The sequence below is a fragment of the Megascapheus bottae genome, chromosome 14, assembly GCF_031878675.1.
Source record: "Megascapheus bottae isolate mThoBot1 chromosome 14, mThoBot2.hap1, whole genome shotgun sequence".
Classification (NCBI taxonomy): Eukaryota; Metazoa; Chordata; class Mammalia; order Rodentia; family Geomyidae; genus Megascapheus; species Megascapheus bottae.
This window is the reverse complement of record NC_143522.1, coordinates 33,200,734-33,344,912: the sequence shown is the minus strand read 5'-3', so window position 1 is coordinate 33,344,912 and position 144,179 is coordinate 33,200,734. Positions and strand designations below refer to the sequence as shown.

At 36.9% G+C, this 144,179-nt stretch overlaps 2 protein-coding genes across 4 annotated transcripts; one reads left to right on the top strand and one right to left on the bottom strand.

Moving 5' to 3' along the window:
• Positions 1-36,758: 36,758 nt before the first annotated feature.
• On the bottom strand, positions 36,759-60,063 carry Ap5m1 (adaptor related protein complex 5 subunit mu 1). 3 transcript variants are annotated; one of them, XM_090344966.1, is made up of 9 exons: positions 59,761-60,063; positions 54,491-55,133; positions 49,867-50,094; positions 48,089-48,228; positions 47,191-47,276; positions 46,990-47,108; positions 44,825-44,921; positions 41,778-41,856; positions 36,759-41,041 (listed from the first exon to the last, which is right to left on the bottom strand). In XM_090344966.1, exons 1-9 carry the CDS (start codon positions 59,832-59,834, stop codon positions 41,035-41,037), a joined length of 1,473 nt encoding a protein of 490 aa, XP_090201092.1. In that variant the 5' UTR covers positions 59,835-60,063; the 3' UTR covers positions 36,759-41,034. The 3 variants fall into 3 exon arrangements, with proteins under 3 accessions (XP_090201092.1, XP_090201094.1, XP_090201093.1); XM_090344968.1 differs by lacking the exon at positions 59,761-60,063 and adding an exon at positions 59,337-59,554; XM_090344967.1 differs by lacking the exon at positions 36,759-41,041 and having other exon boundaries at positions 41,049-41,856.
• A 184-nt stretch (positions 60,064-60,247) lies between these two features.
• Positions 60,248-103,864, top strand: Exoc5 (exocyst complex component 5). Its single transcript, XM_090344965.1, has 18 exons — positions 60,248-60,503; positions 69,294-69,388; positions 71,472-71,619; positions 73,535-73,729; positions 75,672-75,736; positions 79,505-79,533; positions 80,761-80,870; positions 82,027-82,071; positions 82,171-82,311; positions 84,338-84,420; positions 85,366-85,575; positions 86,809-86,956; positions 91,375-91,483; positions 94,652-94,772; positions 97,729-97,815; positions 99,992-100,100; positions 100,292-100,507; positions 101,284-103,864. The coding sequence occupies exons 1-18, from the start codon at positions 60,477-60,479 to the stop codon at positions 101,470-101,472; spliced, it is 2,127 nt and encodes a 708-aa protein (XP_090201091.1). The 5' UTR covers positions 60,248-60,476; the 3' UTR covers positions 101,473-103,864.
• Positions 103,865-144,179: the final 40,315 nt, after the last annotated feature.

Genomic DNA, 144,179 nt, shown 5'->3' with positions numbered 1-144,179 from the left:
CGCTGAAAATGAAGTCTATGACTTATAGATGGGATGGGAAGGAAAACTGGACGAGTATGAAGAGATGACATTATCCAAAATGAAATGTACTCATTAACTGACATAGGTAACTGTAACTCTTCTGTATATCACCTTCATAATAACAATAAAAATAGGACACGCAGGGTATATCTAGAAAATGTGGAGTACTTGTTCCGTTCTGTAAGTGAGGGGCTGTGAGAGAGATCCTTGCACCCACTCACTTTTCAGGCTCAACCAATGATGCCTTAGAGAGATTTTGCCTGCCTCTGTTTGGAAGATGGATTGAACCAGGAAACAAGTGGAGGAAGGCAGAGCAAACAGGAAACCCCAGGTGACTGTTTCAGAAACATCAGACAGCAAATCTTGAATTTGTGAAGGCACCTGACCCAGGCTCAGACAATCTACAACCTGAGAATAAAAGGATGGCTCTCTTCTGCATTGCAAATTCGCAGAGTCCAAATGGGTGTCATCTCCACCTTAAGAAAAAAATAAGGTCTGGCAGTATATATATATATATATATATATATATATATATATATATATATATATATATATATATATATTATTTACTTATCAATAGGATTCTACGTGAAAAACCATTACTTTTTTGGTTGTAGTTTGCTTTGTGCCTGTACTGGCTCTTCATCACTGGGCCTGAGTGCTGTCCTTTAGCCATTTTTACTCAAGGCTGCTGCTCTCCCCCAGAGCCATAGACCCATATCTGTCTTTTTGGTGGTTAATTGGAAACCAGAGTCTTGTGCACTTTCTTCCCTGGCCTGGTTCTGAATTACCATCCTCATATCTTAGTCTTCTGTGTAACTAGGATTACAGCATTAAGCTACTGGAACCCAGTAGTTGAAGGGAAGTTTTCAGAGGAAAAAAATTATTCTCAAACCACTAGCATGATAGAAAGAATAAACTTACATGATGGATGAAAAGCCAGCCAGGCTAGTACTTGGATCCAAGCCTTTCAGTTAGCAAGATCACTCACCTGAGTTTCTGTTTCTTCATCAGTACAAAAGGGAGTAGATAAATGCTAAGAACTGGACATGCACTGTGTATTTAATAACTTCCCTTATGCTATTCCTGAGCTAGCAGGAACATGATAATTGTTATGCATTTCTTATTTGTGAACATAAAAATCACCGCAATACATTTTCTCCTTAACATTGCAATCTGTTCTTACATTTCCCCATCTAGCTGGTTTGCTTTATAAAGGGGTGGTGCCATAGGTTGCTAAGGGTTATGTGTGTTGCTTGCTCTAAAGGAGGCCCAGGAGTTGTTCGTGGCTCTTTGGAAGGTGTTTCTTTCTGGTTTGTTGTTGGGGTTTTTTTCCTTAACAGTTGCAGACTGATTCACCACAACATCTTGAATCAGAAAAAAAATGAAATTTGAAAGGCATCTTCTCCTTTAAGTTCTTAAGAGCTTTTCTTGCACCTTTTGCTCAAAAGAGCAGAGAAAAGTGGGTTAATGGCCGAATTAAGTATTGCCAGCCAGGCAGATATTGTCTGCATCTAGCGAGGAAGCGTCCACCTGCCGCTTAGCATTGTGCTTGCCTGCGATATGCTTACAATTATGTAGGGGATCCAACAACAAAAGAAAATAAAAAAAGACCAGAAATAGATGAAAAGTACCATTGTGTTCAGAAACTTGGGTGGTACACATTTCAAAATGCCCTCTTTTTTGTTGTTTTATTTTGTTTTGTTTTTCATCTGAGAAGAGGAGCTAGGTCCAAGTAAAATATCAGCCATTTAGTAAGACTGCATAGTCTACACTCTCTGGGACTGCTTATGAGAAGGTCCTGGAACATATTTAGAATTATATTGACCCTTCTTTTCAGAGAAAGCTATACTTGGCTTCATCTTTCTCAGGAATTGACTTTTCAATACCATGTTGTGAGCTGGCTTGTGACTTCTGGTTCATACCCATAATACGGTGTACCAACCAATGCTTGCTCACGTAAGGAGCAAATATTATTAGCCATGTGGGTTAGCCTGAATGTCCACTATTGCAGGTAGCTAACACTCAAAAGGAAGGCCACCACCTTACAAAGAAGAAACTTTGAAAGAGCAATTTGAAACTAAGTTCAGATTCCAAGAGCTAATCAGTGTTTTAAAAGTACTCAGTAGCTGGATCCTGGTGGCATCACACCTGTAATCCTAGCTATTCAGGAGGCTGAGATCTCAGGATTGCACTTCAAAGCCAGCCTAGGTGGGAAAATTTGTGAGGCTTATCTTCAATTAACCACCAAAAATCTGGAAGTAAGAGCTGTAAGTCAGGTAGAGCACCAGGCTTAAGCCAAAAAAAACCTAGCAGTCAGTACCCAGGACCTGAATTCAAGCCCCAGTACAGGCACATGTGCACACATGTGCACACACACACACACACACACACACACACACACACACAGTGTCCTGTGTCAAACATCATATTTATTACACATTATAGCAAATGTGTGTTCTCAAGTAATGCAAATGAATATAAAATAGTTGAAGCTCAAGTAGCAGGCTAAGTGCTAATAAAACAGTATTGATGATTGCAAGCTGGTCCTGATAGCGAAATTCAAAACATAAAAGTGAAACTAAAATTGCTTGTATTAGGATTAGAAACTCTGAAATGATCATATAGTTTCCTTGATGCAGTGTTAACAAATTTTAGCACACCTCTTTCCACTGCCCTCTAGAAGACTTAGGTATCAATTTCCTGAGAGCAATTTGACTTGAAGATCAATATCATCTTTGAGCATAAGATGCTACAGTAATTTAACATTGTCAGTATCTTTCATTGACAAGGAACTGAAGTATCCCCCAAAACTACTCAAGTTATCTTTTCAAATTGAAAATATAGGAGCACCTTAATAGCAAACAACAGGGTATATGAATCTACACAAGCAATGCTTTTCTAAAAAGCAGAAATTTTAACTGTACTATATTATTCTTGCATTAAAGAACATTGAGAAGTAAAGATCACTTTATAAAATCTCTTTCTCTTAAAAGCTCTTAGAACTATTTTTATTCACATTACATGTACTTAGGACATTAGGACATTTATTTGAAGAAATAGATGTGTGTGTGTGTATGTGTGAAAACATAGTAAGATTTGTTTTTTTTCAAAAATCACTTCTTCTTTATCTTTTCGTGTTATATTATCTCTTTCTCTTTGTTCTTTTTGCTTTCCTGTTCTACTTAATTTTGCTTGATTTCTACTACCATCTTCCTTTGTTAAAATTTCTACTTTTTTCTTTCTTTTTGCCAGTTATTGGGCTTGAACTCAGGGTCTGGGCACACTTTTTTTTTTGCTCAAGGCTAGCACTCTGCCACGTGAGCTGCAGCACCACTTCCAGCGAGCAGTCTACCACTGGGCTACGCTCTAAGCCAAAATTTCTACCTTTCATGTCTTCCTTTTTTCTCATCTGTGTTCTTTCTTATTTTTCCTCACTTAATAACTTCATATGCAAAGTAACTTTCACTAAATATTAGATATATATTGGACTTCTATCATATATTTTATATTTTATATTTATATTTTCACTTATCACACATAACCTGTGATAAGTGAAAAATAAAAACCTCTAAAACACCAAGAAATTTGTTTTTTTCTGATTCTTATTCTTCATGAGGTTGATAAATTACTCCACCTTTCTTACATTCCATAATGTAAACCTAAAAGGAAAATATATTACTATTTCATAAAAAATAAGTCAGAATGAGAATGTAAAAGAAATCCCATAGTTTAGGTGATATTGCTTTTCTTGCCTTTGTACTTTCGGAGACAATACAACTAGCAAAATAATTGCTCATTTAGGTCAACCTTTGCTCCTAATATGGACATTGCAGAATATAAAAATGGCCGGAAATAGGACAATCACAAGAAAATTTCCCAGGAGAAATGGTACCTGCAGATCAAAGAAAACATTTGAGATCTGAGCAAAGCATAGTAACTTCAAAGGTTGTTCTCTGCACACCGTGAATCTGCTTTAGGTAGAAAGCTTACAAGAACTTAAGCATCCTGGAAACATTCCAGAATAACTTCCCAGTCTGACAGAAAGCAATTGAAGGTCCTAGAAGGAATAATAGATTGAAACTTAAAGCTCAAAAATTTGCTTCTAAAATATTCTTTTCTTAGGAAATCTTTTCTTACATAGAATTATATCTAGGAACTCTTTATATTAATATAAAATTATAATAAATAAACATATAAAAATAATAATATAAAATTTCAAGATATAAGTATTAAATATATGTAAATATATACAAAATAGTTCATTTTTTAGGAATTGAATTTAATAAACTACACTCAAATAGATGAAGAATGGCAAACATCAATGTGATTATAATTCATAAATGCATTAAATACTAATAATTATTCTAGTAACAACTGAAACTCTTTCTTTAAGCCTTTGGCGCCCAAACGTTTGCCAAATCTCCATCTCTTCCATTGCTTCTGTTTAAATTAAACTAAAGCGATCACATTCTGAGGTTTCTTTTCTTAATTCTTTTAATTGTTTTGATAGTACTGGGTTCTGAACTCAATTGTCTTCTTTGCTCGGTTAGTGCTGTATCAGTGGAGCTCTGCTCCAAAGCCTGGCTTTTACTGGTTGTTTGGGGGATGGAATCTCACAGACTTTACCCTCATGGGTTGGCTTTGAGCCTGATTCTCTGGATCTCAACCTCCTCATTCATGAGCAACCAGCACCAGGCTCATTCTGAGATTTCTTTTTCTTTCTTCCTTTCCTCCTCCTCCTCCTCCTCCTCCTCCTCCTCCTCCTCCTCCTCCTCCTCCTCCTCCTCCTCCTCCTTTCTTCTTCTTCTTCTTCTTCTTCTTCTTCTTCTTCTTCTTCTTCTTCTTCTTCTTCTTCTTCTTCTTTTTCTTCTTCTTCTCCTTCTTCTTTTTTGTGCCAGTCCTAGGGCTTGAACTCAGACTCTGTACACTGACCCTGAGCTTCTTTTGCTCAAGGCTAATATGCTACCACTTGAGCCACAACGCCACTTCTGGCTTTTTTGTTTGTTTGTTTGTTTATGTGATACTGAGGAATCAAACCCAGGGCTTCATGCATGCTAGGCAAGCACTCTATCACTAAGCCACATTCCCCAGCCCTTATTCTGAGATTTCTTAAATATGCTTCAAAGAGGTCACCATTATTATATGTATTAAGTGGGGGTGCAGACAAAATACTGTCTGGAATTGATATTTCAATGCAAACACAATATACTTTTGTATTGAAGTACAATGAAGTTAATCTCCCTTTGTGTCTTCATATTCTATTTTCTTCCTTTGTTTCAGAGATTTTTTTATGTTTTATTTATGTTGAAATGGTTGCAGAGCAGATGTCATAATTGATATTTCAGTTGGTAACATCTGATCAACATTTCAACCAATATTGGAGACAGTAAATCCTGTCTCACTATACTCTCTCATCAAGTTACTTTTATCCTCCAGAAATATAAGTTACATGAATCAGTTTATATTATTTATGTCAATGCATAATCCAACATGACTAAAGAAGTTCTGCTTATTCCTCTTTAGAAGCAGGATTTGACTGTGGACATGAGTAAAGAAAGTCCTTATTACAAATTGGAAATTTCCTTTTCTGTGATATACAAAAGTAGCATGTGAGGGGCATGACAGTTTATAATACCTTGAAAGTAGAAATGACTTACTAATACAGATTAAATGAATACAACAGAAATTGCTGCAGGAACATATTAAAAATCATCAGTTTTTAAAAAATACCTGAAATGTAGAAAAAACTTCTCATTTTTTAAATGATTGATAATCAACATGTTTTATATGATGCACTTTTAAAAGGGAAAACTGATTTTTCAAAAAGACAACTTTTACCTTGCTAAACACTCATGGTAAGAATGCTGGAACGTAAAAAAGGCTAGCCTCTTAAAGCTATGAAACACAGTAAAACATTGTCAGTGATGAGTTCCTTTTAGTTTCCAACTTAAACTCAAGTGAATGTTTTTTGTTTTGTTTTGTTTTGTTTTTTCAGGGAGACTATACCAGGCAGAATGGAAAGACTGAGATTTTTCTGGCAAGGATAAGGAAGTCCTGGTATTGCTCATTTAGAATCTATCCTACAGCAATGACTGCAGGCTTAACATCTGCCAAAGCTGTGTGTTACCTTAAGACAGTTCTGTCTCACTGGCTCTGAAAAGCCAGACTTTTCCCTTTAATGGCTGGTATCTGCCCTGACCATCCAGTGATACAGTTTTAGCTAGCTGTTTGTCTTTTGGGGGGAGGGGGAGTTCATCTTAAAGAACATTCAAAAGAGAAGTGATATAGTTATGTATCACAGATCTCCTTAGCTGAGATTTAAAAGAGGTCTGGATCAAAGCCGATGGAAAGTGCATTGTGGGCGAAGAGATGAAAAAAAAACAACAACATCAGAAATGATTACATTGACAACATGACAAACGTGTTGCTATTTTAGCTATCAGCCAAATCTTTGGAAATTGAAGTGTGAAAGATAATGGCCTGGCTCTGCAAGCACGCTATTTAGTTGTTTTTTGTCTAATAGGCTGCTGGAGCTGAGAAGTGGCAGCTGATAGCCATGGAAACCCCATCCCCAGGACAACTGGGAGATTTGTGGGGAGGCGGGATGGTCTAAGCAGGCAAATCTAACATAACCAGACACATCCTCAGCTCTCTCGGAAACGAGTTCTCAACTAAAATGTTAGGGGTTTTTTATATTTTTAAAAAATTATCTTGAACAAGATGATTGGAAGGAGGTGGAGGGAAGGAAACAGGAACAAAACATGAGAAGGGGGCTGGGAGTTTGGCCTAGTGATAGAGTGCTTTGCCTAACATGCATGAAGACCTGGGTTCAATTCCTCGGTACCACATACATAGGAAAAAGCTGGAAGTGGTGCTGAGGCTCAAGTAGTAGAGCTCTGGCCTTGAGAAAGTCCAAGGACAGTGCTCAGGCTCTGAGCTCAAGGCCAGGACTGGCAAAAAAAGGAAAAAAAAAACATGAGAAGGAGTATCAATGTGTGAGAAGTAATGCACCTACAACCTCACGAATGTAACTGTAACCTCCCTATACATTACCATGACAGTAAAATTAAAAATTATAAAAATAAATTATCTTGAAGTAGTGATATCAAGTGCTACCGAACAAAGCAGTTTATGAATACACCATATCATTTTTTGTTGTGATTGTTAACATTGATGGCCATAGGGCTGAACTTAGGATCTCAGTGCTGAACTTTTTCATCCAAGGTTAGTATGCCATCACTTTGAGACACAGCACTATGTCTAGCTTTCTGGTGGTTAACTGGAGATACAAGGTTCATGGATTTTCCTGCCCAGGCTGGTTGTGAACTTCAGTCTTCAGATCTCAGACTCTTGAGAGGCTAAGATTACAGGCATGAGCCACTGGTGCTAAGCAATACAATACATCTTGGTCAGAGTCACCCTTTTCAACCTTCTCACTCATCCTCCCCTTACCCAGCCCTTCCTTCTCCTTAATTTTGTAGAATAAACAATTCAGTCAAGAATAAAATATTTTTAATTTTATTTTTTTATCTACAAATGGTTGTATAAGTGAGGAGTTATTGGTTAACATGTGCATTAATATGTCCAGAGTCATCTTTCCATCACTTTCACCCTCCCACTTACTCTTTCCTCCACCAATCACATTATTTTTCACTTCTTCATGTGAATATGCTTATTCATCTGCAATTTCCTTTTCCATTCATTCTCTCTTCCTAATAGATGCTCCTCCATTCAAAGCAGGCTTCTGCTTCCTGATATTTATGAAACTTATTTTTTTTTGGCCAGTCCTGGGCTTGAGCTCAGGGCCTGAGCACTGTCCTTGGACTTTCTCAAGGTTAGAGCTCCACCACTTGAGCCTCAGCACTATTTCTGGCTTTTTTTTCTATGTATGTGATACCAAGGAATCAAACCCGGGTCTTCGTGCATGCTAGGCAAGCACTCTACCACTAGGCCAAACTCCCAGCCCCATGAAACATATTTTTATCTGATAAATACTTACCTCTTGACAGATACTATTTTTATAAGTAGTATTTTACACTCATATTAGATACCTAAGAATCTTGACATTTTTCCCAAAAATGCATTCTTAAAAAAAACCTACAGCATCCAACAAGGATGATTATGAGGTATTATTATGCTTATAAGAGGTAGAAATGGAAATTATTGAAATGATTCAGCCAAGTGATCTAATGTATTTATGAACAAGCTCCCATTTAACCTGAATTACTAAGCCCTATCAGAATGATTTCAAGTGTACATATAAATGGATATTGATTTTAAGGCAATCTCAACTGAAATGGACTTTGTAATTCTGATAATTTCTCAGCAAAACAGTTTTGTTTCTCACTTGGAAATAAGTTCATGTGTACTGGGCACTGGTGGCTCACGCCTGTAATCCTAGCTACACAAGAGGCTGAGATCTGAGGGTCATGGTCAAAGCCAGCCTAGGCAAAAAAGTCCATGAGACTTATTTCTTTTTAAGTATTTTTTTTGGCCAGTCCTGGAGTTTGAACTCAGGGCCTGGGCACTGTCCATGAGCTTTCTCAAGGCTAGTACATGGTACTAAGGAATCAAACCCAGGGCTTTGTGCTAGGAAAACACACTCTGCCACTAAGCTAGGCATGAGACTATTATCTCCAGTTAACCACCAGAAAACCAGAAGTGGAGCTATAGCTCAAAGTAGTAGAGCATTAGCATTGAATGAAAGAGCTCAGTGACAATGCCCAGGCTCTGAGTTCAAGCCCCTCAACCAGCAAAATAAAAACACAAAAGATGTGTAAATATGGTACAAATTATGTATTTTGGTTTCTGTATTTTCATAAATTGGAAAAAAAGATAAGATAGGGTCCAATATAGAATCAAAACAGGAAACTTGTATAGTCTGATATGTAAGATCATTCATACACTTTTATTTGGGGGGAAAGCAGTAAGATGAAGAAAATATCAGAGGTGAGCAGAGTATTTATATTAAAACTGAATTTTAAAAAGATGATGCACCTGTATCTCTCTAAGGTAAGCCAAAGATATGGGCTTTATCTAATCAGTTGAGTGATTTTTTTGCCAGTCCTGGGCACTGTCCCTGATCTTCTTTTACTCATTCTAGCACTTGATCCACAGCTCCACTTCCAGATTTTTGCTGGTTAATTGGAGATAAGAGTCTCATGAACTTTCCTTCCCAGGCTGGATTCAGATATCAATTCTCACATCTCAGCTTCCTGAGTAGTATTATAAGCAAGAGCCACTGGTGCCTGACTGATTTTTTTTTTGAGGTAACAGAAACACTATGTTTTATCCTTTTATGTTTTACTGTAGCTGCTTCTCAGTAGAAGGTATAAATGTAGAAGAGTATATGCTTATAAGTAACTGGTTAGCATAGAAACTTCCTAGAAATATGATCTTCTATGTTATCATTAAAATAGCAGGTTATATAAAACCAGAGAGTTATCTAGGTACTAATGGGTCTTATCTTATTTTTGTGTGCCTCTGCTCCACTTTTTCTTTGCTCCTCTGCCAAAAATAAGAGTCATACTTACTTCTGATATTTTTATTGAAAGAGACAGTGATAACAGTAAGCTTAAAATTATTAAACTTATCAAATCCAATTGATTCTTTTATACATACTTTATATACAAATTATACACTTGTGTTCTGACTCCTGTTCAAGATGTGCACACTGTCTATTTGCAGGTTTCGTTGTGACGTCATACACAGGAGTCAGCTCATCTACTGCTATATCCTTGAGGTCCCATTCTTCTTTGGGAATTTATTCTGTTGCAGATTTGCATAGCTGTCGTGGTAGCCTATACTTGGATTTATATCTTCCATAGGTGATTGTTTCCTTGTAGTGAAGGGTGACCTTGTGTGTCTCTTAGTGGTTGTGATGACCCATAGAGTGGTATTATTTGGCTGACTATAAAGTAAACATTCACAGCATCATTTGTACTTGCTTCTTTTTCAAAACTGGAGATTACTATAAAAAAATATATGCATTAGTGGATCTGCTGTGAAATTGTGATTTTGCTGACCCTGTTGTGCTTTATTTCCTGAAGTTGAGGGAACAGGCTACAGGGATGGATTTTAAGAGATAGTAATAGTGGTAGTTGCCATAGAATTAGAAATGTCTTTATTTGTTACAGTCACAGATGATATTTGAACTTAATCCAGTTCCGTTTCCATCTTGTTCAACCGAGGAAATGGTTCTTGGGGGAATTCTTTTTACTGTTTCCACCTGCCACGGGTATTAGGAGATTAGAGCAAACATTGGGAGGCTCTCTGTGCCATATATGTGAACAATGGCATGATTGTTTGCCTTTTCACTAAGGATATTTGAAGGTCAGTTGACTTTTGGAAAGAGCATTTTGTGAACATAAAAACAGCCATGTACTTATGTGAAAACTTACAGATACTTGACTAAAACAAGAATCTCCCAACCACATAACTACAGGTAGTAAAGAAAGCCTAAAACAAGAGACCAGTCTCTTCCTATCTTTTGTTCGTTTGTTTGTTTGTTTTTTCAGTGTACACAGGGCTTCACCCACTCCTAGACCTCTCTTGCTCAAGGAGACGTTGACATAGAAATGTCCAGAATCCCAGTGGAGCTGCAAATAGATCGATCATCTTATCCTATAGGCGACACAGGAACAATCCAAAAGAATAAATGTAAAAAAAAAATGTCCTTTTCCCCAACTTCACATCTCATGAAGGACTGAGAATCTTTATGCTGTTGCTGAATGACAGCATAATAGCCACCAAATAATTTGATGGTTTTCTCATGCTCCTTACTGCCTGATAAAGCCCTGCAGATATCATGCACCTGCTTGGATGCCCTTTTCTATAAAATAGAAAGAGTAAGGAGTAGCTTCTTCTAAAAGAATGTTCTAGCCATGTTTAAGAAATGTTCATTTAAGCTAGGCACTGGTGGCATACACCTATAATCCTAACTACTCAGGAGGCTGAGATCTAAGGATTGTGGTGCAAAATCAGCCCATACAAGAAAGCCTGTAAGGTTCTGCTCTCCAATTAACAACCAAAAAGCTGGAAGTGGAGCTTGATTCAAGTGATCGTATGATAGCTTTGAGCATAAAAACTTGTGCTCAAAAACTAGACACTGCCTACACCTTGACTTCAAGCCCCAGGAACAGTGCGCGTGCATGTGCGTGCGCGTGCGCACACACACACACAGATGCATGCACACATATTCATGTAAGAAATCCTATACTTAAGATTTATAATTTTCTCATTATTTTTGGCATTCGTAATATCAAATGAAAAACGTTTTGAAGAAACAAATATTGTTTTTGAAAAAGCATACATACCATGAGAACTAGCAGAAGACGCTCAATATGTTGGTAAATTAGATTTCATAGTAAGCAGGAAATGGCTACTTGTAAAGAGGGATTCGTTTGGGTTATCCAAGGAGGCAAATGGCTAACTCCATATGCTTCCTAGAAAGACAGCCTGTGTTGGGACTGAATTATTGAAGGAGAAATAATTTTAAACATTTGCATTATATCTGTCTACAATGTAGTTTCTTAAAAAGTGTTTTGGTTAAAATCTGTAAAGAATGTCAAATCAAACTCTTCCTATGAGTAAGCACCAAACACATTTGGATCTAAAGACCTTCAATGATCACATCCTGGTCTTCTTGCCATGGAGAATTTTCCAGAAGTCCAGAGGAAGAGAGGCAGCCAAGCTTCCACTGGCTGCAGGTGCAGCTCCTCTTCCACAGGGCAAGGACAATGTCGAGAGCGAGCCTGCATTGGTTTGACATTCCCTGTGGTGACTGCCAGTCGTGCGCAGATTTTTGTTTATTCTTTGTGTTCGGTTTGACTCAGCTTGAGCCAAACAAATCAGTAGCTAAAGCCAGAGCCTACCTTTTCTGCAGAGAGCACAGTGTTTGATGTTTCTGGACATTATTCTAACACGCAACCCCTGCCCTGAGCTCCTGCTGCCTTACAAGCACTTCTCACATGAAAGTACAAGACTCTAAAACTGTACCTTCCACACGCTACACTCCCGTTGAGGAGGCAAGAAGACAATGTTTGCTGACGGCTGGCTGTCCATCTGGTGTTTGATGTGTGGCAGAAAAGCTCCGTGGGGTGATAAGGGAGATGGATGTTTCTGCGAGGTGACAACTTGGTACCCCGAATGCACCCTCCCTTGGGCTTTCTGCCCTTTGCACAGGATTTGAAGCTTCCTCTTCTTATTCCTAGCACACTAAGCTATGTCTATTTACCTACCTGGCTTTTCATTTCCACACAACTTCTTGATCACAACATACATTTCAAACACTTTGTTACAGTTTATCAGCATGAATGCACTGTGAAAGCTTTCTAACCGTATCCATTCTTCTTCGTTTTTATTCTTACCAGACATGCTTTAGTTTGATTTGTTTGTGAACAGTTTCTCACCTGCCTAGTCTAGAAAACAAGAAAGAGAAATGTTTATGCTTGACACAAAGGTATCGCCTTGCCATCCACATCAGCTATAGATAATCCTTATAAAACTTTTTAATACTCTTTAGCTTGCTGTTTGAAGCTTATAAATAGTTCAGCTATCTCTATATAGATTCTTGTATTATGCACATCCAGTTTAAGAATGGGCTAGACAAATACCATTTGTCCAAATATTTAAAAAGCTGTGCTTTGTGTCAACAAAACATGTTTCACACCTTTCATAGAAAGTTACTTTACAAGTAATGAAATATAAAGGAATGTGAATGGATTAGGAGTCAGAATTTTCTAAATTGCTGTGCTGCATATACACTTGCTTGTTTGTTCTAGTCCTAGGGCTTGAACTCAGGGCCTGAGTGCTATTCTTGAGCTTTGTTGATCATTCTGCCACTTACTTCTAGATTTTTGGTGGTTAATGAGAGATGAAAGTCTTTCTCAAGGACCTTCCTGCCCAGACTGGCTTTATTCCAGCTTCCTGAGTAGCTAGGATTACAGGCATGCACCACCAATGTCTGGTATGTACCAGGTTTATTTAAAACGAACAAAAATGTAAATAGTAAAGGTACTAACTGGGTATGGTGGTTTATACCTGTAACCTTACCTACTTGGGAGGCTGGGATAGAGAGATGATGGCTTAAGGCTAGCCTGTACTTTACAAGTTCACAAGGTTCCATCTGGCTTGGTGCGCAGGCATACACCTGAGTCCCAGGGAAAAAGGGAAGTACCAGCAGAATTTCAGTTCCCATGGGCTGTAGAGCAAAGCAAGACTGTATCTCAAACATAACTAATATAACACAAAAACTCTAGTACCAATAACACACACACACACACACACACACACACACACACACACATCAGCAAAGGCACACAGTCCAATAATGTTTACACAATAAAACCTTAAAATATTTTTATTTTATTTTTAATCAAGGTGTGTGATCAGCCTATAGAAAAATAGAAGGTTGTTCCTCAAAAAAGCAAGCAAGCAGCCAGGGCACTGATGCCTGTAATCCTAGCTACTTCAAACCCTGAGATCTGAGGATCATGGTTTGAAGCCATCCCGGGCCAGAAAGGCTGTGAGACTCTTATCTCCATTAAACTAATCCCCAAAAAGCTGGAAGTGGGGCTGTGGCTCAAGTAGTGAAGTGCTAGCTTGAGCAAAAAGAAGCTCAAGGACAGTGCCCAGGACCTAAGTTGGAGCCCCAGAACCAGCACTCAAGCAGAGAGAGAGAGAGAGAGAGGGAGAGAGAGAGAGAGAGAGAGAGAGAGAGAGAGAGAGAGAGAGAGAGAGAGAGAGAGAGAGAGAGAGAGAGAGAGAGAGAGAAGGAAGCAAGTCTTCTGAGCTGTGATGGTCAGGTGATTCAGGAGAAAGGTGATCAACTTTCAAAAGAGTAGCCTGGGATACTCACATAGATGGATCACTTTTCTGTGAAGATCCCTTTGCTGGGGCTCCTCTTCCTTCTTACTCAGAATTATTCTCTGTTTTTATTCCTCTTAACCTTCATTTTGCATTTGCAGTGAGAGCGAGAATATCATGGTTAACTTTGAGCCATGGCCTGGCATCAAATCTCAAGAACTCTTAGATGGACAGATGGGCAAAACACCAGCCCAGGGATTGCAATCTCAGCCAGACTTATTTCTTATACTCAAAAGCCAAGTGTTTGTTTCTGTGCTCTTCTGGTAGATGGAAGAAAACAAGAGATCAAAATGTTTTTGCTGATTCTGAGGCCAAATTGGCTGAATGTGGGGCATCGTGAAAATGGCAAGCTAGGCTACACTTGCTACCAACACAGAGAAATATCTGCTAATATTAATCATTTCAAATGAGTGTTTTGGATGTTATCAGTATCATTAGGTGTCTTGTTTGGAATGGAGAATAAAAATCTGTGTTAATACATACATTTTTTTTTCTTTTTCAGTCCTGGCGAATCAAACCCATGGTCATTTGTATGCTAGGCAAGTGATTGCACTGAGCTACATTCTTACTCCAAAGGCATAGGATTTTAAGAGGCCCCACAAGGTATCTACTACTCAAAGGTAAATCAAGGAAAGAAAAGAAAAAGCTAAAAGAAAAAAACTAAATACAATTTAACAACAAAATTTGTTCAAACAGGGATTTTAGTGCGTACAAAGCAAAAGAAGAGAAAGAGGCGGGAGAGGAAGGGAGGGAGATAGAAGATGGAAAAGGAGCCGAAGAGGAGAGGGAAGGGGATGGGAGAGAATAGGGAGAAGGAGAGAAGGATGGGGAGAAGGAAAAGGAGAGAGAGATCAGGAGAGGAAGACACCTGTTTAGTGAAAGAGGAAACATTTTATTTTAATTTATTTATTGCCAGTCCTAGGGCTTGAACTCAGGGCCTGGACATTATCCCTGACCTTCTTTTGCTCGAGGCTAATGTTCTACCACTTAAGCCACGGGGCCACTTCTGGCCTTTTCTGTGTATTTGGTACTGAGGAATTGAATCCAGCGCTTCATGCATGCTAGGCAAGCATTCTACCACTGAGCCACAGGAAACATGTGAAATACTAGCTGTTGTTCTAACTATTAATTATATTTTTTATCTAAATGGTAATGTTTTTACACAGCCTTCACATTTTCACTTGTCATGATATAGCCATCCTGAGGAGTGATCCAGAAAAAAAAAAGAGACAGAGAGAGAGAGCAGCAGCAGCAGCAGCAGCGGTGGCAGAAGGTCAAGACCAGGAAGATAGCATAGTGGGTAGATAGCCTTCATTCTCACTCTTCCCAAGGCTGAAGGAGAACTCTGGATTTTTACCAGAAGTCAAGAGTAACAAATCTTCCAGTTTGCATGAAATTTCCTACTGAGGACAATGAAGTAAGTTCTTCTATCGGATAATATATTTGTTCCTACTGATAAATGATATTGGTCTAGCTTCAAGTGCTTAGCTCTTTATAAGGTTAATTTTGCTACTAATCCTATCTACTAAGATCTTAAATTTCAGTTATATAGTTCAGTTCTAAAATATCTATTTTCTGTTTTGCTTGGTTTTTGTCTGCCTTCTTCCTTTTCCTTTCTCCCTCCCTCCCTTCTCTCCCTCCCTCCCTCTCTCCCTCTCTTCCTTCCTTCCTTCCTTCCTTCCTTCCTTCCTTCCTTCCTTCCTTCCTTCCTTCCTCCCTTCCTTCCTTCCTTCTTTCCTTCCCCCCTTATCTCCTTCCCTCCTTCCTTTCTTCTTTTTGGTACATTTGCCCATATACAACCAGTTCACTCACAGAACTGGGTTCATTCTCAAAATCTGTCCTTTCAAATTTTCTCCACACTCTCCTGCTCCAAAGGCCTCTTTTCCAGGCTTCTCTGGGGGGTGGGGGATGAGGTTTAGCCCAGAATGCTAAAGAAGCTCTCAATGCCACAGGACTGGGCCCACACCCAGGATGAACCAGTGGGAGGGGAGAGCTCAGGGGTAGTGGGAATGCTTGGCATACAGGAGATCCTGCATTCCACCCTAGCACTGAAAAGCCAGAAAAGAATGGTAAGGATCCCTCTGCACTCTGCTCTGTCTTGTATGACATCCGTCCATGACTGGCTTCACTTCAGGTCAGAGAGACCCCCCAGTTGGGCTGACCTGACCCCTGAAGTTCTGAGCATCCTGGGAGATCCCCTTTTCTTTTCATCTTTTTCTGTCTAGGCAGCCTCCAGCTTCCAGTAGGGGGTGCTATTGTCTAATACAAGGCCTGTTCTCAAAACTTGGGTTGTAGGTTCAGATCACTTATAAACTTTGCCCTTTTCCCAAGATTTAATCTGTTTAAATTAATATTGGGTGTTTGCTCTTAAGTTTATTGTGAATTTAAGCTTATGTTACCGTTTAATACATTAAAGTGCTATTTTGGTTGCTGCAGCTGTGCTGATTAGCATTTTATTTCCCCAGAATGTGTTTTGAGTATCAGTGAGTCTACTTAGAAAACTCAATGATATTTTAATATTTGATTACTTTTGGAAAAATGCATGAATGTTTTGATGAGTTTTGATTTTGTAATCAAGCTAAGACTTTTGGAGAAATTGAATATACAAGTTTTACTTTGAAAGTTTTATTTTTTGGCTGGCAGAAATGTATTATATTTGCATTTTTGAGCCTGAATAATTTTAATTCCATTTTTATTGTATAAACCCAAGAGGAACATTTGCTTTATTTTCACTGATTACTTATACAATTATTCTTTTCAGATACTACATGAACCATGAACCATAATATTATATTACTTGCTAATACATTTTGGCAAAAGTATTTACATGAAAACACAATGCAGAAATGTAATGACTTCCTCAAATGAGCACATTGTCACCATGAAGCAATTACCTTTATGTTAATACAAGTAAAATTCATTAAAATTTTCTCAATTAGCAAAGCGACTTTTTCAAATGAAACAGAGAAGAAAAAACATTGCCTTTTTTTTTTATCCCAAACCAGCTGATTTGCCTTTTGTTACCAGATGCCTATTTGAGAAGGAGAGAGAAAAAAAGAGAAGGGTTTAATTTTAATAAACTTGATGCAATGCTGACTCCGAGGAGATTAGGTACGGTTCTGATACACTTAGTTTCTTTTCAGTTACTTTCAAAGTAAAAGTTAAATTTGAAAGCAAAAGCCTTTGAAGCAAAGATATTACATTCAAGGCACTCTCACACTGAAAAGTAGAACTTGAAGGCCCAAATGAACAAATCCTTTGAATGGGAAACTTAATTTAACAAAAGAATATTGTATTTTTCCCCTTCTCACTGAAATGTTTTAATCCCATCGTAAGCTTAATAAACAGATTACACTATTTGACACAGACAGTTGAGTTGAACCCCCATTCTATAAGTAAAAATGTAGCTTTTCTGGAAGAAAGGGGAATAACAATTAACTTTAAATGCAGTTATTTGTATATATTAATTTAACTTAATTTCCTGTTTATGAAGTAATTTTAGTTGATGATTATGCATTTCCTATGTGCTATGAAAGCATCTTTCCTTAAGATAATAGAAATAATGATAGCCATGCACACAGTGAGTAGGGATTTATTGAAATCCATTACATGTTCTTAAGAAAAGGCTAAGAATATTAATTTTCCAATATTGGTGGGCTCCTGCTGTGAAGATAATGAATATTACTCACATCTAATTTATAAGACTTGTTTAACAGTTTTTAGATGGACTGGAAAGTATTAGTTAATATTTCTAATGGCATAAGGTTAAGACTGAAAATTCCAACCCGTAGTAATGTTTTTCTAGGAAATAAAACCATGAATTAGTGTCTGTCTTGTAGGAAGCTAGACTAAGATAGCAAGATAACTTATATAATAATTATGAGGAAAGTTACCAGTATCTTTCTCTTTTTCTGATACAGTACTCTAGTTTCTTTTTTTTTAAGCTTGAATGGAGCTGGAGTACTTAAAAACCAAACCACTCTGAATATACAAAGTAAGATTTATCCAAATTAACTCCAGGAAATGGAAACAAGAGGTGGTTGTTGTGGTGGTGGTTGTTGTTCTTGTTTGGTTTTATTTTTGTCTTGTTTGTTTAGCTGTCTTTAGCAGGATAAGGAGGAGACACAGAAATGGAAGGACAAAGGATGAACAAATGCGGCAGTAGCACTCACCAGACACTGTATTGAGAAAGAACTATAAAGTTGTGGGTGGAATGGGCGGGAAAAATCTGGGAGAGAGACTGAGGGAAGGGGTAACATTTCCAAAAAGAAATGTACTCATTACCTAACTTATGTGACTGTTTGTCATCTTTATAGTAATAACAAAAAAATTTTTTTAACCAAACCAAACAATTACAGGAACAAAAAGAAATGGAGAGAGGGTCGGGAGTTTAGCCTAGTGGTAGAGTGCTTGCCTAGCATGCATGAATACCCGGGTTCAATTCCTTGGTACCACATACATAGGGGGCAAAAAAAGCCAGAAATGGTGCTATGCCTCAAGTGGTAGAGCTCTAGCCTTGAGAAAACCTAAGAACAGTGTCCAGGCCCTGAGTTCAAGGCCCAGGATAGACAAAAAAAGAAAGAAAGAAAGAAAAAGAAATGGAGAAAGAAAAAGAAGGAAGGAAGGAAGGAAAGAGGGAAGGAAGGAAGGAGGAAAGGAAGGAAGGAAGGAAGAAAAGAGGAAGCAAGCATGTAATAGCCCCAATTAAGAAAAATAGTTATTTGGGGCCAGGAGTTTGGCCTAGTGGTAGAGTGCTTGCCTACCATACATGAAGTCCTGGACTTGATTCTTTGGTACACAGAAAAAGCTGGAAGTGGTGCTGTGGCTCAAATGACAGAGCTCTAGCATTGAGCTGAAGAACTCAGGAACATCACCCAGGCCCAGAGTTTAAGCCCCATTATTTGATAAATGATAATAATAGTAGTAATAATAATAAATTAAATTTAAAATTCAAAAAGTAACAAAGTAGCTATGTCAAAGGGATGCTGACATAGGAGCCAATTTAAAAACTGCCAGTCATCAACAAACCTGGATAATTTGAGCAACAACATAAAGAAAGTGGGATTAAATTATAGATGCCCTAAATTTTCCATATGGAAGGATTCCAAATGATTTCTGAAGATTCTTATGACCATCTCTCATAAAGGTATATTTTCATTCTCTACTTAATTGTGAGCTGTGCTTTGTCATGAGTTTAGAGTGATGAGAAAATAGTGAAAAGAGAAAAGAACTCTACAGTGGAATATATAATCAAGGTAAATATATAATCAAGATAAACGTGATCAATAAAACATAATCAAGATAAACATGATCAATAACAAAATATTGATAATATGTCTCCTTATTTGTGTTTTTACCCAGATTACCCTAACACTAGTCTATTACAAAAATCGTCATCTAAGCCCATTGTGAAGAACATTTTACAAGATACCTGGCTAGTACTTTTTAGAATATTCCAGGAAGAGGGGAAAATTGTACAATTCAGATAAACAAATGTTGGATCCCTAGTAGTTTCCCAAGATTTGGATATATTTCTCTCATTATTTTATTCGTGTTTTCTATCTCTTTAGCTTTCACCTTTTCTCCTTTCTCTCTGCCCATGATATTTAGCTTTTATAGCTTTTTTTTTTTTTCCCCAGAGCCAGGGACCAAACTCAGGGCCTTGCGCTTCCCAGGCAGGGGCTGTTCCATTGAGCCAAACCCCTGAGCCCTGCCCATGGTATTCAGATGTGGCCCTTTAGTAGCTTCTCAGAATTTTTGCCTATTTTCCCCATCATTTTTCTTTTGGCTGTTCTAATGCAACTACCTGGTCATCCAGTCCTGATATTCTGTCTTCAACTTGATTCATTCTACTTGAGATATTTCCTTTTTTCCTTTTGGCCTGAACTCAGGGCCTGCCTGCTGTCCCTAGGCTTTTTTATTTTCTTTTTACTGAAGGCTAGCACTCTACCACTTTGAGCTCCAGTTCTTGTTTTTGTGTGGTTAATTGGAAATGAGAACCTCAGAGGGACTTTTCTGTCCACACTGGCTTCAAACTGTGATCCTCACATCTCAGCCTCCTGAGTAGCTGGGATTATAGGTGTGAGTCACTGGCAGCCAGTAAGAGACTTTTGATGAAGCTTTTATTTGACTAATTGAGTTTTATTTCCAGAATTCGAGTTTGATTCTTTTTAATAATTTTTGTGTTTTATTGCCCTTTTCTTTAAAATACTGCATTGATTTCCTTATTTTATTTAGCTGTTTATTTGTATTCTTTTGATTTGTTTCAGCAGTTCATTAGCTTCTCTTTCACTCCACTGATAATTCTTATCATCTTCCTTTTGAATTCTTTGTCTGAGTTTGCTTTACTATCCTTAGTATCTAGGGCTGTGGGGTTGTCACTTACTGGAAGTGTTGTGCTGACTCTTTTTCTTTATACTTCTTTGTGTGTTTCTGTCTTGAGATTTAAGAATTTATTGGGTGCACATTATGATGACTTTGCAGTCATTAGTCACAATGGTTAGATAGGATGGTGAAGCAGAAGGTTGCTATGGTGTTTCGCCCCACTGGGCTTGAGGATAGATTAGTAGCTAAATCTAGCTAAGTTTTTGTCACATGACCAGGGCACCAAACCTGGTCCTTCAGTATCCCTCAGACACAGAAGAACTAGTAGAGGTCTCTTGTAGTTCCTTGTGCTTAGATTGGTATCATATGTGAGTCTAGGTAGGCTCTGCCAGTGGTCAGTTATACATTTCTATTCTGCTTCCATTGTAGAAGCTACCTTTGCATACCAGAATCCCTGATTGGCTGCATAGAGCTTTCATCATTTATGGACAGGTCAAGATTTCACTTCCTACACATGTGCCCCTGTTTGTTTACCTTGGGCAGCCTGGGAATTACCCACAGGTGTATCCCTAATGTGCCTCACAATAGGGGGAACAAATCATTCACCGACTCCTCCACTGGTGTTGGGGAACTGAGGAAGTCAGTGCTCTGCCTGAAGATCTCATTCCCAGCCGTTCATCAGACTAGAAGAAGGTAAAGGCTGGGGCTAGGAGTGTGGCCTAGTGGTAGAGTACTTGCCTAGAATGCACTCCAAAGACCCTAGGTTAGAATAAAACTCAGTGCCAAGCCAGGAACTGGCAGAAGGTTCAGCATATAGGAGTCATCTGTTGGCATTGGGGTTGTTAGGTGAGGAGCTAAGAATTATGGGATATGGGACTCTAGCCTTCACCTTTTTTTTTTTTTTGGCCAGTCCTGAGGCTTGAACTCAGGACCTAGACACTGTCCTTGAGCTTTCTCAAGGTTTGGCACTATACCACTTGAGTCACAGCACCATTTCTGCTTTTTCTGTGTAGGTGGTACCGAGGACTAGAACCCAGGGCTTTGTGCATGCTAGGCGAGCACTCTACCACTAGGCCATGCTCCTGGCCTCTTATGCCTCTTTGTAGTCATTCTTGTCTATTCAAGTACAACTATTAGAAGAACTGTTTAGCTCTTTAACTGTCATCTTTAGATTGAAATCCAACAGAATAATGAGGACAAGATATTCTCTGAGGTCACAAAATTGGATCATCGTAAGGTCATAGTTTTAACCTGAAATCCTTAGCAAGCAGAGAGTCATTTAAGATTATAATTTTCCTGTGATTGATAGTTGAAAGAAAGCTGATTGATGGTCTAGTGGTAGAGTGCTTGCCTAGCATGCACGAAGACCCGGGTTTGATTCCTCAGTACCACATACTTAGAAAAAAAAGAAAGAAAGCTGATTGATATAATAATTGTGGCAGTTAGAATGAGTAAGGAAACTTCCTTTGAGTACATTTATCTACTAAAATTTCTATATGCAGACATAACTTTCTTTTTCTCAAAGAAAATTAATGAAATAGTATTTAAAAATTATGTCTTCATTTGTGAAAACTGTCTTCTTTGAAGGGCCTTAAGATTCTCAGGATTCAAATAAAATTCACAGAGGGTTTCACAATCAAATGACCACAGAAACCATGTGAGTATAAAGAAAGAGCGGCAAAGGGCTAGGTAGAGTACTTGCCTAGTAAGAACAAGGCCCTGGGTTCAAACCCCCAGAACTGCTAAAAAAAAAAAAATGTTTCCAGGTTTGGGTGATTCCAGCCTTGAGCTCTATGAAGGCTCTTTGCACTGTGCTTCTCACATAGTGGACATGTAAATGATGTTCATTTCCATTTATAGAGTTTACAATGCAGCCTTAAAATTTTAGATGATGTTCATATCCAGGTGGGGATAGAAAACATGATAGTACATTTGTGTAAGTAGCAGCTTAATTATTGATGCATTTATGAGTTCTGTATGTTTACCTTAGAGAGTTTTCTATCCAAAAACAAAAAAGAAAGGTAGTCCTTATATTTTAAGAAACAAAGTTAACATTCAAGTTCTCATACAGACTATGGAGAATTTTCAGTGAATTTTCAACGTCCTAAAGATATCCGTTTGTAGATGATACTAAGAGAGTTCTTTCATCAAGATGTGTTGCAATACTGGGCACTGGTGGCTCTTAGCTACTCGGGAGGCTGAGATCTAATGGTTACAGTTTGAAGTCAACCAGAAGAGTTTGTTAGACTCTTTTTGACTACCAGAAAACAAGAAAGTGGCACGAAGGCTCAAAGTGGTAGAGCACTAACTTTGAGCAAAACAGCACAGGGACAGTGCCCAGGCCAGTATTACAATACAATTGACCAAAACAAAGATAACATTGTAATATTGGTCTTTGTATCTCAATATATCACTCCGGTTGTATTTGGTTTTTAGGGCCTTCTAGAGTCCCTTTTTTGAAGAAGGTTTTGATAGTTCCAAACTACTTGTAACAGTCCAGCGGTCTAAAAGCAAGATCTAAAGGCTGTCTTTTGGTGTTTTTCTCCTGGAAATACTCCATCAGTGTTAATAGCTAGATAGTTCCCCTGTCACTTTGAAGGAGACATGGAGTGGCCTTTGAGAGCTTCCCAAAATAGTTCATGAAGCTTAGTCTCTCTATCTAAACAAAGGCACAGATTAAGCCTTTATAAATTCTAATGGAATAAAAAGGAACAACTCAGCCATGATACCTATAGGGTCAATCTTTGCAATACTTAAGTTTATATTTGGTATGATGGGCCATCCCTGGTATGAGTTGTTTCTAGTTAATAATAGTCTTTGTTTAGTAGTCACTCTCCTAGGAGGGATTGCTAATGTAAGCTGAGTTTTCTGCTGCTGACTGGGAATTATCAATAGGTCATAAATAAACTACCACCACAAAGAAAAGACAATAAGATTATATATACTCCTACTACCTCCAATTACAGTAAGAGCAACAATTATAAGGTACTCCCACAACTACCCTGGGGAGAAAATGAGAGGAAAATGTTCCATTAGCTTAATGAAGAGAGCATGGCAGCGTCATAGTCAAATTTTCTTACTATTAACACCTATGGTGTGCCCCAACACACTAGGGAAGCTTGAGTTCCAGGGTAACAATTAAACTTTCTGACAATTAGCCCCTGCAATGTACAGTCCCTGTACCCAAAGGAGACATTTCAAAAGATCACATTTACATTCTTCTCATCTCTTGCCTATGAAATTTGAGTGAGTCGTTTGTTGTGGAAATGGAGGGGGTGGAGGCTAACCGGTTATTTCACAGATGAGTGCAAAGCATCTTTGGCTTGGTGGGAGAGCACACAACTGAAGGCCACAGTTTTGTGAAAGGAAGGATTAAGAGGAAAGATCTGCAAAGAAATATTCACAGAACTTAATTAGGAAAGGATGCATTTGGATCAAACGTAATTTGGCTTTGATGTTATCTGTGTTAGGAAGACCTCTGAGGTTTTAGAAAAGATAGATGTGAGAGTTCACTTTCCAAGTGCCAAAGAATCATGCATGCTCCTGGAAGGTGCTGTGTTAGAGAAGAAAGAAGGCTTTCAAAGCCAAATGCCAACAACTGAGTCCACCTACACCATTTAGCCATTCCAAGCTCCATTTTTTACTTCTGTTTTTTTTTTAAAGTGGATGCACTCATAGATCAAAGTTCCATGGATTATTAGTAGAGTTAAAGGTGAAAATAAGGAACTGGGTGCGTGGCCTCGTGGTAGAGTGCTTGCCTAGCATGCATGAAGACCTGGGTTTAATTCCATGGTACCACATACACAGAAAAAAACTGAAAGTGGCTCTAGGCTCAAGTGGCAGAGTGCTAGCCTTGAGCAAAAAGTACCTCAGCCCTGAGCTCAAGCCCCAGGCCTGCCCCCCCCCAAAAAAACAGGTGAAAATAAATATAGATGAAACCAATAGTAAGTATTTCAGCAGAGTTATGATTCATACTCAGAATCAGCTTGGCGCATGCATTTGCATAGCATAAATAAACATTAGGATAACGTTGAATATGGCCCACAGCTGCTGCTGCTTTTGTGTGCTGCTTGGAGTCACTGTTGAGAAGTGGGTGTTCTGTCCACCTCTGGGCTGGACAAAGCAGTTCCTTAAAGAAGCCCAACACCTCTTTCTTGACCACAGCTGTAACGTTCATCTCTTTGTTTTCTACCCCACATCCTCCAAGGAACTAAGTGACCTCAATTCACTCAGGGTGGAGACTGGTTAATCTGTCAGTCACCTCACGGCTCCAGAACTTGATTTCCCATCCTCCCCTCAAAACAGTTTCAGGGGGGTTTCCTGGATTGAGAACTTTCAACTTCTGATTCCAGGTCCATTTACTGGTAGGAAGTGAAGGAAACCAAAAGACAAGTCAAATAGATTTTCAGTCATGTTACTTATCATACGAGATGTCAAACTCTATTTCCCATCATGCCTATGGCTTTTACTGGCAGCTCAGAAAGTAGCTTACATGTAAAATTAAGCTTTGGATGTTCTTGTATAATTACAATAGCTGTTTCTAAGTCCGAGTTTATATCAAGATACTTGGTTAGAAAAGTAGAAATACTTCTTAATCCTACCCTCCCCATGTCCTGCAATGCCTGCCATGCTGACAAGTACTTGCCACTTCTCTTCCATGAATGATGTGTTTCAAAACATGTACTGCTCCTGTCCTGCTTATTGGATGCTCACTTTTGCCTCCTATCACCTTCTCCCACTACTGTGAACACTGTGCATCATTCTGGAAAAATTTTACTCCATTCCCACCTCTAGAACTCACTTCCCTTCTTTATTAGCACAAGATGAGCAACATATTTTAATTACTTTTTATTCTATGTCTTTATTTTCTGGGGTTTTTTTTTGCTGTCTCTTCTTGCTGATGGTTAAGTTCCAGAGAGTTTTGGGTTATTTGTTGCTGAATTTCCAATGCTTGTAACAATGCCTGGCACTTAGTAGGAGTTTAATAATAGTTATTTCTAGGTGAAATTTGTTTACATTATTTCCTGCTATCCAGTTTAGGCTGGCCTCAAACTCCCAATCTTCCCATTTCAGCCGCTGAGTTGGAGTTACAGGCAAGCACTACCGTGCCTGGCTTTATTAGGGTGTTTTTTTGTTTGTTTTTTCTTTCTTTCTGTTGTGACTCAACTCAGAGTTATAAGTAGAAAAGACTTTCACAAACTGACAACTTTCTTATCAACTTTTCTTATCACTTTCAACATTGTTTCCCTATTAATACTTTGATTCTTCTGAGTATGGGGAGACACAGAAATAGAGGGACAAAAAATGAAATACAGGGACAAAGAGTGAATAAACACAACAGCGGTACTCACTCTACTCTGCTGAAAACGACTTAACTTGTAGGTGGGATTGGAGAGTAAAACTGGGAGACAGTGAGGGAAGGAATGACATTATGCAAAAAGAAATGTACTCTTTACCTGACTTACGTAACTGTAACCCCTCTGTACATATCTTTTTAATCACCATTTAAAAAATCTGGCTCTTTTCTCAAAACTCTCTGTGGCTACAAATGACAAAATTCTGATACCTATACTATTAACATATAATTTTAAGAAGATAAAAATGGATTTATCAAAAAAAGGAGACCATCTAGTTATCTTGCTCTTACACTTTCCAGATGTGAAAAGTAACAGTAAATGACATAGTGGCAATTACACACAACTATCTGTACTGTCTGAAATTGAGGAGTAAAGACTTATATTTTTTTGCCAGTCCTGGGCACTGTCCTTGGACACTGCTTAAGACTAGCACTCTGCCACTTGAGCCACAGCACCACTTCTGGCTTTTTCTGTGTATGTGGTTCCAGGGAATCAAACCCAGGGCTTCGTGCATGCTAAGTGAGCACTCTACTGCTAGGCCATGCTCCCAGCCCAAGTCTTAGTTTTAAGATTAAAAAAATGTCATTCATGAAAAGATGTGATAACCTGTCCTTATCAGGATAGACTCCTATAAGTTCATGAGCCCTAAGCTCCATTCGCAGTTATGCACGATGATTTAGCTGTCAGTTTCTCAGGGTGGAATATAAAGTCAGGATGAATAAGAACTTGCTGAACCAATAGGTGATTTTTTAACAGGCAGTATAGCAACCCTAGAACCCAAAGAATAAAATACTCGCAGTGTTAAAAACTGTACTGTTGGCCTTTGTGCTAAGCTTCACTCCGTCTGCAATTCTGTTTGAAAAGCAAATCCTGAGAATTCTGAACCATAAAAGGTTCTTAATACTTTAATGATGACACAGAAACTTTGAAGGGATCCCAGAAATTCAAGACCATAGAAATGCCAAAAGCATTGGAGAAGAAACAGAGTACAGACTGGGAATGTAATAACAGAGGAAGCAAAGGTGCCATAAGTCACTTGCACACTGAAACCCAGTTCTGAGTTTTCTGACCAGTTAAATGAGTTTTGTTTTTAAGAAGGCTTTTATAAGTGTTGATGGTAGGATGTGATGCAGAACTAATCATGTTAGGTAAAGGCACTGGCAAGCATATAGTTGATATGCAGCTAGTTGACATTTGGTAATTTACTAGATCTCCTTTTCCATGACTATCAGTGGGCACATAAGATTGGGGCAGAACTCTAGGAATGCTCTTGTAGATGGATGTATTTGGCAAAATTGCCAGGTACACCTCATGGGCAAAGATGCAGGCAGAAGGCAGTCTCTTCTGGTGTCAGTGGTGCTTTGTATGTAGAGGTTATACAAATTAAACTGGTTTTATTGTCACTCTGTGCCAACAGTTATAAGCAAGGGAGCTGTCTCTCATTAGGTTTAAAATCTAAACAATTGCTGGGTTATTGTTGAGTCAAAATAAGGCATACCAAGTTTTAGTTCATTTTGATCATTTGTCCCATAATAAATTACACCTTTCATTCAAGTGAATTTGGTGACTTTCCAGTTAATCTACACATGAACTCTATTGTGACCCACTTCTTTCAGGAGAAACTAACAAGTGAGAATCATTGAACCTTGTTTGGAAGGTAATTTCTATCTCCAAATTTTGTGGTATTAGGTCTTCTATTTTTAGAAATTAATAATTGAGCACAGCGATTTTAAAGATGAAGAAAAAGAGCCTGAGTTACACAAAGGGGGTCATGTTGCATAGTTTTTAAGCACAAAAATGAGAAACCATAATTTTGAGATGGAGAAGTGAGATTTGATTTAAAATAGAAAGACTTTTACTATAGTTGAATAAAACTTCTGTTTTAACTATTTCTTTTAAACTATAACTCAGGAAACGAGTGTTATATCCATACCATTATTTGTCTAAATTGTACCTACATGAGAATGTTACAGGTGACTTTAATGGAGTCGTATTATATACATAGTTTTGTGGAATGGTATCTCCTTTGTACAACTAAAGATAAAAATATTCAAAAATAAGTTGTACCTTCATTTTATAATGCTTTGGTTTTATTAAAGCTAACTTAATGGGTTATTGTAGTGCTATGTATTATTTCAACAGACTACTATTTAGGTATAAATTCTACTTCCTTTAAGAATTATGTAATTTTGAAGGACTGACAATTTTTCTTATTTTGTGATATATATTTATTTCCTCAATTCTGCATCAGTGTGATTAATATGAGTGAATATGCACATATGAGATGAACTTTGCTATTTGTACTTTTTTAGATCTTCATTCTTGTTCATGAAATCATTTGTCTTGTGCAGGTGCTAGGTGTCAGGTACTCTAACTAATACCTAACTGGTATGATCCATAGAAAATGTAACAGATTCTTAACTAGAAATGGCTTCTATTAACTAGTTCAACTTGAAACTATACTTTGCACCTTGATTTTTTTTCCTTTTATCAGTTGTGAGGCTTTAACTCAGGGCCTGGGTCCTATTGCTGAGCTTTCTTGCTCAAGGCTAGCACTCTACCACTTTGAGTCACAGCACCATTAATTTTTAGGGAGTTAGAGAAAACAGCCTCTTGGTTCTTTCTGCCTGGGATTGGCTTTGAACTGTGATCTTCAGATCTCAACCTCCTGAATAGCTAGGATTACAGGTATGAATCACCAGCACTGAGCGACTGGCTGATTTTTCTAATGATTACTAAGCCAGTGAGCTATGTAAGAGCAATTTCAGATCCATTTTTGACTCCATTAAAAGATTTCTTATTAAATTAACATTTGGTTATTGGAGTTGCTGTGCAATATACAGTATTATTTTACCTACTGTGTGTTCAAAGTAGTCTTGTCACAGAAACAGCATGCTTGCATGAAAACCATTAGATCAAATAGGTAAACACATGTCATTTGTGAATTAAAAGGGGGGTAATTATGTCAGCCTTACTGCATTTGTGAGTGAATAGCTAAAAGTAATTGAAGTAAAAAATATCAGGAAATATTTAACTTTAAATACGAATAATCACAGATTGTCATGAGAATAACCTGTAGAACATAATTTTTAGTTTCTCTTGATCAAGTATTCAAATTAGAATATGAAAAAACATGTACCTGTAATCTTTTATGTTCTCTTCCTTTAAAACAGTTTCACTCCTAGACACTACAGGTACAATTGCTGTAATTTTCCTGTCAAAATAGATATTTGCTATAAAAGACCTCCAAATTATTATTTTTAAATTTTTATAGTTTATGTTTTGTACAAACAAGAACCAAATAAATCCTAATTATTTAAAATATGCTGGTTTCCTGAAAACATATAGGATTACATTGTATGGGGTATGCCCATTGTTAATATTTGTTTAAAACAAACATTTCAGACCTTTCAAATGAGCTTCAAAGTACTATTTGGTTAACTATGCCAATGATTTTGCAATCGTGACCAAATCTGTTGTGAGAAGTCCTGTTTTTTTGTTTTTGTTTTTTGAAATGAGCTTCAAACTATGTGGACTATTATAAATATTTTATTTTGTATTTCCTTTTTCTTTTGTTCTGCTTCTTTTCTTTTTTTTTTCTTCCAGTAGTGGGAAGGTCAAATTCTATGTCATGTACCCTAGGCAAATGCTTTACAACTGAGTTATACTTATTTCAAATAATTTGATTTTCTCTTTTGAGCATTACGAATGTAAGGTGTCTACTTCTGCTAAATGAGTTTTTGTTTTTAAAAAAGAGGAAACGTTAAGGTTCATTTTTCATCTGTACCTTCTAAATTAGAGTTTCGAAGGTTTTTTACAGAGAAATCACCTCAATACTTTTCTAGCTGAAAGCTTCTCTAGAGAAGATTAATTTGAAAGACAGTATTTGAAAGCAAAATCTTCTATAGTTATGAATGTAAAGGCTTTTTTTGGACACAATTATTTGTGTTTGAAAAAGAATGCAATACTTGAAGCTGGAAGTCACCAACCAGGCTCACATCATCAATTTCACTGATCAATAAATTAAGAAACTGACAGTTTTAAAGATTGGTGTCATTAAATATTAAAAACATTTTGAAGAAACCGAGGCCTTAAGCAGTACTTTACAGAATTATGTATCCTTCTGGGAAAGCAAGCACTTAGTCAAATCACAATTTTCCCCTTAGGGTTTAATATAGTATTTGACATAATATATATCGGAATATTCTGAACAGATCCATCTCTTTCTCAAAAAAAATCCAGCCAATTTGATCAATGATTCCTTTTGTCAAGAAGTGACTTTCAAATGAAAATTAACACAGGCTAATTCTTGAACAATGCAAAGACCCCCCAGAAGTTCCCTGAGCTTTATTAGTGGTTGGTGGACTTAAATTTTGTTATTATAGAGGTGGTGTACAGAAGGGTTATGGTTAGAGAAGTCAGATAAAGAGTACATTTCTTTGTGGGCAGTGCCACTCCTTTCCTTTCTGTTTTTCCCTTCCATCCATACCCATAAATTGTATGGTTCATTTTCAACAGTGTCCTGGTTGGTGGATTTTAATAAATTTATTCTATCTTCCTGTCGGTGAATTTTATTTTCTTTCAATCTTACTTTTTGTAGACTACGGCTGCTTTCATGTGAATTTTGAGTGAATGTATTCCCATACATCATGAGAAATTAGCTTTAACAAGCTTTATAAAACACCTATGCCCACTCTTTTATAACCTTTTTATTATAAACTTTTTTTGTTATTGAAAGGTGATATAAGAGGGGTTGCAGTTACTTAAGTCAGTAATGTATAATGCATTTTCTGGAAGTGTCTCATTTTCCTTTACTCTTCATTTTTCCCTCCTGTCCCCACCCACAAATTGTATCGTTCATTTTCAAGATATTGTCTTGTACATTTGTTCACTTTGTCTTTTCATTTATGTATTCCTCTTACTCTCACAAAGATAGACAAATGAACAATGAAGACAAAATATAGCCATTTTATTAACTCCAAAGATCCAGTTCAAGCCATTGAGAGTGTCCCTAAAATATATAGCTACACATGTTTATTTATTTGAAATAGGAAAGGGAAGGGGGGGAAAAAACAAGATGATTGGGAGGGAATGGGGGCAAGAAAATGGGGACAAAAACCCGAGAAAAGGTATTATTGTGTGAGAAATAATGCACCTACTATCTGGTGAATGTAACTATAACTTCCCTATACATTACCCCGACAATAAAAAATAAATTTTTAAAAAAAGCGTAGAGGGGGAGGGTAAGTGGACAATAAATAAAATTTTGATAATCTGAAGATACAAACTATTGAATTATACCGATAGCTCTATGAAAAGGCCATTATAAATCTTTGATTTAGAAAGACACACATGGATTATCCGTGCACTTAGAACTTGGAATCATTCAATGCCATTACTCTAACAAATAGAGAAAGCCAAAGACCATATGCTAGTCAGTTTCGCCAGTGCTTCCCAGCTTGTAAATAGCAGAGCTGGGATTTGAAGTAAGGCCTGTGTGATTATCTTCTCTTAACCATTTTTGCCCTTTATGGCTAGTGGGAATGTTCCAGACAGTCACTTTGGGGCTGGGAATATAGGTTCGGAGGTAGAATGCTTGCTTAGCTCTTGCTAGGGCCTAGGTTTCATCTCCAGCAATGCAAAGACACAAGATTGAAAGAGTGACTTGGACTTTGTGGATATGGACAAGTCCCTCACAGCAGAATGGCGTGGCTTCACGGATGTCAGGCATCAGGGCCTTATAACCTTCAAGCCAGTTTGAACTTGACTTTGGCAAATGGTGGGGAACTTACAAAGCTGCTGGACAGTGAGTTCCAAGAGGGAATTCCAAAGACAGGAGGGAGGTTTATTGAAGCTTAACTAGGCAGAATGAATCCAGGATGGGCAGCTTTAGTTGTTGTCTTAGCAGGTTGAGCCGAAGCTCTGCAGTAGTGTGCCTGAAGGGGCAGTGTTAGCAATGTCAACAAATTCTATCGATGTGAACACTGATAGAAGTGGCAACCACAGGCAGAATTCACCTATGTAGTGGATTAAACTGTTGTCTGTACAATTGACGTTCTATATGCATATACAAAAACCCAAATTACATAGCATTGATATGTCTTAGGAGAGATGACATGCTGCTTTATTATGTACTTGATATTCTGCTACTTCATTACATCAACACAAAGTTCAAAATATTGAGTGAAACAAGAGGGAAGGATTTACATACAAATAAACAAAAGTACCTCTCTAAAATAAATAAGGCTAAGAATGTGCTCAAAATTAGAAAACTTATTGGATATGAACTATCCTAAAGAAAAATTTAGCCTATCAATCCACAAATCAAATACATGAGTATCAATAAATTGCATGTCGTTCCCTCTTATAATCCTATATTCAATTTTCTTATTGATAATGCAGAGGCAAATGTCATACTAGCATATGAACACACTCAAAATTAAGTAAGGAGGGAAAGGTGGAACACATCATTTGATGAGTGTTTTTTTGTTTGTTTGTTTTTTACCAGTCCTAGGCTTGAGCTCAGGGCCTGAGCACTGTCCTTGGACTTTCTCAAGGCTAGAGCTCTACCACTTGAGCCTCAGCATCATTTCCGGCTTTTTTTCTATGTATATGGTACAGAGGAATCAAATCCCGGTCTTCGTGCATGTTAGGCAAGCACTTTACCACTAGGCAAAACTCCCGGCCCCTGATGAATGTTTTAAAAGTAATTTTCTATTGTTATTATATAGGTGATGATGGACAGAGGGATTGTAGTTATCTAAGCCAGGTAAAGAGTACATCTCTTGGCTGGGAATGTGGGGTAGTGGTAGAATGTTTACCTAGCATGCATGAAGCCCTGGGTTTGATTCCTTGGTACAGCATAAATAGAAAAAGCCAGAAGTGGCATTGCGGCTCAAGTGGTAGAGTGCTAGCCTTGAGCAAAAATAAGCTCAGGGACAGTGCACTGACCCTGAGTTCAAGATCTCAGAAGAACTGACAAAAAAAAAGTACATTTCCTTTTGGACAATATCACCCTCCTTCCCCATCCTTCCTACTCCCTGCATGTTTTCCCCTCCCACCCATCGTGGTATAATTCATTCTCAAGTGTCTAGTGAGTACTACTGCTGCATTTCTTCAGTCTGTTAGATTCAGAATATGAACTCTCATTTGATTATGTCAGAGATGGTATAATACTTGAATCCCTATTACAATTACTCTTGTTTCAAAAATATAAAAATGATTTAACTTGTTCATTTTTTAAAAAGATTAAATCTATACTTTCTAAAGTTTTAGTCATCAACTTCCCATTTTACTAGTATAGACAAAATATTAAACATCAATACCAACTTAGCATGCATGTTCTTCAGGAAGTCTTTCTTTTTCTCAATATAATCTGTGAGGTAGGTCAGAATGACTGTTGTTGTTCTCAACAGTAACTGCACCACACTGGGTATGCTGCTATATGGCTATAATCCCTGCACTGGAGGCAAGGCAGGAGGACTACAAGTTCTAGGCTACCCTAGGCTACATAGTAAGACACTGTCCCAAAACACAAATGAACAACAACAAAAAAGCATAATAATAAGTTATCACAGCAAACAGGAAACATCTCTCCTCCAATACGCATATTTTATATTCAGTTGGACATCACATCAGTCATTTCATAATTATTTTCAGTAGATGAATTAAACGACTATTATTTAGTCGTTTTCTGGGAAGAAAGTGACAGAGAGGATTTGGAAGTAAATGGAAAATATATTCAAGTAAATAAGCTCTTTATGGCATATGTTTTCTAGAGGAAAGTATTTAGAAGACATTTTTCACTCCAAAACATAAGGTGTTTTAAAGATTTGAGAAACACTTAAGTTTTTGTTTTTATAATATGTACAAATAACTCATTTTTTTTCTTATTGTGTGGTGGAACAGTCTAGAAGGCAGCAGGCTGCTTGAAGATGCAACCAACACTCTTTAAACACTTCAAAAAACACAATGTAAACATTCACTTTAATAATGTTTCCTTTGTCAAAGCAAAACTGAGTGCATATTTTCTTCCCCTGTGGCTGAGCCATGACTAGATAAGTAGCAACAGCAGAGTGCTGAAAGAATTTTTCAACAGTAATTTGCTTGTTCTAATTTACTTTTCAAGGTTGATGATCAGAATCATTATATTGTTTGCAAAAAGATCTATTTTTATTAATTTGATCCAGTCATTCTTTTGTTCTCATCATATTTAGTTTCTTTGGCAGCTCCACCATGTAAGTTAATTGAAGCAAAACTGCCTACAGCAGTCCAGTTTTAGTTTCATATTAAAATTAACTCCTATGTCTTTTGAATCCAACTGCTCACCCATTGAGAAAGCATATGTACACACAAATGGATGACTTATGTACTTCCTTACCATTGTGAAGAAAAGCATTTTCTGTTCTTCAAACAGAATTATTACCAGTTGGTAGACTTAGGTAACAATAATTCCTTGCCCAATTATTTACAAAAATTAAGAGATGAAGAAACTGAAGATTCACATTTTTTTTAGTGTTTTCTCATACCATTTCAAAAATACAAGAAAAAAGTCAAACTATTCTCAGAAATCTTCAGGGTGAAAATAAGGGTGAAATATAAACATTTTCTCAATTTTCTTTCTGTGAGGAAATGTGTTATTATGAATTTAAGAGTCCTATCTAAACTTCTGGGTAGTCCAATAATATCACACTTTTAATACTAAATACAATTAAACCAGCTGAGAGAGAAAACACAAACTCTCCTTTTTCAGTCACTGACAAAGTTAATAGTTCATAAATAAGCTGAATCAGTCACTGACAAAGTTAATAGTTCATAAATAAGCTGAATCATACGTTAGGACTAGAAGTAAGCAGATGACATTTAAAAAAAATCACAAGTTGATTACTACAGATGGTCATTATCTCTTTACAACCTGTAGAGGGCACTCAAGTCCCTTGAAGAAAAAGGTAAAAGTTTTGAGATATAGTAATTAAAAAATTTCACCAATAGCCTGCAGTTTGCTAAACAATCCTTAAAAAAAAAAACCAGAAACTAGCATTTAAAAGAGGACTTCAAATACTTAATGCATTACTTTCTATGTAATTTTCACTTCCTGGAAAAACTGTTAATAGCTTCTATTCCTAAGCACTCAGCAATTGCAAACACTTGTGCTATCCATCATAAACCACCACGCTGATGTCAACTACAAAAACCAGACAAATCCTTACAGAATACAACCTGGTCCTCAAGAGGAACTGGTTTAGGTAGCAAGAAGGTGAGGATAAAGTTATATCTCAAGCTAGAGACAATACTGTTATATCTATAAATCAGTTGGTGGAGAAAATTAGGAGCTAATTGAAAAGTCTTTAGCTTTTAAGAGTTTTAACCATTCTGTAAGACTTTCAGATCCTTGGTAACTTCCCTTTTAAGGCATCTATTCATTATTAACCAATATTGTGTTGTGAGGGATGTTATCTAAATATTTGATTGTAACATCTTCTTTGTTTATAATAATTTATTGTAGTTGATATATTTATAGGTTAGCCTTTTTTTGTTTGTAGATTACAGCTTTTGTTTGTAGATTACAAAACTCTGGATAACCACATACTAGAAACAGTCACATATGTGCGCTACATAGAAACATACTCTATGATGGAATTTTTTTTTTACTTTTTTATTAAAAGATTTCATTAGCACTGATTTTTTTTTTTTGACAGTCTTGGGCCTCAGCTCAGGGCCTGAGCACTGTCCTTGGACTTTCTCAAGGCTAGCACTCTACCATTTGAGCCTCAGCACCACTTCTGGCTTTTTTCTATGTATGGTGTACTGAGGAATCAAACCCGGGTATTCACGCATGCTAGGCAAGCACTCTACCACTATGCCAAACTCCCGGCCTCCAGCACTGATTTTTTTTACATCATATTTCAAATGTCAAGTTTAACAAACAAGTATTCAATAATGGAATCTCTATATGCAATCACTGGCACATTAAGAACAAAATTAAAATTAAGCTGAGACTTTGTAATACATATCAATCTATTTATCAATACTTTTATAGAATATATTTTCTATCATAGATTTATATGTCTATATAGTTATAATAATATCTCCAAGTTCATGTCAATGACCCTGAGTACTGAGGTTTGACTGTTTGGATCTAATATTGACATATCAAGGAGACCATGAGCTTTTTGTTCCTTTGGTCTTATCTTATTCAACATGATTTGCTTTAGTTCCATCCACTTCCCAGCCAATGCTATTATTTTATCTTGTCTGGTGGCTATGTAGAATTCCATTGTATTCCACATACCATATTTTTCTATTTATTTATAGTGGGGCATCTGGTTGTTTCAATGGTGGAATATTTTTTAAGAATACACTGTATTTTATTACTTACTGCATGGAGAATTATCCTAAAAATGCTTGGTAATAATATATTCATGGGATCCTCCTTTTTTTTTTTTTTTTTGCTGATCCCCACTTCCCTACTTCTGCTGTAGTTAAGTAAGTTGTGATCCAGAGATATTTAGGAACTGATTAATAATAAACTGGAACCAGAAGAGGCTGGCTTGACAAAAACTGAGGTGGGCATTACTTGAGTTACCTTTTCAGTTTACAAATTAGATCTCAAAAAGGTATGTGCAAAATACTGATATTGGTTAAGTTGTAAAAATTGAGTTGTTTAAAGCTAGGCACCCGTGGCTCCTGGCTACGTGGGAGCCTGAGATCTGAGGATTAGTTTGAAGCCAGCCTGGGCAAGAAAGTTGGTGAGATTCTCGTCTCCAATTAAGCACCAAAAAGCCAGAAGTGGCTCAGCTGGTAGAGTGCTAACCTTCAGCAAGCATTTCAGCAATAGTGCCCATGCCGACTTCAAGCCCCACAACCAGCATGTGCATACACACACGTACACACACACACACACACACTCACACAGTAAGATGCTTAATAAATTTAGTATGAAAAACATCGTATTTTTCCCTTATAGTTCTACATCATATTTCAAAGTTAAAGTTTCCAGACAGATAAAAGGCAGAAAACATTTAAAAATAATTCCAAGTATTTTGGTGATGATATCATTTACATTTTTAATGGAAGAAAAGCTTCATTCAGAAAATTAATGCAGTTCTTTTAGTGGGAACATAGTAAAAGATTTTCCTTAAGGAAACAAGTAAATCTTTGAATATTAGATATACAAAGAGTATCATTGTGCTATTTCACATGTATCTTGATCAGCCTCATCCTGACTCTCCCTTATCCCACTCTGATAAAATTGTAAGTTCTAAGATGGTTAATTTGTATTATGTTTCCCCAACTGGACTGGCTTACCAAATAGCATGGTGTTTTCTAATGGTGGTGGAGGTGAGGTAAGAAATCCTGTAGTTTAATAAAACAGAAACACTTCTCAATCTGAATTGTAGCTGCTGACTTTTGGGTTACCTCAGGGCCAATAAGTATACACTGTAGTACATGAAACAAAACAAGAATGACACTTGGAACTGAGTCGTTTTTTTTTTCTTTCATCAAAGCCAGTTTCCTAATATCATTGTTAGGCAAAGCAAAAAAGAAATGTTTGCTCTATTACGTAAGAAATAAACTTCATTTGCTATTCAACTGACTTTCTAACTCAGCAGACAGGACTTCACATCTTCAAATACTGAAAATAAATTGCATTCTTGGCCCTTGCTTGAAAAGGTTATAGAGAATAAATGCACACCCTGATAGTGTTCTAGTGATCTCCCTAATCTCAGTTGCACTTTGTCAGAACGAGGTAACTGGTAGTTAAGTGAAATACCCTAGATCAAAGGAGGATTAATCACCAACTGAATCCTTGCTGAATAAACCTGTCATTCAAGAAAATTATTTCCACTGAACTTAGCAGAGGATTGAAGGTATTTGCATAACAGGGACCAACATACTTCAGCCAGGTTAAAAGGTTCAGAATTCATCCCATGTTTAGCTTTTTGCCTCCTTTTCCTTTCAGCAGGCTGGTACAATGGTTTCTAATCTGATAATACAGCTAACTATCTAAATGATGTCAGAACAGGAAAGTATTGCAAAGTTTGGATGAGGGATGGATCAATTTCACTTTCAGCATCTCCTAAATCTGATTTGTTGGAATTTAAGATGTAATCCTAAAAAAGTCCCTTAAACCTGAGGACTGTTTATTAACATCCCTTTTTTGACCTTTGTCTTAGGAACAACTATTCTGCCTTGGCAGTCCCTGAAGCGGTTTTAGATGTCAATTCTGTCTACCTATGTCCTAGGGGTAGTGGAGGAATGTATGACTGTTTACATAAAAACCAGAAGAAAATGAATAGTTTTTACTAGGTACAAAATGCTGTTAAAAAGAAAACAACATATAATGTATAAAACCATTTAATTTTAACACAGTTGAATGGTATAAAAAAGTTAAGACTCATAATGTCTAATAAAAATTAAGTGATTTTCGTAAGAACTGTCAACAAGGCTATTTATTTCAAGCATAACAGAGACAATCTTTATAAAATGAAGGATATGGCCTAACTACTAGATTATTAGCTATAAAGATTTTAAAAATAGTTTTTACTAAAAAAATGAGAAGCTTTTACCCAAATCATAAACCATCTTTTCTAGAGTTCCTTCTCAGAAAGTAAACTTTCTTCTGTTTTTCACATTTTGGATTTAGTGAATAATCACTCATATGGTAGACATCAGGTTTCATAATCATATTTGGCACTTAACAGGAACTTAGCAATTTCACATCTAGAGTAGTCTGATACCATCAGAATCTTTCACTGGAAGTAGTTGCTCATATCCATTGCACGCGCAAAGCATCTTTCAAGTTAAAAAATGCAAAGAATAGTTATCAAAGAAAATGAATGAAATCCATAGTGAGATAATTTTTTAGAAAATGATTGAAGTTTTACCCCAAGAAAGGACTCTTAGTCTTATAGCTTAGAATAAGAACATGTCAATCACGATTAAGCTTCTGGAATCGGAATCCCTTTGAAATGCAGCTGTTTCTTCTTTAATTGTGGCAGCGGACTCTGAAGAAAAGAAAGGTCCAGCCTTGAAGATGAGTAAGGAATACAAAATAGCTCAGGATTAGTTGAGGAGTTCAAAGGTCGCTAATTACACTAAGGAGTTCCCAGACACAGGGAAAACATTAAACAGGTCACCTACCAAACGGGAAACAGACTTTGTCTTCAGAAATGATCCTGAAGTGACAGGTTTCTAGACAAAATCAAAAGCATCACAGTGTGCCCAGCTGATCTCAATGGGATGAAAACATGAGTTGGGCTTTAGTTCTGTAGTGTTATGTTAGAATGGAATGGCAACAGATGGCTTTGGGTTTCTCATCAACCCATACACTTTTCCAGCACTTCCTAAATTTTCTTCAAGTTTCTAGAAATGTCAAGAGCAAATAGAGTTCATTGCTTTTCTCCCCTGTTTCTGAAGAAAAAGTTCCTCAGTGATTATTATGTTCTATGCTTATCACTAGATAAATGACTGTCTAACTTGGTATACTTTGTGAAGCATTGTACGATCAAGAGTTGCAAATGGCTCCGTTAATACTAACTCACGTAAATTGCTAAGCTTCCACGGAGCTGAAGGGTGACAAGCTGTGAAGAACAGTATTTTCTTCTTTAAAAAGAAACTGTTTCCTGACTGATTATCTATGATTAAGTCAGAATAGGAAGTTAAAGTCCTGGTCAAGCAGTTATTCTCTCTTCTTTTTTACTTGGGATAATTTTGAACATAGAATCTATGCTATGGTAATGCTTTCCATAAATGAGGGTTTATGATGAGTAGGACTGACCTTACATTAAAAAATCGTATTTCAAATCCTAAGTTTATAAGCATTATGCCTTCTAACTAGTAAAACTCTTTAGAGGAGTTAACAGCTTTTTTTTTCTACGCAGGATATAGTTAAATTGAATATTAATCTGCAATGCATTTTTAAATGCTTCATATTCTGTTCTATAAAAAGAACTTTCAGATGTTCCGAGGATATTATTATTATTTGTTCTGAGGATCTTGAGATGTCTTTTCTTCTTATGATCAAAGTCCACCATGACAATGAATTACTTTGAAAAAGAACTAAATTTTAGAATAGTTTCTTCAAACAAACAAACAAACAAACAAAAAACCCCAAGAGCATGGACAACAGAAAATAAGGGTAACAAAGTTAAAAAAAATATACCACATGAAATAGTAAATGATACATTTTACTCACAGGTTTTTTAAAATAGATTTTAATTTGGTCCATGGAGCAAAAAAAATTTTTTTTTTTTTTTTTGCCAGTCTGGGCTGGAACTCAGCACCTGAGCACTGTCCTTTCTCAAGGCTAGAGCTCTAGCAGTTGAGCCTCAGCACCACATCTGGCTTTTTTCTATGTATGTGGTACCAAGGAATTGAACCCGGGTCTTCGTGCATGCTAGACAAGCACTCTACCACTAGGCTAAACTCCTGGCCCTGCAAAAAAAGTTTTATGCACAAATTCTTCTTAAAAAATTTGTGTACAATTAGGCCAAATAGTATGACACTAAATGTAAGGAACTCCAGGATAAGGAAACAAAAGCCATATAATGAGTGGCTGTTGTCCTTAATGTACTATGTTATCTCTCATCTCTTTTGCCATCCCTTGGTTATCTCATATTGTTACAATTTTTTACCTGGTTATCTGATATATTTTATATGTGCTTAATTGGAGTTATTTGAAATTGGATAGGGAAGGGGGGAAATCAAGATAAGTGGGGGGAGCATGGGAGGGAAATGGGGACCATGTCATGAGAAAGGGTATCAATGTGAAGTTATGCACCTTCTATCTGGTGAATATAATGTAATCGTTCTATTATTGACAGTAAAAAATTTGAAAAAAAAATTGTGTAGAGACATTAGGTGGTCGTAAAGTACTATGGTCATTTTTTTGAATGTATCACTCCATTTCGATATGCCTAGCATCTCAAGAAAAATGCTATTCTGTCAGACTAAAAAAAAAAACTTAAAAAGAGAAGAAAAGCTGGGTGCTAGTAGCCTGTAATTCTACCACTCAACTGGCTGAGATCTGAGGATCATGGTTTGAAAATAACCAGGGCAGGGAAATTTGTGAGGCTTTTTATCTGCACAAAACTACCAACAAAAAAAAAAAAAAGTCTGGAAGTGGAGGAGTGAATTAAGTGGTAGAGAGCTAGCCTTGAAAAGAAAGAATTCAGTAACAGTAACCAGTCCTGAGTTCAAGCTCCTGGACTGGCAAAAAAAGAAAAAAAGAAAAAAAGAAAAAGAAAAAGAAAGTAAAAAGCTCTAGAACGAAGATAAAAACCTTAACATAGATTTGTGGATTCTTCAGGCCAGGAGCATGGCCTACTGGTAGAATACTTGCCTCGCATGCACAAAGACCTGGGTTTGATTCCTCAGTATCACATACATAGAAAAAGGCAGAAACGGTGCTGTGGCTCTAGTAGTAGAGCTCTAGCCTTGAGGAAAAGCCCAAGGACAGTGATCACGTCCTGAAAAAAAAAAAAAAAAAAAAGAATTGTGGGTTATTTAAGATTAATACTGGCTATCTTTTAAAGAGATTTACAGGGTTCTTTTTGTTGTTTTGGTTTTTTTTAATAAACACTTTGAGCCACAGCTCCACTTTCAGTTTTTGGTGGTTAATTGGAGATAAGTTTCATGGCCTTTCCTGAAAAGGTTGACTTTGAACTGCGATCATTGATCTCAGCCTCCTGATCAGCTAGGATTACAGACAGGAGCCACGAGTCTTGTGTTATTTTTAACCTGGCCTCTGGTGCTCTGTAACAGTATTCTGGACAAGCAAATATTTTTGTCTTGCATACAACTGCAATGCATTGGAATGGCTACCTAAAGCTCTGCACTGAGAAGAAGCCTGAGCTCTTACCCAGGAAAGCTGATTGTAGAGAAAGGGCTAGTAATGTCTGCCTCAGGATTATGTTGACCCAGGACTTGTCTACAATAAGCCAAAATGAATCACTCTAAATTCTTGTTCTGGATCACAGTGACATAACATCAAAGGAAAACAAAAACTGGGGACATTAGCCTCTAAAATACTATAATAGACAAAACACATTAAATATGAGTATTTTTATAACTAAATACATCAATGATATTTTTCAGTCACAGGTTTTACAGATATGTCTTTAAAAACAATGACTATGATTAGATATGATTCTACTTTAGCTATGCTATATCTATACAAATCCCGTTTAAATATGAGAAAATTACAATAACAATGATCCATATGTTACTGGAGCAGGAGCTTTCGAATTCCAGATGTAATAATCAGAAGAAAGTAGTTTCCGTCCTAAAAATAGAAAAAAGAAAGGAAATTAATGATAAAAATATTTTATGTTAGCTTAATTTCAACAAGACAGCAAATCCATGACTGAACTGTGAAACAATATTTTATGGTAGCACTTTCAACATTAATTTTAATTTCATCTTATCCAATTTTTACCAATCTAACAAATGAGTTCTTAAATATTTGAATAATTTATCTTTGAGCTTCTATGAAATAATCACTTTTTCCTCCTTACATTTTCCCTAAATTTCTTTCTTCTGAATCATTACTTTATTTGAAAAGCATTTAAGATAGTTTATTGGTTTCCTTTTTTAAAGGCTCTTCCCTATCCCCCCCTCTCCCTTTTTATTGGTCAGTTGTAGGGCTTCAACTGTGGGTGTGGGCACTGTCCCTGAGCTCTTCAGCTCAAGGCTAACACTCTACCACTGAGCCTCAGTATCACTTCTGGTTTTCTGGTAGTTAATTGTAATTGCCTACTGGTAGAGTGTTTGCCTAACATGCACAAAGACCCAGATTCGATTCCTTGGTATCACATAAATAGAAAAAGCCAGAAGTGGTGCTCTGGCTCAAGTGGCAGAGGGCTAGCTTTGAGGAAAAAGCCCAAGGACAGTGCTTAGGCCCTGAGTTCAAGCCCCAGGACTGGCACAAAAAAAAGAAAAGAAAAAAAGAAGCACAGGTTGTATGTGATAATGAATACCTTTTGCTCAAGGCTAGCACGTTGTCACTTGAACTACAGCGCCACTTCTGGCTTTTTCTCTGTATATGGTTTGTGGGGAATAGAACTCGGGGCTTTGTTCATGCTAGGTGGGCATGCTACCACTAGGCCAAGCTCCCGGCCTGATAATGAACACTTTTAATACCAGTATGTGGATGTGGAAGAAGGAAGATGATGAGTGTAATGCCATGCTGAGCTCCAAGCTCCATAGCAAGACCTTACTCATGAAAAAAAAGAGGTAGGCATACTACTGATGTAATAAGAGGCACATGTATCACTGAAGCTTCCCATTTGGTGTAAATCTGTCTGAAAGTAACATAGTTAATATTAATAAGAAGCCTAAAATATTTCAGTAACTATGTAAAGAGACAACATATTCTTCATAGACAATATAAAATGTTGACCTGTTGGTATATAGACAAAAATCACTGACTGTTCAGTATTATACTTTCACTTAAAAAATATATATATATACACATATATATACATATGTATATATGTGTATATATGTATGTATATATACACATATATACATATATATGTGTATATATGTATACACATGTATACATATGTATACACACACACACACACACACACACACACACACACACACACACACACATGGCATACTGCTAGCTATTTGGAAGGCAGAGTCTGGGAAGATTGTAGCTACAGGCCAGTTTGGACAGAAAATTAGAAAGACTCCACAACTCCACCTTGATGAAAAATGCTGGGTCTGGTGGCACGCACCTGTCACCTCAAATATATGGCAGATGAAGGAAGGAGGACTGTAGTCCAGGTTGGCTGATGAATAAAAGTGACACTGTATCTGAAAAGTGCTTAAATAACCAGGGAAACGGTACAACTTGTAAGGTATCTGCCTAGTAATCCAAGGCCCTGGGTTCAAACCCCAGTACCACTAAAGGGGGGAGGGATACACACATACCCACCCCCACATATGTATGCATACATACATACATAGCATATATATATAGCACATATACACTATTATTATCTTTTGATGAATTAATCTAAAGAGAAAATAAGGAAAGTTTAGAGAGATAAAGGATATTGGCTTATTAATGTATCAAACAGAATTAATTACTACCATTCCAAGAGTTTGCTTGCAATTCCGGTAGATTCTCATTATACCCTGTTGTATTATAGGACCCTACTTAGGAGACTGCCACGGGGAAAAAAGGGGGATGGTGGGGGAAGAAAAACCAGGCGTGGGTTGCTCATGCCTGTAATTCTAGCTACTCAGGAGGCTGAGAATTGAGGATCGCAGTTCAAAGCCAGCTGGGGCATGAAAATCTGAGACTCTTATCTCCAATTAATCACTAGAAAAATGAAAGTGGCACTATGGTTCAAGTGGTAGAGTGGTAACCTTGAGCTGAAGAGCCTAAGGACACTGCACAGGCCCAGAGTTCAAGGCCCATGGCCGACCAAAAAAAATAACAAAAACTAAAACAAAAAAAACAGTAAAAAGCTTATTTAAATTAGGATTTACTTTTGCATGTCACCTGTCACATATATGTATTTAATCTGAATTAAATTATTTTGAGTTCATTTATAAATTTTGCTTTTGGTTTTGTTACATTTTTATAGCATATATATTTGTATACATATATATGTGTATATGTATGGGTGTGCTTTGTTTTTTATAATCAATAAATTCAATGAAGGTATAGAAACTATCTATTGCCTGTATATTGACAGAATATCAATGGTACAATATAATATTTACTGATAACATGTACTAAAATTGTTTAAAATGTTAAGTAATAATTATATGTGACATCTACTGAATTTATCCTATATGCTAAGTACCATCCTAAGTGCTTGATCAACATGTTCTTTTTTTTTTTGCCAGTCCTGGGCTTGAGCTCAGGGCCTGAGCACTGTCCTTGGACTTTCTCAAGGCTACAGCTCTACCACTTGAGCCTTAGCACCACTTCCGGCTTTTTCCTATACGTGGTACCGAGGAATCGAACCCGGGTCTTCATGCATGCTAAGCAAGCACTTTAACCACTAGGCCAAACTCCCGGCCTCAACATGTTCTTATTAAACCTTATTTCAACTTTACAGACGGTAGAGGGTAACAAAGCAGTTCACACAATATAAAAAGGAGATCAGAGCAGAATTTTTACAAGTTAGAATATTTTTCCAATTTCTAAATTCTATCACATTTTAATTCAGGCAGGAATATACCACCATATGAATCCCATTAAGATAATCTGAATCTGCATGACTTACGGGCATTTATTTTTGGTTTTCCTGATCCAAAAACTTGAACTGAATGCTGGTCAACATAACATCCTGTGAGTGTGTAATCCAGTATCCTAAAATGAAGCTTAAAAAACAAGAGGAATGTATCAAATTGAGATGATTATCTGGTAAAAATCATGGTTATATTTTTTTCCCTGACAAAAATTTAGGGAATTTAGTTGACAGTTCATGAAGTTCAACTGGATGTGTACATATAGACATATATAATTCTTTCTTTTGCCCTGGGCCATTTCTCTGTAAAACTGTCATAAAGTATTTAACAGATAAATACCAGGTATTTTATAAATATGGACTCTAAGCCACATAACAAAGCATGCTCATTATATAGAAAGGGAAAATAAGGTTCAGCGAAGGAAGCAATTAGAGGTAAGTGGTAGAGCTGATATCTGAACTCAGACCCGATAGACTACAAAAGTTGGTATTCCTGCTATACTCTTTAGAATACCCCTTGTGCTATCTGATTGCAATATTATTTCAGGTCACAATTTTTTATAGGCAGGAATGTGTGTAACTTTTAGTATAACCTCAGAGAAATGCCATTACTAAAACAGTGATATCAGTTTATTTTACAGTTGGAAGCAATGAGCTATTGTTCTACTTCATTTTCCAGAAAACTAAAATTGAACTTTTATAGAACTGAGCTTAGAAATTTCCCCTTCCTTCTCAAAAACTTTTCTGAAACGTAACCTAACCTTCCCGAATTTCATTGATAGTGTGGTTTCTTACTAAAAATGACAATGATAATACCCTGCTGTAATAGGCTGAGATATTACTTTCTTTGATAGGACGGTGCCACAATGCTTTTCAGTCATAAGTGACACACAAGAACTATGAGGAGGTTCATGTTTTTGAGGTACAGTCTACTTTTACTATGGCTCTCCTCATGTCTGTTGTTAAATGTTCCTGATTTTGCAAGATCCTCAGATTTTCCATACCTTTTTTGCTAGGAACCAAACTCAGGGTCTTATGAATGCTAGGAAAGTATTCTATCACTGAGCTACAATACCAGCCCCTATACTTTGTTTTCTCATACCTGCCAGTCTCTTTCATTTTTTAAAATGTTCTTTTCAATTGCCAAACTAGTTGGTCACAAATACGGAATATACTTTTTAAGACTCAAGAAACTAATCCCCCCCAAACCCAACAAACCAATTACTAAATGGGCAAGGGAACTAAAGAGAGACTTATCAAAAAAAGAGGTTAAAATGGCAGAAAAGCATATGAGAAAATGCTCATCATCCATGGTCATAGAGGAAATACAAATAAAAACAACCCTAAGATACCACCTTACTAGAATGGCTAAGATTTTGATCTCAGACAATGACAGATGCTGGCGGGGTTGTAGAGAAAAGGGAACCCTACTGCACTCCTGGTGGGATTGTAAGCAAGTTCAGCCACTCTGGAAAGCAGTGTGGAGGTTTCTTAAAAACTGAAAATAGACCTTCCCTACAATCCCGCCATACCACTCCTGGGCATCTATCCTGAACATAATAACCCAGGATATAAGGACACCTGATCAGCTATGTTCATCTCTGCTCTATTCACAATAGCCAAGCAATAGAAACAACCCAGATGCCCTACTGCAGATAAATGGATACAAAAAAATGTGGAATATATATACAATGGAAAGTTACATAGCCAATAGACAAGATAAAATAATGGCATTTGCTGGGAAGTGGATGAAGTTTGTGCGAATAATGTTGAGTGAAGTAAGTCAAGACCAAAGGAACAAAAGGGGCATGGTCTCCTATTATGTGGATATTAGATCCAAACAGCATAAGAACAATAACTCAACACTGGGTACCCAATGTTATGGACATGATATTGGACATAGAAACATAACTACATAGACATAAAAATTTATGACTGCATAGACGTTTTATTACATAGATAAATATGTATCTGTGACAAACCTTCAGCCTAATTTTAATTATGTTCTAAATTCTAAGTGCCAATGATTGCATATGGAGATTCCTTTCTCGAATACTTGTTTGTTAAAAATGTCACTTGAAATATGATATAATAATCAATGTTAATAAATTCTTTAATAAAAAAATCCAGGGGCAATCTAGAAACAAAGAAAGAAATCCAAATATAATTTCAAATACAATAAGTAATACAAATAGGTTTACCTTTACATATGCTGTTGTGCCAATACAAATGTGGTCAAATGGCTGTTTATCACGGCTCCTTGTTCCAAAAGTTACAGTTCCAGCAAAACTAATTTCCATTGATTTGGGGAACTTCTGTCCTATAAGCACAAGTACACCGAATTCTAAATTAATTAGAATCTACAACAAATGAAAGAAAATCAGTAAACAAAATATTCTTACCAATAGTCCAGACCAATAAGCTTTTCTCTCGAAATACATCAAGCTGACCAAAACTAACTTTGTATTCCAAATGTGTGATTGGACCTCTTAAGAAAATAGGGAAAAAAAGAGATCTTAGATTGAAGTTTTATGACATTTAAGTCAATCTTGTCACTATGACTAAAGTCAAGGGCAGCATAAAAGCTGATACTCCAGTTTGCAGAATAAAATGAACACATACTTAAGAACAATCAGAAATTCCATAAATATTTATAGCAGTGATATACACCTGATCATTACTAAAGACAATTAAGAAATCACAAAGATTATTAATAGTCTCATGGGTTGGTTAAATACTAAAAGTATGGTTTCAGTATATATTTAAGTACATTTTTTTCGCCCCTGGTGCTTGGTTGTTAGCTTGAACTCAAGGCCTGGGTGATGTCCTTGAGCTTTTGATTCAAGGGCAGTTAATAATCTATCACTGGCACCATAACTCAACTTCCAGATTTTTAGAGGCTGGCTTTGAACTGTAATCCCAAGTACAATTTTAAAAGACTATGCTACAATATAAATTTAGAATAGTTCTGAGAAAAAGTAATCTTATAGTTGGATAATTACCAAGTTGTTGATAGTTGGAATTGACTTATATATTGAATACGGAGAAATTGAGATAAAGGAAGTCTCTAGTAAAATAATCCTTGAGAAAGTTATATTGACTTAATTTTAGAACTTCCAAGAAAGTTTAGCCAGAAAAATGAAGACATTTAAAGTTATGCACATTGTTATTATAACCAATTTTGATTCAATCAGTATTCATTTGAATAAAAAATTAGTTTTAAAAATTAAGGTTAAAAAAAGTTAATTTATCATGTTGCAGGAGGAAGATAGAAATTGATATCATGTTATTAATTCCTACCTATTGTAAAAAGGTATATGAGCTTCACAGAATTCAAAATTATTTTTCACACTTTCATGAAGTTTTAAATTAACTGTTAATTTGAGTTGCACTTCTTCTTCTCTCATTTGATAAAAACCCAAAATTGGTGGAACTGGGACCTGAAAACCAACACAAAATTTTATATAATTCTCTTACTTTTAGAAAATGGATCTAAAATAATAATTGTGTTTGCATTATTATATACTATAGCAATATATCTGCCTACATTGTATATATATATATTATAAATAGATTATGGTATGTATAAGAAATATATATCATATATGTAATATATATTAGGTATTTAGTTACTGTTGTTTTGCCTTTTTTTTTTTTGCCAGTCCTGGGACTTGAACTCAGGGCCTGAGCACTGTCCATGGGCTTTCTCAAGGCTACAGCTCTACCACTTGAGCCACAGCACCATTTTTGGAATTGAACCCAGGTCTTTGTGCATACTAGGCAAGCACTATCACTAGGCCAAACTCCTGTTCTTCTAAAGTTGTTTTGATAATAGCAACAATGGATTTATATCCATTTTGAGGGCAGAGATTCTTTTATTTTTCCTATTCTCAGAAATGAGAAAGGTACCTTTATGTTCTCAAAAATGCAGAATAGGGCATGTGCTACACACATGTTCTACCTATTCCCTGCTGTACCTCTTCAATTCTGTGATTGCCCTCCCTCTCATTTCCTTACCACCTAGCTCAGATATACTTTAGTTGCTTGGCCATCAAAAACTGGTAGAAGAGTAAATAATATGAAGGCTGGTACAAACCAATCATTGCTACAGGTACATCTGAAGTAAGACATAAAGACACTTCTATACAGTAGGCCCTAGAACTCCAAGATCATAGGTACTCAGAGAAACTCAACTAAAAGAGAAGAATGAAAAGCAGCAATGAGATAGTTGGAGCTTGAGTACATAATTTAGCTTTCTGGTTTCTAGTTCCGATATGACCTAGGTCTACTCTTTTTCCTGAATGATAATAAAATAACTTACTGACTTCTCAAAATTAATTTTCTCAACCTAAACTAGTATAAAGTCTTCCTAACCTATGGAGTTATAACCAGAAAAAAGAAACAAATGAAAAAAGGACAAGAGAAACAAATGGCATAGAAAACATATTGGAGCTGGGCATGGTGGCTCACACCTGTAATCCTAGCTACTCAGGAGGCTGAGATCTAAGGATCGAGGTTCAAAGCCAGCCTGGGCACTAAAGACTAAGAGACTCCTATCTCCAATTAACCACTAGAAAGCTGGAAGTGGTGTGGTGGCTCAAGGGACAGGGCAGTAGCCTTGAGCTGAAGAGCTCAGGACAGCACCCAGGCCCAGAGTCCAAGCCCCGCAATTGGAAATTAAAAAAAAAAAAAAAAAATTGGGCTTGTGAATCTGGAAAATCTGGCTCTTTTATTTATAGTCATATGATCCTGAGAATGAAAGATGAGAATAGAAATACCCAAGATTCATTGCAAATACACCTGAAATGACTAACACAAGTTCTGACACAGAATTTATTCAATAAGTAGTAAATATCTATTAATATATTTGTAACTAAGATTTTCCTAGGATTAGTATTAGTTCATGTTTGCAGTTAAAACCATGACTAAATCTTAATAGAACCTATCATGTGACCATGGACTTCTTATTAGAAAGTATTAAAAAGAATTCCAAGAGTACAAATGATTTGCTTATCAACAGTATCTATAAACATACCAGTTTATAAACAGTATTTATAAACATTCCTATGATTATTTACCTGGGAAGTATAGTAGCACAGGTTGAATGATTCTAAAGGTGGAGTGAATGGAAATTTATAAGGCCCACTAAATGCAGAATCATCCATTGCATCAATACTACTAGCAGTCAGCATGGCAGAATCAAGAGAAGTCACACAAGGATGAACTAGGATATCTTGAAGTGGAGAGCCATTGGTGGGGAGACTCAAGCTGATGGTAACATTTGGCATGATTCCTTCCAAATCACACTGCAATACAAACAGAAATGAGATCTGAGAAGCATACATATGTTTAGCAGTCATTTCTCCCAACTTACTTTAAAGCTTTCTGCTTTCCTGTTTAACAGTTTTAACATACACTTAGACAGCCAAGCAACTGGTCAGAGGCTTCAGACTCCTATGCTTAATTGTAAGCTTCTTAAAGATATTTCAAATCCACTCACTTCCCTCTAACCCTTCTGTAAAATCTGTAGAGGCCTTTACAATTTCTGTCCTGGTTGTATAAATATATCTAGGTTTACTTTCCTCTAGTCATTCCATTCTTCATCAATGCCAGAACTGTCTTAATGAACGATTTGTTAAAAAATTGTATCTATGTTTAAAACATTTCACCTGGGCAGTGGTGGCTCGTGCTTGCAATCCTAACTACTCAGCCCAGGCATATGAAATGAAAAATGAGGATAGAAAAACCCAAGTGAAGATCCATTCAAGTGCTGGAGAAAATATACCTGAAATGCCCAAGACAAGATCTCACACAGCATTTATTCAATAAGCAATAAATAGCTATTAACATATTTGTAACTAAGCTGATCTCTGAGGATTATGGTTTGAAGCCAGCCCAGGCAGGAAAGTCTGTAAGACTCTTTTCTCCAATTAAATCACAGAAAAAACTGAAAATGGTGCTGTGACCCAAGTGGTAGAGTTCTAGCCTTGAGCAAAAGGAGCTCAGAGACAGCACCTGGGCTCAGAGCTCAAGCCCCAGGAGTGGTACAACAAAAGAAAGGTCTTTTGGTTATAACTACAATATCATCAATCACATTTGATAATGAAAATGTCCAATAATGTTATTCTAAAAGCAAAAAATGTATATTTCAGGTTAAAATTGTTTGCTACTTTCCTCCTCCTCCTCCTCTTCTTCTTTAAACAGCCTGGACACTTAGACATTTTTTGCTCAAATCTAGCGCTCTGCCACTTGAGCCAGAACACCATTTCCAGGTTTTTCTGTGTATGAGGTACCGAGGAATTGAAACCAGAGCTTTGTGCATGCTAGGCGAGCAATCTACCCATTAGACCACACTCCCAGCCCTACTTTATTCTTTTTATACTTATGGAGATAGTAATATAAACATTTACTAGTAAGTGCAATTAAATTTTAAATTTTATGCTCATTGAAAGTTTCCATCATTTTAACATCGCAATGGATTTAGAAACTATCATATGGAACTCTCCAACAAATTTCCTACTCTTTAGGCACTCAAATTCCAGAGCAGCCATTTACTAAAAGGACTGCTATTCTAAGAAGTATCTACTACCTGTTAAACTCTTCTGTCATATGTGAATCTGGACCTTAAAAACCAAGAATGATAATTCAAGGCATCTAAAAATGACATCAGTTTAAAATGATAAAAAAAAAAAAATAAAGTCTGCCAGGCTCAGTGGCTCAAGACAGTGATTCTAGCTACTTAGGAGGCTGAGATCACGGTTCAAAGCCAGCCCGGGTACTAAAAAGTCCATGACTCTTATCTCCAATTAATCACTAGAAAACCTGAAGTGGCGCTGTGGTTCAAGGGAGAGGGCAGTAGCCTTGAGCTGAAGAGCTCAGGGATAACACCCAGGCCCAGAGTTCAAGTCCCACAAGTGAAAAAAAAAATTATAGTTGTGTGACTTTTCTGTGGCCACAAAGAAAATAAGCAGTAGATTAGGGACTAGAACTTCAGTTCAAATACACTATCATATACACAGCTCATTTGTTTGTTTGTTTTTTATCAGTCCTGGGCCTTGAACTCAGGGCCTGGCTACTGTCCTTGGGCTTTCTCAAGGCTAGAGCTATACCACTTGAGCCACAGCACCATTTCTGGCTTTTTGCTACGTATGTGGTACTGAGGAATTGAACCCGGGTCTTTGTGCATGCTAAGCAAACACTCTACCACAATACCAAACTCCCAGCCCTTTATCAGATAGATATTTCCATTTACAATGGCCTTAATAATAAAAGGCCTTCAAATACTAAGTTCTTAAGGAAGGCGCTCTCCATTTTGGTAATTTATGCCAGAAATTAATTCAAGCTTATAAAAAAAATCAACTAGAGTCGACTTGTCAATGGGCTGTGTAATGGACATTATACACTAAAAGTATAAACAAATTAAATTACTTTAACACTTATGAATATGATCCATAATTTTAGAGCCATTTCTGGCTAATAACTGCTAATAGAATGGTTAAATGGAATGCATGTAAGTTAAACATACATAAAAACTTTTAAGCCACTATAATTGTGATGGGAAGGAAAAGAGAGCTCTTATTTTCTCATTAAGAGTATTCTAATTGTTTGCAAAATTCACATTTATATATAGTGTTTATATAGACACTCAACATTAAACTTGAAATTCTAAAAGTTTATATTCAATGTGTACACAATAAACAAAAATAAAACAAAGTACAAACCAAGACATCCAAGACTACAAATACATAAACACAGAAGGTTCCTTGGAGGATAAATTTTGGTTATGTGATATGAAATTAATCACTGCTAACTGTATTTGACATTTCTTTTTCTTTTTTTTTTTTTGCCAGTCATGGGCTTGAGCTCAGGGTCTGAGCACTGTCCTTGGACTTTTCTCAAGGTTAGAGCTTTACCACTTGAGCCTCAGCACCATTTCTGGCTTTTTTTCTATGTATGTGGTACCGAGAAATCGAACCCGGGTCTTTGTGCATGCTAGGCAAGCACTCTACCACTAGGCCAACCTCCCGGCCCCTGTATTTGACATTTCTATTTTTCCCCTCTCCCCCAATTTTTTTTCCCTCAGTCCTGGGGCTTGAACTCAGGGTCTGTGCACTGGCTCTGAGCTTCTTTTGCTCAAAGCTAGCACTCTACCACGTGAGCCATAGTGCCACTTCCAGCTTTTTCTGTATATGTGGTACTGAGGAATCAAACTCAGGGCGTCATGTATGATAGGCAAGCACTCTACCACTAAGCCATATTCCCAGCCAGCCCTTTTTTCCAATTTTTAAGTCAGATAATTCTATATAAACATATGGGCTTGTTTAAATAAAACAAGAGCCCTTCAAAAGGATTTTTATCATATATCAAAGGATGTCAATTTTACTCACTAGAGAAAATAAGAAAAGGATGCAGTGATATAAATATGTTTACAAATTCTCTGACATTAGTCTTTTCAGAAGCTATATCTAATAAATGTGGACAGATTTAGTGACACATCTTGTCCGGGTCCTTAGTCCCCGGTCCCTCTCTACTAGTAGGGGGATGGGGAAAAACACACCCCAACCAGGCCAAGCCGAGAGAGGAAGGGGCCCACTGTCCTCCTGCACCCAGCCTTCTTACCCCAGAGCTCGAACAGAGACGCCACGCAGCTTCATCAAGGCAGGAAGATATCGCACTCTCGCTCTCTCTCTCTCTCTCTCTCTTCCCTAAATCCCTCCTCCTTATATTGGGTGAGGGAGCCTATCAGTATACAAGACGGACAGGACAAAGAGATGCATGTGTTTTATCCCTACTACAAGCCGCAGCAGAAAGTTATTAGACACGGCGTTACTCGGCCCCCAACAACATCTAATGGGAAGAAAGCAGTAGAACTGATGATGCCATGTGAATTTTCTAAATATCTTCTGATTCAACTTCCTTCCTTCTCTTTCTTCCTCCCTTACCATATCATCTGATCTGAGAAAAACTAGTCATCAAGTTGCAAGAACATTTATGGAGCACTTAGAAAAGTTCATGTGGAAAGGAACTAAGTCTTCCCCAGTAACCAGCCCTAATTTGCCTGCCATGTAAGTGGATTATTTTCTAAGTTAAGCTCTAGTCAAACCTTCAGATGACTATTGCTCCAACCAAAATCTTGACTATGATTTCATGAGAGACTCTAGAAGTACTTAGCTAAGCTATTCCTTCAATTCTGACTCATAGAAACCATAAGGATAATAAATGTTTATTTTAGAGTAACAGAAGAATTTATATACCAATAGTTAATTAAAATAATTGGCAAGAAATGAAAAAAGAATACAATATTTTGGACTAACATTGAATGTCTGCTGCTAAAGAAAAAAAATCAAGCATTTCATTCAACAATGTAAAATAAAGGTTGCAAATTTACTTTTCTTTATAAAATGGTATGATGAAAGCCTAGTGCCAATGGCTCATCCCTGTAATCGTAGCTACTCAAGAGGCTGAGATCTGAGGATTGTGGTTCAAAGCCAGCCTGGGCACGAAAGTCTGGGAGATTCTTATCTCTAATTAACCACCAGAAAACCGAAAGTGGTGCTGTGGCTCAAGTGGTAGCCTTGAGCTGAAAGAGCTCAGTGCCAACACCAAGGCCCAGAGCTCAATCCCAACGACCACCACCACCACCACCACCAACAATGAAAAATATGATAAAGCAAATACCTGAGGGGGAAAAAAAAATCTCACCTTGCAAATGACTGTTCCAACAACCTGCCACATATCTGCTACATCCTGTTTATCATACTGCATGGATTTGATCTTTTCAGTTATAGAAATAGAAACCTGTGGTTTTCCTTTGTATATTCCGGCTTTCCAGGCCGGCTGTTTTGGTAGCTGAGTCACAGAAGTAAAATTAATATTATCCAATGAATTCTGTAAGTTAGCATCTAACAAAGTACCAAATGGACAAGCCTGAAGAAGCAAGTCAGGTAACTGACTCAACCTTGTATTTAGCTCAGTGTCATTTTTCTGACCAGAGGAAAGAAAATCTTGTATTCCATAAAGAAGTTCCAAGCCTTGTGAAATTCCACTAATGCTAATTAATGGTGGAGGAGGAGACAGAGTTTGTTCAACTAGTGGGACACTGGCATATATCATGCCATTCCTCAGAAAAGCAACTACTGGCCAGAGTTCTTGACCTCCTACTGGAAGTCTATAGATAGATGTTTTATTGATGTGTGAACAACTGTCACGACTCTCCATAAAGTCCTTATCATCCAACAATCTAAATTCAAAGAGAAGTGCTTTAAGAAAGGGACCATCTTCGGGAATAGGCACATAACTTGCTCCATTGAAGACTTTGGCTCGTTTTTCAACAGTAGGGTATCGTCTGCAATAGGAAAACAGAAAATGTTAAAAAGAAAAAAATGAAATTTAAAAATGTCCCTTAGCCATAGGGCAAATACTAACCACAAAACATACAATAAATACATATACCAAGGCGGGTACTGGTGACTTATGCCTGTAATCCTAGGTTCTCAGGAGGCTGCCATCTGAGGATCTCAGTTCAAAGCCAACTAGGGCAGAAAAGCCTCCATGAGACTCTTTTCTGCCATTAACCACTCAAAAACTAGAAGTGGAGCTGTGGCGCAAGTGGTAGACTGATCGCCTTGAGCACAAAGAGGGACAGTGCCCAAGTCCTGAGTTCAAGCCTCACAACTGACCAAAAAACAAAACAAAACGAAAACCAAAAAGCATATACCAAGAAAAACCAGCAACCAAAAAATATATTAGATATTAAGTTCCAACTACAAGTATTCCATATTTAGAATGTTACCTCAAAGGATAAATCTAGATATCATCTATTATTAACAATGCTAATTCAAGTTAATTATTTAACTTTTTAAATGTCTAAGAGAATGCAATTCTAATCCCAGATTTTGGTTTTCTAGTCTTCTGGATTTCTCCTTGGTGGGCAAGGGTTATGTATCTAGACCATTTTAATCATCTATAGGAATTTTGTTTTTCTTTTTATTTCTGTCTAGAGGAGCAGAACCAAAGTTGTGGCTCACTTTAACCTTCTAATTTGGATTCACCAACTGACATGATATAATTTTTTTAAAAGAATGTCCTATTTTCCTCAGTCTATTGAGTAACAGATACATTAAGTCTTCCTGTCAAATATTAACAAAAACACATTAGAAACAATGGCATATCTCTAGAGTTTTGGAAGAGGAGATAATAAAACAAATTTTGTAATTCTTTATGGCTTGCTGTTTCCAAACAGAACATTATGTTACTAATTTCTCTTTTCTCCTTGGAAATGTAATAAAAGACGCTTTTGTTTTTACACAGAAATCTGCTTCTTAGTTTGAGAAAATATACTTTCCCTATTCCTTCTCATTCCACTTCAAAGCTTAGAATAATATTAACTATTATTTTTGGGGGGAGGGGGTTTCTGGGGCTTGAACTTGGCTTGGGCACTGTCCCTGAGCTCTTCAGCTTAAGGATACTGCCCTACCCTTGAGCCAAGCCCCACTTCCTGTTTTCTAGAGGTTAACTGGAGATAAGAGTCGCAGGTCCTTTTGTGCCTGGGCTGGCTTTGAACCTTGATCCTCAGGTCTCAGCCTCCTGAGTAGCTAGGATTACAGGTGTGAGTCACATCTGGCTTAATTTTTGAGTAAATCATTTAACTTTCCTAAGTTTACTTTCTTATTTGTAAAACAAATAGTAGGGCCACAGCATCTTAGTGATATAACATGTAATAATATGCACAAAGCCCTAGGTTCAATCTCTAGGATCAAAAATAAATAACAGAAAACAAATGGGTGGCTTGTTTTTAATCAAGCAGTCAGAAACAAACTTCTCTAAAACAATGCCTTTCACTAATACTGATATTTGCTAATAATAATAGTAATAACAATAAAAATGTATTCAAATCTATCCTTTGAATTTCCCTCTTTTGAAATTTAATGCATTTTCCTGATGGAAAAAGGGGAAGAATTAAGATACTATTAGTGACTCGTGTCATCTCATCATCTGGAGGATAAACTCGTAAGGGTAAAAGTTTCCAGGTTAATAGGACATCTGGAACCTTAAATAATACCACTTAACTTGCCATTCCAAATTTTAATCTAGGCTTTCTTTTTTTTTTTTCCTCAACAGGAGTCAAACCTTAAATGGACCTACAACTATGGGGTACAAAGCTAACCTAAACCAGGCTTAAGCTGATACTATTGGTGTATGAAAAGCAAATATTTAAATCTTAAACCAAGTTTTGATGTGCTAAGACCATTTGCCTTCTTAAATCTTAAATGATGGTCAATGTATATCTCTTTAGCCCTAACACCAGTCTCACGTGGTCAAAATTCTGAAAATATAACCTTACTAATTTGTTGAATAATACAGAATCAGTATCACAGAGATGAATTATGTGAGCCCAGCAAGCAGGCATCACATAACCAATGATGCTATAAAGCTTGGATGTTCATAGTGAAATTGACACATAGCCTAGAGAAAAACCAAGTAAGATTCCAATTTAACACCATGACAAAAGGAATACGATGAAATAAAGACCTAAATATAATAGCTAAAATAATGTCGTAAGATGTCTTTGGGATTTAATAGGAGGATTATTTGGTACTGGGTTTAAAAAAAAACAACAAACCTAAACTGATTTGATTAAAATTAGTACTTTGCCAGGAGCCAGTGGCTCACACCTATAGTCCTAGCTACTAAGAAGGCTGATATCTTGAGTATTCCAGTTAAAAGCTAGCCCAGACATGCAAAACCTCAGGATGCCTATCTCCAATTAACTAGCAAAAAGCAAGAAACGAAGGCATGGCTCAAAGCACCAGCTGTGATAGGAAAAAAAATGCAGAAAACCTTGGGAAAGTGTGAGAATGTAAGGCCTAGAGTTCAAGCCCCAGAATACACAGACAGGTAAGACACACAGACACAGACACCCACACCCCTCCCCCACAGAAACATTTTGAGTGCAAGCAACATGAGCTATTGATGAATTAAAAGAAAATATCTAAAATGACATGCACTAAAATAAAAATACACAAACTTTTACAAATCAACAAGGAAAAACATCAACTTTTAAAGGAAAAAATAGAGCATACGTATAGGCAATTCACAAAAAAGGATATGTAAAGGACTAACAAATACTGCTATACAATTAGATATGCTTTACAGGCAAACATTAGATTAAGTGACAGGAAAGAACGATATAGAAATCCCTAGTAACTACTGGCTAATGTGTTGATGGGTACAATCACTATTTGAAAAGGTAATGAATTATCTGGTAGTATTTAATTAGAACTAGTATAGGTTATTGTCCATGGACCTATGTGAGTGTAGGTCCAGCAAAAACACAGAAGGGTGGGGAGTTTGGCCTAGTGGTAGAGTGCCTGCATAAAGACCTATGTTCAATTTCTCAGTACCACACACATAGAAAAGTCAGACGTGGTGCTGTGGATTTAGTGGTAGAGCATTGGCCTTGAGGAAAGCCCAATGACAGTGCTAGGCTCTGAGCTCAAGCTACCAGACTGGCAAAAAAAAAAAAAAAGAAAAGAAAAGAAAAAAAGGAAAAATAAATATTTTTGATGGTTTGGAGAAGGCACTTAGGAAAAGAAGACAGGTAAAGTGTGGAACAAGAAAAACATGGAGTACTACAGGCAATGGCTGAAATTTGCAGTCTAAAATATGATAGACAGTAGGCACACGTATTAACAACCGAGTTCCTCAGTTACACCAGCCATCATCCAAAAAAACTCAACAGCCACCCATGCTTACTTTCCAGAATAAATTTTAAAAACATTTCCCTTTTCCATCAGTGTAAACAATTCTATTGGATAGTCCTATTGTACATGAACATAAAGTAACATGGGTGCTTCTTAGTGATAATGTTGAGACATCTAAAAAATGTAAGAAAATGGAATGAAAATCTTGCATTCTCTTCAAATGTAAGAATGAGTTTTATTTAATTATGAAGCCTCCTAATTAAGTAATTTGAAAAATGTATATACAAACATACACAAATAACAAGATAAAACAGTGTAAGATTAACCTGTGAGTTAGAAATAGGCAACCACAGTACAGAAAATAAAATGGAAAGGTTCCTTAGATCAACGAAGCTGACAAAACATGGATCTGAGAACATCATATAGAATATAATCGGTTCTCTGTGCCGAGGTCCAATAGCAACAATGTTTGGGTTTACTACCTACATTTTATAAGTTATTTAATAGTTATACACCTACACCTATTTTGATAGAATAGATCTTTTTTTTTTTTTTTTCCAGTCCTGGGCTTGAGCTTAGGGCCTGAGCACTGTCCTTGGACTTTCTCCAGCACCACTTTCCGGCATGTGGTATTGAGGAATCGAACCTGGGTCTTCATGCATGCCAGGCAAGCACTTTACCTCTAGACCAAACGCCCCAGAATATATCAAATTCTTAAAGTGGGACAAGTTCATTCACATCACCAAAGGAAAAATCGATTGTAATTTAATATTTCCCACATCTTCCTATTTTCCCCCCCAACAACTAGGAATGGTGAATGATGGCGATTTCTAGTACTCATACACCTTGGTAAGATGAAAATAATGGTTACTCTGCTCGGTAACGAGTTTTTTTCCCCAGAAGAATGAGTTTAAGATGTCTTCGAATGATTTTACCAATATAGTCCGGCAATCTTAAATCCCCCCCCCCATTTCCTTTCTTCAGCCTGCATGGATCCGAAGCAGATGGAGTTAAAGTTCAGATACAACAATGGGGGGAGGGGAGTGAGGGAAGAGAAGCCCAGGCAACAATGATTCATACGTGCCAGGTACCAACTCATTTACAAATGAGTCTACGAACGTTTCCACTCTCACCGACGCCACCACAGATGAGGTGACTTGCCGGGTCAGGCCAGGGCTTATCCGAGGCAGATGTGCACACGGCAATGCATCTTCCAACTGTGCTCCATCCCCTGACCCAGCTTCCCCGAGGCCTCAGACCTGCGTTCACCTGGAGAACGTGACGGTGCCGCCGGGCGGGGTCCCCGGTTCGTGGCGGAGGAGCCACACTGCCCGCTGGGCCATGGCGTTGGGCCTCGGACATCCGCGCCCCCCTCAGAGCCGGCTTCAGACCCCCGCCGCGGCCCAAGGTGGCTTCCTCAGGCCGACTCCACCAACGCTTCCCTGGGCTCGGTCCAGAGCCACGCTGAAAACCTCCGAGTCTGCCCCTGGCCGCGGCGGTCACTCAACGTTCTAGGAATCCGCCCCGAGAACCTTGTGAAACGAGCCCATTCCCTCCCACCCCCACCTCGGCAACCCCAGCTCCTTTCTTCCTCGAACGTCGACTTCCGGGATGGTGGCCCGAGAGGACTAAAGTTCCTCACGCGAAGACTCCCGGGTTCGCCGGCGCCGGCTCGTCCTCCGCCGGGCCCGCCCCGCCCCTCCGCGGCCTCTCCGGGCGCGCGCAGCCCCACTTCCGGCGTCCAAGGCGGTGACAATGGGAGCGGCGCGGGCGGCGCCGGGAGGCAGCTGACAGGCGTCGCTGACTTCGCTTCATGGCGGTTCTCTCCCCTTGCCTGGGCTCTGCGAGGACTGGGAGAGCCCGGGACGGCCCGAAGCCGGCGCTGACCGTGCCGAGTGGGGATCTGTGCTTCGCGCCGCCGAGGCGCAGCATGTGAAGAAGCGGAGACGGAGTCGCGCGCGCCGCGAGCCTCTCTGCCGGCCGGGATGGCTACGACGGCCGAGCTGTTCGAGGTGGGTCCCGCGGCCGTGCGGGGAGTGGCAGGCCCGGGGTGCGGACGGTGGGGAGGGGCGGAGGGAGCTTCCACTAAGCCTGACTCCCGCCCCGAAGCCCTCACGAGAACGGGGCGAAGCCGGGGGTGGGTGTCGGCCTGGGTCTCGGCCGAGGGTGGCGTGGGGTCCGCCGCGGGGGTCCCGGGGGCGGAGCGTTGGTTTTGTCAGCCAGGGGCTGGAAGGGGGAGTGTGGAGGTTGCGGGGTTGAAGGGCCGCCCGGGGACGGGAAAAGACCCCCGGGGCTCCCCGCGGGGCGAAGAACCCGGCCGGGTCTCGCTCACGGGAGACTGTGTTCGTAGGGACCGCCTGGCGGGGGGTGGGGGGGAGGTGATGCCATTGCAGAATGTTAGACTTGGCCTTCCTGCCCTGCCAGGGTACCTTGGCATTTAAAAAGGCCAGAGGTGATTATTTTGGACAGTGAAGGCCTACTCGATCCCTAGGACTAAGGGAAGTAGAACTAAAAATGAACTCATGGGCTTGGATCTCAAGGAATTGAAAAGATGATAAATTGCTGGGAAAGGAAAGGGAATTTCCTGGTGTGGGTTTTTCAGTACCTAAATCTGAAATTTTAGTTTAGAGTCCACTTTAAGAAGCTGTCATGTTAGATGATAGGCTTGGTACCAGGACACAATGAAGCAAACAATTTTTTTTTTTCCCTCCCAAGTCCTGGGCCTTGAAAGCAGAGCCTGAGTTCTGTCCTTGGACTTTCTCAAGGCTAGCGCTCTATCACTTGAGCCACAGCACCATTTCCGGCTTTTTCTATGTACGTGGTACCGAGGAATCGAACCCTGGTCCTCATGCATGCTAGGCAGGTACTCTACCACTTGTGTAAAAGAAATGAAAAGAGAACAGGGGGGTGGGGGTGGGGAGGAAGGAAAGGTCTTGTTTTTTGATTAATAAGAAGTAACAAGTGCTATGTGGTAGACAACATTGCAGTTCACAGTTAAGAATTTCTCCACCAGTAAAATTGTGTCTTTGAAAATCTTAGATTTATCTGTTCCTGTAGCTTAAATTTTGGATGCCATCATTTACATAACAAATGTAACCCTTAATTGTTATTTTTTGGAATCTTGGCTTTCAGTCGCCTCTTGCATAAAGATAATGCTTTTGTTGAGAAAAAAGTATGCCAATGCTAGAGTAAATTGTAATGAAATATTTGTGAGAGAAGCTTTATAATTTTACATAAGACTTAAATATTTGTTGCATTTTCTCAGCTTTAAGTTCTGGGAGATTGATTGCACTGGTATCTTCTGTCTGTTCATTAACACTGGAGCAAGAAGGCATTCTTGGTTTGAACTCAATTGCTCCTGTCCCTGGGCAACATAATATGGGTTCTTTGTGGTTTCTTGTTTGGATTTTCACATTTTATAAAGGTAGAAAACTTAAGGAATTTGTTTTAGAGCCTTAATGAATTTCATGGTAGGGAGACTGTTAGCACAAAACTATTATATATTCATACATTTCATATGACATGTTTTGAAGTAGTCTTCTTTGATTTTATAGTTGTATCTTCAGTCATATGTATATATTTACATTGTAAATATGTGACCATGTGAATCTGAAAAGGGTATTTGAAAATATATTTTGTTTTTCAGAAAGAGAGGAGTGAAAAAATTCCATACTTTAACTTTTTAGGGTCTTACAATTTAAAATAGGTAATCCAACCAAAATTAGGGTTTAACTTAATGACTGGAGTTATTTGCAACTGGAAATATTCAGCAGTGATTTAGATACTACTTGGAGAGCTCTCAAAGTTAAACATGCTGGTAGGCCTAAACACAATGGTCATATATCACTTGTTGGTTCATCAAAAGTAAACCAAATTGCTAGGCAATCACTCTACCACTAGGACAAACTCCTGGCCCCTGTGCTCTTGAAATTACATTTTTATTCCTAAGTGAAAAGTTGACCTCTTTGCATTAGAAGGAGGAGGAAAAGAAAAATCCCTGTCTCTTCTGGCATTTCCTGTAGCCATGGCGGTAGATCTAGGTTATAGAATAAGTGAAAGTTTTTATCTCCTGCTTGATGTTCTTGGTCTTAGTCACAGCTAGAGAGCTGTGGAAAACAGGGCAGGATGTAGTCAAGGATAGTTTGTTTGTCTGCATCCTGGTTTTTATGCACTACTAAATTGAAAGTGCTCTCATTTTACACATTGAAGAATTGGAAACAAAATTAAACTTTTTTTTTTTAACCAAAGTTAACTCTGCTTAAAAAAAAAAGCTTCCTAATTACTCAGTAGGCTTGAGATCTGAGGATTGGGGTTCAAAGCCATCCTAGGTACTAAAGTCTGTGAGACTCTTCCAATTAACCACTAGAAAACCCTAGAAAACTGGAAGTGGCCCTGTGGCTCCAGGGGTAGGGCGGTAGCCTTGAGCTGAAGAGCTCAGGGACAACACCCAGGCCTAGAGTTAAGCCCCACAACTGACAAAAACATGACATTATCAAACAGCAAAATTGAACTAGATTTCCTTAGTTGATAAAAGTGAATTATTGTAATAATAAAAAGTTAACCAACTCATTGCAGAATGGCCTTTTTTTTTTGGTTTGGATTGATTGTATACTCTACATAAAACAATGACTTGGATGGTAACTCATTTGTCTCATTTGCACTGCTAATGACATTTCTTATTTTTGAATTTTCTTTTATATCTTTAGAAAGTCTTCCCTTTTCTCTGGGCAGGCTACCTGTATGCAATAGTTCTCTGTTTTCTTAATAGCTAATGTAAATTATTCAGGAAATATTTTTGAGTACCTACTAAGTTCAAGATAATGTGCCAACATTAATATATCCAAATATCTCATAGAAAATTCATCCATTTGTTAATTCAGCAAATATTGAATACCTGTTTTATGCTGGATGTCATTTCAGGTACTGGAATTAGAAGACAGTGAATTACATTTAAAGTTGGGGAAGACACATATAACTTAACAGTGCAGTGAGAGAACAGAATCTTCCTGAGATGGTTAGGAAAAGTTTTATATGCATGTGCACATCCATTTTCTTAATATTCCCTAAATACATCTCACCTTACAAATTGGTGTTACTTCTGTCTGTCTTATTCATTCATCAATGTTCAGTTTATTTATCATACAATGTTTTAGGAATAGAAAGTAGTGGCTCTTGATAAAGCATTAAGAAGTCATAGAAAGTTTGGAAAAGTCTTTGTGTACCATGCTTGATGGGGCTGACTTTTATTTAAGGGTTTTAGGTGAGGTCAGTAATTTTAATGTTATATAAAGAATGTCCTCTAATGGAGAAAAAATAATCTTGAGCAGTCTGGCATCAGTCTTGTCATTTGATCATTGTTCCATGATTGTCCATAATTGACTAATCAGGGCATTTAGAATCCTAACATGACTTCATGGGAACAGAAAGACAGGAAATTTGGGATGGCATTTTAGAGGACTAATGAGAAGAACTTGCTTACTAAGGAATTAATTCTAAGTGTGAACTTCAAAAAAATTTGATAGTGTTGTCCTGCTCACTGTGGCATAATTTTGGAACAATTCTTTCAGGAGGAAGAAATTGTGTTAAAACTTTAAAGGGTACATATTTAGTTCTAGCAAGATATCCTGGTAAAAAAAAAAACTGGATGGTAGTTATCAATTTGAATTAGTAATTTAGGAGGCAGTAGGTAGGTAATTAGTTGACACTTTAGGAATTATTTTATATAGGTTATTTTTTAAAATTATATTTTATTGTCTGGGTGATATATAGAGGGGTTATTCAGTTACGTTCATTAGATAGTGGGTACATAATTCTTGAACATTGATATGTTTTCTCCCACTTTCCCTCCCTCAGACCCCCTATCAGTCATCTTGTTTTCCCCCCACACCCTTATCAATCATCTTGTTTTTCCCCTTCCCTTCCCTATTTCAAGTAATAGATGATTATTTAAACCAGGAAATTTCACCGCTCTACTCTTGAGTATGGACTTGGATAAGTTACATAACTTCTTTGTGTGTCTATTTTCTTATTTATAAAATGAGAAAATAATAGTTCCTACTTCAGAAGGTTGTTTTATAGATTACCTTTAGCTGAAAGAGTGGTTGCTATTTTTAAAAAAATTAATTGGTAGCTACTTTGAGGAAAAAATTGAGGAAAAGCTTTTCAAAGTAGATTGAGAAGAAATGAGCTTAGAAATAGGAGACTATGTGGGAAGAGAATCACAAAAAGAGGCTGTTGAAGGCAAAATTTTTCAGGATTACCATAGTTAAGACATGTCATCCTACAAAGTAACTTTTAATAGAGAAGTAGGGTCTGTGCCATTTTATTGAATTCAAACAGACTATGATTACAGTAGAAGTGATGTTATATGGTGATTTCCAAGATGGAGTCATAAAAGTTAATATGCCTGGGACTTTTTTGACACTGTTTTGGACTCTACCACCCTTTCAAAGAACCAAGACTCTTGGCCTTCAGCTCTGGCTGAACTTCCAAAAGACAGTAAACACTATTAGTCATCCTATGTTGAACCAGAACTAATTCATATGGAGCAAACACTGGATTTGCTTGCTAAGTTTATTTGCGAACAAAATAATGATTATTATTTGAAGTCGCTAAGGACTGGAGTGGTTGTACTGGGATGGTTGGTATGCAGTAATATAGATAACTGAAACTGTGGCTCATCTACTTACTTGCATCAAGGTTAACAGGCTTCTACTAATTTTAGTAAACAATGGTAGAAATGGAAGCTAATAGGAGTCATGGTATTTTTAATATAATCTTGTTTTGCTACTACTAAGGTGTTATACAGAGGGGTTACAGTTTCATAATCAGGTAATGAATACATTTCTTTTTAGACAATGTATAAGGAAGAGGAAATGTAGAGGACAGGATAAATGTCTTTGAAGGTATTAGTAAGGAAGTAAGACTAGGCATGTGAAATACAGAGAGCTACAGTGATGATCCAGTATAGTGGCTCCTACAGGTAGTTCTGAGACTAAAATGACATTTCAGAGTTATTTGTTTTTGGCCAAAGTGGTCAAGCTTTCATACATTCATCTCTATCAGTTTTTAGACTCATGCCACCGAAAGAAAGGTAACATTGAGTGAATAATATTCTACACAGAAAGGATCCCTACAAATAATGCTAAAATGAAAGGTTTATTTTTTGTAGTGGTTATTTCTTTTTTTGCTGTTGACAGCAGTGCTAGTAGCTAGAGCAGCAAGTTCCTTTTCTTTGGGAGTTCTGGAGTTCACATAATTGTGTCTACACAATGGAGTATTCTGTGTCTAGACTCCACATCTTCATATAAATCATTACAACTGGGTGAAAATTGGAAGAATGTGAGTAGAGTGAACTATGGTTTCCACTGCCATAGCAAGTCTTAGTTGCAATTGATACCATCTCTCTCCTCTACTATCCATTCTAATTCCTCTTGGCTTTTGGATAGTTCATCTATAATTCTTGAGAACATGTTTGGAGGTTAAGCAGGGAAGTACGGCTACTAGTATACCCTTGACCAAATTGAAATGGTTGTCCTCATCATTGGAGCATGCAAGTTTGGGAGGGACACATGGAGTGGTGAGACACTGCCTACCTAGCCAGTTAGATTAGCCAAATGAGCTAGACCAGGGGGTGGCAGATGTCCCAGTCACATCACTGTAACATCCACCTCTGAAATTCTTAACTGGTAACCATACCCTGTTAGGCCATTATTATACTCACTGGTATTCACTTTCAAAATTGCTTGGGGAGGTCTGCGAGTTTGGCCTAGTGGTAGAGTGCTTGCCTAGCATGCGCCAAGACCCGGGTTCAATTCCTTGGAACCACATACATAGAAAAAAGCCAGAAGTGGTGCTGTAGCTCAAGTGGTAGAGCTCTAGCTTTGCAAAAGCCCAAGGATAGTGCTCAGGCCTTGTTCAAGGCCCAGGACTGGCAAAAAAAAAAAAATTGTTTGGGAGAGTTGATCCTCCCAAGAAGATCACTTGCATGACAAACTATTCCTTGCGTCTCCTTGCCTTATTGTAATGATTGGTGTTGATTGTCTCTGCCAAAGTTGTTCAATCGTTGTTTTATTCCTTGAAGATAAGCAGCAAATGTGAATAGGCAGCACATTCATCTATAATGAGATTCTTATGTTCCTAACCAACTGTCTTTCCCTTGATTGACTTTTACAGCAAACCCCAGATTTGTAGAAATACCATACACAAAGAGTCACGGCTATTTCTTTTGCTACTTGTTCCTGGATTCATGTTTTTCCTATTGAAGGTAGACCGCCACTTAATAATTAATTCAGAGTGCTTACTGTATCTTAGGGTTAGTATTCCATCTTTCTAGAGTAACACCTTTGAACCAGTGTACTTCAGCTATGCCTTTGATAAAGGTGATTTATTTTGTTAATTATGTTAAGTGTCTTGATGTGAATCTCTTGGAATTAATCTCAGGGTACTTTGAGCTTCTTGGGTATTTATATTCATCTTTTTTTTCTCCAAATTTAGGGAGTCTTCTGCTATTATTATATCAATTATCTTCTTTACTCTTTTTTTTTTTCTTTCTTCTTTGTGTTTATAGGTCCGCTTGGATTGGGTCCCACAGATGTCTTAGGAGCTTCTTGGATATTTCATGTTTTTTTCTCTCTCTCCAAATTTAGGGAGTCTTCTGCTATTATTATATCAATTATCTTCTTTACTCTTTTTTTTTTCTTTCTTTCTTCTTCTGGAACTTCTATAATGCGTTTATAGGTCTGCTTGGATTGGGTCCCACAGATGTCTTAGGCTCTGCTCACTCTCTTTAATCTTTTTTCTTCTGTTTCACAGTCACATTGTACTATCTTCAATTCTCTCATTGTTTCTTCTTAACTATGCCTTTGAATTTCTCTACTGAATTTTTATTTCAGTTACAATTTTTAGGTCCAAATTGTTCTGTTTCTTTTTAAGCTGTCTTTTTATTGATAGTTTCATTTTGTTTATGCATCTTTTTTTACTTTATATCTTCATTTCTTTGCTTATTTTGAAGACAGTTTTAAAAGTCTTTGACTGCTAGATCTACTGTTAGGTTTTTTCAGTACAGTTTTTGTTCAGATTTTCCCCCCTTGACTAGGCCATATTTTCCTAGTTCCTTTTAGGCTTTATTATTTTCTTTTGTTGGAAACAGTATTTGAACCTAATAGTCTGTTAATTCAAAATAGTCTTTTTCCTTCATAGTTGGTTAGATTTCATTGGATTTATTTTTCATTTAGATTGTTGTAGCCTGTTGGGATTGGCTGGGGTTTAAACTTAAAGTCTTCTCAGATCTTGTCTGGAGTCCTGCATGCCACTTTCTTCTGCTTTTTAAATTTTTTTCCTATGTGTGTGATTGCTCTTGAATGAGTAGTGTAGTCTTTATGACTATTAAAGAAGAAAAATAGCAAAGATTTTAAGAAGAGAAAAAAGACAAAAGAACTTAGGAAAAGGATGCTAGCACTTGCCTACATTCATTAATGTAGGTAGGAAATATAAAAGAACAAAATCAGTGATGACATGTATTTCCCTTCATGTGTCAGTCTCTACGTTCTTATCTTCACTAACATAACTTTAGTAGTTTCTTGTAGCTTCTGAACTTTCCATTTAATTTATAGTTGTAGAATAGAGTAATTTAAATCTTATGGTTATAACATATAAATTGTGTTTTCTTGGATAAATACTTAAGCTCTCAAAACATCAGTGTCTTTATCATCAGGTAGGAATGAAGTAGGACCTTCCTTCCAAAAGTAGTGAGATGTAATGTGTATATAAACCTATTTTTAAGGCATTCCTCTATTATTCTGATAGTATTCTGATTTATACTTAATTCTGAAATTCAACCTTGTTTACTTTCTCTTACTGCATGAGACAGGGTAAACCATTTCTTCCTTTTCAAAATGTGCTGACGGTAAGGACAGGATGACGCATTTATTGATTTTGTCATCCTTCTCTGGATCATCTGTATGTGGTTCCTAGGCTGTGCTGGTTTCTCAGTTCCTTTAAACAGTATAGAAAAAGGTTATTCTGTTATTGTCTCACTGTGTCTTCTGGTCTCAGCTTAGCCAGTTTTCATCTGCACTTTCCATATTCCCAGTATCTCTATTCCTCTTCTTAGATTTTCTTGCATCTAGGACTTTCTGACTATTACATTGGTAACATTTTTTAATTCATTATTTTTGTGATTATTTGACAACTGGAATCCCTACTTACAAGATCATTTTTTTTTTTTTTGCCAGTCCTGGGTTTGAGCTCAGGGCCTGAGCACTGTCCTTGAACTTTCTCAAGGCTAGAGCTCTACCACTTGAGCCTCAGCACCACTTTCATCTTTTTTGTATGTATGTGGTACCAAGCAGTCGAACCCGGGTCTTCGCGCATGCTAGGCAAGCACTTTAACCACTAGGCCAAACTCCCAGCCCGAAGATCATTTTTATAAGGTCTTTCAGAGAACCCTGTATATTGACTTCAATTCTATATTCAGTGCCCAGCATGACATATGAGTATTTGGTAAATATTCTGAATTAATGAACAAGTTCACTTCGACCTTCAATTCTGTATTGAGATAATAATTTTCATGCTGAATTAATACATCTTTCAGCAGTGTTAATATTAAAGTTTGGGAGAGGGAAATGGGGACAAAAACCAGAGAAAAGGGGTATCAATGTGTGAAAAGTAATGCAACTACTACCTGATGAATGTAACTGTAATCCCTCTGTACATTATCCCAACAATAAAAAAATATTAAAAAGTTTGTTTTATATTAGAGGTAATACTATTATCTTCCATAAAACTATTTTGTGAACTAGGAGCCTTTTGTGGCTGATGAATATATTGAACGTCTTGTGTGGAGAACCCCAGGAGGAGGCTCTAGAGGTGGACCTGAAGCTTTTGATCCTAAAAGGTAAAGAAATGACCACTTCGGGGGAGCAGCTGGGGCGGGTGGGGGGAAGGGGAGTGTTTTGTTTTTCATAGCTCCAGTCTAGTACTGAAGATTTGTGTTTAGAATGGAGATGACCATTGGGATATGTGTGTGTTGGGGGTGGGGTGGGGGTGAAGGTGCATGTATGTATGTACTAAGACTTGAACTCAAGGACTGATGCTCTGCTAAACTGGCACTCTAACACTTGGGCTGTGCCTTCAGTTCTGGGTTTCTGGAAGTTAGAGATAAGAGTTTCTTGGGTTAGTCTGTCTGAGCTGGCTTAGAACTACAATCCTCAGGTATCAGCCTCCTGAGTGGCTAGGATTATTGTCATGACCACTGGCCATTGGGATTCTTTTCCACATTCATGTAAAAGGATTATGTAGTTAACACAAAAATTACAAACAATATGTACACAGTTTTGAATTGTATTTTTTTTCTTTTACATTCTTTTTCTGCAAATGAACTTTAACTGGTGTGGAAGGAAGGGATTTTTTTATTGAAAATAAAATACTTTCTTCAATAAATAAGTTATAAAGTGCTAGGTATACTTCTAAAACATAAACATGGCTAAGTGTGGTGGGCATGCCTGTAATTTCATCATTCAGAGGCCTTGCAAATTTCAAGTAGGCCTGGGTTACATTGATGAGACTCTGTGTTAAAATAAAGAAATAAAGAATTCTCCCCCGCCCCCAGTAAGACATGTTGAAACGTTCTTCAAAATAAAGTAGCTGCAAATTAGGGAACATAGTTATTGAACTTAAGGAATTAATCATATTTTTATATTTTTGCATTTATTTACCTCTCAGCTATTTTGAATAAGTCACAAACTTTGTTTTTATTTTGGAGATTGAATAAGGGTTCTAGATGTTTTCATTTATCTCAGAGATAATCTGTTGAAGAGTAACTATTTTCTTTTTTTTTATTGTAATTAGAAAAAGGGTTACATGATATTTGCCAGATAGAAGGTGCATTAATTCACATACATTGATACCCTTTCACATGTCTTGGTACCCATTACCCTCCCCCCACCCCCCCAAGAGTAACTATTTTCAAGTGCGGTGTATCTTAAAAAACAATATGGCCTGGAAAAAGCAAAAAAGAAATTATGAGACTAAATTTCTTTTGTTATATATTTATTTTTTGGGGGGCCAGTCCTGGGCTTGAGCTCGGGGCCTGAGCACTATCCTTGGACTTTCTCAAGGCTAGAGCTCTACCACTTGAGCCTCAGCACCATTTCCGGCTTTTTTCTATGTATGTGGTTCCGAGGAATCGAACCCGGGTCTTCATGCATGCTAGGCAAGCACTCTACCACTAGGCCAAACTCCTGGCCCCTGTTATTTTGTTTTTTTTTTTAACACTGATTTTTACATCGTATTTCAAATGTCATGTTTAACAAACAAGTTTTCAAGAAGAGAATCTCTATATGCAATCACTGGCACATAGATTTTAGAACATAATTAAAATTAAGCTGAGGGTTTGTATGTCAAAGATACATATTTATCTATATAATAAAACATTATGTCTGTAGAGTATATAGCCCATCATACATTTTTATGTCTATATAGTTATGTTTATATCTCCAAGACCATGTCCATAACCTTGTGTACCCAACTATTGAGTCATCGCTCTTGTACTGTTTGGATCTAATATTCACATATTAAGGATACCATGTGCCTTTTGTTCCTATGGTCTTGACTTATCTCACTCAACATGATTTGCTCTACTTTCATCCACTTCCCAGCAAATGCCATTATTTTATCTTGTCTGTTGGCTATGTAGAATTCCATTGTATGTGTGTGTGTGTGTGTGTGTGTGTGTGTGTGTGTGTGTGTGTGTATATATATATATATTCCGTTGTATGTATATATTCCATTATAGAGACTAAATTTATTTATAAGAAATTTCTCCCAAGTTGTTATGCAGAAAATTAACATGATCATTCCTACCAGAAAATTCTATTAAAATATTACATAGTGAAAATAGGTAAAGTTTTAGTGAATTAGCCAATTCTTTTCAACTAATAAAAGGTAGGTTGATAAATGTTCTAATTTTCCTCCATTAGATTATTAGAAGAATTTGTAAATCATATTCAAGAACTCCAGATAATGGATGAAAGGATTCAGAGGAAAGTAGAGAAATTAGAGCAACAATGTCAGAAGGAAGCCAAGGAATTTGCCAAGAAGGTACAAGAGCTCCAGAAAAGCAACCAGGTAAACATTTAGCTAAGGCATGACTAGCTTATGAAGGTTGTAACATATATATATAATATATATATATATATATATTTTTTTTTCTTTAAGCTCTTGAGAATCAAGTCAAATTACAGTAGCAATTGAAGTTTGTTTCTTCTTTGGTTCCAGAGGTTAAAATATTAATGAATTGACATTGATTTGTTTCTGGATGTTAGTTTGGGATCACACTATTCCCTTTTCAGGTTAGGGTAGTATTTAGGTCTGTGCTCCGCCACTTATAATGTAAAAACTTCCAGGTGACTGTGACATAGGCTTGTTCTTTTGGACACTATAGCATGAAGATTTAGGGGTCATTTGTTGTCTCTTATGTCATAAAGAAATAAACACCTGGATCAGGATTTTCCCTAGAGAAACCTTGTCTGGGTAGTTTTACAAAAGTAACAAAGTATATGCTTTAGTGAGAATTTTGCTGAAACTAGAAAAGCAGATGTAGACTATCTCCTCAGTCCATGCTGAAGTCCTGGGACTGAGTAGGCAAACTTGTTATTCACTGTTAAAGGCCCTAGAGTTAATCTGGAATCTCCAAATTCCTTTCCCAATTTGTCCTTTCTAAATATAGTCTGAGGACCATTGTTGAACTCTGCTGCCTCCCAGGGACTGTTTTTTTCTGTAGTGATGGGATTAACAAACTGTTTTCTGCTAAAGAACTTCGTTCACTTAGGTTCCTTCATTTAAACATACATACATGGCTGTGAGAAAGTAATTAAGGAAGTCAGTAATTTAATGAGATGGAGAGTGTGTTTTCAAGTAGTTATGGCAGTTATGCAGTTTTCCTTTGGTAATAAGAATAGTACTAATATTTAAGTTAACAAACTGGAGCCAGTTTAAATTGTAGCTAAGTGGTACCTAAGTTTAAATTGTAGCTCTGACTTACGAGAATTATTTAATAGACATATACTATATATTTAGGATAATGTCTAACACAGAAGAAGCCATCAGTACTTGTCTATAGCTTTTTTTCCCTTGTTTTAAGGTTAAAACAAAAGTTTTAAGTGCTGAATTGTCGGCAGCCCTGCTAACGAGACAATTCTAGACATTCATTGCACCAAGTTTTCATCTACAATAGATGAAAACTTTGGGACAAAGAATGTCATGGAAAGGAAGTGATATACTGTTGCCTTTGTAAAATAATTGCTGTAGATTTCATTGTTTTCAAAACTAGAAAGAACAGTTTTACCATATATAAAACTAGCATTGCTTGTTTTTAGGGAGCTGAGGGCAATGAGACAGTCTTGCTATGTAGCTCAGGCTAATCTCAAACTCTTGATCCTCCTGCCTCAGTTTCCCAGGTGCTGGGATTACAGGTATGTGTCACCATGTCTGTCTTGGTATTGCATTTTAAATATTTAAAATACATGCTAAATACATCCATTTTAAGTAATACTTTGTGACAGTTTTTAATCATATCAGTTGAGTAGCAAGAGGGTTCTTAAAAATCTGGGCTCTTGGATATGGTTAATTGGTTCCAAAATTATTATTTAAGGTTCTGTAGTGCTGAGTACTTTGTTAAACAGGGTGTATGCATGATAAATGTGGTTATTGTAATAGTTGAAAGTGTTAAAACTTACAACTTAATTAAAGCATTAAAGGTTTTCAGATCATATACTAATAAGCATGAACTATTGTGCAGATCTCATAATTTCTGTGTTATATTTAATTGTAAGCAGAAATGAGATTGGAAGTTTATTCTTAAATTTCTTGTTACTTAGTTTTTTTGTTTGATTTATTTTGTGCTTGTAGGCACCAAACCACTTCCTTGAGCATGCTAGGCAAGTGTTTTACCATTTTGCCTTTAGTTGGCAGTTTAGTTTTGATTTGTATTAATTAACTTAGTTTTTTGACTGTATTTTATACTTAAGCATATCTTTCCTAGGTTGCCTTTCAACATTTCCAAGAACTAGATGAGCACATTAGCTATGTAGCAACCAAAGTCTGTCACCTTGGAGACCAATTGGAGGGGGTAAACACACCTAGACAACGGGCAGTGGAGGCTCAGAAACTGATGAAATACTTTAATGAGTTTTTGGATGGAGAATTGAAATCTGATGTTTTTACAAATTCTGAAAAGGTAAGCAATATAAGAGGATAAAAAAAATCACCAGCAACTCATAATAATGCTTTGATTATAAATTCAACCTCCAAAGTTGTTGAATAGCTGCTTAAATGAAATTTTTATCATTCTGAAATACAATTTAATACGAGTTCCTGGAGATTGCTGAAATGTTTATATTCAGTTTTTAATTGGTTTTCTTGATATTTTTATTTATGAACTCACATGTTGCTAAATGCTGATATTAACTGTTCATAAGTATATCTTTATCGGAGTTATGTATTGTTGGGTGGTGATACAGTAATTTGACCTAATTTGTCCATCTGAATTACCTTTCTGTAAAAGAATTCCAAACTTCTAGTCTTCTAGTTTTCTTTTCGTTGTTGTTGTTGTTTTGTTCTGTTTTCGGTTTGCTTGAACTCATGGCCTGGACACTACCACTTGGGCCACAGCACCACTTCTAGTTTTTTCTGTTTATGTGGTACTAAGGAATCAAAACTCAGGACTTCATGCATGGTAGGCAAGCACTCTACTACTAAGCCAGATTGCTTCTAGTTTTTATTACTTGAATAAACATACTTTAAATGGGACTAAACGTAGGAGGATAAAGTTATAATATTCAGTGTATTTATGTGAAAATGCTACTAGGAAAATTAAGGGGGTAGGTGGAGTTGGGAAGATGGTGGAAAATGACAAAAGGGGTAACATTGATCCAGAAGCTTTATTAGCATGAACACTTGGAAAACAAAAATGTAGGAATGGAGATGCACCTGCATAGCAAGTTTGATGCCCTGAGTCCAGATCTCAGTACTACCAAAATAATAGTAATGGTAGTAGTAGTAATAATAATAGTGGCAGTAGTAGTAGTAGTAATAGAAAAGGAAAAGTCAATTTATTAATGTTCTTAGACTTTCCTTTACTTTTGTAAGACTTTTTAGTGAAAGAGAAAATGAATCTCTGTAAAAATCAGTTTTTTAAAAAATTTTATCGAAGTAAAAGCATGAATTTGAAATTTAAAGGAAAGGTTTACATTATGGGACTTACCTACAGTGTTCTGTAAGCTCAAATACATTTAAAAGAATTTTAGTTCCTTGTCTAATACTCACTCTGTTCAACAACTTCAAAAGTATACATCTCTATACTATATTTCATTCAATTGGCATTATATTAAATCTTTGCTTTTAGAACAAGTGTTTTAAAATTACATAGCATCTTATGTTACTATTTTATTTATCTTAAAGTGAACATGTGCAGTAACATGTTCTAAAACATTTTCATAAGTCTTATTTATCTTTTTTGGGTTCATAAACTTAGAAGAAGTTTACACTTTGCTTTCAGTAAGCAAATAATTTAATTTTTCCAGAATAAAGATCGCCTACAGATTCCATTGGGAAGACTGTGGCACTTAAAAAAAAAAAAAAGAAAATCACACCTGGGTGCTAGTGGCTTTTGACTTAAATCCTAGCTACTCAGGAAACTGAGATCTGAGGACTGAGGTTTGAAGCCAGTTTGGATAGGAAAGTCTGTGAGACTCTTATTTCCAATAAACTGTTCAGAAAATCCCGGAAATGACACTCTGGCTCAAGGGACAGAATACTAGCCTTGAGTAAAAGAAAGCTCAGGGACAGCTCTGGGTTCTGAGTTAAAGCCCTAGGACTGCACTTGCACACATACCCCTCCCCCCACCCCCCAGTACACACACACATACACACTAGTTCAAGCACCATGACTGGCACTCACATGCAAAAATCACAAAATTTTCTCACCAGAAAAGCAGATGTTTGGATTTGACTCATTATGGTAATACCGTAGATGTATTCTTGTTGCCCACACTTTCATTTGTGGGTTTTAAGGAAAAATGTTTGGGAGAGGGGAGGATTTTACTGTTACTAAGTATACTGTTAATTTTTGATGTGCCTAAAGGTTTTTTTTTTTTTATTGTTACTTTTACTTTTGATAGATAAAGGAAGCAGCAGACATCATTCAGAAGTTGCACCTAATTGCCCAGGAGTTACCTTTTGACAGGTAAGTTTGTCTTAAAAACTGATTTATAAATATGTTATTATGTATGAAATAGAATCTGAGTTTTTTTTCTACAGGTGACTTTCTGTGGCTGTTAGGTCAACATAATTTGTTTTTTTTATACCTTTTTATAAGGTATAATATAAAACAATTCATTGAAACAGTATGATCTACTGTTTGAATATGAACTTACTGCTGCTAAACCTTTAAATAGTTTCAATTTGTCTTTGTGGTTTTTGAAAAAAAATTCAAGTTGACTGAAGTAAAATTTTTTCCCTGTTTTGAGAATTGTGGTGGTAAGCGACAGCTAGAATAGGGTTGTTGAGTTGCTTTTTCCTATTTCTTGTTGACATTAATACTTATGTTTTAAGGAGTCTTGGGCACCTTTGAAAAGCTGATAAAAGCTGTACAAGTTCTTTCAAAATTATACAATTTTATGGTGCTTTAGATTTTATCTGTAGAGCTTTCTGGAGACTTAAGATTAAATACAGGGTCTCAGGGCCATCGCTATTAGATTTCTTCCTACCATAAACTATATACTTAGAAGGAAATTTTTTCGTAAATTCCTTCAATCAACAGAATGCCATACCCTGTAATAAAGAGTTGCTGATAGAGATAGTTTGTGTGACTATTTAAAAAAAAAAAATGCATGACTTTTTTTTTTAATGTCTTGTGGCCTGACCTCAGGGACTGGGTCCGTCCCTGAGCTTTTTGCTCAAGTCCAGCACTACCACTTGAGCCACCACTTGTGGCTTTTTGGGTTGTTACTTGGAGATAAGAGTCTCCTGAATGCAGCGACTTAGACCGCTCAGCCGGGAGTTTGGCCTAGTGGTAGAGTGCTTGCCTAGCATGCACGAAGACCCGGGTTTGATTCCTTGGTACCACATACTTAGAAAAAGCTGGAAGTGATGCTGAGGCTCAAGTGGTAGAGCTCTTCTAGCCTTGAGAAAAATCCAAGGACAGTCCTCAGGCCCTGAGCTTAAGCCCAAGACTGGCAAAAAAAAAAAAAAAAAAGAAAGAAAAAAAAAGGAAAAACAGAGTCTCCTGGACTTTCTTATCAGGGTTGCCTTCAAACCAGGATCTTCAAATCTCAGCTTCCTCAGTAGCTAGGATTACAAGGGAGAGCCACAGATGGCTGGCAATAAATTACTTTTTGTCTAACATGTTTTTCTGTTTAAAGATTTCAGGTATAAATTGAATATGACTACATTGTTAAGTTTAAAGCTAAACCATTAACTTAAAAACATAAAGTGAATTCTCCCTCCCCTCCACCAAAAAATATGTTTTAACTGTTAACTTTGTATCATCATAAAGGATTAACATAATAATTTTTTTTAAGTTACACAGCAAAACTACTCCTTGTTGACCATTTAGAGGAAGATACCTCAAAAATAGTTGACTACATCTTCCATTCCTATCCTATTCTTCTCCAAAACAAAGAAGTGTATATTTATCTTTTCCATCCCCCAAGTTCATAGTTGTCTTACAGAAGTGTTTGTTGTGTATTTTCATACTGAAATTGATCATACTGGGAAAAAGTTCTACCATTTTGTTTTAGCCTCTTTACTGATCCTTGAAGTTGAATACTTGTTCCAATGAGGTGTAATATTTCTTTGCACAGATCAGTATGGCCTCATGAATTCTGGGATTGCTGTGATTGACCTCTATCCTCCCCTTCCTTTTTTTCCCTCTGCCCCTTTTCCTTCTTTCTTTCTCTTTTCTATTTTAGCAAAGGTGGGGATTGAGTCTTATGCTTGTTAGGCAAGTATTCTATTACTTGAGCCAGGCTGGGTTTTTCATTTGTGTGTGTGTGTGTTTTAGCTTAGTTTTTCAGGCAGGGTCACACACTAGTCTTCAACCTCAGTCCTACTTCTGTCTTCTGAAGTAGCTAGGATTATAGGAATGCATTGTTATGTCCTCTGTCATGATTTTGATGTATCATTCCTGTATAACTCTTAAATTTGTATTTCCTTTTTACCTGCCTATCACCTGTCTTTTCCAGCTACTCTCCTGTCTTCAAAGGATAGATTGTATATGCTCTCTCAGTGACAGTTTGGGACTTGAAGATTTTATTCTATATTTTAGTTTTTAAATTAGTAAAAATTCACTGCATTACATGTGTCTGTTCTTGTCTGAATTTGTAAAAGTGGAATGATGGCACATTGATATGTGTATAGTCTATTTTTCTAAGTTTAAAAGTCTGTGATTTTTGTCATTAATCATTTCTTTAAACTTTTATTATTTGCCATTAGAATGTCATATCTTACTATATCATTCTTTTCTTTTTCCTCCCAACCCCCTTCTGTTGATGGTACTAATGTTTGAACTCAGGACTCTGCATTTGATCCATACCTTGTCCTCTGCCAGTTTTGGTATGGGTCTTGTGTTTTGTTTGAGCAGCTGTAAATATGATTCTACTATCTATGCTTACTGCTATGGTTGACTTTCTTGTGCCACCACAACTTTTTAAAAAATCTTTTTTGGGTGGCCTCTCCTGTCCTTGAAGTACAGTTCTTTCAGTCTTAGTCACCTGTGTAGCTGGGATGACGAGCATGTGCCCAGCTTATGGTTGAAATGGAATCTTGTGAACTGCATTCTGCTAGCCTGGGCTAGTCTCAACCACAGTTTCCTAAGTAACTAGTTTTACAGGCATAAACCACTGCACCCTGCTTGATTTTTTGTTGTTGTTGTTGTTGGTTTTAAATACTTAAACTTTATTTTTATAAAGCTTAATATGGTGTAATGATATTACTCATAATAAGTGAGTTTTAAATGAATAAGAATAGTAATCTAGAGTTGGTTGCTTGGCTTAGTGGTAGAGTGCTTGCCTAGCATGCACGAGGACCTAGGTTCAATTCTTCCGTACCACATATGTAGAAAAAAACTTTAAGTGGTGCTGTGGCTCAAGTGGTAGAGCGCTAACCTTGAGAAAGCCCAAGGACAGTACTCAGCCCCTGAGTTCAAGGCCAAGAACTGGCACACACACAAAAAAAGAATAGTAATCTAGTCCTCATCTGGCTTTGTTCTTAGAGCTTCCTGCAGAGAGACCTTTCTTTATTAACAAGTGAATGATATCCAGTGATTTCCTTTGTGAGAAACATACCCTCTCTGAATTGACTAAATGTAGTCTATCACCTGATACCTGATATACTTTTTTTTTTTTTTTTTTTTTTTGCCAGTCCTGGGCTTGAGCTCAGGGCCTGAGCATTATCCTTGGACTTTCTCAAGATTAGAGCTCTACCACTTGAGCCTCAGCACCACTTCTGGCTTTTTTCTATGTATGTGGTACCGGGGAATCAAACCCGGGTCTTCGTGCATGCTAGGCAAAGCACTCTACCACTAGGCCAAACTCCCGGCCCCACCTGATATACTTTATATCAATATTCTTTTCTCTAACTTTGTCTTTTTCTTTTTGCCAGTCCTGGGGCTTGAACTCAGGGCATGGGCACTGTTCTTTTTGCTCAAGGCTAGTGCTCTACCACTTGAGCTACAGTACCACTTCCGGCTTTTTCTGTGTATGTGGCACTGAGGAATAGAACCCGTACTCTACCAGTAGGCCAAGCTCCCTGCCCTTCTTTTTTTTTTTTTTTTTTTTTTAAGTAACCTTTTAGTTTTGTAATAGTATAAAATTTACAGAAACATGTCTGAGATATAGAGGTTATTATCAGGTAATATAGACATATTCCCATTTGCATGTGAACCTTTAGTCTTACATTATTACCATGATATGTTCATTATAGCTAATGAACTTTATTGGTTTTTATCTTTCAGATTTTCAGAAGTAAAATCTAAAATTGCAAGTAAGTGGAATGTATTTATTTATGCTTTAAAAAAATCCATGCTAATCCTTGAGTTTGAACTTAGGGCCTGAGCACTGTCCCTCAACTCTTTATTCAAGATTAGTACTCTACTACTTGAGCCTCAGCTCTACTTTCAGCTTTTGGTGGTTTGGAGATAACAGTTTCTCACTGACTTCCCAATTTGAGCTGCTCTGTCTTTGAACCATGATCCTCAGATCTCAGTCTCCTGAGTGGCTAGGATTACAGACATGAGCCATCAGCATCCAGCTTGGGTTTCTAATCTTAATATAATTGTGGAAATTGTATTTATACAAATATGTCTGAATAAGATTCTTTTTAATGTTAGGATATTATAAGATTTTAGTGTCTATTTAGCTCCTTATATGCTTGATTCTTTCCTATCTTTGGTATATTTTAGATTAGATCATCTGAGTTTCTGGAAGATTACTGTATTTGTCAACTCCCAAATCATTCATTTGTAGCTTGGATTACTGTTTTGTGGACCATTTTCACAGGTCAAAAAACCACCTGTATTTTCAAAAGTCTGAGAATAAAGGTGATATGGGTAGGCTGCACTTCTTAGGTATTCGCTGAAAACCATAATATAGAATATAGTGAATTATCACATATCATTTTAACAAATTAGTTTAAGCCCATAATTGCTTATGGTAGAAGCATCTGAACTCCAATGAAAAGTTTTTAGTTCTCTTTACTTTCTATAGCTTTACGAATGAGGATGTTTAAACTTTTTGCTGTGAGAACTGCCATCTGGGGGTTTTATTCTTCTCTTTCCCTCCTCCCTCTGGTGGTTGTACCTTGAAAATACAGATTTATATACTTAAGTGTATTATAGGAGCTAGGCCCACTGTTTGTAAACCCACGGTGTTTGTATTGTTTCAAAAGAAGAATGATCCATACTACTATTTATGGATAGCATATATATATATATAAATTGATTCCTTTTTAAAATATATTAAATGGTTATGCCGAGGTTATAGTGTCATAAATCAGGTTGTAAGTACAATAAATCTTGATCACTGTCACATTTCCACTATTATTCCCCATTAGGCTTCCTCCCCATCCCTACCCTCAAGTTACGTAATTCAGTTTTTATATAATGTTCATTGAATATAATGACTGTTTTCTCACCCTCACTCCATTTGTGATGCTTCCCTCCCACAATTGATAAAAGCGCCCATGTGTAACTGAGTGGCTTTCTATTTGTAGGTAAATATCATGATTTAGAATGCCAACTGATTCAGGAGTTTACCAGTGCACAAAGAAGAGGTGAAATCTCCAGAATGAGGGAAGTAGCTGCAGTTTTACTTCATTTTAAGGTAAATGTTAACAGATTTAAAATGGAAGACTCTTCAAGGTTGTAGAGATTTTATAAGTTTTATATGTTGTATTTCTGGTTACACAGTAATAATTTTAAGTTTTAAAGTAATTTTATGTATATTTTATATATCATTATGTGATATTAAATGTATTTAATATTTACATCACAGAGTTTTGATATCGTTTGACAAAACTGTTCATCTCTTTAATGTCTTTTGCTCAGGCATGTCAGAATTGGTCAAATAAGTCAAAAGTAAGAAAATTTGACTAAATATCTAATGGAATATAGCAATCCAGGAGTAGATGAATGTGACTAATAGAAGAAATTCAGGATTCCAGAGATAATTGTATGATAAAACTGTCTTCCAACAATTTGAATTGTAGAGAGATCTGTTGTGGTAGTATATTCTGCAGCGAAGATGCTTAAATAAATAGTTCTTCCATTCCAGTGCCTGTGTGTCATAATGGATTACCACACAGATTTCTCTCCAATTCAAATTCTAGGAAGACAGTTTCATAACACAACTTCTCCAGGATCCTGAATTACATCTCCAATTACGGAAGCTGAGATATGAGGCTCATGGTTCAAACCTAGCCCCAAGCAGGAAAGCCTGTGAGATTCCATCTCCCTGATAACCAGTAAAATGTTGAATTGGAGGTGTGATTCAAGTGGTAGAATCCCAGCCTGTCAAAGCTAGCTCAAGGCATTGAGTTCAAATTCTAGTATTGAAAAAAATTACAATTCTTCCTTCAATCTCTTTCTTTATATTTATATCAGATTATGAAATTCATGGAAGAGAAAAGATGTATGTCAACCCTTTTCTCTCTTTAATCTGTGTGTGTGTGTGTATTGAAGTAAAAGAGTTTACTAGATGATTGATCCTAAGACAAAATTTGGCACAGAGAGCACAGTCATACTTTAGCTTTCTTCTTTCATCTAAAGTTCAACAAGCATCTGAAGCAGTCAGTGAATTTCATCATAGAAAGAAGGAGAAATTACCCCTGTTAACTTACCAGTTCTCTACAATTAATTTCATTAATTTCAATGGCTGTTGGCTATTCAGTAGAATAATGACATAGTTTTATTACATATAACACTGTTACTGAGGTTGTTATTATTTGTAAGAGCAGTAAAAATGTATTTCTTTTTTGTAGGGCTATTCCCATTGTGTTGATGTTTATATAAAGCAATGCCAAGAGGTAACTTGAAAATCTACTTTATTGAATCTTATTTTATGCTAATTTCTGTCTTGAAACTATTATAAAATTTATGTATCACTATGTATATTTACTGTTTAGGGTGCTTATTTGAGGAATGATATATTTGAAGATGCAGCAATACTCTGTCAACGTGTGAATAAGCAAGTTGGAGATATTTTTAGTAATCCAGAAACAGTACTTGCTAAACTTATTCAGAATGTATTTGAAATTAAGCTACAGGTAATTTTAAACAGTAACAAATTAAAACAGTTTGTGATGTCTTGTTCTATTCTTTCCTCTTTCTTTCTTTCTTTCTTTTTTTCTTTCTCTCTTTTCTTTAGATTTAGCTAATTTATGTAAAGACCTTGGAACTCAGTTTAAGTGCTGTTCCTGAGCTTTTTTTTTTTGGGGGGGGGGTGTAGGTCATGGGGCTTGAACTCAGCCTGGTGCTGTCCCTGAAAGAAGAACCAAGCCCCACTTCCTATTTTCTAGAGGTTAATTGGAGATAAGAGTCTCAGGTCCTTTTGTGCCTGGGCTGGCTTGAACCTTGATCCTCAGATCCTAGCTAGGATTATAGGTGGGAACTACTGTGCCTGTTTCCTGAGCTTCTTTTGCTCAAAGCTAGCACTACTATTTGAGCCATATCTCAACTTCTGGCTTTTAAAGTTGTTTATCGAAGATAAGAATCTCAAGGATTTTACCTGTTTGGAGCTGGCATCAAATTATGACCTTTCAGATCTCAGCCTCTTGAGTAATTAGGATTATAGGTATGAGTCACTAGTATCCAGCAATATCATAGTTTTTAAAAGCTGGTTTGTTTTTCACTAAGGGGAAGTTGTTAATCAGTGTTATTAGAGCATATGCTTAAAATTTGCTTTCATAATAGTGATGGACTGTGGTAAGGTAGCTTTAGATGTGCTCTTTTGTTTCCGTTTTCACTTTGACCCCAAACTGACATTTGTGAAACTGAGCAAGAGATACAAACACGGTTGGCATTGGTAACTCATGCCTGTAATCTGAGCTACACAGACTGAGGTCTAAAGATTGCAGTTCAAAGCCAACCCAAGAAAGATAGGCTGAGGAACTTATCTTCAATTCATTACCCAAAAGCTGGCTCAAAGTAGTGGAGTGACTCAAACTATTGTGGCTTAAAGTGGTAGCGTGGTAGGGTTGAGCACAAAAGCTCAAGGACAGTGTCCAAGTTTTGAGTCTAAGCCCAGAACCAACACCAAAAAACAAAACAAAACAACAAAATCTAAATATGATTTGTATAATTTTTGGATATGGTATTACCCAGAAAAGGGAAAACAGTAATTTTTCTTTTTTTTTTTAATTTTTTTTTATTGTAATTAGTAAAAGGGTTACATGATATTTGCCAGATAGAAGGTGCGTTAATTCACATACATTGATACCCTTTCACATGTCTTGGTACCCATTTCCCTCCCCCCCCCCCCCCAGTAATTTTTCTTTTAATACTCCTGTAGTACCATGTATTCAGACAGCATTTCCTAAACTTTACTACCATTAGATTAAGCCACATTCAGTAAGTGTTTGTTTTTCAAACACAATTCTTAAGATATTGATAACCTTTGAAAATATAACAATTCTTTAGAAATGAGAATGTTGGGGCCAGGAGTTTGGCCTAGTGGTAAAGTGCTTGCCTAGCATGCATGAAGACCCGGGTTGGATTCCTTGGTACCACATACATAGAAAAAAGGCAGAAAAGGTGCTGAGGCTCAAGTGGTAGAGCTCTAGCCTTGAGAAAGTCCCAAGGACAGTGCTCAGGCCCTGAGCTCAGGCCCTGAGCTCAAGCCCGGGACTGGCAAAGAAAAAAAGAAATGAGAATGTTATAAATAGCAGGGAATACAGTTTAGAGAAGTACCCATAGAGTGTCCTAAAACTGTGTGGTAATTTTAAAGGAAAAAATTCATTGTTGCTGGGTGTAGTGGCTCACACCTGTAATCCTAGCTACTCAGGAGGCTGAAATCTGAAGATCAAGGTTCAAAGCCAGACTGGGAACTAAAATCGATGAGCCTCTTTATCTCCAGTTAACCACTAGAAAACTGGAAGTGGTGCTGTGGCTCTAGGGGTAGCTGGTAGCTTTGAGCTGAAGAGCTCAGGGAAAGCGCCCAGGCCCAGAGTTGACAACTGACAAAAAAAAAAAAAGAAAGGTAAATGTATTTTGTATGTATAATATACATGTTAAATATATATTGAGAATAATGCAATTTAATATTTAATTAATAGAATGTTTTTTCATTTTTAGAGTTTCGTAAAAGACCAATTAGAAGAATGTAGGAAATCAGATGCAGAGCAGTATCTGAAAAATCTCTATGATCTATATACAAGGTATATTTTTAATTGCAAGAATAATTTCAATTTTCTTTTGTAAAATAAAATAGAAAAGTAAGAGGCATTTAAAGAGAAGAAAAATCAAAGTATTTTAAATTAATTTTTTGCATAACAATATGGCTTTTAGCATTTAAATATTTGGTTTAGAATTGTGCAAGAGTAGCATTCTTAGTACTTTACCTTTAGGATTTGAGTATTTTGATTCATCTTAATGTACTAAGAAACAAAGATCCTCATTTAATCTGATTCAAGGATTTTTATTTGTGATTTTAATTGTGAGCTAGTTTACTTTTTTGTGTTGTTAGTATAATTAGATTTATTTGCAGTTAAACTAGAAAGAAGTAACATATTCTTAACAAATGTTAAGTCCTGTGTGAGTTTGTCTTTTTCTTTTGTAAATGACAGAATTACCCTCAGAGATATTACCTCAGAAGCTTCATAAGGAGCACTTGTTATTTGACATTTTCAAACTCTCTTACTTATCCTTCAGTCTCTGCATTTGGGGAGAAGATTCATTTTGGTAACAGCACCAATACTGTCTTCAACAATGGGAAGTAAATAAGAGAAAAGTCCACTTAGAGACAGACAGTGAACTGTGGGAGCAGACTTAGTGCTGCTTAGGAGTCTTTGTGATGAATAGTATTAGAAAGCATTTGAGACTATTCTGACACTGCCTCCGCTTCTAGATTGATAGATTCTCATAGATTCTTTGGGGTCACCTATAGGAATTAGACTATGGTTCTTAAAACCATAGTATTGGTTATAATATTCCATTCTATTTTTTCTATAACTCTTTAGGGCTGTTTTCTAAATTCTAAATACATTTTATCAAGGTATAAAAAAAGAATAGTTTAATATGTCATAAAAATGTATGTTATAAAATGTATTACTACTGTACCTAAAATGTACATTAATCTTTTTCTTCCCCTTTTCCATGAAAAGAACCACCAATCTTTCCAGCAAGTTGATGGAATTTAACTTAGGTACTGATAAACAGACTTTCTTATCTAAGCTTATCAAATCCATTTTCATTTCCTATTTGGAGAACTATATTGAGGTTGAGACTGGTTATTTGAAAAGCAGAAGTGCTATGATCCTACAGCGCTATTATGATTCAAAAAACCATCAGAAGAGATCCATTGGCACAGGAGGGTGAGTTTCCTTAAATATATGGAAAACTAAATGCATGGAAAAAATGATGAATTTGGACAAAATTATCAAATATTGATTGGATAAGCTTATCAAATATTGACTGTCAATATTTTTATGAAGAATTCTTTTAACCACTGTTATTTATATTACTGACCAACTCCTCTCTTTGAGCTACATGTTGAAATGATCTAACCACATGATTAAAATATAAAGCAGATACTTGTTAATTCAAAAAAATAATATAAGACATTAATATAAAGAATTTGTTTCTTTTTCTTTTCAGGCAGAGTAAATTACTTTGAGTTGTCGACTAAACCAGTTTTTGTTGTTATTGCTGTAGATATGACAAAAAGAACAGACAGTTGACAATTTAGAATTGAGGGCATCTCAGTTATCCAGGTCTTTATTACCTGCGACCTAGATGATTTTATGAGGTAGCATGATTTCTGTGGTGTCACACACTATGTAGCCAAATAATTTTGTTTCAGTTTTGTATACTAAATGGTGGTCTGAGCTTTTTTGCTCAAAGTTGCACTCTACTCCTTGAGCCACAGCTCCACTTGCAGATTTTGGTAGTTAGAGATAAATCTCAAGGGATTTCCTGCCTGGGCTGGCTTAGAACTGAAATCCTTATATCTCTGCTTCCTATGTAGATAGGATAACAAGTAAGAGCCACTGGCTCCTGGCTGAAGTTCTTTTTTAAAATACGACTCTTTAGTTATCTGTGCGAAAACTTACTGAGATAAGTCACTTCTTGAGGAAAACAAATCATTCTCTACTGAGTTAAAAATCTAAAACTTTTAAGTACCTCAGAAATCATAACTCCATATTTGCTTTTTTTTTTGCTTTTTTTTTTTTTTTTTTTGCCAGTCCTGGGCTTGAGCTCAGGGCCTGAGCACTGTCCTTGTACTTTCTCAAGGCTAGAGCTCTACCACTTGAGCCTTAGCACCACTTCTGGCTTTTTTCTATGTATGTGGTACCAAGGAATCGAACCCGGGTCTTCGTGCATGCTAGGCAAGCACTCTACCACTAGGCCAAACTCCCAGCCCCAATATTTGCTTATTTTTTTAAAGATGAAAATCTTCAAACAATATAGTAATTTGATTTGGGGCTGTTGGTTATTGGTCCTTTTTTTCTGTTGTTATTGTTGATGTACACTAAATACTTGAAGCTGAAATTTGTATATATGTAGTAAGATTTTCTTTTTTTCTACCTGGCTACACGATGTACTAGTATTCAAGATTTGAAAGAGAGGATTAGACAACGCACCAACTTGCCATTGGGGCCAAGTATTGATACACATGGAGAAACTTTCTTGTCTCAAGAAGTGGTGGTTAATCTTTTACAAGAAACCAAACAAGCCTTTGAAAGATGTCATAGGGTAAGAGAGAGTGTACATTTATTTTATTTTATTTACAGGTTGTTGTATATTTTAAGTTTTACCTTGTTGACAAAGCTACAAATCTAGTTTCTGGTACGGAACAATTTTTTGTAACTTAAGAAATGTGTTTATTTTTGCCAGTGCTAGTAGCTCATGCCTGTAATCCTAGCTACTCGGAGTCTAAGTTCTGAGGATTATGGTTTGAAGCCATCCCAGGTAGTAATGTGCATGAGATTCTTACCACCAGAAAACCAGAAGTGGCACTTTGGCTTAAAGTAGTAGAGTGCTAGCTTTGAGCATAAGGAGCTCAGGGATGACATCTAGGCCCTGAATTCAAGCCCCATGGCCAACAACAATTTTTTTTCTTTTTTTTTTTGCAGTAGTGAGAATTTAACTCAGAGCCTAACACCTGCTAGGCAAAGCGATATATTATATATGCCATTTTCCCCCCTGCCTCTCCCAAACCCCTCATTTTTTACCTTAGGCTTGGGGTTTGAACTCTGGGCCTAAGCTGCTTTTGCTCAAAGCTATAGCACTCTACCACTTCAGTCACAGCACCACTTCCAGCTTTTTCTGAATAGTTTATTGGAGATAAAAGTCTCATAGTCTTTCCTGCCCAGTCAGGCTTTGGACCACAATTCTCGAATCTTAAACTCCTGAGTAGCTAGGATTAAAATATGAGCCAACAGCACCTGGTTCCCTTTTTATTTTAAATTTGTACACAAATTGTATGTATTTATTGGGTACCATGTGATATTTATATTTATATTGAGGAATATTCAATCAGTCTAAGGATATATAAACTTTTCAAACTTTTTTGTGTTAAAACCACTCAAAATCCATTCTTGCTTTAAAAAAATATGCAGTGTATTGTCGGTAGTAAGCCCACTGGTGTGTTGCAGAACTCAAGGTATTATTTCTTTTACCTTATTGTAACATAGAACCTGATCAACCTCCAGTAACCACTCATGCTTCCTTTTTTTGAGATCACCTTTTTAGAGTCATATAATAATGAGATCATTCAGTATTTGTCTTTCTTTGTCTGATGTATTTCACTTAACAAAATGTGTTTCATTCTACCCACATTGTTGCAAATAGGATTTCATGGCATGAGCCATACTGAGTAGTATTCCATCGTGGGTAGAGTATATCGAATATATATCAGATTTCCTTTATCTGTCAGTTTAAGGCACTTAGGCCAACTCTTTTTTTTTGGCTGTTGAAAATAGTATTGCAATAAATTTAAAATTGCAGATACCTCTTCAACAAGCTGATTTCTTTTCATTTGTTTACATACCCTGTAGTAGATTTGTTAGGTTATATGGTAATTCTATTTTTAATATTTTAGAGGTACTTCCATACTATTTTCCATAATATCTACTAATTTACTTTCCTATCAACAGTGTTCAAAGGTTCCATTTTATTCTTATACTCACCAGTATTTTATTTTTTCTGTTCTACCCCATACTTGATGGAGTCTTTTTCCTCACGTGGCTCTTGAGGTTGAGGAAGCTAGATGAAAACATCCCTTGGTTGCCTAGACTGATGGTTAGCTCAGTTATTCCTGAGACTCGCAGCCATTGGGGCCTAGATATTCACTGAAGGCCCAAATTGCAGCTGGTAGTGGTTGAGATGGCACATAGATCTTTCTTGGAAAGATTTCAGGTTTCTTCCTTTCCCTGAGATATGTCTTTAGGCTACAGACACTTGTCTGGGGTGGAGTTTGGGGGAGAGAAGTAGGGTGTGAACAGTACCAGCAAGGCTCTGTCTATAACTGGATTTTATATCACAAGTATTAATCTAAGTACTTTTTAATTGTATTTTATTGTTGGGATAATATATAGAAGGGTTACAGTTACATACATCAAGTAATGGGTGTATTACTTCTCATGGTTTGGCCCTCCTTTCCCTTCTCCCACCCCTCCCAATCATCTTGTTTTCCCCCTTCCCTTCCCGATTTCAAATAAACATATACAATATACCAAGTAACAAAGTCAGATACAGTAACCACATGAGATTAAAGTACTTTTTTCTTTTTGTAAGTCAGGGGCTTGAAACTGGGGTCTAGGTGCTGTCTGGGAGCTCTTTTGCTCAAGGCTGATGCTCTACCACTTTGAGCCACAGTTCCACTTCCAGGTTTTTTTTTGGCAGTTAATTGAAGATAAAAGTCTCATGGACTTTCCTGCCCAGCTGGCTTTGAACCATGATCCTCCGATCTTAGCCCCCTGAAATAGCTAGGATGACAGTCATGAGCCACTATGCCTGGCTTTAGTCTAAGTACTTTCAACTATGTATGTATGTATTCAGCTGTTATAAAAGTCCTGTGATTCAGCTTCTTCACTATACACAGGGCTATTCAAGTAATCTAATTTAGCTTTGGCAGTTTTAAACACATATTTTATGTAGGTTGTTGGATTTATTTGAATAAAATTGTTCATGATATTTTGTTAGTCTTTTTAATATTCGTAGAAGCAGTACTCATGTCACCACTCATTTTTGTTATCATTTTTATTTTCTTTATGAATCTTACTAAAAATGTATTCGTTTGATTCTCCCCAAGAGCCATTAGCTTGTCTCTGTTTTTATGTTTCTTATTTCTTTGGTTTCTTCTTGTTATTTTCTTCATGTTGGGTATTACTTGCCTTTTCTTTTTCTTTTTTTGAGATAGAAGATGAGATCATTGATTGGAGACTTTTTTTACCAATGTATTTAGTAATAAATTTCACTTTTAACGTATTTGAATATATAAAAGATGTTTTAGTGCATTTTATTTTTATTCAGTTGAGAATATTTTCAAATTTCTTTTTGCTTTTTCTTTTGACCCTAAAGTGATTTTAGAAGTATGCTATTTATTGTCATGTATTTGGAGATAGGTTTATGTTTTATGGTTAGAAAGTACTTGATGTGCTGTAAATACTTAAAAAATTTATTGACATATTTTATAGCCTGGACTCTGGTCTATATTATTAAATAATTCCATGTACTTGAGAAGAATGTATGTTCTGCTGTTGTTTGTATTGTGTTTTCTAAATGTCAGGTCTCATTGACTGTGCTGCTAACTCTTCCATATATCAGTTTTGTTTTTGCCTTAATTATTTTATGTATACATTTTTAAAATGTAAATAGAATGAGAAGCTAAATTTAGTCTTTGTGGTACAATGAAGCTAAAGGCATTTGTTGAGAATCAGTTGAAGAGGGAACATTGGACAGAGAGACTAGTGAGAATTATAGGTTGAGTAATTTTGAAGTCTGCAACAAAATCAGTATTTCCAGTCAATGGTGATTGTAAGAAGGTTATGAATCACTCATAAACTTCTAACTTTGTGCATATTATACTTTATACATAAGGATTATATTATTAAGATTGTGCACCTCTAATTTTAAAATCCAGAATCTTTCATGTTCAAAAATCTAATCACTAATATGATTCCACAGTAGAAAATTGTATACTTGCCTTTGTAGTCAAAGCCCCAGAACTGGAAGAGGAAAATCAAAACAAAGCAAAGCAAAAAAGTAATTTTTTAATTTTTTTTAGGAAGGAGTTAATTTCTCTTCATAACTGCTACAATTTATCAGCAGCAGCATTAAAATGCTGCTTAAAAAAAATTTTTTTAACCTTAATACTAGAAAGTACTGTTAAGTACTTCTAGACCATCTTACAATTGAAATAAAGAAATGGAGTTTGGTGAAGCTAAATAATATGTTAAATGGTTTGTTGAGCCAAGAAGTGGTAAAGCCAGGATTTGAACATGTGTTTTGTTGTTGTTGTTTTGGTAGTGTTATCTGTTGATTTCCTATTTGGACTTCACAATAAAACAGTTATTTTGTTCTGAGTTTTATTACAGTTTCCTTTGTTCATGACCCCTTTGGTCATGACTTCCAGTGAAAAAATACATTTTATATGGTAACAAAGTGTACATGTGTGGTGTTGTGTATCTATGCTTCTTGAAATGTAGTTGATGTACCACTAATGGATTATAATTTAAGTTTAAAAACATTCTAACACACAGAAGGGTTTTTAAATCAATATAATACATTGTATGTAATTGTGTATTGACAGGAAGAGTTGGAATGAAAATTACTTTCATGCCTACAATACTATTTTTATACAAAATTGAGTAGTTTTATTTTAAGTTGGGAAAAGTTGGCTTTGTTTGAAAGGTACTCTGGGGGAAAGGGTAGAAAAGACATGGTAGTGGAGGCCACTGGACTCTGACGAAAGTAAACTATACAACTTGTGGATAGCATGGGGGGGGCACTGGGCGAGAGGGGACAGAAGAAACTATTGGAAAGGAAATGTATTTAATTACCTGACTCATGTAATTGTAATCTCTCCATACATCACCTTTATAATCACAATAAAGTAAACAAATAGATACATTGTAAGAGTGATGCTATTTATATTTTTGTTTTTAAAGCTTTCGGATCCTTCTGATTTACCAAGGAATGCCTTTAGAATTTTTACTATTCTTGTGGAATTTTTGTGTATTGAGCATATTGATTATGCTTTGGAAACAGGACTTGCTGGTAAGTATATTTGTATCATACTTTCTGTTTTACTTGTACACTTATAATTTAGTTCTAGCTTCCACAAATGAGAGAACATAATGTGTTTTTTTCTCTCTGGGCCTTACTTAAAAATTACTTTTTGAGGAAAACAAAAACAAACTCATGTAGCTTGATAATCTGCATTATTCAACCTTCTCTTGTGCTGTATTTCTCCACATTGCCCCAACTCTACTTTCATTCTTTTTCTTTTCATAGGCTCTTTTTGCACTTGATATTTTCCCATTCCACAAAACCTTTTCTCTTAGCGTCTCTCAAAGCTGGCTGTCTTCTGATTTTAAGGTGCTTCTAAGGCTTTGCTACCACCTTAGCAGATGCTGTATTCTTGTAGCTCAGTGACTCATGATCTCATCATTAAATTCATTTTTCTCTAATGTCACAATGAAATTTTGTTTTTGTTAGCATCTGCCTACACTCACCAGAATTCATTCACCTATATTATTGCTTGTGTATTCCTGGACCCATGGAGCTTATATTTTTATAGAAAAGATGGGTAAATGATTAGGAAGTACAGTGAAAAATGAAACTGAATAGGGGATAGTGAACATTAATGAGGAAGTATGGTGCATGATTCACAAGCCTCTGCAAAGACACCTGAGAGAGCTGATTGAAGTGATATCATAAACTATTGATAGTAAGTATTCTAGATGGAAACAACATCATGTAATCTCTTTTAGACAGGAATCTTAATTTGTTTTATTTAGTGCTATATTCTAGCATGTGAAAGTGTATAGATGCCTAGAATATCTTTATTGGCTATATAAAACATTCTGTAAAGGTTCTGTGAACCAAAATTAACATAAATCAGTTGGCTTTGGCTTAACTGATATAATCCTTCTCAGTTTTTCACATTTTTGCCTTTATAACTAAGAAGACAGTCCTGGGGCTTGCATTCAAGGCCTGGGTATTGTCCCTTTGCTTTTTTGCTCCAGGCTAATTCTTTATCACTTGAGCCACAACATCATATCTGGCTTTTGTTGTTGTTGTTGTTGTTGTTGTTAATTGAGGACTTTCCTGTCAGGACTAGATTTGAACCATGATTCTCCATGAGACACTGGTGTCTAGCTAGATACATATATTTAACTTAATTATTAGAAGACCTGAGACTTCAACTATTTATAGCCATTTTTAAATGATTAACATGTTAATTTGGAGATAATTATATAAATCTTCAAAAATGTGATGAAAAATAAAACATGTAGCCGGGCACAACAGCTCATGCCTATAATCCTAGCTACTCAGGAGGCTGAGATCTGAGGATTGTGGTTTAAAGCCAGCCCAGTCACTAAAGTCCGTGAGAGTCTTCTCTCCAATTAGCCACTAGAAAACTGGAAGTGACGTTTGTGATTCAAGGGGTAGCGCGGTAGCTTTGAGCTGAAGAGCTCAGGGACAACACCCAGGCCTAGAATTCAAGCTCCATGACGGACAAAAAAAAAAATTAAATAAAAACATAATTTAAATTTGAACTTTTCATATGAAGGATTTGTCATTTTAATGGCAATGTTCTCTGTTTAGAAGGACTCATGAAATTGTCCATTTAGAATGGAAAAATTTCTCATTTGTAAGTGTTTTTCATATAGCTAGTTAGCACTTACTGATACTGTTTTTAAGATTATACAGACTTTTCAGGTGCTGGTGGCTTATGCCTGTACATCTACTTAGGAGGCTGAAATCTAAGCATCAGACTTTGAAGCAAGTGTGGGTAGGAAAGTCTGTGAAAAAGACTTATTTCCTGTTAACTACTGAAAGCAGAAAATGAATTTGTGTATCAAGTGGTAGAGCACTATCCTTGAGCATAAAAGCTCAGGGATAATAATACCCAGGCCCCTAACTTCAAGCCCAAGAATTGGCTTGAAGTAAAACAAGATTTTATGAAATTCTATCAATCATGTATAGCTTTCATACCCTTTTACTATAGAACTTTACTATTTGAACTTTTTGAAAAGGTGCAATTGAAATTATAATTTCAATTACTAAATCTTAATTTAGTAATAATAAGTACTGCTCAGCTAACACTATAGAGGTTAACTGTTCCCTCCCTACTCTCATTTATTTCCTCTGGCCAAGATCCCAGAGAGGTGAAATTATCAAATCAAAGTATGTCTTATGTATATATTTCAAAATAAGTTATTTTAAAATACAGTATTTTTTCATTTTGAAATGTTTAAATAGTTCTTTCCTACTAATGTTTTCTACTATTAGCTATATATATATATATATATGCATACATGCACCATTTGTTCAGGACTGTTTTGAATGTTCCTTAAAATCTCTAATTTAGTAATTAAAAACATCAATATTGCCTTACATTTTCATCTTACAATAATAATGATTAATTTTATTTTTTTTCTTTTCTAAGTTTGTCCAAGCCATTAGTTTTATCAGTTGAATTTGTCTAATGTAGAAAAATACCCTGTTTTCCATTTTTTAGAGTGAATCATTCTCTCTACATAACTAAATTTTAGACTAATATGTTATTATAAACTATGCATATTTTTCTGAGTCATTTTTTTAAAATTTGGGGTGAAAGTACAAATATTTAGTGCTAAAGAAACCTTCGAGTTTATCTATTATTCTTTACAAAAAGGAACTTTGAAATCCAGAGGTGGCAGCTTAATTTTTCGTGTCAGAATGTAGGGTGGCTTGATTATTATGCTGAATATCAGGAATTTACTCTGCTGTGATGAGATTTTTGAATATTTCTTTGGAAAGAATAGATATGTGAATAAGATGTGTAAGTTGAGGTACATTACTATGACATAAGACATAGGATGGAAGATAGAGTTGAAACAGGAAAGCTAATAAAAATATTAGAGATAGAAACCTAATAAGAGATAAAGACCTGTTATAAGAAAAATGGTTGATATATTCATGGAGCATGTTAATCATTGAGTATTAAAGAACTGGAAGGAAAAGAGAAGGTAGATGATCTTTGGTTTAGCTAAACAAATCTTAAATAGTAAAAATTTGAGCAGCACAGTACTTTGGATGAATTTTATTAAACTATTAAGCAATTTCCTCGTAATCATAATATCGAAATAGCAATTTTAATTCATGTGATGTATATAATTTACTCAAGATTAATTCCTTCAAGGTTGATATTCATTTATGTATTTGTGCAAATTATAGGAATTCCTTCTTCAGATTCTAAGAATGCAAATCTCTATTTTTTGGATGTTGTGCAACAGGCCAATACTATTTTTCATCTTTTTGACAAGCAGTTTAATGATCACCTTATGCCACTAATAAGGTTAGTCACATATTTTCATCATATCTCACTATTTGTATTAAATTTAAAAATAATCATGTTTTTTTTTTTTAAGTTTTTTGGAAAGCACCTACAGGACAGGAAATGAAACTGTTCTTTTTAGCCAGGTGCCAGTGGCTCATGTCTGATAATAGCTACTGAAGTAGCAGAGATCTAGAGAGTTGTAGTTTGATTTCAGCCCAGGAATAGACCAGAGACCACATCTCAATATCTGGCTTCTGTGTCACAAACATCCTAGCTGTAGGGAGTTTGAAACAGGAAGATTTAAAGTTCTGGACAAACCCAGCATAAACATGAGACTCCATCTCAATAGAGCTTGATAAGGTAGAACATGCATGTCATTTTATTCTTAGTACAGTCTGAACTGTGTGCTACATGCAAACCACTACTCAAAAAATAACTAAGGCAGACTGGGAATGTGGCTTAGTGGTAGAGTGCTTGCCTCACATGCATGAAGCCCCGGGTTCTGTTCCTCAGTACCACATAAACAGAAAAAGCCAGAAGTGGCACTGTGACTCAAGTGGTAGAGTGCTAGTCTTGAGCAAAAAGGAAACTTGGGGACAGTGTCCAGGCCCTGAGTTCAGGCCCCAGGACTGGCAAAAGCAACAACAACAACAAAGGCAAAAAGGGTGGGATCATGGCTCAAGAAGTAGAATGCCAGGGAGGAAAACAATGATTGGGAGGGGGTCGGGGGGGAATGGGGACAAAAACATGAGAAGGGGTATCAATGTGTGAGAAGTAATGTACCTACTACCTGACGAATGTAACTAACCCCTCCATACATTATCCTGACCAAAAAAAAAAGAATACCTGCCTAGCAAACTAACAAGCTCAGGCTATAAGTTCAGACACCAGTATCACTAAAAAAATGTCTGTACTTTTTCCTTTCATTCCTGTTTTCTTTTTCTATTGTGCTGTTAATTTTGGTATATTTTAAAAAGACAGCTGTCATAGTCTAAAATTAAAATGTGCATGAAAGAGGTCCTTCAGCCTAGTACAGCTCAGTAAGTTTACATCCTTAAAAGTTCAGCAGAGCCAAGCTCTGGTGGCTCATTCCACTCAGGAAACTGATAACTGAAGATCATGGTTCAAAGCCAGCCATAGCAGGAAAGTATCACTCTTTATTTCCCATTAAAACCACCAGAAAGCTGGAAGTAGAGCTGTGGCTCAAAGTGATAGAGAGTTAGCCTTGAACAAAAAAGCTCAAGAACATCATCCAGTCTCCACTTGATGCCCCACAACCAACAACTCCCATCTTAACCAGTAGCTGGGTTTTGGGGTCTATATCTTATAATCCCAGCTACTCAATAGGGTGAGGTCAGGAGGATTCCAATCCCAGGCCAGTCCAGGCAAAAATATTCACAAGACTCCCATCTCAGCAGAGAAAGGTAGGCATGGTGGTACACTTCTGTTAACTGCATAGGAGATTCACAGTCCAAGCTGGGCCTGTGTGAATAAGCCTGACCAAAATGAGGTTGAGGCATGGCTCAAGCAGCAGAGCATCTGTGTAACAGGTACAGATCCCTGAGTTCAAACTCCAATACAGCACAAGAGGAATGATCCAACAAGTACTTTTTGAGTATAAACACATAAAATATTTGTGAGGTTGATAGGAGATAGATTTTGTAAGACATTTAAGAGTTGACATCAGGGGCGGGGAGTTTGGCCTAGTGGTAGAGTGCTTGCCTAACATTCATGAAGACCTAAGTTCGATTCCTCAGTACCACATACATGGAAAAGTCAGAAGTGGTGCTGTGGAGCTCAAGTGGTACAGCTCTAACTTTGAGGAATGCCCAAAGACAGTGCTCAGGCCCTGAGGTCAAGTCCCAGGACTGGCTAAAAACAAAACAAAAAAAGAGTTGACATCAATTTATATGAACCTTAAAAGCATATAGTAAATGAATAAAGTATGAAAAAATCTTTTTAACACATTATAGAAGATATTTACACAAAAGATAAAAATTTGGCAGTGTGTTATAAACATTGTTATGCTAGGAATTGTCAGTCCAAAAGTGATGGTCACTTGTAATGCCTATATTGCACTTTGAGAGAAAATTTAGTTACTGCGTTTTATATTCGTTTTACTTTGTTTTGACACAGTACCTCAATATGTAGTCTTCGCTGGCTGGCTTGACTCTTGACCTCCTAAGTGCTGAGATTTACAGGCATGCATCACTATACCTACTTAAGGCAATTTACTTTTAAAAGGATTGTTGCCATATAGCAGAGAATTATATAGAGTCTTTAATATTACTTTAATATAATACATTCTTTTTTTTTTTTTTTTTTTTTTTTTGCCAGTCCTGGGCTTGAGCTCAGGGCCTGAGCACTGTCCTTGGACTTTCTCAAGGCTAGAGCTCTACCACTTGAGCCTCAGCACCACTTCTGACTTTTTTCTATGTATGTGGTACTGAGGAATCGAACCCGGGTCTTCATGCATGCTAGGCAAGCACTTTAACCACTAGGCCAAACTCCCGGCCTAATATAATACATTCTTAAGGGTTTTGTGGTATTTGTGATTTTTCTGTTATGATACCACTTACAAAGGAAACATAGATTTCAAATTTCAAAACCATATATTTTTGTTCTTAAGGGATGGCTTCTCAGAAAGAGTAACAAATTTAATTTTTCCTCTTCCAACAAATTAATGAGACCCTATCTCAACACACACACACACACACACACACACACACACACGTTAGGGATATAGCTGAAGTGGTAGAGTACTTGCCTAGCATGCTCAAGGAAGCCCTGAGTCTAGCTCTGAGTACCCTAAAATCAATCAATTGATCAGTGTTACTTTTCCTTTCTTTTTACTGAATTTCTAGTGTGAGTGAATTAATCATGTTAATGTAAAAAATCGAGGTGTATGTATGGATATAAAATCCTTTTGAAATTAGGTTATTAATGTGATTTTTTTCCCTTAAATTCACAATAGCTCCTCTCCTAAATTATCTGAATGCCTTCAGAAGAAAAAAGAAATAATTGAGCAGATGGAGATGAAATTGGATACTGGCATTGATAGGCAAGTTATTGGATTATTTCTGTTGAATTTTTTTTAATTGTAGAAAGACTATCAGAGCAACATGAAAATAATTTTTAGAAGAAAGTAAATGTTAATTCTATTATTTGGCTATAACATTTGATGTTACTTTATATATTGATTTCATTTTTAGTCAAACGTTATTTTTATCTAACCCTTAAGTGTTTTTGCTTGTTTTTATTCTGAGATATATTTACTACTTTAGATGTACTTTCATGATTTAGTTAAAACTTGTTTTTTTAAGCCTTCCCCACCTTCATCAACTTACTTAAAAGCAAATAACTCCATAAAAATGGTAACATAAAGGATTATGTTTTGTTTTAATTTAGCATTTTTAGGCTTACATATAAAATATTCTAAGTTATTATACGAATTCTCTAAATTAACTTCTGTTAAGTGAGTTTGAAAATCTGTTGTAATGTTTCCTAAAGATAATTGTCTGCTCACAGAATAAAGTAGTGAGTGTCTGTTTTTGAAATGGTGATGGCCCTAAATAGATCATGATAATAGCTACCAGTTATCAAGCATTTGCTATATACCAGGTACAATGCAAGGGCTTTTGTATGTCTTATTACATATATTAGATAGTAACCAGTTTTCATTTTACAGATGAAGAAATGGAGATGGAAATTAGATAATTTCCTCAAGAGCACACAGTTAACAGTAGTATAACTGAAACTCTTAAGTCTAAATCACTTGTTACTAAGGCTTGGGTTTACCTTTGTATTATAATTGTACTTGGATTTTTTGTAATTTAAAAGGCATATATAAATGTAAGTTTAAACAAACTTTAACATAACAAAATCTAGTTGATGCAAGTATAAATAACTTTTATTATTGAGAAATTATTTATAATTCATGCCATAATTGATTTTTACACTAAGATTGAGAACTGCCCTAAACAGTATGTGATAAGGAAAAATAAATAGAACAAAAAAAATAATATAGAACCTAATTATTCAACTCCATTAACTGAAGAATATATTTAAAAGAATTTCTCAAGCTGGGTACAGTGGCTCATGCCTGTAATCCCAGCTACTCAGGAGGCTGAGATCTGAGGATCACAGTTCAAAGCCAGCCTAGGCACTAAAGTCCATGAGATTGTTATCCCCAATTAACCACTAGTAAACTGGAAGTGGTGCTGTGATTCCAGGGGTAGGACGTAGCCTTGAGCTGAAGAGCTCTGGAACAGCACCCAGGCCCAGAGCTCAAAAAAAAAAAAAAAGACTTTCTTAAGACTAATCTCTCCTTTAGTTCTGGTTTTTGAACTTTGTTGACATAAAATTGACCAAAATTATGTATACTAAGTGTATAACATGTTTTGATGTGTAAATACTTTGTGAAATAAGTAGCACCATAAAACTAATTTATCACATCTACCCCTAAATATAATTACCATTTTATTTTTAATTTTTGGCTGGTTGTGGAGCTCTGCTAGGAGAATCCTAGATGTGTACTAATTATTACAAATGAGGGAAACCATGGAGCCTATGTTCCTTTGGGTCTGACTTACTTCACTTAAGACTTTTTTCCAAGTCTTTCCATTTCCTTACGATGAGGCAATGTCATTATTTCTGAGGGCAGCATAGAATTCCATTGTGTATAAGTACCACATCTTCTTAATCCATTCATCTACTGAGGGGCATCTGGGGTTCCATATCTTAGCTATTGTAAATAATGCTAGAGTGAACATCATTGTGCTAGTACCTTTAGTATGTCCCTGTTTCTGGACATTTGGGTAAATGCCCAGGAGTGGGATAGCAGGGCTATAGGGAAGCTCTATGTTTGGTCTTTTGAGGAATCACCATACGGCTTTCCAGAGTTGTTGAGCAAGTTTACACTCCTACCAACAGTGTAGTAGCAATCCCTCCTGGCCATATCCCCCTACCAGCATTTGTTGTTACTAGATTTCTTGATAATGGCCATTCTAACTGGAGTGAGATAGAATCTCAAAGTTGTTTTGATTTGCATTTCTTTTACAGCCATGAGAATTTTGATCCAAGACATATAGTTGACTTTTTTCTTTTTTATATTGGAAGAGTTTACCAATAGCAAAGTTTTATGGTGATATGAAATTAAATAATTTTAGTGTAGTAAATGATGTAAGTAAAAGTAGGTATAAACCAATGTACCAAATATATTGTTCTCAATTCTCTAGGACATTAAATTGTATGATTGGACAGATGAAGCATATTTTGGCTGCAGAGCAGAAGAAAACAGATTTTAAGCCAGAAGATGAAAATAATGTTTTGATTCAGTATACTAATGTGAGTAAAGCTGTTCAACTTGCTAATAAAATTACCTGCTTGGTTAGTATTTTACCACGTCATCACTATATCTTATATGTCCTATGTTTTCTGTTATTTGTGTAGATTAATGAAAACTATATATACTATTCTTTCTCCTTACCTAAGCTAATATACATATCTATATAGTAAATGTAGAAAAACTTTTACAGGCCTGTGTGAAAGTCTGTGCTTATGTAAGAAAACAAGTTGAGAAGATTAAAAATTCCATGGATGGAAAAAATGTAGATACAGTTTTGATGGAACTTGGAGTACGCTTTCATCGACTTATTTATGAACATCTGCAACAATATTCCTACAGTTGTATGGGTGGTATGTTAGCAATATGTGATGTTGCTGAATATAGGAAGTGTGCCAAAGACTTCAAGGTATGTAAAAATCAGATGTGCATATAAGATCAAGAACATAAATCAGATCATTATAGTTATTAAAACAGTTTAACTTTCGTTGATATTCAGATGAAATGGGTTTAACACATTCTGTCTGAAAAAGTGTTGCTTCAGTCTTCTTTTCATATTAACACTTTTTTCTTGCTTTACTTTACACAAGATCATATTTTAGTTGCATAGTCCAGATAGCCTTCTTGACATCCATTACATTCTATGTAGGTCATACATTAGGAAAATAATATTCTCTTGCTCTCTCGCTCTCTTCCTGGGGCTTGAATCTTGTGCCTGGACCCTGTCCTTGAGCTGAAGAGCTAGTGCTCTACCACTTTGGCCACAGTGCCACTTCCAGTTTCTGGGTTAATTGGAGATAAGCATCTCATGGACTTCTGTGCCTGGCCTGGCTTTGGACAGTGATCCTCAAATCTCAGCCTCCTGAGTAGCTAGGATTATAGGTGTGGGCCATTGGTGCCTGGCTAAAATTAATATTCTTTTTTTCATATAAGTTTCAATTATTTCAGAAAGATGTTAATACTGATATAATATGAATCTTCTCAAAGGATTATAGAAAAATTTTAAATTCTGGAAATATTTTAGTGTTAACTTTTTAAAAGACAAATATTAACTTTTCAGGCTCTAATATTTTGACCTCCCACATTAGTAAGTCCTTCCTGGATGTAAGAAGCATTTGCCAAACCAATTATAAAGTGAGAAATTATTTTATTTCAGTGTTTCTTTGTTTCTTTCTCTCATTTCAGATTCCAATGGTATTACATCTTTTTGACACTCTGCATGCACTTTGCAATCTTCTAGTAGTTGCCCCTGATAATTTAAAGCAAGTCTGCTCAGGAGAACAACTTGCTAATCTGGACAAGAACATCCTTCACTCCTTTGTACAACTGCGTGCTGACTATAGATCTGCTCGCCTTGCTCGACATTTCAGCTGAGGTTGAATTTACGATGGAAATGTATTTTATTTCATCAAGCCTCAGTTGATGGAAAGCACAGGAGATCCTTTATGACATAGCCAACATTTAATTGGAAAGAAAATGACTGGAAGAAAACAGCAGCCATAGTTAATCTTGAGGTCTTATTTGAAATTTGGACACTCGCTATATATTTCCCCGTTACTTGAATTTACTAATTTCAAATTTGGTGAAACCATGTATCACTTTTTATCCTGAAAAATGTTGGTGTCAGAAAGGAAGTGAACATTTACTAGTGCTCTGGTTCTTGTCCTTCCACATATTCCATCTGGAAGTATCACTGTCTTGGTTTGCATTAATTGTGGGTGAAATGCAGCAAAACCACATTCCTTATTCATCACTTTTTATTGACCTTTTCAGCACTGTAGTTATTAAAACATTTTAAGTTTTCCTGAACTTTTTGCTTTTCTTCAAAAGGTTACCAGTTGAGCATCATTTCTGTAGTTGACTGATTGGAAAATTTTCTGAGAAATAACAGTGCTAGTCCAAGAAAAAATGTTATAAATGAAATTAAAATGGTGAAATGTTTTATATAGACACTAGGAGTAGATCAGAACATACATGCCTTTGGGTAAAACTTAAAGTTTACTATTTCTTATTTGGTAAATAGATTTTAAGCCAGTTCTAGCAAGGAACTAATGAAACTACCTTATTTTATATATTACAAAGATAAGTTGGAGAACTTTATCTAAAGGACCGTATTTATTCATTTTTAATATTATAAGGGAAGTTAAAATGAGATATAGTCTAAAAGGTGCATATGAGAAATAATTGACAATGTTTAGCAGCAGTGCAGTCCTTTTAAATTTCTATCGTCACTAAACTTGAATAAGATGGGAGGGCTAAACATGTAATCTGTTTTAAGAGGCATTTAATTGATATGTATTCTGTGTTTGGAGACTGATTGCTTCTCAGATCTGTAGATTCTTTCATTTTTTTTTTCCCAGAGTGTTTTTAAAGTTAATTGAATTGGCTTAATATGGTGATCTAATAAATCACTTATACATGTTAAACATTAATAAAAGTTTAGACAGGCCATTACTCTATAAACATTAGGAACTTGCTCTGTGAAAATGCATTTAAAATTATATGTTGTGTGTCAGTTTCCATTGTGGTATTTTTAGTCCTCTATGAACCAGAAACATTTTAATGTTCAATTTACTCTCAGCACTTTCTTTTTTAATGTAGGCTTTGGGGCCTAAATTTGGAAAACCATTTTCCCTCTGAATGGTCATCAACTTTTCCAAACTTTTAAGTCCAAAGCTAACAACTATTTAAGTTGCTATTGATTGAATTTTTCATTTTCTGTTTAGCCCAGTGTTATCAAGGCAAAACAAGGGAGATGAACTATGCCAACTTTTGTCAAAGCATTTTAGGACATTGTGGCAGCTTTAGAAGGCTTTCCATATTTTTATTCTTCAGCCAAGGGAGAGCCAGAACAGATTTTGGATACTAGAAAAAGTCATATGCTTGTACTATTGCCATTTTAGAGAGCTCTGATGTGAATTCAAATTATACCTCTGTTACTTAAAGCCAACAATTTAAGGCAGTAGTTTTACTGGCCATTTGAACTCTTTGTACAGTGTCAATTTGTAAAAAAAAAAAAAAAGAAAAAAAGAAAAAGAAAAAAATCTCAAATAAAACATGAGATAAAACATTTTAAGACTTCTAAACCAGAGAAGCACTTCAGATTATTTTGTTTGGATTAATTTTAAAAATGTAAAGCATATATTTGTTGCTTAGATATTTTGTTAATTATTATTTCCATGCTTGAGTTTTGTGCAATATTTTCCATTATGTCCACTGACAGGACAATGACAAAAAATTCATAAGTGAATACCTAATTTAGAAGTGTTAACATTAATGTTCAATAAACAAATTCCCTTCCATTGTTTTTTTATTTCACTCTATTTTTACATTTTAAGGACATCCATACTAAATTCTGTAACTGATTTTTATTTAAAATTTTAAGATACTTATTTTTCATAGCTTTGGTCTTTTCACTTTTTTCTTTTTTAGCAGAAATATACTTGATTATATAATCAAGGTTATAATGTTAGCCTAAACACAAGATATTTCTCTAAGAAAAAAAATAAATGTTGGGTAAAGCAATATACATTCTTTGTCATTTTAAAGTATTTTCATATGTAGACATCACAAAATATATAAGCAGAAAGAGATGATCCATCAGAAAATGTTAATGCACATGGTAGAACTTTAGGTAGGGATAATGAAATGAAATAACTTGCCAACAATTAAAGAAGAGGGAAACTTTTATAACAGTCCATACTTCGCGTAAGGTAGTGTAATACTTAGGTAACATGCCAAAATTGAAAAATAAAACTCTGCATTTTTTTTTTTGCCAGTCCTGGGCTTGAGCTCAGGGCTAGAGCTCTACCACTTGAGCCTCAGCACCACTTCTAGCTTTTTTCTATGTATGTGGTACCAAGGAATCGACCATGCATGCTAGGCAAGCACTTTAACCACTAGGCCAAACTCCCGGCCAGCAAATTGTTTTTTATAAACCTTTTGTATGTGAAATATGAAAAATAGATTTAACAAAGAAGTATAAGCATCTTAATTGTATTGAAAATGAGAATGAGCTGGGTGCTGGTGGCTCATACCTATAATCCTAGCTATTCAGCAGGCTGATATCTGAGAATCATGGTTTGAAGCCAGCCAAGGAAACTCCGTGAGACTTCTCTCCAATAAAGTACTAAAAAAAGCTGGTCGTGGTGCTGTGACTCAAGTGATTAAGTAGTCGCTTTGAGCAGAAGAAGCTCAGGGACAGCGCCTAAGCCCAGAGTTTAAGCCCCATCCCCAGCAAAAATAAATAAATAAATAAATAAAATTAGAAGACAGTGAGAATTGATGAAGAGTTGATGAAGAATATTAAATAACTTGATGGGTAGATCTTTAGATGGCCACCTGGCCATTTCAAGATAGTTATTGACCTCATTTTGAAGGTCATCCTAGTTTCAAGCCCTTGGGATCTTCCTTGTTTTAGAAGTAGCTAATAGGTTAATTTAAAGTAGGTTCAAGTGCTGGGTGCTGGAGGCTCGTGCCTATAATCCTCACTACTCAGGAGGCTGAGATCTGAGGACTGTAGTTCAAAGCTAGTCTGGGCAGGAAAGTCTGTGAGACTAATCTCCAGTTAACCCATACAAAACCAGATGTGGTGAAGTGGCTCAGAATGCTACCATTCTCAAGTTGCCTTGAGTGAAAAGCTTCGGGACAGTGCACAAATCCTGAGATCAAGCCTCAGGACAGAAAAAAGTAGTCGGTTAAAATTTGAAATAGATTAATGTATATTTTAGAAAACTTCCTTTCCTTTTATACTTCTGTTTCACTTTCTGAATACTATACTTGCTTACGATGAAATTTTTTGTCAGCCAACAGACTGATTTCCCAGTAGAAAATGTAATTATTTTTCTCACCTGTAATGGTTAATATTAAGTATGAAGATAAAAAGTTATTGGTTCCTGGAATACTACCGAACTGCCAGCATGGTCAGTGGGTAGGGCATGTTTGAATTTTAGGTGGGAGATAGCACAGTTCACTCACTGCATACTTCGTTGGTGGCTGAAAAAAGCTTACCTTTGGGCAATTAGGTTTTAATGTAATACTGTTCTGTCATTGCCCACATATTGCATTTTGACCTCTTAGAAGTGTGAGATGTTTTTCAGAAGCATGCTGAATTTGGATTTCTAGTGGAGAATTTGACATCAAAAGCATTTTATGTTTTTAGCTAGTTTAACTACATTGAGCTCCTCCTGAATATGGCTTCTCTGCCTGAGAAGCCTTATCCTATAATACGCAATATACTTTGAAAGAAAAGATCAATTGGTATTACTAGACTAACTAATTCTATATGAAATAAAAATAGTTAACCACTTGAAGAATTTTAATGCACAATAATAATTTTAGATATATTTATTAGGCTTACATCCCATATAGTATGCTGAGTCCTTTGCATGTATTACTTTATTTGATTCAAAAGTAACTTTTAAGTACATTATTTCTATTTGGCAGGTGAAAAACCTAAGTCACAAAAAGGTAAGTATACAGATCTGTGACAGTTTACAGCTGGTAAAAGCTTATTTAAATGCCAGGTCTTTCCAAATTTAATGGTAAAATAGCCTTACAAATACATATGAGAGAAACCTGACAGAAAATAATGGGTCTCATGTTTTTTTTTTCTTATACAACAAATAGCTTCTTTAGTTTGATAGGCTTGTTTTGCTTTTTGTTGAATGGTTGACTGCTGTTGTGAGGTTTAGATTATGATGTTAGAGTGCAGTATATAAATTATTGTTAGATATTTTTGTTCAATATATGGTCATGCTTCTTTAGTTTTTTTTTAATTAAGCAGTCATGGGATTTTAATTGAATAAGTCAATATTTAATAGAAACTTATCCATGAAGAGGTTTTAATAAGTGTTATTTAATATAATTATGATAACTTTCTGCTTAGTAATTTCACAGAGAAGTTTAGGTATTTTGTACTATATTTTGTAAAATGATAGAAAATGATAAACTACTTTAGAAGATATGAGAAAACGAGTATTTATGCATCCAGTCATAGACTACATGCCCTAAGTTTTCTGATTCTGTTGGCTCTTCAGAGCATTGATTGTTTTTTTAGTCAGGCCCTCATTTCTTGCAAGCACTCTACCACTTGCCATGCTTGAATCTTTTTGGGGATTTTGCCATTTGGATTTCACAGTCTTGCACTTTTGTCCCAGCAAGTCTCAGACAACAGTCCTCCTACTTCTGCCTGCTGAGTATCTGAGATCACAGATATGTATTACCATACCCAGGTGTATTTGGTAATATTTAAATATCAATACTAATAATAGAGCACAAAGTAGTGTATGAGCAACCCATAATCATAATACCAATATTGCACGCTAACTTCTAAAAATTATTTAACATCTTTTTCAGATGGGATTTTTTATTGTAATTAATAGAAGGATTGCATTATATTCACCAAAGAGAAGATGTATTTCTTCACAAACGATACCCCTTCTCATGTTTTTGTACCCATTTTCCTCCTCCCATCCCTCCCCTAACACATTTTATTCCTACCAATGATGAATCATTTCTCTTTCCTAGTTTAGTGAGGAAACCGACTCTTAAGTATATAGTCGAGAGAAACCTCACACATTAGAAAAAGGATTTTAATTGGTAAATTGAAACAACTACTCTGATAGGCTTAGACTTAACAAAATTCATATTTTTAAAGTAGGCCCTGTGTGTTGTATATTTTGTCACTGTTACTCAGCAGGTTTTTATGATTATCTTTTTAGAGAAGATAATTAAATACATTTGCTCATTTTTTAAGTGGTTAGGTTGCAGTTCACCTCCCCATACAAAACTAATTTAAATAAGAATGTATCACTGTACTAGAAATAGCAAACAATCTCAGAGGCAAACCATTTATTCAGAAGGCATAGATTCTTGTTAGACAGCAGTGATGCATTGCAAATATATAATTATTTGCACTAATATTTGAGCAGGTGGAATGGATTAGAATATGGTCAACATTATGCTGCTGATAACATGTATTTTCTGTATTAATATGTACTGTGCAACATGTATTAAAATTGTCAATAATTCATTTTAGCCCAGAAACTAATATTTATATTACTGTGTTTAGGAGACAGTATCCAACTGAACCACTTTTCATTTAAAAGTCTGAAACTGGAATTAAGTTTACTTTCAAAAGAAAAAGACCATTTAAATTACATTATCATCAGTGAAAGGTTTGCAAAGCATAAAAGTATCAGTACCTGGTGACTTAACAGGAAGAAATATGGAGGGTTAAGAATGGGAGTAGGAATCTTGAATGAGAAGGTCGCTTCATTTATAACTCAGTTGAATGACTTATTTTGTTTCCACTATTGACAATCTCAAATGAAGAAAATGTCTTTTCCCTTCTAAGTGTACGTTTATATTGATAGTATTATTAATCAGTTGAACTAATAGAACTAATTAAAGGAACTAATCTTTAGTGGTGGACTTTTCAAATATTTTAGATTATGCTATTTTTTTTTTAGATGAGCCTTTCTTATGACCCTATAATCTTAAGTAGCCAGATAGATGCCTTCAAATGGAGCTGGCTCTTTGCCTGCCTGTCATTGTAATCTTTCTACTATAGGTAACCTTGGTTCTTTTGAACTCTGACCTTTTGTTGGCCTGTTCAATCAAATCTGAATTTTTTTTAACTATGGAGGCTATTATCCAAATAGAATCTAGACAATGCTGACCTAAAGAAAGCTGGAACTACTTCTGAGTACATTATTTGAAAATACTATGTATTATTTACAGTTAGTATAGGAGGTTCACATGAAATTTTATGAAAATACTTTATAAAGAATAATAAGTGCCTATTCACTAGAATTTATTTTCAGATTTTACTGTAAAGAGAAAAATTATTTTTATAATACTATCTACATTTTTTATTTAAAGTACAGAATTCATATAACTACTATACTGAACAACACCTGGCCATGTAACTATAATAGGAGAGAGAGAGTGTGTATGTGTATTTAAGACTCAGAGTCATTTATGAGAAAACTATGGGAAAATTAAAGATAGAACCAACCAAAACATACACACTATGGACATAGAAATTGGACAAAGTTCACCACAGTTAAAATATCTTTTACAGTTGTGTTTTGCATTGCATTGAATGATGTAACTTTCAAAATTGTGTTTTAGGTTTTAATTTTTTTTTTTTTGCCAGTCCTGGACTTGAGCTCAGAGCCTGAGCACTGTCCTTGGACTTTCTCAAGGCCAGAGCTCTACCACTTGAGCCCCAGCACCACTTCTGGCTTTTTTCTATGTATGTGGTACCGAGGAATTGAACCCGGGTCTTCATGCATGCTAGACACGCACTCTACCACTAGGCCAAACTCCTGGCTTTTAGGTTTTAATTTTCATCAACTTTTTTCAAATTGTTTTTTGTTCAGGTTTTTCTTTTGGCAGTGCTGGGGTTTGAACTCAGGGACAGGCTCCCTCCTTTACCATTTGAACAATGCCCCAGCCCTTTCTGCTTTGGTTATTTTTGAGATACGGTGTCTTGTTTAGGCACAAGTCATCCTGGAACACAATTCTCCTATTTATACTTCCTGCATAGTTAGGATGACAAGTGTACATCCTCAACCCAGCTTTTGATTGGTTGAGATGGGATCTTGGAAACCATTTCACCAGGCTGGCTCTGAACCACAGTTCTTTACTTCTTAAGTAGTTTGGCTCAGATATGATCCATTATGCTCATCCTTTATCAGTTTTTAAGTAATGAGAAAGATATCGATTCATGTTCTCCTTTCTGCTTTTTTGTTGATCCTGGGGCTTGAATTCTAGGTCTGGGTGCTGTCCCTGAGCCTCTTTATAATTTAAGACCAGTACTCTACCACTTGAGTCACAATGCCACTTCTAATGTTTACTGAGTAGTTCATTGGAGATGAGTCTCATGGACTTTTCTGCCCAGGCTGGCTTTAAACCGCGATCTTCGGAACTCAGCTTGTTTCCATGATGCTTTATTCCCTGCAATTCTTTTGTATTTCCAAAAAGAAGAAATTACCTTGTATAACCACAGAACAACTATTAACTTTGGGAAACGAGCATTATTACCATCTAATCCTCAGACCACACTCAAGTTTTACAGGTTGTTCCAATAGTGTCTTATCAGGGTCCAATTGAAAATCATGTATTGCTTTAGGCTGTCATGTCTACAGTGACTACTATTTTTCCTTTGCAAATATCTTGTTGAGAAGAGTTGGAAGGGATGTATGTATCATAATTCTAACCAAAGCTTCAGATTCTTTCTGTCAACATAGATTCGTGATTCTCTACTTAGAGGATTATAATACTTTATCCTATCTCAAATGGTCCAGGGTTAATGGCAGTCTCTTCAACTTGGGTTTTTATGTCCGTTTGACATGTTGGCATCATTTTAAAAGCATTGTGACCTTGACCTTTAGCACAACAGGGTTTTTTGTTGTTTGTTTGTTTGTTTGTTTGTTTGTTTGTTTGCCAGTCCTTGGGCTTAAACTCAGGGCCTGAGCACTGTCTTGAGCTTTCCTCAAGGCAAGGGCTCTACCACTTGAGCCTCAAGCACTACTTACAGCTTTTTCTGTGTATGTGGCACTGAGGAATCGAACCCTGGTCTTTGTGCATACTGGGCAAGCACTCATACCACTAGGCCACGCTCCCATCCCAACAACAGGGTTTTTCATGTTCGATTTATATTTGTCTGGCCCAGTTCTGGAATCAGCCATCTCTCCAACCTTTATAATTGAAGTATTTTTTACTGTAGCTTGTCAATGGATAGTGCCAGGGTCTTTTTGTGAGCACACACAAGCAAATATATATTTTCTGTCGTATGCACACATGCTTCCTCTGTGTGAGACCCTTCTCATCCCACCTGAGCTTGATCTGTCCCGCTCATACTGAACTTGTACATTAGGAACAAATTGGGTGAATGAGAATGGTCTTTACAGAAGTCAGGCAAAGATTAAAAAATTTTTGTTTTGTCCCTCAGAAATAGCTCTATTTTGATGTTTTTCCCAATTGTAGTAAGTAAATAAACCTGAATTGAGTGCAAAGTGTTACACCAAAGACACAGAAGTTAAATTTTAAAAGAATTAAATTTAGAATGAATACTATGTCTTTCTATAACCACTCTAATGTCTTTCATAATAGAGTACTATAGAGAAATTATGTGAATGAATGTTGACCATTAAATACTGAATATAACAGGTTATTTTGCTAATAAAGTTCAAAGAAAAAAACTGATCATAAAGCCATTTTTGTAGGCTTTCAAAAAATACACATTACATAAGATGGACATATGAGAAAGCCATCAGTTGATGTTGAATCCCATACATATTAAGATAAACTTCATGTGAAATAGCAGGCAAAAATTATAAACCTAATAGAGTTAGAATTCACACTTGTGTCTTCAGGCTCCTACAGCCAATATTTTAACCACTTTTTTTTTTCATATGTAGAAAGACTCCAAGGAAGTCACATGCCATTGGGCTTAAAATTTCAAAAAGCAAGGGAGAGGAGCAGAAGTGATGGTCACTTGCAGAGGTACAAAGATAGGAGTCACTGCACTTAGTGAGATGCCTGCCTTCAGGGTAGAGTTTAGAGTGTGTGGGGCATCAAAAAAACAAAACTGGAAAAAAGTCAATGCTATGTCAGTTGATTTGTGTTTTATTATAAAGACAAGAGAAAACCATTAAAGATTAAATAGGTGAGTGACATGAATAGTTCTGTATTTTAGGAAATGCAAAAGGAATGTATACTGTGGACCAGAGGAGAAAAAAAGCCAAAAAACAAAAACAGGGTATTGCATGAATAAGGAGTGGTGAATGCCTAAACTAGAGAAAGTGGTGTGGGAATGGAGTAGAACTCAAGTATTAGGGAAATAGTTGAAAGTTGTGGCCTATAGAACTTGTATGTTGCTTTGTAGGATAAGGGTAATTTCAAGTTCCTAGCTCACATATTGAAATTATTTATATGCATTAGGAAACAAACTTAGGAATGCCAGTGAATGTTGCAAAAAATACAGTCTATCCTTTTGCCAGAATTTGGTTCAGGTTATGTAGGAAATTTAAGTTTTTAAATTTTTGTTTCTTTAGAAGAACTAAAAAAAGGTATGTTTGTCCCTTTCACAGCTTTGAAGCAGGAATGACTTTTGAAAACTTAATGTCTTATTTTATAAATACATAATTGCAGGACTTGTTTTTTACTTTTGAAAGTGCTTCCTAGCATTTTAGAACTTGAGGTAAAATGCAGACTCAAATGGAATGACACCTGTTGTCATTCCACAAATTGGGATACAAGGTTCTCTAGTTGAACTGCTCACACTTTAAGAATCCTTTCTATCCTGATTTTTAATTTTAGGCCCATTACACTAAAGATGTCAAGTAGTCCCCTCTAGAAAGACATTTCAGACTTAAAGCACAATGCCCAGCTCTTTTAACTATAATTCCAACAATGCATGTTTATCTCAGTCAAGTCAGCAAAATGACTCAGGAGAAGAAATATAACCACATTACGGATATGCCAACCAACTTAATTTGATCATTTTCAGATGGTGTTCTGGAAGCTCATTTTTAAAAAAATCTTTTGTCGATTTGACATGCTAAATTATTTAAGCAGGGTATTTGTTAACCAGAGGATTAACAAATTTCTCCAGAGGTAATTTTATTTCTGAATCTGGTAGAAAAGGAAATCTATATGAAGACCTTTTGCAAATGGTTAACATAAAGATGATTTAATAGAAAAATGAGCAAAGATTTGAAACATATCCCCAAATGAGTGTGTTTAGCACTCAATATAAATGTGAAAAGGTGTGGAGCCTCACTGCTCATCAAAGTTAAAATCCACAGTGAGAGGCCATTCCCCTCAGGCTGCTAGTATGATATCCTACAGTTCCATCTCATGGCAATTGAAATGCTAGTAGAACTCATATACATTTATGTTGGGAATAAATAAATGGCCATCTGTATGACATGGTTTTTTTTTAAACTGCTTTGAATACCCTCAAGTTCTAATCTTCCCTTAAGAGTCTGCCTGAAGAGAACAAGAGGGAAGCTTCTAGGATGATTTATGTCTTTACCTGAGCATAGTTACATAAGTATTCACGTTGTAATAATTCACTGAGAGAAATGTACAATTGGTACATATCTGAATTTGTTATATTCTAATAAAATGTTTCTTAAAAGAAAATAATTGAATGAAACATCACTATTTTTATTTTTTATTCATAGTGACAAATTAGATTGTTAAAAATGTAGCATCCAGGTCAGACCTCTAATGAGATGAATCAGTATTCACCTCTGAATGTGTTTCCCTCTTCCTTTTTCTTTCTCTGCCATTCCTGAGCGTGAACTCAGGGCATTGTCCCTGAGCTTTTTTTGCTCAGGCTTAGCATTCTACCACTTGAGACACAGTTCCACAATTAGCTTTTGGGTGGTTAATTGAGATAAGAGTTTTCTGTCCAGCCTGGGCTGGCTTTGAACTATGATTCTCACAGGTTAGCCTCCTGAGTAGCTATGGTTACAGGCATCAGCCATCACTCCCAGCTGAACGTGTCTTTCTAATGATCTGTTCTAGTTGGGTTTTTTGTTTGTTTTGGGTGCCAGACTGGGGCTTGAACTCAGGGCCTGGGTGCTATCCCTGAGCTTTTTTCCTCAATTGTAGCATTCTATCACTTGATCCAGAGCTCCAGTTCTGGCATTTTGGTGGTTAATTGGAGAGAAGAGTATCATGAATTCACCTGTTTGGGCTGGCTTTAAACCTTAATTCTCAGATCTTGGCCTCTGAAGTAGCAAGGATTATAGGCATGAGCCACTAGCACTTGCTTATTCTGTTTTTATTATGGGACAGAGAAAGATGATTTATTATGTGACATAGGCAGCCCCAGGATGATGGCATGTTAGTTTATCTTCAGCCATCCTCAGAGTACAGGCAAGCTGTGTAAGCTATAGGCTTACATAATCAAAGAAATAGGGGAAGGAAGGTAAAAGGTATGTAGTTAAATAGTCCCACTTACAAACATGTTCTCATGATCAGCTGATCTGACAGTCCATTGTCGTAAGATTTGCTAGAAGGGATCCTGTTATACTGTAAGAGCCATTCTTACTCAGCAGGTAGTCCCATCTCTTGCTCTCTCCTGAATTCTAAGATGACTGAAAAGTTACTGCAGAAGAGAATGACCCAGGACAAGGACATAGATTCCAGCAAGGCTGGAATGCTGAGCTGTTAATTTGTGGGGCCAAGAAGCTTTAAAGTTCCAAAAATAAAACCCAAAAAACAAAAAAACTTTGCCATCTTTTTTATATTCTTTTATTATTGTAAAGGTGATGTACAGAGGGGTTATAGCTAATGAGTACATTCTGTATGAACAGTATTGCCTCTTCCCTCATTTTCTTCTAATTTCTCCCCCACCTCCAAGTTGTATAGTTCATTTCCAAGGAAGTGTCCAGTATCTGTTGCATCCCTTCATTCTTTGTCCCATCTGTGCTCCCTCTTCCTTCCCCCAAACAGAAACTTACAACACAAAAGCTACAGAAAACAAAAACAGTGACAAAGAAAAGAAAGGAAAAAAAAAACTCAAATCCTAAATGCAAAATAACAAAAAACCTCATTTCCATTTCCAGTAGTTCATTTCAATAAACCTTATTTTCTATGATCATATGTACATTGCTATTGATCCTTAGTGAGCCTCTCCAAAGATCATCCTTCTTTAGCTTCATCATGAATGTCTGAAGTCCTCACAATTTATCACATGCAAGTGTATTTTTTTTGTCTTTTACCATCCATTGTGTTTACTTGCAGATTTATAGGCACATGTTAGTACAACAAATGAGGGAAGGTCACGTATGTTAAATAACAACTGCAACTATGGAATCCAGAAGCACATTTTCTAGAACTTTGGATATAACTCCTTTTTTTGTTATTTGTTGAGTAACACATTATTTGACCTTGAAGGATAAGAAATACTTATTGTAGTAGTGTCTATGTAGACAGATTGTGAACAACCCATCTTTTTCTCATTTTTAAAGTAAACATGTACACAATGTAAAATACCTCAAACAGAAATTTACAGTGTAACTTGCACATAAATATAGGGTGTCACGTACTCCTACATTACCGACATAGATTTTTTTGAAAGGTAAGATTTCTAGAAAACATTAAAATTATGACTCCATTGCAATACCTTGAACCTAACATGAACCTCACATAGCAGTTAATGAAGTTTTACTGATGCTTTTGCTACTGGCAATGACTTTTCTCCTCTTTATGAACCACAAATTCAATAGCTGGGATCTTATGGAATTGCTATCAGGTTTCAGATATTAGAGCCAACTTAACACTTATCAATAAAATTCTTCAGTATTTTCATACTGCAAATTCATACTTTACACAGAGTGTCTCTGTCTCACATCCTTGCTGCTTATTCCAAGGTCTATTCAGTTTTCGTTCTTAAAATGATGTTTGAATCACGCTAGAGTGGGTTTCTTTAAAGCCAGACTAGTTCATTTTAATATCATATGGGAACACTGAGACATATGGTAAAGCACTTCTCCAAAGCTTCACTACCCAGCAAAAGTAATCGCATGTTCAGGTACTAAATGTAATTCTCAATGACAGCTAACACTCATGGAGCACTTAGTCTACTACAGATAATATTTTCAATGTATGCAAAAACAGTAGGGTCCATTCTACTACTACTACTATAATTTTATAGAGTTAAAACATGGCATAACCAAATGCAAAGCAGCTCAGGTAAGAGAAGGTAAACCTAGGACTGAACACAGGCACTTAGGCATTGACATATGTACTATTAAACACCAATGGGTCAGTGCCAGTGGCTCATGTCTACAATCCTAGTAACTCAGGAGGCTGAGATCCAGAAGATGTCAGTTCAAACCTAGTCTGGTAGAAAAGTCCATGGGACTCTTATCTCCAAAATAACCAGCAAAAGCAAAGCTTGAATTTATGACACAAGTAGTAGAGACAAGTGATGGCTGGGTAAGGAAGAAAAGCAAATCTTTAAACCTCAGTACCAAAGGAGGAAAACAAGATACCACCACCACCACCAAAACCTCCCATGAAATAACAGCAGATTGATTTAAAAAATCAGTCACTTGGATTATAACGGCTGGATTTTTTTTTTTCAGGAGCAAGGGCGTTAGTACTGGAGATTGTTAAGCTGACATTCTACAATTAGAGTCACCTCAGCACTTTGGCATTGGTTATTTTTGATAGAGGGTTTTTCTTATGTCTAGGCTGGCGTAGATTGTGATTCTCCTATCCGTGCTTCCCTCTAACAGACATGAGCCTCTATGTCCAGCCATTGTGCTTCCTCTATAACTTGAGTTGACTGGCATGTACTACTGTCTCAGCTGTTGATTGAGATGGAATCACTCAAACTTTTTTTTTTTTTTGCCAGTCCTGGGCTTGAGCACTGTCCTTAGACTTTCTCAAGGCTAGAGCTCTACCACTTGAGCCACAGCACCACTTGGCTTTTTTCTATGTATGTGGTACCGAGAAATTGAACCCAGGTCTTTGTGCATGCTAGGCAAGCACTCTACCACTAGACCAAATTCCCGGCCCCTCACTCAAACTTTTACACCCAGATTGGCCTCAATCCATGATCTCTATTTCCCAAGTAGCTATGATTATAGGCTCAACCCATCATGCTTGGCTAGACTTGTATTTTTGATGACTTCTCATATTCCTCCAAGATCCTTCAAAAATATCTGTTGAGATGAATGGAATTTTGTTTATTTTAATTTTTGTTCTTTATGGTCATACTGGAGTTTGAACTCAGGGTCTCAGGCTTGCTAGGCAAGCACTCTATGACTGAGTTATGCCTCCAACCCTTTTTCTGTACTTTTTTTTAAAAATACAGTCATTCTTTGTATACTATGAACCACTTACATTAGGGCTTCTATCCATAGCGTTAGGGGAAATAGGCATATGCTACTCTGCCCCATCTTTTTCCATTGAGGTAGAATCTCATGGGTTTTTCTGCCCGTTCTGGGCTGGAACTATATATAAGTCTTCCTGATCTCAGCCTCACGTGAATCTAGAATGACAGGTGCACACCACTATGCCCTGTTACAAGTTGTGAAAAGGTCTCATGAACTTTTCTGTCTGCTAGCCTCAAACTGTGATCCATTTGTTTTCAGCTTCCCAAGCAGCCAGGTGATGACCTCTTTTAAGTTCATTTGGTGTATAATAAATGAGCCCATTCTAGGTCATTTCTCCCCAGAGAGAATTTCTCTGAATGTAATGGATTTATCAATTATCGGCAATCCAAATTAGACCTAATCATAATGGTAAACACTTGTAATCCCAGCTCCCAGGAAACTAAAATAGAAAAAAAAACATGAATTAGAAACCAACTTTTATATAGTGAGACTTTGTCTCAAAAACAAAAACAACAACAACAACAAAAACAAGCCTGGCACAGTGGCTCACACCTGTAATCCTAGCTACACAGGAGGCTGAGATCTGAGGATCAAGGTTCCAAGCCAGCCCAAGCCCAAAAAGACCAGAGACTCTTATCTCCAATTAACCTCTAGAAAATGGGAAGTGGGGCTTAGCTCAAGGGTAGGGTAGTAGCCTTGAGCTGAAGAGCTCAGGGACAGCTCCCAAGCCTAGTTCAAGCCCCATGACCCCCCTCCCAAATAATAATAATAATCATGGTGTGAGTTTTGATTGACTTAGCTTCTGAAGCTCATTTTTCATCTTGAAAAAATATGATCAATTGTGCAAAAAATTCAATACTGAAAACCTTCTGGGGTGAAACAGAGGGATCTGTGAATCTCATAGAAAATCAGTAGACAAAACAAGGCTGGCACTGACCATGAGCATACACCCTGTGTAGCTTTTTGTTAGAAACAGGGTTTGTCAACAAGACCAAAGAATAAACCAGAGAAGTCACTGATATGGCCGCCATTTGGGTGGAATCTCCACACGTGGCTTTGGCACTGATGGCCAATGAAAAGGGAACACACAGAACAACAGCAGGGACCACCAGCAACAAAGCGGTAAGTGATCCAGGCCTGAAAACCAAAGGAAAGGGCTCTCATGCCAGACCCATAATGCTATGCACCTTATTGTACGTGACTAGAGGCACATTTTTGTTCAAAGAGAAATTTACCATCTGTGATGTGAAAAGTGCTTATGTCCAGAGATAGGCTACATGTAAAATCAGAGCAATAGCTTCATGGCAGAGAAATACAGACGTTCTAAAATGGCCCCAGATGTTTTATGTGCTTCCATACCTACAGCATTCTACCAAAGACAGTCTCTAAGGGAAGCACTGAGCTCAGCAAGGGCAAGCATAGATACAATACCAGGCTAGATCTGAGACCATGATTCCCTCCACTCTGGGCCAGAAGGAACTACCTAGCCTTAGAGAAAATGTATGGAGTATAGTGATTTATTTGTGTCTAAACTAATGACATTGGTAGATCCCCACATCATCTACTCATAAACAGTGCTTCTTACCAGTTCACTCCTTTGTTTACAATGGCCAAGGAGATCTCAACTCAATTGTTAACACAGATAAAAACAAAGGAATCTTCTACACTCGGTTAATTTGTCACAGGTGATCCATTCCTGCCAGGACTGCTTCTATCAGGCTCTAGTTGTGTATGTAGACCAGTGTAGGTATGAGATTCCAGGAAGCTGAATGGGGAAGCTCTTTAGATACTGGAATGGCAACATTCTATTTGAATACTAAGCATGGAGTGAGCCACAGGCAGGGAAAGAGTTAAATATGTCAAACTGCCTATTCTCAATGAGAAATAGGGAGATGGAAATGTTACCCATATGTTTAAAAACAAAAGACATGCAAATGGAAGCTCTTCTGTTTTTTTTTTTTAATGTCCCTTTTCATATTGACAACCAGAGGGGTTTATTATTAAGAATATGGTTAAAATTACTGCCAGTTTCTACTGGCACTCAGGTTTAAAAAGAAACTATGGAAACCAAGGAAAGAAATATTAATTAAGTTCAAATTTGGAATGTCTTTGCCAAGAGTTGATGAATGAATTCAATGAAGCAACCTGTTGGGGTTGTAATTCTGTGTTTTGTTAGCATTTTAATAGAATGCTGAACTTTTCAGAAATCAACACTTTGTTTTACTAATGTTAATAAAGGGTTATTTCTTGGTAAGATTGGAATGTGATTTTGTTTTTTTTTAACTTAAAGAACAGAACATTCTCATTTCATAATTTTAAATAACCACATTACTAGTTATACCTGCAAATGTTTAATATATTTATGGGCTAAAAATAGAAAGCACCAAATAACCTAGACACATACATGACCTTCCCCCACATTTTTAGTCTCCCCCACCCCTAACCAAAGAAAGCTGTCGCCAGAGTCCTATGGGTATCTCAGAGATACTGCTTGAATATACTAACGTTTATAAACTCTGTTTCTCATTAGGACTATTACAACACCGTTTATGTGTTCCCTACTATATTTTCGGTGATGCAATTGACGAATGCTAATGAGCAAATATAAACTGGGGAAATTATTCACCTGACTAAACCTAGAAGAGTCTACAAGTAAAGCATTGCCAGGCCCCAGGGGTCTAAAGGAAGTTCCTACTCTACAACCTGGATATGTTGTGCTCATCCTCATTCTTGGACTAATTTGTTCTTTACTGGGGGTGGGTGGAGATAGCAACGGTGTGAAAACACTGACTACACTGAAAATCAGCTCTCTTTAAAAAGGAAGCATTACAAACAGGAGCATCGTCTGCTGAGAGCCTCCGTACATGAAGCCACAGGCCTTGCCTGAGTTTTATTCCAAATAGGCAGCAGCAGATGGTAACAATGCACTTCTCAGAGATGGTAGGAGGGAGGCAGTCTTGTTTCAAGTAATACTATTTCTGGGCGATAATCCAAAATGCGCAGTAGGCAGAAGTTAAAAGGAAGCGCTTGCTTTTAGGTTTTAAAAATGCATCCCTTAATCCTGGGTGATGATTGACAATCGTGATTTAGAGTATGAGGGGCTTCTCTTTAATCCAGCAAGTTTGATGTTATTTGTGTATCTAGTAGGGCTTTTATTCAACTAAAACTAAGTGGAAGCCTGTGCAATTGATGCCGAAATTTCAGAATTGATTCTTGGCCTGCTACTCTATTTACAGATTAGTAAGGATGCCGGATCCTCCACCCCGTCTTTTTGAAATGGAAAAGGTTCTAAAAGGCACATTTACAATTACAGTTGTTCTTGCTGTGTAAGAGTGGGACGAGGAGATGATGTTTGCCCCCTATAATTTCATATATTGAGAAAAGAAGCAGCCAGTAACTAGTATTGATTTAATTATCAAAATATAGCATTAGCAATTAGCATGATGACAAATAATGCAAATGCTGTCACTACTGGCTTTAGAACTTTTTGGAAATTTTAGTGAATTATCACCAAGGTTCTTGCTCCTACATTATGGTATCTAAGGAAACTTGCCTGTATGCCCTCCGTCCCTCCCTCCCTTCCTTCCTTCCTTCCTTCCTTCCTTCCTTCCTTCCTTTTTCTTCCTTCTTTCATTCTATCTTTAAATATTTGTGCAAAGGGTTTCAATTAAAAAATCAGTTTATATACAGTGTGTCTTGGTCACTGACTCCTTTTCCAGCATTCTCTACATCCTTCCCAACTAGGGATTTTCTGATAAATAGATCACTATTCAATGCTACTGCATGCCTTTTATTTTTTAATCAGCTATGACAATGACTTGACACACTCTTAATACGGAATTCATTTGAACCATACACTCCCAAACAAGATATAACTAAAAAGGAAAGAAAAGAAAAAAATGTGCAAAAAAAAAAAGGTAATGGAAGACTTTTACTACAGCAACTAAAGGGCCATTTTCTTTGAGACACTAGAGCACTGGGGTTGCTGTCTCTGCCACAGTGAGGCTGAAGAAAGCAAAATGAAATTACGAGACAGGAGCTGTGGCTCAAGAGAAACCCAAGTGATGGAGAGTTTGCTCTGTGTTCTTGATTTTAAAACATGTACTTTGGGAAATTAAAAATATGACAAATATTCATTCCAGGAAATGTGGAAAACAGAAGAAAGCATAAAAATAAACTTCCTCAATCCAAGTTTTCAGAGCTAGTCATTCTTGTGTGTACATTCTTTTTTTTTTTTGTTTTGGTTGTGTTAACTTGGCCCCAGGCCATTCCTGCAGCAAATCCTCTTGTGTACATTATCATTTTTTTTCTTTATTGTATTGCAGGGATTCCAACTTAAGGCTAAAACAGGCTTCTGGAGGTGTGCAGATAGAATTTAAAAACAAATTAAATTCTCTGGCATGGTGGCTCACACCTATAATCCTAGCTACTCAGGAGGCTGAGATCTGAGGATCAAGGTTCAAAACTAGCCAGCGCACAAAAGGACCTGAGACTCTTATCTCCAATTAACCTCTAGAAAATGGGAAGTAGGGTTTGACTCAAGGGTAGGGTGATAGCCTTGAGCTGAATAGCTCAGGGACAATGCCCAGGCCCAGGGGTAGAATGGTAGCCTTGAGCTGAATGAAGAGTTCAAGGACAGCACCTAGGCGAGTTCAAACCCCATAACCCCCACCCCCTCAAAATGATTATCCTTTCTTTTTTTCTTTTTGCCAGTCCTGGAGCTTGAATTCTGGGCCAGGGCATTGTCTGAGCTTCTTTGTGCCAGTGCTCTACCACTTGAGCCACAGAACCACTTGGCTTTTTCTGAGTAGTTTATTGGAGATAAGAGTTTCATGGAGTTACACACACACACACACACACACACACACACACACACACACCTTTACTGTAGCTCATTACTTCTTTTCAATTGTTTCCTGTCTGTCTCCTTTATTCCAACATAGTATTATAAAATAGTTTTTTTTTAATTTTTTTCCCAGTCCTGGGTCTTGAACTCTGGACTGAGCACTGTCCTTGGGCTTTCTCAAGGCTAGAGCTCTACCACTTAAGCCCCAGCTCTACTTCCAGCTTTTTCTTTTTCTGGGTACTAAGGAATCGAACCTGGGTCTTCATGCATGCTAGGCAAGCACTCCACCAATAAGCCAAACTCCCTGCCCCTTATAAAGTAGTTTATTGGCTGACTGACTTACTAAATAGATGAATAAACAGATTTGCTCATGAGAGAAAATACCCAGCAGGAAATTCACATCTAGCCCATAGAGCACACTGGAGAAATAAAAAATCTCTGCTGCTTCTGATTCTGACTGAATAGTTATCAGACATTGTGTTCAGTGCTTTCATGAACTACTTGTGTATGGTGATCTTATTATCCCTCCTTTACAGAAAAAGTAACTCTGGAACTGAGAAAGAACAAATCACTTGTCCAAAGATAACTAATCAATAGCTCACACAGTAGGCACTCAAACTCTTGCTGTGTCATTCCGAAGCCTGTGCACATAGGAGTATCAAACACTGCAGTAGGAAGTCAATATTTGTTGAAAGAATGAATGAGTGAACGAATGCTGTTCTTACATGAGAGAAGTTATTATAAAGTTATAGTAAGCAATTAAGTACAGTATTTGTGACTTTATCCCACAGTCTACATGGAAGCAACCAAACCAAATAAGTATCAGCCAAAATCTGATATTAGAACTAGACTGAAATATGATCACCAAGGATGTTAGAAGTGGGACATTGTTGCATTTTGTCCTTTAGTTAGGGTGCATGTGTAGCAGGACCTGAATGCATTGGCATTTTATCCACAGTACATCTTTCGTTTAACCATTCCTCGTGTATTAGTGCCATGGGCACCAATTGATCCACATGTGATAATCAGGCCCTGTACAGAAAGTGACATCATTATAACTGTAATATCCCAGCTGTTTTGGGGGTTCCTGAACTCCCACAACAATAGCATCACTAGCATTCAGTGAACCAAGCTAGGAGTCATTTTAATAGCAGCACAGTGGCTACTCTGACCTTCAGTGGGACTGAGCTTTTAAAGGTCAACCCCACACGCAGGTGGTAGTCACTGTGTGACGTCACCCTACGATGCCCCGTAGTCAATAATCACAAGGATGAAACCCACACAGGTGGTCCTGACCACTCACAGGTGGTGGAGCAGGTCAAGCATTTTGACAAAAACAAAAACAATTTGGCAGCTAAGCTTGCCAGGTTATTACAATAACAAATGGCAGTAGAGGTCACAGGGGCAGATTATCTACATGGCTCAGGATTCTCAGCCCTAGTTTTGGATCCACTCACTTGGGGAGGTTAGAAAAGCTTCAGATTCCCAGAATTCAATCTCTGGATTCCTGATCAAGGAGATCTTGGAGATAGTGAATAATATATGTATCTTTAAGAAGCTAAACTATGGCTTAGGGTAGGAAACCAAAGTCTAAGTATATTAAGGCCTCTCAATATATGACATGTAAATACCAACTCTCTTTGCCTTGAAACCTCCCGAACAGGATGTCTAGAGGAGATCAAAATCTGACTTTGGTCATGCTAGTAACTTTCACAGGCATAGTTCAGTATATCATAAACTTGGCTTTTCATTCATCTCCACCTTATGGAGTTTAAAAACATAATCTAAGATCACAGGCCACACATTCCTGTGGTATGTTTGGCACCCTGAAGGATTCACATGGTACTTGTTCTAGGGTTTGGCTCCCATGTCCGGATTTTCAAGATTTTTGAAAGCTCCCAGGTGGTTTTAGTGTGTAGAAGAGTTAAGACCACTAATTTGGTGGAAGAGATCTTATCAGGCACTAAGATATTCTCTTGGTTTAATTTTTTTTGCCATTCCTAAAATCTAACTTTCAGACAACAGCTTCTGTCTCAAAAGCAAGGAGAAACAGATGCAGGGAGCTTGGCTAGCACGTAAAAAACCCAGGGTTTTTCAAAGCTCTGAGAATCTGGGAGCATTTTGTGGAGGCATTGCTTTGGTTTGTGCCGTTGCTCACCTTTATTTTTGTGAAGAAAGCTCCTGACCTTACTTTCCTCAACTGGCCAACAGGAATAGTCCATCTGGCAGTCAGAGATCTGAATAAAAGTAAGTACATTGAAGTCAGGACACTATTGTGGTAGATTAGCATGAAATCGGCATGTACAAGGGCTTAATCACTTTCAGGAGAAATCATAAACCTGATTCAGAGCTGACAGGGCTGAAAACCAGCTCCTGCATTCTTGGTGATTCTACTGGTTTGTTTGTCTGTAGGAGCCTACTAACTTTGCTGTCTAGAAAAACAGACAATTTCCATCCCTCTCTCTTTCAGGAGATCCTGGGAACCATCACCACAACATGACAGAATTAAATGTCAGGTCACTCTACTCAGTTGAATGCTGAAAGTCATGGACAGGAATTTGAATCCAGTCTAAGAAGGAAAACAACCAGCTAGCTTTGAGAAAAAAAGAAAAGTAATGGGAAGGTCTAAGAGTCCCCATACAAACACAAGTCACAGGTTGTTGTATCTGAGAGGCAGCTCTACCTGGTGAAATTTTTTTTGGCTGGTGCTGGGGGTTAAACCCAGGGTTTGAGCACTGTCCTTGGGCTTTCTCAAGGCTAGTGCTCTACAACTTGCACCACAAAAGCACCACTTCCAGCTTTTTCTATGTATGTGGTAGCAAGGAATCGAACCCAGGTCTTTGTGCATGCCAGGCAAGCACTCTACCAACTAGGCCAAACTCCTGGCCACAGGTGGAATGGTTTTAAGCCAAATGCAGGTGTTTGAAAGACCTTATAATTGCTGGACCCACAGAGCTCACTAATGAAGATGAAAGCCATAGGACATCCACCTTTACAGGGAGCAATTGCAAGAGTCTTCTCTTCTCTCTGTAATTCCTATACTCTGCATCGGTCTTGTTGCCTGCTTGAAAAAAAATTCCACTATTAAAGCTTTGTTATGATATAAAATATAGATATTTCCAGAAAAAGAAACACAATAAGCCTTTTATAAAAGCACATACAATCCTGCCTCTGTGTGAACCACTAGAAGGAGTGTTTTTATTTGTGTTATTTAAAAAAATACTGATGCTGGCTATGAGCTCTTCTTATTCAGTTGTCTAGGATACAGCTTAGGCATTGGGAAAAAAAAGTGAGACTTTAATGTGCAGCCAAAGTTGGGATCTATTGGTCTAGAGTGTGAAAATTTGATCAGACCCTTTCTGGAGGGCAAGTTTTGATTGGGAAGGACAGACCACAGTCCTTGGCTGAAGAGAGGCAGGAAGAGGCACCTGGGGTTGTTATAGGAAGATGGGGGCATTGCAGATTAGGTATGAGGGGGTGGCGCTCAAAATAAACTGTTTGTCAGTGTTGCCCAAGGCTGGCTCTGACCCAGGACATAAGAGAGATAAGAGGCAAGGAGGAGAATGAGCTTATGGGAAAGAGCATCTCCATGAATACATATTTAAAGGGCTCTCCATAAGCATTCTCAACATCACTGGGTTTGGGAAATTGGCCACCTTTAACAAAGCCATTTTAATTCCTGTGGTAGCCATTTTCCTAAACATAAAACTATCAAAAGTGAATAGTAGAATATATTTATGGGATGGTAGTGAAGCAGCTGTTTAAGAATCCTGCAAGTTCATTTGTTTAAGAACCTTCACAGGTGTCCTCAAGGAACTAAGTTTTATAAAATCGGTTACTGCAAAACCACTGTGTAAATGTTATTTAATTCAATTGTTTTTCTTGGTTTCCTCCCCCCCTCCGCCTCTTCTGCATTGTTTGCTGGCCAAATAGCATGCTCCTTGCCCTGTTCTTTTGTTCTGACTGGAATGAAGAATTTTAATGAGTTCTGTTGGTCTTTCTGATTTCTGTTCTGAACCATTTCCCAGGCTACTACTGTGTATGTGTACCATGGCCTCTGAGGGGCGCTGTGGCACCATGCATGGGGCTTGTGCCACCTGGGTTGATTTATAGCTCTTTGACCTTGGGTGAACCTTATTGCATTTCCATGTCCTCATCTGTAAAATGGGAACTCTACAAATGCTACCATCACTTTGATAGCCATGGTTAGCACTTTGATAACCATCATGTGCTGTGTAAGGAAATCCATTTCACAGCAAAGGCCTGGAGTGCTTTTCCCAAGGTAGAATGGTTTAAAAAGTACTGCACTATATGGGAACATTTTCAAGGTATCTGCTCTGGATTTATGCATCATCTCAGAACAGATGTGCTTAGAACATCTGCTGGCCTTGCCTAAAGTCACAGGTCAGGGTCATTATCATCAATCTCTGGGAACTTCATTCATTAGAGGCTCAGTCTCAGAATCTAGTATTATATGGATTTCTATTAGCTATAGATCCACAGTTTTTCAAAGACCTCTTTCAAAATCCATAGTCTTGGGGACCTAAGAGCCACTCAGAACCTCAATCCAAGGCAACTTTGGAGCGAGAGCTCTATTGGTGCAGGGGTAATGGGGAGAGTTGGGGGTGAGGAAGATATTTGTAGCTGTTCATCAGTATTATGTGATGAAATCTGTCTCTTCAGTACCACAGATCTGCAGTAACAGATTTGATAAAACTTAGTTCTCTGAGGACACCTGTGAAGGTTCTTAAATATATTAACCTGCAGGATTCTTAAACAGATACTTCACTCACTACCATCCCACCGATAGCTCAAGTGATACAGTGCTAGCCTTGACCAAAAGAAGCCCAGAGACAGAGCTCAGACCCTGAGTTCAAGCCCCAGGACTGTCAAAAATAATTTCAAGAGAAACAATAGGGGTTTTTTTTAATCCTTTCCTGCTCCCAAACTGTCGTTTCTTCACCTACATCATTGATTCTTCAGGATGGTCTTCAAAATAACAGTGTTCAAACCACACATCTCCAGGATAAATTGTTTAAATACCAATAAATTACTCAGCCAAGAATTTATGAAATAAAAACTTTCAAGGGAAGTTGGCAGCAATCTGCCTTCTGCAAGCCCTCCATGGAATTCTGATGATCACTAACCTTTGAGAACCACTGGTTTACAAGTCAGCTGAATTAGCTGTGGCCAGCAAGGTTTTGTCCTGGGTTCACTGGAAGTGGAGATGACGAAGGGCTGAAGGTGTGGCTTAATAGTAGAGTACATACTTAGCATGCTTGAGACCCAGAGTATAACCATCAAATACATAGGCATACACACAGATGAACATGTACACACAAAAAGCAGAGGCTGATCTTCAGTGCTTCTCTTGTCTGCGTTCAGTGCATTTGATTTACTTGTTATGTATTTATTTGCCATCACTATTCTCGTGAAAACTTGCAAACAGCTTAAATTTCCAAACCACATCCTACATCCTCTTAGGAAGTATCACCAAACCAGTGACTTCAGGGTCCACTCTTAATCTGGTTGATAGTAGGAGGATAGGAAGACAGTATTTGGAGAGAAATGTGAGATTTTTTTCCCCTAGTACTTCGTAGTTCAGAAATAGAATCCATTTGGGGATGGCTGGGATGCCAAGAAGCCAGGAGAACTTGTATGTCCTATTTATGTGGATGGGTGGCAGTGACACAGAATGAATTTGATTTGATGCGGCATATTTTTAAAAACCAATTTCCATGGTAAATTTTAAATATATATATATATGTTTGTGGGGTATGGAATGATGATTTATAAATGTAGTGTGGAATGAAATCATACAAATTAATGCATCTTGCCACTTCAAGTATTTGTTTTTGTGATGAGAACCTCCCAATAGTCTCTCAGAAATTTTTAAATGGATGGATGCAGCAGCTCAAACTGATCATTTTAACTATTTGGGAGGAAGAGATCAAGGAGTTTCAGTTCAAGGATAGCCTGGGGCAAAAAAAAATTCACAAGACCCTTTCTCACCCAATGTCTTGTATGGTAGTGCATGCTTATAATTACAAGCTATAGGGAAAAAACTATGGCTGGACAGTTGTATCACCTGTCATCCCCAGTAGTATGGGGAAACAGAAGTAGAGGATCACAGTCTAGTCTGTTCTGGATATAAAGCAAGACCTTACCCCAGAAATATGTAGCAAAAATTGGCAGGATATGGTTGAAATGGTAGAATGCCTGTTTAGCAAGCATGAGGCTGAGAACTCAATCCCCAGTACTGAAAAAAAATTAATGTAGCTGGGCGCTGGTAGCTCATGCCTATAATCCTAGCCACTTAGGAGGATAAGATCTGAGGGTCGAGGTTCCAAGCCAGCCTGGGCACAAAAGACTGTGAGACTTTTATTTCCAATTAATCACCAGAATATCAGAAGTGGCACTGTGGCTCAGTGGTAGAGTAGTAGCCTTGAGCTAAGGAGCTCAGGGGTAACGAGAGGCCTAAAGTTCAATTCCCACAACCAAAAACAACAACAAAATGTACAAACCACTATGACTAACTCTACTATGGTGTATAATAGATCTAACAAAACAAAGCCCAATCAATGCTTTCTTTTATTCCTTCTAACGCCAGCATCTGCCTCCACCACCACCATTGCACTCTTTTTTTTTAAGTTTTCAAATATTTTATTAATAAACAACATAAATTCAGAATCCTAAAACCCCACCTGTGGACTGTCTGATACTTAATCCCCTTTCCTCCAGGTTCCACATGGATGGATGTTCCCCATGTCATAACTGTTTCTATCCATAAGTGTTTCTATACAGTGCCTCCAGTCAACAAACTTGATCAGCGACTTCTGGATCTCCTCTAACTTCTTGTCAGTCGCCTTTAAGAAAATAAAAAAATATCCCTTCCCAACTTACTTAAAAATAATCACCATTGCACTCTTCTAGGAATTCCATTCTCTGCCCAGCTTATTTCACTTAGCAGAATGTTCTCTAACCCCATCCATTTTGTCCCCATTCACAGCATTTCTCTTTGTTAAGGCCAAATAATATTCCACAGTGTATATAAACCACAACTCCTTTATTCATTCATCTGTTGATGGACACATTTTTGTATAGTATCCTATAGTGAATAAATATATGAGTGTAGACATTTCTTAAAGCACTCAATTCACATCTTTCACGTTTCCAGAAGTAGGACTGCTGCATCATGAGGAGACTGGGTTTTGTTTGTTTATTTTCTGCAGTGCTGGGGTTTGAACTTAAGCTCTCACATGTACTTGACTTGCTTACTCTGCTGCAGGTCTACCACTTAAGCCATGCCTCCAGCTGTATCTTTTTTCTTTTTTTACTGTTAACTGGCAATGGTCTCAAGGCAATAGTCTTCTGTCTGGGCTGGTTTCACTCTATGTGATCTTTAGATTTCAACTTCTTGAGTTTCTAGAATTACAGACATGAGCCACCATGGCTTGGCTCTAGTTTTAGTTTTTTGAAGGGCTGCCAGATAGGTTAACATGTGACTTTACTAACTTCCGCTTCCATTAGTAGAGTCAAAATTATCCTCAATTCAGAAACGTAGATGTAAAGAACTCTTTAAAGGGTTGAGATCAGAGAGTCCTCTTAACTAAATTCTGTTTAGAATCAGAATGCAGAAAACATTTCTCTCTTTTCTTGTTGGACTCAAGACAATATAGCTTCATGCGACTAGCCTGAGCAATGGCAGAGCTTTATGTTTCAGTTCAGCCTTGCCACCAACTTGCATGGGTGTTGGCCCAATCAACTCTGAATCTTTGTTTCACAAACCATGAAAGCACAGTGAACTACATGACCCATTCCAGCTGGAAAATTTATGGATTAATTATCGCAGCAGCAGTGGGGCCACAGTCTGGAGGTGCACACCATTTGGTTGCAGGAGTCTAAGTGATCAGGGAAGTTGTCCCTACCATCCGCTCGCCCTGTGCTTGGAAAGCATCCCAAACAGTTACCAGGCTTCTCTCGGTGAGTGTCTTTGCTTTTTTTTGCTTCCTGGCCTCCATTGCTTTTTATTGTCAGTACTCAGAACTTTGGGAAGAAAAGCCTGTGATTTCTCTTCCTGGGTAAATGTGCATTTTGTTATCTGACCTCAAGAAGTAGCATGAAATTAACTTATTTCCCCTACCCCTGGTTAAAAGAAATGTAATTTTGTTCTGTGGCTCTTCACACGTTTGGTAATATCTGACCATAAATAGTTTTAGGACTAGAGAAGGTCAAGCAAATAAAACAGACTTGCCCATAGGCTGGTGGTAGAGAGGGTGCGGGGGGAGGGGTGTGGGAATTGTGCCCAACAAATTTAAATTGCCTTTCCTTTGATCATAACACATATTGGTGGCCTGGAGGAGGATAGCACCAGTGGGCTGAAGGCTAAAATTTCCATTTCTATCGCTTTTTCTTTACCCACTGGAGTGGCTATCTAAAGGAAAGTTGGCCATATGTCATATTCACTAAGTACAGTTCTGTGTCACTTTTTTTGCTTTCAAAATATACTGGAGAGAAGTGTAAAATGGTACCTTTTTACCAACAGTAATGAATCTTGTTTTGCCATGGTCATCATTCTGATATTAATATCTGAGATGTCACATTAGGGAGATATAAAAGTAATATTTTCCTTTTAAAAATTGTTTTGAGAGTCTTTCTTAGGCTTCAGTTGGTCAGGCCAAGAGACATGCAAGACCCATCAATTCAAAGGTGGTGGAAATGAAGCTGTGGTTCAAAATGGTAGAGTGTAAGCCTGAGCAAAAGAAGCTCGGGGATAGCACCCAGGCCTGAATTCAAACCTCATGACAAACCAAAACCAAAACGCAAAACAAAAAAAATATTCAAAATTTGTTCCTGGACATTTTTAAGTCTAAGATTCTATTAAATTGGAGTGAAGAACTCTCCTATTATTCATGAATTTAAGGCTTACCCATGTGTTGAGATCTTTCTGTGACACAGATCAAGATATGTTGTATTCATAAACTACTTTGTTAAATGAAAACTCTTTTGTACCATTAAAAATATGTATATATTTATTTAACTGCCCTTTTTGCCTGGCACTGGTGGCTTATGCCTGTAATCCTAGCTAAGATCGTGGTTCAAAGCCTGGGCAGGAAAGTCCATGGGACACTTACCACTAATGAATTACTTTAAAAAAAAGAAAAGCCAAAGTAGAGCTGTGCCTTAAGTAGTAGAGCAGTAGCCTTAACCGAGAAAAGCTCAAAGACAGCACACCCAGACCCTAAATTCAAGCCCTAGGACTGGAACACAAGTGCATGCAAGTGTGTGCGCACGCGCGCGCACGCGCGCGCGCGCACACACACACACACACACACACACACACACAGAGGCCCCTTTTAACACACCTTTAATAGTAAATAAGTGTTCTAGATTCTTTTGTTTACTTACCCCTAAGTCCTTAAGAAGTGACCCAATGGTCTTTAGTTTTTATCTCATTTTAAGACTTTCTTTTATCATTACTCATAAAGTGTGGTTAAGTGGGGACTTTAAAAAAAACAATATGGACTGATTGTGGGCCAGTCGAAAAAACGATATGGCTGAAATATGGGCCGTGAATTAGCAAAAAGATGGGCCCAGCAAGCTTGTTCATCGGACTGGATACTGGATAAAAGTGAGCTGTCGAAATCTATCCCCTCTCCAGCTCATGGCAACTCTGTCACTCTGACATGGTTATCAAATACAGATAATTTTGAGTCTAGTGGGTGTCTAAGGCTTTACAGGCCAATGACAGCAATCGCATAATTCCCCCAGATATGTGCCTCTTCTCTCTTTGATCCAAACTGGGAGGGTCCTGGGATGTGAGACTCACCCTGATTTCCTGCTTCCCAATACTTTTCTCCTTCAGGCTTTATCTTCTTTCCACAGAAGACCAGGACTTTCACAAACACCATATGAGGACGAAGGGCATGAGAATGACAGGAACAGGTTGCCAATCTTCCTTCCCTGAAATAAATTGGGAATTTCTATGAGAAACACTGTTTGCACACACGAAGAAAATGCTTCATCCATGCTTGTTAAATCAAATCAAAGACATAGAAAACATATTCCTAGAAGAAAATGCCAACTTTAAACATTTGATTTGTCTTCCATCTTATTTTATTGTACAGCTTTGCATTACAGCAAATTGGGGCTTCTTTTATGGTTCCCCCATTCCCGACTTTTTTCAGATAAAAAAAACCTCAAGATAAAAGAGTAGTCATATAATGTATCCAGGATCGCATAATGAAACAGCAGAGATGAGACTCGAATAACAGACTACATCCTTACCCACCTGTACCTTAAAGCAATGAACGGCAGAATGTGTTCCCCTTTTGCCTTCCCAACAAACACACACAAGAAAACCCAAAAAAACAAACACCAAAGCAAAAACAAACACAACCACCACCAATAACAATGACAAAATAAACATCTCCATTTCCATTCCATTTCCTGGAATTCATTTTGATAAATAGTATTTTAGATGTTCAGAGGAGTTATTATACCTTTTAGTTCCTATCCCTGAGTGTCCTCCTCTAGTCTGATTGTGTGTGATACCTAAAGTCCTCCATAATCTGTTAGATCTGGTTTCCACATATAAGAGAAAGAAAACACGTGTCTTTTGGCTCTCTGAGCTTGGCTTACCACACTTAACATGATTTGTTCTAGGTCCATCCATTTTTTCTGCAAATGACATAATATTCTTTCTAATGGATGAGTAAAATTCCATTGTACACTATACTTTTTGATCCACCCATCTATGGTGGGGGCATCTGGGCTGTTTCCATAACTTGGCTAGCACAGCAATGAACATGGATGTGAAAGTATCTCTACCTGACTTGAAATTTTTTGTGTAGATGCTCAAGAGCAGTATGACTGGGTCATAGGAAAGTTCTATGTTTAGCTTTTTGAGAAACCTCCAGACTGCCATCCACAGTGATTGTATCTTCCATAGGGTTCTTCCCCCACACACACATTCTTTGTTGTTTGAATTCTTGATGTTGGCCCATCTAATTAGGGTGAGATGAATCTCAGAGTCATTTTGATTTGCATTTCCTTTATGGCCAGGGTATTGAACGCTTCCTCATGTGTTTATTTGCTATTCTCGCTTCTTTTGAGAAGCCTCTCTATAGCTCCTTTGCTAGTTTATTGGTTAGTTTATTAGTTTCAGGGTATTAATCTCTTGTGCTCCTTGTATATTTTAGCTATTGGGCCCTTGTTGGATATATTGTTGGTTAAAAGTCGTCTCCCAGTCCGTTTACTGTCTTTAGTAACTATGTCCTTTGCTATGCAGAAACTTTTTATTTCGAGGTAATCACATTTGTCAAGTCTGTCTTCTATTTGCTTTGACCCTCAACTCTTGTTGAAAAGTTTCTGCTTTACTAAACTATTTCTTAAGCACTGATCCAGCATTGGTTTGTCAGGTTCTGCCTTTTATCCTCCTCAAGTTCACAGGTAAATGTATGCTTTGTTTTGTTCATTGTGACAGTTTTGAGATTAGTTTCTGTGCCTGAAAGAGATTTTAGAGAAATAGCATTGACTTACAGACCTATATTATTATAATTATCCAGCCAAATTCTAAACAAGCAAATTTTAGGTTAGTTGGAAGTCATATTTTAAAGGAAAATGTTTCCTTTAAAGAGAAATAAATTATTTTATTGATTTATTTTTTACATTAGTATCAGAGTTGAACTAAGGCCTTTGCATTCTTACTCAGTTGTTTTATTCATGGTTGGTATCTTACCATTTGAACCATTTCTCTACTCTGGCTTTTTGCTGGCTAATTGGAAATAGGGATCTTGAGGATTTGTTTGCCTGGGCTAGCTTTGAGCTGTGATCCTCTGATCTCTGCCTCTTGAGTTGCTATGATTACAGACCTGAGCTACCAGTGTCCTGGAGACATACATTCTTATTGCCATTTCGTTTCCCAGCTCTTTATTCTTTACCTCCAAAGAAACAAGGTTTTTATATTTACCCTCTGAGTTGGTTTTTCTCTGTAGTAATTCTTTCATTATTAAAAATCAATCAGGTAGATATGTGCTTTTGCTACTCTGAGATAATGGAAATAAAGAATAGTGGTTATGTTTTAGAGTTGTGCACTTGCTGAAAGAAGTTAGGTGGTATTAATTTCTTAGTTTTTCAGCTCAACACTGAGATTCTCAGGATTTAACAATAAAGTGTATAAAGAACAAGTCAGTTATGTAGAATAATCATGAATTCTGTACATTCAGTGTTGTATAGTTGCTAGCCTTAGAGTAAATGTGTTAAGAAGTTTCCTTTCAGAACTGTGGTCTATTAAGTGATCTAAGATAGGATTGGAAGACTTTTTCTGTAAAGATAATAGATGTACTATGTTTTGGGAGGCCATAAGATACCCCTAGCAACTACTCAGAATAGTCGTGTACTGCAAAAGTAGCTGTAGACTATATGTAAAACAATGATGGCAGCTGTGTCCCAATGAAACTTTATTTGTAAACAAAGACAATGGCCAGATTTTGGTTTTTAGCCATAATTTGCTGACTTCTGATCCAAGTGCTTCTTGAAATAAATTTCTTATTCTAAGTTATGAAAAAGTATAAGTCATAGCTGAAAAAAATGAAAACATCACCCAGCTGTAGACAATAAGCTATTTACAATTCCAAGTTTTACAAGTCAACATACATAAATCAGATTTATGTATGTTGACTTAACAACAACAACAACAACAAAAGTGATTCCAGCTGGGCACTGGTGGCTCATGCCTTAATTCTAGCTACTCAGGAGGCTGAGGATTATGGCTCATAGACAGCCTGGGAAGGAAAGTGCTTGAAACATTTATTTACAACTGACCACAAGAAAGCTGGAAGTAGAGAAATGACTTAAATAGTAGAGCACTATCTTTGAGCAAAACAGTTCAGGGACAGCACTCAGGCCCTGAATTCTAGCCATCAAACTGCATACTATACACAAAAGGATTTCTGTCCTCAAATCAGAAATTATAATGTGTGTTAAGAGGACTTTATGTGACACAATTCTATGTTTTAAATATGTGTGTGTGTATTATATGTATGGAAAGTATATATCCAGAATGTATTCTATTTATAAATGTAAAATATCTATTCTCATAAGTCAATATTTGGTATCTATGCAGGCTTGCTTCCAAGACCTCTGGGAACAGAAAAATTCATAGATGCTCAATGGGTAGTATTTGTGTATAACCTATACAGACATTATTTATAAGACCTAATTACTATAAAAATTCAGGATAAATAGTTGCTAAACTAGAGGGAATAATGAGAAGAGAAGAGATCAGGACATGTTCTCTTAGAGACAAATTCTTTTTCTGTCCCTGGTGGGTTGAATCCACAGATACAAAGCTCATAGATATCTAATGCATTGTGAAAACTCTATTGTAACTGCTTCAAACTTGATTTTAGTAGCTATGTACTTTAAAAATAACAAGACTGGCTTACCCTCTTTGTCCTTCTCTGGCCTCTGAGTGAAACAAGCATCCCAGATCCACCACATGTGTGTGGGGAGGGGAGTGGGGGGAAGGGAGTGAGCACAGTGGGAGATATGGGTATGGAAGTCTTCAGATTGGGCCCTGCTCAAGTGGTTGTTTTTCAAGTTGTTCCATCAATGTAAACAAGATAGTAATCACAGTCCCGGTGTTGAAGACTCCAGCTAGAATCTGATAAGATCCATCAAACTGACAGGCTGGGTGGATGGAGAGGCTGGGTGGATGGAGAGGGTTGGCAAACCAAAAGAGAGATAGAATGAAGCAGAAAACAGACAGCAAGGTAGTTAAGAGGCAAACACTGCAAACCTTGGATTTCACATGGGTTGGGGCCGCTTTTCAGTGACTGAATTCAATGTGTGTGTGCAGTGACCCATTCTCAGCAGCTATGTGGTCCCGAGAGCCATTAACTCATCTTGAATCCCATAGCATAAAGTTTACTGGCCAAACGAAGGCCAGTGATGCATCATCAAACCAGTAGGAAGCACAGGACCTTCTCTGGGTGTTTGGGAGTGACATTGTCAACAGGAGGTTTGAGTGGGGGTGCTAGAGGGGGGAGGGTATTGAACATAGCCTTAGAGGCAACCGGGCTGAAATGAAGTCTGAAGTTCATCTGCCAGCTGCATCAATTATAAACCCTGTCGTGGCGCTATGTAGAGTAACTCAATCTTTTTAAACTCATCTCCTTGGTAAGATAATCTATTCTTCCTTCTAAAATGCTGTATGTGCTTGCCTACCCACCCCATTTCCACCCCCATATATATATTTTTTCCATCTGCCACAAACTCCTGAATGGAATTCTAAATTACTTTTTAAAAATTGACATTACTTTGCTGCGAGCCAACTACTTCATAAGCTGTGTCAGCTCAAGGTCTCCCCACCAGTTAGTCTGAAGAAGTTTTTGCTGTCATATCTGTCCTGCTAATTTAAGCAGAAACTGTAATTAGATGTAAGTGGTCCTGTTCCCACAGAAAAAGAATGGCAGCCTCTGTAGCGAGACAACTGTTCCAAACCCTTTTGGCTACAGGCACTCTGCAAGTTAGCAGTGTGGAGTGATGCCCAGATCCAGACTTCTGTCCGTCCAATTTTATATCTGCGGACACCCAACACTAAATCTAATATTTCTAATGCCTTGCTGAGATGGGTGCAAAGCCAAGAACATTCCAGACTTTTATGTGGGTACCTCCTCCTGAGAAAAACACACTAGTGGGGCGTGTGTGTGTGTGTGTGTGTGTGTGTGTGTGTGTGGTGTTTCTATTTCCTCAAACACAGCATCAAGAGAAAAATTAAGTACAAGTCTGAGGAGTAGCTATGTGAAACCCCAGAAAAATCAGAAAATGGCGTTTATAATGGCAATTAAATTGCGACAATGCTTTAGTAAAGACTTTTTTTGTTGTTGTTTACTTCTTGGATAAAGGAATATACTGTTCATATTCTGAAAGCCTGGCTAAGGATAGAGTCACATGTAAAAGCTTCATGTGTAGGAGGGGCCCCTGTGTGTAGGGGAAGAAATGGCTATGCTTGGTAGGTTTATTTCCAGGCAGTTAAAAGACATCATTATTGAGCCAGGCATGGGTGCCTCATGCCTGCAATCCTAGCTACTCAGGAGGCTGAGATCTAAGCAACCGGATTTGAAGCCAGCCCAGCAGATAAGAGTCTGTAAGACTCCAGTTAACCAATTAACCAGCAAAAGGCCAAAGTAGAAATATAGCTCATGTGGTAGTAAGAAACGAAGAGTGTATGGAAATTCAAGTCTCAGTTCACACACACACGCTGTATCACTATTGAGGCTTCTCATCGTGTACTAAGGCAACAGTTAAATGAAAACAGGAGTCCTTAAGTGTCCACTGTCCTCTCCATCCTTCCAGACACTGAGGGATACAAAAGAACAGTAGACAACATAATTCCTTTTCATCATGAACTTTTATAATTTGGCTGTGGGTTAAAATGCACAAATTCAAAAACAATGCTGTATAAAACTGAGAATGTTAGGGGCCAGGAGTTTGGCCTAGTGGTAGAGTGCTTGCCTAGCATGCACGAAGACCCGGGTTTCATTCCTCAGTACCACATACATAGGTAAAAAAAAGTCAGAAGCGGTGCTGAGGCTCAAGTGGTAGAGCTCTAGCCCACTCTCTCCACTCCTCTTTAACATAGTACTAGAATTCCTAGCCAGTGCAATAAGGCAAGAAGCAAGCATAAAGGGGATCCAAGTAGGGAAAGAGGAAATAAAACTATCCCTCTTTGCAGATGACATGATTCTGTATTTAAAGAATCCTATAGACTCTACTCCCAAGCTCCTTGAGCTGATTCAAAGCTTTGGAAGAGTAGCAGGCCATAAAATCAACCCTCACAAATCAACTGCCTTCCTTTACGCCAACAGTGAGAGGAACGAGGCAATAATCAGGAAAGCAACTCCTTTCACAATAGCCTCAAAGAAAATAAAGTACCTAGGAATTAGCTTAACTAAGAATGTAAAGGACCTTTTTGATGAAAACTTTAAAACCCTAAAAAAGGAAATTAAAGCAGAACTAAGGAAATGGAAAAACCTCCCATGCTCCTGGATTGGAAGAATCAACATTGTGAAAATGACAATCTAGCCAAGGGCTATCTACAAATTCAACGCAATACCCATCAATATCCCAATGGCATTCTTTAAAGAAATAGAAGAGGCAATTCAAAATTTCATATGGAATAATAAAAGACCCCGTATAGCAAAAACACTTCTTAGCAGAAAGAACAGCGCTGGAGGAATTTCAATTCCAAACTTTAGACTCTATTACAGAGCTATAATTCTCAAAACAGCTTGGTACTGGCACAAGAACAGGCCTGAAGTCCAATGGAATAGAACTGCGGACCCAGATATTAAACCACAGACCTATGGCCACCTAATCTTTGACAAGGGAGCCAAAAAAATAGAATGGAAGAAAGACAGCCTCTTCAACAAGTGGTGCTGGCAGAAGTGGTTAAGCACCTGCAGAAAACTAAAGCTGGATCCTTCTTTGTCACCCTGCACTAGAATTAACTCCAAATGGATCAAAGACCTGGAGGTAAAAGCTGACACACTGAAAACTTTACAGGAAGGAATAGGAGATACACTAGGCCTCCTTGGCACAGGTCGAAACTTTCTTAATAAGGACCAAGAATCACAACAAATCAGAGAAAGGCTGGATAAGTGGGACTGCATTAAACTGCAGAGCTTTTGTATGGCAAAAGACATAGCTAGTAAATTAATTAGGAAGTCTACAGAGTGGGAGAAGATCTTCACCAACCAAACAACACACAAAGGCCTCATATCTAAAATATATCAACAACTCAAAAAATTGAATCACTCCAAAACTAATCTCCAAAGTAACAACTATCCCATTAAAAAATGGGCCAAAGACTTAAAGAGAGTCTTCTCTGAAGAAGAAACAAAAATGGCCTATAGACACATGAAGAAATGCTCAACATCTCTGGTCATAAAAGAAATGCAAATCAAAACAACTCTAAGATTCCACCTCACTCCAGTTAGAATGGCCAGGATCAGGAAAACGAATAATAACAGATGCTGGAGGGGATGTGGCCAGGAGGGATCACTACTACACTGTTGGTGGGAGTGCAAACTCGTTCAACCACTATGGAAAGCAGTATGACAGTGCCTCAAAAGGTTAAACATAGAACTCCCCTATGACCCAGCAATTCCACTACTTGGCATTTACCCAACCACCCAGTAACAAGGACATACTAAATCCACTAGCACAACAATGTTCATTGCAGCATTATTCACCATAGCAAAGATATGGAATCAACCTAGATGTCCCTCAGTTGATGAGTGGATCAACAAGTTGTGGTATTTGTACACAATGGAATTCTATGCTGCTGTCAGAAAGAATGACATCGCCCCATTTGTTAGGAAATGGAAAGACTTAGAAAAAAATCATATTAAGTGAAGTAAGCCAGACTCAAAGGAACATAGGCTCAATGGTTTCCCTCATTCGTCATAATCAGTAGAAACCTTGGGCTCTACTAGCAGAGATCTGCAATAGAGCAATGTCTTGATTCATAAGGCCATGTAGTATGAAGCTAATTGAAAGGACCTCCAGGATATTGAAACAAAAGCCATATAACGAATGATTGTTGTCCTTAATGTACTATGTTGTCTCTCATCTCCTTTGCTGTCCCTTGGTTATCTCATATTGTTACAGTATCTCACTTTGTTATCTGATATATTGAATTTATTTGTATTTGGTTATTTGAAATTTGATAGGGAAGAGGGGGAAACCAAGACGGGTGGGGGGGTGGGGGGAGGGTAATGGGTACCAAGACATGTGAAAGGGTATCAATGTATGTGAATTAATGCACCTTCTATCTGGCAAATATCATGTAACCCTTTTACTAATTACAATAAAAAAATTTAAAAAAAAACAAAAACAAATTACCCATTATCTAGTTCAAAGGAGATGTTTATGATAGAAATCCTTCAGCTTTACTCTATATTATCTTTATTTTTCCTGAGATTTAAAGTTCTCCAGCAGAAGAATGGAAATTAGAATCTATTATGCCTAAAATGAAAGTTCAAATGAATCACTTTGGGAAGTGATTCCTGTTTTGGACTAGTGGACTTTAAACTTCTGTATGTAGTGATCCTTCTAATTTGGTTTGCCAAGCAGCAGGCAAACAGACTGTCTTTTAATATGGCCTCTTTTAAAGATTCACCTCCTCATCTTCTTTCTTCTTTCATCACTCTCCTAGCTTCATTCTTGAAATCTCAGGTACAAAGTGACATTTATGGTAAGTCTTCCCAGGAGCTTTTACAAAGCTGCACATACAAAATTCTGGTTAAATAACTTCAATATACATGTTTAGACAGTGGATGTAACTTCTGTGTTAACAACATAGACAGATGAAAACACGCTGATTGTTCAGACCAGCAAGGTCTTTTAAATTGTTCTGCCCATTTCCTTTTTCTCAATACCCCTAAAATATGAAGTTATTATTAAAAACAAAACAAAACAAAACCTCCTTGGTTCTCTATGCACATAACAGTATCGTGCCTATCTCTTGGTGCAGGTGTGTGCTTTGTTGAGGTTTGTTTACAATGGCAGGGCTTGATTGTAAAAGCCCTGTATTATGAATAAACCAATGCCTGAAATGAAAAATAAAATAAAATAAAATGTTTGCAGACCTGGAATGTGGTGAGCAGGCCCAGCCCTAGAACTCCCAAGCTAGCATTAATATTTCTGTTTAGTTCTTCATTATAGATCCCGCTAAATCCAGTTCTTATACCTGTTTATATAGTGACAGAGAGAGGAAATGAGAGATGACCAATGAGGAGAGTTAAAATAATGTATTTTTACATGGTGCAACTAAAAATAATAACACTTCAGCATCAGAATATATAGAAAGAGTTCTGGGACACACTTTACTGCTCTAGGCTGGAGTACCCCCACTGACACATACAGGAACAAAGACAAAAATGTGTACTAAGTTACTATTTATTACCGTATGTCTGAAACAGAGAGCATCTTCATAAGGGCTACTGAATTTCTCCCAAAGTCTACCACTTAGAAAAAGAAGGCTGGGACTTGCTGTACTTTATTTACGAAGAAGCAGAGTCCTAGCTGCCCCATAAGGAAGGACAATACTAGCTGACATTTTAGGTCCTGGTTGTTGCTAATATCACATGGCAGAAGATTCTTGATGTCTCAGAGGAGATAACTCATTGAGTCTGAGCTGAAGGTGGAATAATAAAAGTACAGACCCTCACTGGATACATTCACTGAGTCAGAACAGGGTTCTTAACCTGTATTCCACACCAGTGTCTCCTCAGAAAATAAATGAGATAAAAAAAGACCTCTGATGCTTCAGTTGATCCCCATTCATATTTAACCATGGGATATACGGGTCCAGATCAATCCTCTTCCATCTCCACTATTGATTCCAGTGCAGTCACGATTGAACAGAACAGCGTTAGACAGGAATTCATGTTGATGAACTTCTGTCCTGGAGGTGGTTTGCTAATACCCTCCTCTTTCTTTCCCCCATCTCACCTCTCACCTCTCCCTGCTCTTATCCCTAAATGGAAAGGACAACCATCCTGAAATTCATATTCTTTTTCCTTCCCATGTACAATGGAGTATAAAGAAGGAAGCAAACACATAACAAACAGGCAGGAACAACCAACACTGGCAACAGGTCTGTTCCTGACAAAGACTTAGTGGTGGGTAATCATGGCATGCCAGAGCATCCGCAAGGAGATGTTGCATGCGTGATTTGTTTGCAAGTTAGCTTTGCCAACAGATATCAATGAGCTTTTGGGAGTAGCTTCCACTAAAAGCAGCTCCCCAAACCAGGGGGGTGTTGCGGCTGTTCTTGGGGATGAGAAATAAAAGTGATGTGCATTGTCAAAGCATTCCTGTGTTCAAAACAACTCCACACCATATGGGGCTCTATGAGCTAGAAAAATAGTTGATTAAAATTTCACCCCTCTCCACAGACCCAAAAGGAGTTTATCCCTAAATCTGGCATACTTAACCCATGACTGCTTCTAGAGTCGGATTATGTCCTCATGAAAAATTATGAGCTCTTGCTTAGAATCAGGGCCCCTGTTTTGGAACCTGATCTCTAGCTGTCTAACATGTGGAAAGGCCTACTTCTTAAAACCAAAAACATGGCAGAATTTTAGGCACAAATTTCAATGGTAGAGAAAAATGAAGTGGGGTAGGACTGTGCAAATTACTTCCAGAGTTTTCCCAAATTATACATGTGTAAAGCATAGTTTTAAATTAAGGCAGTCTTTTCCTGAATGGTCTTAGTTGAGAGAGAGAAGAATACTCAAGTGTTTGCAGACTTAAAAATCATTCCTCAACTCTGAAATGACCAAAGAAAGGTACCCTTTCACTTCTTCCAATATTTTAAGTTTCACTGATTTGTGAATAACACAGAAGAAATAAGTACTTTCAATAACTTTTAACATTTTACCATGAAAAACAGACATAGATTAAAAAATATGGTGTTCAATGGTTTATCATAGGGAACATTTATAGGTATACCTCTGAGACAAAAGAATACATCAAACTCCATTAATCACCTTTTGGTGGGGGGGAGCAGTACTGAAGTCTCATATTTTCTAGGCAAGCATGCTACTGCATGAGCATAGGACCTCTAGCCCTTTTTTGTGCTGGTTATTTTTTAGATAGTCTCATTTCCTGTCTGGGTATTCGTCTAGATCATGATTCTCCTGTTTTGTATTTCTCACCATATCTGGGATGAGAGGCATTTTGTTCTAACTTACCACTATAACCTACTATGGGTTAAGAAGGAGTCTTGCAAACATTTCTTTTTTCTTTTTTTTTGTTAACCACCATCTTCCCACTTTTGGACTCTCACAATAGCTATGATTTTATATGTGATCCAGTAGTGCCTTCCTTAGTGAACTTTCTGTTCCTGCCTGAGAGTCTTGACTTAAAAGAGTCAAGAGCTTATTTGGTTAAGATTTCAGAGATTTCAGTCCATGCTCATTTGGTTCCATGGCTTCTAGATTCCCAGGCATGACAGAACATTGTTCATAGGAAAGACAGGATGGAGCAGAACAGCTCACCTGAGGATAGACAGGATGCAGAGGAAGAGGAGGGGCAAGGGACAAAATAACTCCTTCCTATGCTTGCCTCACTCCCTTCAATTAGGCTCTATCTCCTTAAGCTAGCACCATCAGCTCCTGTTCAAGGCTTCAATGCAAACTATAATGCCATCAAACTATAACTCCATCCAAGAGAAAATTCAGATAGGTAAAGATGAGCATTTTGAGATTCTGTGTTTCCTCTTGGAAAAGTAAGAGATAAACAAACCAAGTTCTAGAAGATTCTTTAGAAGCAGAAAGAAGGAATGGAAGGCTGGGAGTTTGGCCCAGTGCTAGAGTGCTTGCACAAAGCCTGGGTTTGATTCCTCAGTACCACATGTACATAGAAAAAGCCGGGAATGGTGCTGTAGCTCAAGTAGTAGAGCTCTAGTCTTGAGAAAGCCCAAGGACAGATCTCAGGCCCGGAGTTCAAGACCGGAAACAAACAAACAAACAAACAAACAAATGTAAGAAGTATGAAGTCCATCTGAATGGTAAAAGATGCATCTCCAGATTTATAATCACATTATTATTATTATTATTATTATTATTATTATTATTATTATATTTGTGCATATGCTGAGGTTTGAACTCAGGGCCTAGAACCTGCCCCTGAGCTTTTCTGCTCAACATCAGAACTCTATCACTTGAATCACAGTTCCATTCTGGCTTTTTTGGGTTGTTAATTGGAGATAGGAATCTTACAGACTTTCCTGCCCAAGCTGGCTTTTAGCCAGGATCCTCAGTAGTTGAGCCTCCTGAGTAGCTAGGATTGAGCCACTATCAATTTTGTTCTTAACTTTTCCATTCTGGACTGGGGTCATGACCCAAGTAGTAAAGCATCTGCCTATTTTCTCCATTTCCATAGCTACTTATATCCTAAATAGAATTTTCTGTTTAACGTCTCTTGAATCTAAGACTTCCTATATCATTTGAGAGGCCTAAGGCAAAAGTAAAATAATGACCCATAAACCTTATAATCTAAAGATTTAAAAGTTGCAAAAAGTCAAGCTTACTAACAGTTGAATAAATTGCATTCTTTTTTGCCTTGAAATATAATAGCTTCATAATAATTCCAGAGAGAAATACGGATAAAGCTATGGTTTACATATGACTGAAACTTGGCAAAATGTCAGAAACAACTGGTTTAATTATAATTGCACATGTCTAGATTTTCTGTTGATGGACTGATGACATTTAGTTGAGTGATAAAGGTATACATACTTTAAAAATTATTATGTACGTATTTAATACTATTTATTTTTCTTGTTCCCCTCCCATAAAATCACCAATAAGTTTCTAACATAATTTGTATTGTACTAACAACAACTATCTAAAAGATTAGAAAATAAAATATAATTTGTGTTAAGAATACAAATTAAATTTGTTTTTAGCAAAAAAAAGTATTGAAAATTAAAACTTTTAATAAAACATGACCATCATTTCCATTCCATTTTCAAAACAGTTCTTCCAGAATATTTGTCTACAATTGAAGTTTAAAGTCAAATGCAAATACATTGAATATGAACATTTTAAACCAAAATTATTTAGACAAAGCTAATATTTTAATTCAAATTTTAACTTTCACCTTTTTGGTTTCCTTTTTTTTCTTTTTATCTATCTATCATTTTTTAATTTGAGTCATGGCTGGCCTCAAACTCATGATCTTCCTGTCTCAACCTCTTGAGTATCTGAGACTACAGGCGCATAAAACCATGCCATCATGATTAGTACTTAGAATCAATTTGGATCAAGTGTAGTCATTGTGACTGGAAAGTCAAGGTCGTCCACTAACAGAGTCTATCAGTTCACCAAAATAGTTTCTCTTGAGGCTTGTAAGGCTATTCCCTATTTTCTCTGAACCCTTCAGACTCATAGTTCTCATTCTCTACTGAGTAACTTTCTTTGATCAAATATGGCCTGATATTTTTATTTCTATAATCTTGTCGAAGGTATTACCAAGCATCCTTTGACTTGCACAGTCAACTTCTATTAGGTAGATTATGGGTTTTCATGTTGATGTATATACGTATATGTATGTGTAAATATATAAATAAAAATATATTTCTATTTAATGCCTCTTGAATCTAAGACTTTCTATATCATTTGATAGATTCATATACTTATATATACATACACATATATATACATAATTTTCTTCAGATTTAGTTGTATAATAATAGGGTAGTTTTCCTTTTCACTGTTTTTTTAAATAATATTTTGATTACTGTTGTCTATGAAACTTTAAAACAACATATAGTAAAGCATGAAACT

Coding starts and splice junctions, on each gene's coding strand:
- Ap5m1 (XM_090344966.1), bottom strand. CDS start 59,834: ATGGCCCAGCGGGCAGTGTGGCTCCTCCGCCACGAACCGGGGACCCCG. Junction 55,134..59,760: donor GGCACCGTCACGTTCTCCAG/GTGAACGCAGGT, acceptor TTCCTATTGCAG/ACGATACCCTACTGTTGAAA. Junction 47,277..48,088: donor CATATACCTTTTTACAATAG/GTAGGAATTAAT, acceptor TATTTTCTTAAG/AGGTCCAATCACACATTTGG.
- Exoc5 (XM_090344965.1), top strand. CDS start 60,477: ATGGCTACGACGGCCGAGCTGTTCGAG. Junction 60,504..69,293: donor CGACGGCCGAGCTGTTCGAG/GTGGGTCCCGCG, acceptor TTTGTGAACTAG/GAGCCTTTTGTGGCTGATGA. Junction 71,620..73,534: donor AGCTCCAGAAAAGCAACCAG/GTAAACATTTAG, acceptor TATCTTTCCTAG/GTTGCCTTTCAACATTTCCA.